The following is a 115447-nucleotide window of genomic DNA, read 5'->3' on the forward strand; positions in this document are numbered from 1 at the left end:
GATGATCAAAGCAGACACCTCAACCAGTGACGATATCTATCTTTAATGATGGGGCTTACTTTAAAATGCATCCACTGTTCTCCAAATTCAGTAATGCTTTACAGATCCAGTTATATTATGATGACTTTGAGACCGCTAATCCCCTCGGCTCAAAACGTTGTATTCATAAGGTGGGCGCTTTGTATTTTGTTTTGCGGAATTTGCCACCAAAATTCAACTCTGCTGTTTTGAACATCCATTTAGTATCTCTGTTCCATTATCAAGACTTAAAGAAATATGGTTTTGATATGATTCTGGAGCCTTTGATTGCTGACCTAAAAAAACTAGAAATTGATGGCGTTCATTTGCCAATATCCTCTGAAAAAGTGCATGGTACAATAAGTCAAATAACTGGAGACAATCTTGGAATGCATTCTATACTTGGCTTTTCTGAGTCCTTTAGTGGCCGACACTACTGCCGTTTATGTTTGCTTGATAAGAATGATGCCCAAGATGTTTTCTGTGAGGACGATCCTAGAATAATTATTCGTGACAGACAATCTTTTGAGACTCATTTCCAGACCCTCGTCAAATCCAAGCAATCCTGTTTTTGGAGTAAAAAGAAATTCATCTCTCAACACTTTAAAGTATTTTCATGTGTGCCACAATTTTTCTTTTGACATTATGCATGACCTGCTTGAAGGAGTAGCTCAATATGAGCTTAAGCTTCTTTTCAATTACCTAAGTGACCATTTCATCTCAAAGCCAGATCTACACTCTCGAATCTTTGCATTTGATTATGGTTATCTGGAACGTAAAAACCGTCCAACCAATGTCAATTTGGACAGTCCTAACAAAAGCTTGGGGCTGAATTCCATTCAGTGTCTGTGTTTTGTAAAAATGCACCTCTGATATTTGGAGATATTGTAACTACAGAGAATACACACTGGAACCTTTTGCTTATCTTATTACAAATAATGAACATTATTTTTGCCCCAAGCATTACTTATGGGATGACCATATTACTAAAGCATTTGATTCAGGAGCACCATCAGCTTTTTAAGAAACTGTACCCACATCATACTTTGATACCAAAACACCATTTCATGGTACATTATCCATCTTGTATTAGGAAAATAGGCCCTCTTTTGCATACTTGGTGTATGAGATATGAAGCAAAACATAAACTTTTCAAGAACTGTCTAAAAAATTTCAAGAATATTACAAAATCTCTTGCCAGTAAACACCAGATGTTAATTGGAAATCATTGGGACACACTGACATGTAATAGAAAAGAATACGGCCCTGTGTGTTTGTTTTCTCTTAAAGACAACGAAGAATTGGCAGACTATCTTGAAATTAATGTTTATGACAATGTGCATTGCACTAACTGGGTCAGGGTTGATGGAACTGGATACAGGGTTAATCTTATTGTTTGCAATGAGATCAAGCATGATGTCCCAGTGTTTTTCAAAATCACAAAAATCCTTTTACTAAATGAATGCATCTACTTGATTGTGTATCCATTAACAACTGATTATTTTTGTGAACATTACCATGCATTCAGAGTTTGTTATAGCAAGGAAAATGAAATGGTCATCAAACTTAGTGATTTGCTTTTTTACAAGCCTTTTGATTTGCATTCTGTTTATGGGTCAGATGACAGCATGTATATTGTGCTTTCTCATTGTTTGATTGCTTGAACCACAGAATAAAAGTGGAAAAGAATGTCCATTCTTGGTGTGTAATAATTTATTTCCATGTATTTAGTCATTTTTGTTGTGGATAGTGGATATTATCACTCTAGTGTAGTGTTATAGAAACACTGTCCAGAGTTGTATTTAACTCTATGAAGGGATATTATCACTCTGGTGTAGTGTTATAGAAACACTGTCCAGAGTTGTATTTAACTCTATGAAGGGATATTATCACTCTGGTGTAGTGTTATAGAAACACTGTCCAGAGTTGTATTTAACTCTATGAAGGGATATTATCACTCTGGTGTAGTGTTATAGAAACACTGTCCAGAGTTGTATTTAACTCTATGAAGGGATGTTATCACTCTGGTGTAGTGTTATAGAAACACTGTCCAGAGTTGTATTTAACCCTATGAAGGGATGTTATCACTCTGGTGTAGTGTTATAGAAACACTGTCCAGAGTTGTATTTAACTCTATGAAGGGATATTATCACTCTGGTGTAGTGTTATAGAAACACTGTCCAGAGTTGGGTATTTAACACTGTTAGAGTCAATCTAGTAACTCTGTTGTAGAGTTAAAACTGTAACACTAGTGTGAGTGTTAAATTGACACTACTCTGTGAGAATTATATAAACACTGTGATAGAGTTAAAATTTACACTTACAGAGCCAATTTAACACTACTGTTTTTACTGTGTATCCTGTTGAATTTGAGGACAGTCTAATTCATCACATTTTAGCACAGCAGTTTACTTTTGAAAGACATTACCTTTGGACTGGCTTTCAGCCCATCCAGCTCAAGGAATATCTTTTGAAATACCTCAAAAGTATTTTTAAGTTATTTTGGGTAGCTGAGGTTGAGTCCGTACATCAGCCCCATTAGCAAGGCACAGGCTCTGGGTATGTCCAGGTCTTGCAGGACTTCTGTTCCCTCAATGAAGATCCTCGCGCTGGTTGGATCAGACATGGTGGCACCTCTGGATATGACAATCTTCATCACTTCATTGACAATATCCCCACCATCCTAGCATAAGTAGGTCAGAATCAATGTCAGTGTTTTAGTCATCATATTTAAAATCAAGAGTAACACAAAGTACAGTGTGTCTGAACTTTAGTGTCTGAGTTACCTACCAACTGCTCTTTGAAGAGATCCTCCTCATTTTCTCTGAGATACACCATTAAGCCACGCATAGCAACCTCTCTCCTTTTTTCCACAGAGTAATCCTGTGAATAAGAAAAAAATATGCTAAACTGCTCCTCTATGAATTTGGGCTTTTAATAATTACATCCCTTGGAAAAAAGACCAAAGAATGTGTGAAATTGTGTTTCTGTCAAATTTCTCAAAAAGTCCAATATTCACTCTCCAGTTAAAGTGAACCAACACAACATCACCCATACCAAAAGATTTTTAATTCAAGATTAATTAACCCAATATAACCTACAAAAAACAACGCTCTTCACAAGATAACTAATTGGTAAGTTCACTACTTTTTATTCAATTGTATAGCATGTAAAGAAAAATGTATAATAGAACATTGAAAAACGTTACAAAAAACGGACAAAAGTGACAAAAACATCTGGGAAAAACGTCAGGAAAAGTGACAAAAACAGCTTTAAAAAAACATCAAAAAAGCGCAGAAAACTATTGACAGATACTTCTAAAAAAGTGACAAGTGTCAAAAAAGACGACCAAAACGTATTGATTTATTTTACATTTTGACCCACAAAAAGTTGCAGGTCGATGGGGAAATCCGGTGGCTGAGCGGTGAGGGAATCGGGCTAGTAATCCGAAGGTTGCCAGTTCGATTCCAGGTCATGTAAACTGACGTCGTGTCCTTGGGCAAGGCACTTCACCCTACTTGCCTCGGGGGAATGTCCCTGTACTTACTGTAAGTCGCTCTGGATAAGAGCGTCTGCTAAATGTAAATGTAAGACAACACAAGGGTTAAAAACTAAGAAATCTGCTTGCAAAAACCTGCACAGAAATTGGCTTTTTTCTTACTCCATGCTTTTTCAGAATGCAAACATTAATGGCAGTTCAGTGCCAACATCGTTAAGCTACCACTGCAAACAAAAGACACAAAAGACTGCTCTGCAGGACCCTAAGCATCTGAAGCAAGAGCATGTGCTCTTAAGACCCTAGCTAGTGAAGGATTCTAAATCTTTGTGTCTATTCCAATATGTAATGATAGTATTCAATGACACAAATCTGTGTTCTAGAAAGAGTGGTCTGGAGTCGCAGAGGTCCGATAATATCAGCTTTAATGCAGCAGTTGGAAATCAACAAGTACAGAGCTCTGGAGTTGTCTACGTTTCCCTACCCGCAACAGAGTTTGGGTTGGTTCACGAAGTCCAACTGGCTATCTTTCCCTGCCCCAGCATATCATATACAATGGAATTGAAAACACAAGTATCAAAAAAGGGTTGAGCTTGTTCTCTCGTGCATCAGGGAGTTGTTCTTGCCTCCGCGTCCCACCTGCTCGGGTGCCATCTCCACCCAGATTCAAGGTTGTTTCTGAAAATGAAAAGATAGAGACACAAAGAACAGCCTGCTTCCCACACTCAGTGTGAGACCCAATGTTTAAGCCTGAGCACACTTCTAAGTTTCATAACTTTAATAAGCACAATGCATAACTTTAATAAGCACAATACATAACTTTAAGACATGCCTCCTTCATAAATCCTGTTGTTATATTCACTCGTGCACAGTGCCCGTGATGCATTCAGTGATTAAAATGACACACATATTAATAACTGGGATCATAGTTAGTGCCGTGCCTGATATGCAGCTGGTGATTACAGTTCTAGAATATGTGTTGTAATGTATTATACATTCTTTAATCCCTCTTTTGATCTCTGAAAACACCAGAGATCAATCAACATAGCCCGGACCAACCACCGCCTCCTCGTCCTGGTCAGCCAGCCCCAGCAACGGCATTTGGAACCCCGTCTTTGGGTTCTCCACAGCCGAGACAATGATCCTGTTACACAGGGACCTGATACATGGGATACAGCAACAGTCATGTTGATATTGATATAGCACACTCTTAAGTAAAATAGCGGAAACCTTCTTAGTCCAGTACAATTCTAGTGTGGTCAAGCAATATCACTCTTGGCCTAGTCGTAACCCTCTTTTCCGGACTCTCACATTCGTAGCAATAGCAAAAGGTTCACTGGCCCTTCTCCACCAACTCCTGCAACGTACAACTGGATTCTGGAGCAGCACAACACATGCTCCACTGGTACCACGTACTTCCTTTCCCCAGCACCCTTAGGGCGTGCAAGGTTCTCTCGATGACCTTGAATGGTCCTGTCCATAAATGTACAACAGGCTTCTCCGAACATCGGATGATGTATTGGGGCAAGTGGGGCAGGGTCTTCAAGGGGAAGGGGGGGGGGGCAGACCACTCATAGGTCTGATGAGGCATAGGGGCAGATGGGGCAGGGTCTCCAGGGGAATGGGTAGATCATCCAGTGAGAAGGGGGGGGGGGGGGGGGGGGGGCAGGGTCTCCAGGGGAATGGGGCCTTAGAACAGGGGTTAGGTAGTCAGACCCGCCGGTCTGACTCGTCCTGAAGCAGAAAAGAGTTACAGTCCCAGCATCACCTTATCTCCCATGATCCATGATCAAGCAGTAACTGAGTCAAATGAGATGCGAACAGTCGAACACCAATGATTAAACACAGATATTGAAATCAAGAACCCATTTAAGGATTTAAAGTGGATATTTTTAAAGTTCAAATAAATCCCTCCTTTCACACCCTTTTAGGGTGTGACAACAAACACAAATAAAAAAATATCCCATTACTGATTACACAATGTTGGCATACAAATCAACAATAATGATGAGACTATGCAGCGTTATGGCCAAGTGGTGAGGACACACTGGACACAGTGGGAAAACCCTAATGATGTTATAGGGGAAAACCCACCGTCACTCCACAGAGTGGACATTCGACATCCATGTATCCACGGCAGACCTGGACATGCTCACAGGCCCCCTTCACCACATACATACAACTTCAGCCAAGCTTTTAGAATTGTAATAAAATAAAATAAATTCGAAACAAATAGAAAAACCAGAAATTAGACAGGATATTTTAAAGATTTCATAAGATCCCTCCTTTCATTGATAACTTTAATCAATACCCAATCTCCTCGTTTGACTCCTCCACTCTTTGGTTTACTGCTTCACCTGGAACAGAATTTAGCAGAAGACATCTCTTTTCTAGTTAGCATTTTTTATAAAATTGGTTAACCATTTGATTCGCCTCTTCATCATGCTATGTGAAAGGTTTACGTTGTGGTATTACATATGATCTCCAATAAATCAATTCAAATGGTGTTATGCATCTGGTATAGGACTGGGAAAGACTTCAATTCACATAGTAAACATACTGTATCTATAATTACCAGGCAGTATTGACCCTTCAGTTTTCTTATTGTTGAGCAAACACATGTAACAGCATCTAATAAGACCATACATCATCATTTGATATTCAACTCCTATTATTCATGCCTAGAAATTACAATCTGTTTCTTTGTTCCCTTCTTTAGAAAATCAACTGTTAGTCTAATTTCTTTCACTCCAAAAAACCTTTTCTGTCTTTTAAAACAGTTAAGTTTAAGACCAATATTGTTTTAGATTCTCTATTTTACCAAATCACAGCTCTTTTTATCAAAGATATGATCAAAGCAATTTTCATTATGCCAAACCAGAATCCGTATGCTTCTTAAATGAAATATAAACCAAATAATGTGCTTAATGTAGCTATTAACCAAACATTTTTCCCAACTATATTTTCTATAAAGGTCAGATAGGTAGAACTTCATAACTCGTTTTGCTGCAGTTCAAAACGAGCCAATTAGCTCAAACCATCATAACCACAATTTATCAGACTTGATGAGTCTTCCCAAATTATTTCAGAACTTAATGTTATAATAACCCTCTTCATAATACAACATTATCACAGCCTAACTGTTTATCCCAAACAGTATGCCAGGCTCTGATAAAACTCTCAAATAAAACTTAAAACCAAATTATAATTAAACTCCAAATAAAAGTACATTTATTTATTTTCTCTTTCTCATTTTTAACCAAATTACATCTAATACCTTTATCAAAACTCTTAAAAACCCTAGATTTTACTATTTTGACTTAAAATGTTATCCCATATACCTTCAAAGTATATTCATAGTTTCCTCTTCAAAACATCAGTGTTTAAACCAATCATCTCTTCACATCCACAAAACGTTCTTGTTTTATTTCATAACCTTCCATGATCCTCTCTAAACCAATCCTTTATGTAACTTTCCAATTGCTTCCTCAGAATTTTTCACATACATTTCCTCAAACCATTCTTTGACCAACACAGCTGTTTAGCGTTTACCGTCTATTCACTTAATTTTGCTCTAGTATAACTCTTCCAATTGTATTAGAACCTATTTATTAACCAGGGGTATACCCTCTGGGATAACCTTTGTAAGATCTCGACGTAACTGACTCTTTTAGCCCCCACCTTTCTCCAACTCTCCTCGGGATTTCTTTAACTTCTTGGTCAAAGGAAAAAACACACCACACTCCTCTCTATTTTTATTAAACTCAATCTGACTCCACACAAATAGACAGTGTTCAGGGATTCTAACCCTTGGAGAGGACTCTAACCTCCCTCTGGACAAAGACAACGAGTTTAGGGACTCTAACCCCTGGAGAGGACTCTAACCTCCCCTTGGACAAGACAACGAATTTAGGGACTCTAACCCCTGGAGAGGACTCTAACCTCCCCTTGGACAAGACAACGAATTTAGGGACTCTAACCCCTGGAGAGGACTCTAACCTCCCCTTGGACAAGACAACGAATTTAGGGACTCTAACCCCTGGAGAGGACTCTAACCTCCCCTTGGACAAGACAACGAGTTTAGGGACTCTAACCCCTGGAGAGGACTCTAACCTCCCCTTGGACAAGACAATGAATTTAGGGACTCTAACCCCTGGAGAGGACTCTAACCTCCCCTTGGACAAGACAACGAATTTAGGGACTCTAACCCCTGGAGAGGACTCTAACCTCCCCTTGGACAAGACAACGAGTTTAGGGACTCTAACCCCTGGAGAGGACTCTAACCTCCCCTTGGACAAGACAACGAATTTAGGGACTCTAACCCCTGGAGAGGACTCTAACCTCCCCTTGGACAAGACAACGAATTTAGGGACTCTAACCCCTGGAGAGGACTCTAACCTCCCCTTGGACAAGACAACGAGTTTAGGGACTCTAACCCCTGGAGAGGACTCTAACCTCCCCTTGGACAAGACAATGAATTTAGGGACTCTAACCCCTGGAGAGGACTCTAACCTCCCCTTGGACAAGACAACGAGTTTAGGGACTCTAACCCCTGGAGAGGACTCTAACCTCCCCTTGGACAAGACAACGAATTTAGGGACTCTAACCCCTGGAGAGGACTCTAACCTCCCCTTGGATAAGGACAACGAATTTAGGGACTCTAACCCCTGGAGAGGACTCTAACCTCCCCTTGGACAAGACAACGAATTTAGGGACTCTAACCCCTGGAGAGGACTCTAACCTCCCCTTGGACAAGACAACGAATTTAGGGAATCTAACCCCTGGAGAGGACTCTAACCTCCCCTTGGACAAGACAAAACACAAAAACGGTTGATTTCCCACCACTGTTGGTTTGACTAGGTACGATGAAACATAGTAATCGTCTAAATTTGGTTCTCAGTTCCGAATAGCAGTACTTTGAATTAACAGGTGTCTGCTTACCTTTTTTTTATGTTGAGGCCTCTGACGATTACGTCTGTCTCCTCGCACCGGTGTATGGGTCTCTCCCCCGATCCGTCGGTCGGGCCGGAACCCTCTGGACTCCCTCTTTTCAGCGTCGGGGTCACCAGTTGAAGGATTCTAAATCTTTGTGTCTATTCCAATATGTAATGATAGTATTCAATGACACAAATCTGTGTTCTAGAAAGAGTGGTCTGGAGTCGCAGAGGTCCGATAATATCAGCTTTAATGCAGCAGTTGGAAATCAACAAGTACAGAGCTCTGGAGTTGTCTACGTTTCCCTACCCGCAACAGAGTTTGGGTTGGTTCACGAAGTCCAACTGGCTATCTTTCCCTGCCCCAGCATATCATATACAATGGAATTGAAAACACAAGTATCAAAAAAGGGTTGAGCTTGTTCTCTCGTGCATCAGGGAGTTGTTCTTGCCTCCGCGTCCCACCTGCTCGGGTGCCATCTCCACCCAGATTCAAGGTTGTTTCTGAAAATGAAAAGATAGAGACACAAAGAACAGCCTGCTTCCCACACTCAGTGTGAGACCCAATGTTTAAGCCTGAGCACACTTCTAAGTTTCATAACTTTAATAAGCACAATGCATAACTTTAATAAGCACAATACATAACTTTAAGACATGCCTCCTTCATAAATCCTGTTGTTATATTCACTCGTGCACAGTGCCCGTGATGCATTCAGTGATTAAAATGCCACACATATTAATAACTGGGATCATAGTTAGTGCCGTGCCTGATATGCAGCTGGTGATTACAGTTCTAGAATATGTGTTGTAATGTATTATACATTCTTTACTAGCTAAAAGTATGCTAACTCAACAGTTGGTGAATTAGCTTAGGACAAGCTACAACTGAAATTTTACCATGTGAAACACGGAAAAAAAATTGAAAACACAAATTCTGTATACCGGTACTGATACAGTTAGTACATGTTGCAAATGAAACAAAGAAAGATACTCACCAAGACACTTTTCTTGCCAACTCCCGTTTCTCCCGCTCGTATTTTGTCTTGTAGAAGGCGTGGTCAAGCAGCAAAACATGTCCGGGCAAGTTCAGTACTGAACTAAGCTTTTGAAAGACGCTCAGTAGAATGACAAGTAGCACTAACTCAATCCTTTTCTATTGTTAAGAAAAGTTAAAAGTGTTTGTTCATAATCGATATATATTTAAGTTAAAACACTTTTCATTATTTTAATTTTGATCTACTTCTTAAAATAAGTTATCAACTTACTAAAACATGTATATGTAACAAATTAAATTTTTTATGCTGTAAAAGCTCATGATTTTAAGCTTTACTTACTGATCCCATGAATTCTTTTTTAGAGTGCAGATGACTTCTGGAAAGACTACGTTCAAATGATCACACTCACAGACATTATGCGCCAGAGAGATGATGTTGCATTCGCTGAGCTTTTGAATAGAATCAGAGTGAAGCAGAAGACGGACGCCTTGAGCAATGATGACAAAGCTCTGCTTCATCAGGCTGTGACTGACCCCGCCCGCTGCCCTAATGACGTGCTACACATCTTTTCCACCAACAAAGAAGTTGATAGACATAATGCTGCAACTGTGTCTGTTCTCCATTCCAACGTCATCAACATAGATGCAGAGGACTATAGAAGAGACCCTAAAACTGGAGTGATGAAGAAGCAACGCCATCCTTTAAAAGGACAAAAAGACAATCTGCTTGACATGCTACAAGCAGCTGAAGGTGCCCGAATCATGATCACCAGAAACATAGATGTGGAAGACGGGCTTGTAAACGGGACATTTGGAAAGATTGCGAGAATAGTCACCCAGACAGAGAATGGTGCTACGGCTATAAACTCGTTGGGACTTGTGCTGGACAATCCAAATGCAGGACAAAGGTATCGGGACAATTCATCAGGTGATGCTGGAAACTTGGTGTACATAGAGAGAGTAGAGGAAAACCTGAAACAAAAAGGAGTGGTTCGCAGGCAGTTTCCCGTCAGGCTGGCTTTTGCATGTACAATTCACAAAGTCCAAGGAATGACAACACAATCCGCAGTGGTTTCATTAAAACGTGTCTTCCAACCCGGAATGGCCTACGTGGCTCTGAGTAGAACAACTTCACTGCAAGGACTGAAAATGACAGACTTTGATGAGAAGAAGATATTTTGTGATCCTGCAATCACAGCATCACTGGACTCAATGACAAGAGCATCATTGGACAGCACTATGCCACTTATCAAGTATCAACAGACCACAAACGAGGCGCAAACATTGACGATAATCCATCACAACACGGAAGGATTGCCAGCTCACATTGCCGATATCAAATCTCATCACCAGTTGACACTTGGAGACGTTTTATGTTTTATCGAAACTCATCTATCAGGATCTTTTGTTGCTGAAAGTCTACAGCTGGAGGGCTACAACATGTTCAAACGCAACAGACACCTCTCTTACACCAACCATCCTCACATTGCAAGTAGAAGCGGAGGTGGAGTCGCTATGTCCGAAACCATTACCATGCCTGTGAAAAACAGTATCTTCAAAATGTTACTGACTTGGAGTTTTTGGTCGTCAAACTGGAATCCCCTCTCAAAGCTTTGATTGCTGTTGTGTACAGACCACCGGATTACAATATTGGCCACTTCCTTTCAAACCTGCAAAGCCTCTTGGAATCTTTAGACATTATGGATTGCCAGCCTATCGTACTTTGTGGAGATTTCAACGAAGATTTACTGTCCAGTGGAGAGAAGCCAATATCCAACCTTCTTCAGTCAAGAGGATATACACAACTGGTCAGAGAAGCCACCACTGAGAAGAACACACTGTTGGATCATGTTTACATCTCCAGAGCAAAGTCAACAAAGTCAGAGGCTCCGAAGTCTTCCAACACTTCCAGCATTTGTCATCATATGGATAGTACGCCTCCAACCCTCCAATTCACGTTGTCTGATCAAGTGGGCCTGTGCGGCACTGACAGACCTAACTCTACACCACAAGAATCCACCATCATCTCCAGCCTTCAAAACCAACTCAGAATCATGTCACGCCACAGCAACCTACCAGCCACTCAAAGCCTTCCAAATCAACGCAAGATCACAGCACAGCAGCAATTTGTCACGCCATGACAAAGGACCAACAAAGCGACTCACCACCACACGACAACCAACCAGCACTTGTCACAATAGGGATAGTACGCCTCCAACCCTCGTTGTCTGATCAAGTGGGCCTGTGCGGCACTGACAGACCTAACTCTACGCCACAAGAAACCATCATCATCTCCAGCCTTCAAAGCCAACTCAGAATCATGTCACGCCACACCAACCTACCAGCCATTCAAAGCCTTGCAAATCAACGCAAGATCACAGCACAGCAGCAATTTGTCACGCCATGACAAAGGACCAACAAAGCGACTCACCACCACACGACAACCAACCAGCACTTGTCACAATAGGGATAGTACGCCTCCAACCCTCCAATTCACGTTGTCTGATCAAGTGAGCCTGTGCGGCACTGACAGACCTAACTCTACACCACAAGAACCCACCATCATCTCCAGCCTTCAAAACCAACTCAGAATCATGTCACGCCACAGCAACCTACCAGCCATTCAAAGCCTTCCAAATCAACGCAAGATCACAGCACAGCAGCAATTTGTCACGCCATGACAAAGGACCAACAAAGCGACTCACCACCACACGACAACCAACACTTGTCACCATAGGGATAGTACGCCTCCAATTCACGTTGTATGATCAAGTGGGCCTGTGCGGCACTGACAGACCTAACTCTACGCCACAAGAACCCATCATCATCTCCAGCCTTCAAAACCAACTCAGAATCATGTCACGCCACAGCAACCTACCAGCCACTCAACAGCCTTCCAAATCAACGCAAGATCACAGCACAGCAGAAATTTGTCACGCCATGACAAAGGACCAACAAAGCGACTCACCACCACACGACAACCAACACTTGTCACCATAGGGATAGTACGCCTCCAATTCACGTTGTATGATCAAGTGGGCCTGTGCGGCACTGACAGACCTAACTCTACGCCACAAGAACCCATCATCATCTCCAGCCTTCAAAACCAACTCAGAATCATGTCACGCCACAGCAACCTACCAGCCACTCAACAGCCTTCCAAATCAACGCAAGATCACAGCACAGCAGAAATTTGTCACGCCATGACAAAGGACCAACAAAGCGACTCACCACCACACGACAACCAACCAGCACTTGTCACAATAGGGATAGTACGCCTCCAACCCTCCAATTCACGTTGTCTGATCAAGTGGGCCTGTGCGGCACTGACAGACCTAACTTTACGCCACAACATTGACATTTATTCATTTAGCAGATTTTTTTTTTTTGTCTGATCAAGTGGGCCTGTGCGGCACTGACAGACCTAACTCTACGCCACAAGAACCCACCATCATCTCCAGCCTTCAAAACCAACTCAGAATCATATCACGCCACAGCAACCTACCAGCCATTCAAAGCCTTCCAAATCAACGCAAGATCACAGCACAGCAGCAATTTGTCACGCCATGACAAAGGACCAACAAAGCGACTCACCACCACACGACAACCAACCAGCACTTGTCACCATAGGGATAGTACGCCTCCAACCCTCCAATTCACGTTGTCTGATCAAGTGGGCCTGTGCGGCACTGACAGACTTAACTCAGGTGTATTTTGTAATGAGATCTTGGTGACAGACAGGGGGCCTTAATAAAGGGCTACTCCTTGTTAAGCCAAGGTGTAACGCCCCCCAAAAAAACAGCAGCATCTCCAGCCTCTAAAGTAAGTAAGTAAGTAAAACTTTATTTATATAGCACATTTCATACAAGAATTGTAGCTCAAGGTGCTTTACATAAAATCAATAAAAACAATAATACAAGTGATAAACAATTCAAATAAAAATAAAAATCTCAATAAGATCTCTGTTCAAGAGAGATAACAACTTTAAAAGTAGGAAAACCCTTTTGAGATAAAATTACTTAAATGCTTCGGTAAAAAGGTAGGTTTTAAGCTGTCTTTTAAAAATGTCTAGAGTGTTTGCTTCCCTAATATTTATGGGTAATGTGTTCCATAGTTTTGGGGCGTAATTGACAAAGGCTGAATCACCAATATTCTTATGACTGCTTCTGGTGACCTCTAATAGGCCTGCATTTGATGATCGCAGTGTTCTAGCTGGTGTGTAGTTTATAAAGGAGTTAGCAATGTAGCTTGGTCCTTGTCCGTGTAGAGCTTTGTATGTGAGGAAAAGGACCTTAAAGTCAATTCTGAAGGTAACAGGGAGCCAGTGTAAAGTAGCTAGGACAGGACTAATGTGTTCTCTCCTTTTAGTTTTGGTTAATAATCTAGCTGCAGAATTTTGAATGAGCTGTAGTCTTTCAGTGGTTTTCTTGGGAAGACCAGTGAAAAGTGCGTTACAGTAGTCCAGCCGGCTGGATATAAAAGCATGAATTAACTTCTCTGCATCATTTTGGTTTATGAATGGTCGTACCTTTGCTATATTCCTCAGGTGAAAGAAAGCTGTTTTGGTCACTTTATTAATGTGAGAGTTGAAATTCAAATCTGAGTCCAGGATTACACCGAGACTCGTCACCTCTGGTTTAAGACAGGGGGTTAAGCCTACAAGATTCTTAATAAGCATCTCTCTTTTGGATTTGGGGCCACATAGTAGGACTTCAGTTTTGTCTTCATTTAATTTAAGAAAGTTATCATTCATCCATTTGTTTATTGCCATCAGGCAGTTGGTAATGGAATTGATGGCCGTTGCATCGTTGGGTTCAGTGGATATATATAGTTGTGTGTCATTGTCTTGTTTTGTCTGTTAATTCAGTGTTCTGCCAAGATTTCCGGGGTTCTCTAACTAGAGAAGTACTTCTAAACATCAGGACTACAACTCCTGTGGATTTATTTCCCACTTTTCTGCTTCCAGCGGCAGAATTAGTAGGAATTATAGTCAAAGCCACCCTCGGCTTTGTCCTAGCAGCAAAGCGCCGTAGGAGAGGCAAACGAGCCGGTGCTCTGGTGCGACTCCGTCGGCGTGAGGCACGCACAGCGTTACCGGGGATATTTCTCTCCAACGTGCGTTCACTGAGCAACAAACTGGATGAACTTCAGCTACTGGTGTGGAAAAACAGAGACTTTCATTCATCTTCCGTTTTGTGCTTTACGGAGACATGGCTGAGTGAACTGATCCCAGACTCTGCGCTACAGCTAGCAGGTTTCAAACTGCTGAGAGCGGATCGTAACCCTGTGCTCTCTGGCAAAACGAAAGGCGGTGGTATTTGTTTTTACATTAACAGTGGCTGGTGTGAAGATGTGACAGTGATTCTGCAGCACTGTTCTCCTGATCTGGAATCATTTTTTATTAACTGTAGATCTTTTTACTCGCCACGAGAGTTTGCATCATTCATTCTGGTTGGCGTCTACATGCCTCCGCAGGCTAGCGTTAACGAGGCTCAACGTGTGCTCGCCAGCCAGATACTGAGTGTGGAGCATGAAAATCCGGATTCCTTGGTTATTGTGCTAGGCGACTTTAACAAAGGCAATCTCACTCAAGAACTCCCAAAATATAGACAATTCATCAAATGCCCTACCAGAGAAGGAAACACCCTGGATCACTGCTACTCTACAATCAGCAAAGCATACCATGCGGTCCCCCGAGCAGCACTGGGTCACTCTGACCACGCCATGGTCCACCTGATTCCTGCATACAGGCAGAAGCTAAAGCGCTGTAAGCCTGCTGTGAGGACATCAAAACAGTGGACCAGTGAAGCTATGGAGGATCTGCGGGCCTGCTTGGACTGCACTGACTGGGACATGTTCACGACTGCTACCAATAGTCTGGATGAGCTCACAGAGGCTGTGACATCATACATCAGCTTCTGTGAGGACTGCTGTATACCAACACGCACCAGGGTAAGCTACAACAACGACAAACCCTGGTTTACAGCTAAACTCAGAAGGTTGAGGTCAGAGAAAGAGGCCGCGTTTAGGAGTGGGGACAAAGACAGTTTCAAGGAGTCAAAGAACAGGTTTAGCAAGGCGGTGAGGGAGGCTAAACGACTGTACTCAGAGAGGCTAAAACACCAATTCTCTGCAAACGACTCTGCTTCTGTCTGGAGAGGGCTCAGGCAAATTACCAACTACAAGCCCAGAGCCCCCCACTCCACTAACGACTCCCGCCTGGCCAACGACCTGAATGAGTTCTACTGCAGATTTGAAAGACAATTGGACAGTCTTGAACTACCCCTTCCCACCCAGGAGGCCTCCCACCTCCCCCCCTCTACAGTGACGACTCTCTCCATTCAGGAGGGTGAAGTTAACAGACTTTTCAAGAGGCAGAACCCCCGCAAAGCAGCTGGGCCGGACTCTGTCTCTCCAGCCACCCTCAAGCACTGCGCTGACCAGCTGTCTCCGGTGTTTACCCACATCTTTAACACCTCCCTTGAGACATGCCATGTGCCAGCCTGTCTCAAGTCCTCCACCATCATCCCTGTGCCCAAAAAGCCAAGGCCAACAGGACATAATGACTACAGACCCGTCGCCCTGACCTCTGTGGTAATGAAGTCTTTCGAGCGCCTGGTGCTGGCACACCTTAAATCCATCACTGACCCTCTACTGGACCCCCTGCAGTTTGCCTACAGAGCCAACAGGTCTGTGGACGATGCAGTTAACATGGCCCTCCACTTCACCCTACAGCACCTGGACTCCCCAGCATCCTATGCTAGGATCCTGTTTGTGGACTTCAGCTCTGCCTTCAACACCATCATCCCTGCCCTGCTTCAGGACAAGCTCTCCCAGCTGAACGTGCCTGATTCCACCTGCAGGTGGATCACAGACTTCCTGTCTGACAGGAAGCAGTGCGTTAAGCTGGGAACACAAGTCTCTGACTCCCGGTCCATCAGCACCGGATCACCTCAGGGCTGCGTCCTTTCTCCTCTGCTGTTCTCCCTGTACACCAACAGTTGCACCTCCAGTCATCCGTCCGTCAAACTCCTGAAGTTTGCGGACGACACCACCCTTATTGGGCTCATCTCTGGTGGAGACGAGTCTGATTATAGGTGGGAAGCGGCCAACCTGGTGACCTGGTGCAGCCAGAACAACTTAGAGCTCAATGCTCTTAAGACAGTGGAGATGGTTGTGGACTTCAGGAGGAACACAGCCCCACTCACCCCCATCACCCTGTGTGACTCCCCAGTCAACACTGTGGAGTCCTTCCGCTTCCTGGGCACTATCCTCTCCCAGGACCTCAAGTGGGAACTGAACATCAGCTCCCTCATCAAGAAAGCACAACAGAGGATGTACTTCCTTCGGCAGCTGAAGAAGTTCAACCTGCCAAAGACAATGATGGTGCACTTCTACTCAGCCATCATTGAGTCCATCCTCACCTCCTCCATCACCGTCTGGTACGCTGCTGCCACTGCCAAGGACAAGAGCAGACTGCAGCGTATCATCCGTACTGCTGAGAAGGTGATGAGGCTGCAATCTGCCTACCCTCGAGGACCTGCACACCTCGAGGACCCTGAGGCGAGCGAGGAAGATTGTGGCCGACTCCTCCCACCCTGGACACTCCCTGTTTCAGTCACTCCCCTCCGGCAGAAGGCTGCGGTCTATCAGGACCAATACCTCACGCCACAAAAACAGTTTCTTCCCTTCCGCTGTTGGCCTCTTCAACAAGGCCAAGGGACCACACTGACTCAAATGACTTATTGCTTAAAACACACCTCTTTTGCACTGCACCACAACATGGTATCTTGTACATTTGTATTTTTTGTAATATTTGTATTTTTGTATTTTTATATTGTAATTTACGGCAACTTATATTTATCCCACTTAGTACTGCTAGTTTATGTACCCTTAGTATAGTTAGTCCACATATTTAAATTTTAGGTATATGTTTATTGTATGCACCTTCCTGCCAAAGCAAATTCCTTGTCTGTGCAAACTTTCATGGCGAATAAATCCCTTTCTGATTCTGATTCTGATTCTACGACCCAGGGCCCGAAGTGACCGTGGATGAACAACTGCTTGCGTTCAGAGGACGGTGTCCTTTCAAGCAATACATGCCAAGCAAACCGGCGAAATACGGCATCAAGTCGTGGGTCGCGTGCGATGCAAAATCAAGCTACGCTTGGAAGATGCAAGTCTACACCGGGAAGCAGATGGACGGAGTCCCGGAGAGGAACCAGGGGATGCGCGTCGTGCTCGACGTGACAGAGGGCCTGAAGGATCGCAATGTCACGTGTGACAATTTCTTCACCTCTTACGAACTCGGACGAGAGCTCATGGCGACGAGAAACATGACCGTGGTTGGCACCGTGAGAAAGAACAGGGCCGAGCTCCCGTCCAAGATGCTGACGACGAAGACGCGACGGGTGCTGTCGTCGCAGTTCGCCTTCACTCCAACCACCACTCTGGTTTCCTACCTCGCGAAGAAAAATAAGAACGTTTTACTCATGAGCACACGCCACACAGACGCTGAAATCAGTGACAGAAACGACGGCAAACCGACCATCGTCCTGGATTATAATTTGAACAAAGGAGGAGTCGAAAATCTGGATAAGGTCATCACGGCCTACAGCTGTAAAAGGAAGACGCCCGCTGGCCCCTCGTCATCTTCAGCAACATCGTTGACGTCTCCTCCTACAACGCCTTTGTGATATGGAGAGAGGTCAACCCCAACTGGATGCCGCATAAGCGCAACAAGAGGAGGTTTTTCCTCGAGCAGCTCGGAAGGGCCCTCGTGACTCCGCTGATTAAAAGAAGACGATGTCTGCCCCGCACGGGAGCTGCTGCCGCGGTTGTGAAAGATCTACGGATGGCCAGCTGTCGCGATCCGCCTCCTCAACGGCGACCCGGAGAGGATGGCGCAGCAGCAGCCGCCGCCTCCTCATCGGCAGGACCGACGTCGCCGGTCCCTGCCAGTAAGAGGAAGAGATGTCAAGTCTGCCCGGTGTTTCAGTCACTCCCCTCCGGCAGAAGGCTGCGGTCTATCAGGACCAATACCTCACGCCACAAAAACAGTTTCTTCCCTTCCGCTGTTGGCCTCTTCAACAAGGCCATGGGACCACACTGACTCAATGACTTCTTGCTTAAAACACTCTGCTTTTTGCACTGCATTACAACATGGTATCTTGTACATTTGTATTTTTTTTAATATTTGTATTTTTGTATTTTTATATTGTAATTTACGGCAACTTATATTTTATTGTATATTTAATTCTATTCTAATCCCACTTAGTACTGCTAGTTTATGTACCTTTAGTATAGTTAGTCCACATATTTAAATTTTAGGTATATGTTTATTGTATGCACCTTCCTGCCAAAGCAAATTCCTTGTCTGTGCAAACTTTCATGGCGAATAAATCCCTTTCTGATTCTGATTCTGAAGAAGGACCGTAAAACGTTCACCGTTTGTCGCGGGTGTAAGAGGCCTGTTTGCAAATCCTGTTCTCATGTATACTGCCCCACATGCCCCACCGAGCTGGGCTTCGGCCAAGGAGAGGTTCCCGTTGACCATGGACGACCTGCGGGAGTGTGTGCAGAAGACTGAACAACTCAGTCGAGTGCAGAAGAGGGCTTTGCTCAAGCCACAGCGCTGCTAACGCTACTACCAACACATGCACCACGATGTATATGTCGTGGTGAAGCAAACTGACGTTGTGACAACTTTTTCATAATAAAAAATAAATAAAGTCAAACCTTTTATTTCTAGCCTTGTCTGCCTAGCCTATTAGTACACTCTCGCGCTGTATCCTAGTCTGCGCTGTGACTCACCATACCTAGTCTGTTACGCCACCCTCGTGCTGACAACCTTTCGTAATACAAAAATAGTCAAGTGAAACATTCTCCGTCGAAATAAAAATGAAATCGTATTTGCCCTGACCGTGAAGCGAACCCCGGCCACGGAGCTGAAAGCCCCACAGTCTTGCCACTAGACTACCAGGGAGATCCATGTTTATTGCGCTGTCTCTGCCTTTTTGTTAGACACGTCAACGTCCGTGTTGTCTATTACGAGACCCCGCACTGTCTCCGGTTCCTTGTGACCCACAGCGGTCTTCTGAAAATTTTACATAATACAAAAATAAATTAAGTCAAACCTTTCATTCCCACGCTGTGGGTCACAACGACCCCCGAGACAGCGCGAAGGGGGGCGTAATAGACAACGCTGCGGGTCACAACGACCACCGAGACAGCGCGAAGGTGGCGTAATATACAACGCTGTGGGTCACAATGACCCGGAGACAGCGCGAAGGATAGGTTCAGGCTGCGTAGACAATGAGGAGAGCGTGAGGGGTAACACGCGAAAGGTCCCCGGTTCGAGACCGGGCGGAAACTTCTGCGTCTTTCCTCGGTTTTCGTCCAATGGCGATCCTCTCGAAAGTAGTTACTGTCCCATGTAGTCCCAATGTCCCGAGAAGTCCCATGATTCAGTGGAGTTGACATGTCATTCTTTGAAATGGGAAGTCAGCTACCCTGGTGCAACTTGTGCGGATTCGCCTTTTAAGCCGTTCCGTTGTTTCTACCAGTCGGTAGAATCCCGTTCAGCAAGATTACCATGAATGTCATGGGCCAAGGACCTTTGTTACTTCTGAGACCTTCAGACCAGTCGTTCGCGATCCTGGTCCCACCTGCCCTGCCCTGCCCTGCATGTTTGAGATGTTTCCCTGCTCCAACACACCCGATTCAAATAAGTGGGTCGTTATGTAGCTCTCTAGAAGCCTGGTAACGAACATGCATTTGAATCAGGTGTGTTGGAGCCAAGAAACCTCAAAAAACATGCAGGACAGGGGTTCCCTGAGGACAGGGTTAAGAACCACTGATCTAAAGCATGCTGGCCTGAGGACAAGGGTTGAGAACCACTGCCTTAGACCGTCTCAGTGCCCGCTGACTTGTTGAAGAACCATATCAACTGGTTCATGAGCCCAAATGCCCATTTGACATGATAAAGGCGTGTCCTCGTTCTGTGTCCTTGTTTGTGTGGGTGTGCAGTGAGATTCTGTTGTTTGGTTAGGAAGAAGTTTCCGTAGTGTAGTGGTTATCACGTTCGCCTCACACGCGAAAGGTCCCCGGTTCGAGACCGGGCGGAAACATGTCCCCTTTTATCAGCAGTCTCGTAAATAATTGATGCATTGTCGACAGTTACGAGTTTGTTGGAGTACCCTGGTGCCACATGCTCCGTCGTTTTCTGTAGAGCTTGGTAAGGGTCCAATCAGGTCTAACGCATGCAGAGCAGGGAAACCTGAGGTCCAGGATTGGGAAAGGTTGCTTAGGACAATCTCATTTGTTGCTAGCTTGCTGAAGAAGAGTATCAACTAGTTCATGAGCCGAAATGCCCATGTCAAGATTTTAAATGTGTGTCCTTGTTCTGTTTCCTTGTTACTTGCGTGTTTGTGTGTGCACTGGGCTTCTGTCTTTCAGGAGTTGTTAGTTTCAGTAGTGTAGCGGTTATCACGTTCGCTTAACACTCGAAAGGTCCCCGGTTCGAGACCGGGCGGAAACTTCTGCGTCTTTCCTCGGTTTTCGTCCAATGGCGATCCTCTCGACAGTAGTTAATGTCCCATGTAGTCCCAATGTCCCAAGAAGTCCCATGATTCAGTGGAGTTGACATGTCATTCTTTGAAATGGGAAGTCAGCTACCCTGGTGCAACTTGTGCGGATTCGCCTTTTAAGCCGTTCCGTTGTTTCTACCAGTCGGTAGAATCCCGTTCGGCAAGATTACCATGAATGTCATGGGCCAAGGACCTTTGTTACTTCTGAGACCTTCAGACCAGTCGTTCGCGATCCTGGTCCCACCTGCCCTGCCCTGCCCTGCATGTTTGAGATGTTTCCCTGCTCCAACACACCCGATTCAAATAAGTGGGTCGTTATGTAGCTCTCTAGAAGCCTGGTAACAAACATGCATTTGAATCAGGTGTGTTGGAGCCAAGAAACCTCTAAAAACATGCAGGACAGGGGTTCCCTGAGGACAGGGTTAAGAACCACTGATCTAAAGCATGCTGGCCTGAGGACAAGGGTTGAGAACCACTGCCTTAGACCGTCTCAGTGCCCGCTGACTTGTTGAAGAACCATATCAACTGGTTCATGAGCCCAAATGCCCATTTGACATGATAAAGGCGTGTCCTCGTTCTGTGTCCTTGTTTGTGTGGGTGTGCAGTGAGATTCTGTTGTTTGGTTAGGAAGAAGTTTCCGTAGTGTAGTGGTTATCACGTTCGCCTCACACGCGAAAGGTCCCCGGTTCGAGACCGGGCGGAAACATGTCCCCTTTTATCAGCAGTCTCGTAAATAATTGATGCATTGTCGACAGTTACGAGTTTGTTGGAGTACCCTGGTGCCACATGCTCCGTCGTTTTCTGTAGAGCTTGGTAAGGGTCCAATCAGGTCTAACGCATGCAGAGCAGGGAAACCTGAGGTCCAGGATTGGGAAAGGTTGCTTAGGACAATCTCATTTGTTGCTAGCTTGCTGAAGAAGAGTATCAACTAGTTCATGAGCCGAAATGCCCATGTCAAGATTTTAAATGTGTGTCCTTGTTCTGTTTCCTTGTTACTTGCGTGTTTGTGTGTGCACTGGGCTTCTGTCTTTCAGGAGTTGTTAGTTTCAGTAGTGTAGCGGTTATCACGTTTGCTTAACACTTGAAAGGTCCCCGGTTCGAGACCGGGCGGAAACTTCTGCGTCTTTCCTCGGTTTTCGTCCAATGGCGATCCTCTCGACAGTAGTTAATGTCCCATGTAGTCCCAATGTCCCAAGAAGTCCCATGATTCAGTGGAGTTGACATGTCATTCTTTGAAATGGGAAGTCAGCTACCCTGGTGCAACTTGTGCGGATTCGCCTTTTAAGCCGTTCCGTTGTTTCTACCAGTCGGTAGAATCCCGTTCAGCAAGATTACCATGAATGTCATGGGCCAAGGACCTTTGTTACTTCTGAGACATTCAGACCAGTCGTTCGCGATCCTGGTCCCACCTGCCCTGCCCTGCATGTTTGAGATGTTTCCCTGCTCCAACACACCCGATTCAAATAAGTGGGTCGTTATGTAGCTCTCTAGAAGCCTGGTAACGAACATGCATTTGAATCAGGTGTGTTGGAGCCAAGAAACCTCTAAAAACATGCAGGACAGGGGTTCCCTGAGGACAGGGTTAAGAACCACTGATCTAAAGCATGCTGGCCTGAGGACAAGGGTTGAGAACCACTGCCTTAGACCGTCTCAGTGCCCGCTGACTTGTTGAAGAACCATATCAACTGGTTCATGAGCCCAAATGCCCATTTGACATGATAAAGGCGTGTCCTCGTTCTGTGTCCTTGTTTGTGTGGGTGTGTTGTGAGATTCTGTTGATTGGTTAGGAAGAAGTTTCCGTAGTGTAGTGGTTATCACGTTCGCTTAACACGCGAAAGGTCCCCGGTTCGAGACCGGGCGGAAACTTCTGCGTCTTTCCTCGGTTTTCGTCCAATGGCGATCCTCTCGAGAGTAGTTAATGTCCCATGTAGTCCCAATGTCCCAAGAAGTCCCATGATTCAGTGGAGTTGACATGTCATTCTTTGAAATGGGAAGTCAGCTACCCTGGTGCAACTTGTGCGGATTCGCCTTTTAAGCCGTTCCGTTGTTTCTACCAGTCGGTAGAATCCCGTTCAGCAAGATTACCATGAATGTCATGGGCCAAGGACCTTTGTTACTTCTGAGACCTTCAGACCAGTCGTTCGCGATCCTGGTCCCACCTGCCCTGCCCTGCCCTGCCCTGCATGTTTGAGATGTTTCCCTGCTCCAACACACCCGATTCAAATAAGTGGGTCGTTATGTAGCTCTCTAGAAGCCTGGTAACGAACATGCATTTGAATCAGGTGTGTTGGAGCCAAGAAACCTCTAAAAACATGCAGGACAGGGGTTCCCTGAGGACAGGGTTAAGAACCACTGATCTAAAGCATGCTGGCCTGAGGACAAGGGTTGAGAACCACTGCCTTAGACCGTCTCAGTGCCCGCTGACTTGTTGAAGAACCATATCAACTGGTTCATGAGCCCAAATGCCCATTTGACATGATAAAGGCGTGTCCTCGTTCTGTGTCCTTGTTTGTGTGGGTGTGCAGTGAGATTCTGTTGTTTGGTTAGGAAGAAGTTTCCGTAGTGTAGTGGTTATCACGTTCGCCTCACACGCGAAAGGTCCCCGGTTCGAGACCGGGCGGAAACATGTCCCCTTTTATCAGCAGTCTCGTAAATAATTGATGCATTGTCGACAGTTACGAGTTTGTTGGAGTACCCTGGTGCCACATGCTCCGTCGTTTTCTGTAGAGCTTGGTAAGGGTCCAATCAGGTCTAACGCATGCAGAGCAGGGAAACCTGAGGTCCAGGATTGGGAAAGGTTGCTTAGGACAATCTCATTTGTTGCTAGCTTGCTGAAGAAGAGTATCAACTAGTTCATGAGCCGAAATGCCCATGTCAAGATTTTAAATGTGTGTCCTTGTTCTGTTTCCTTGTTACTTGCGTGTTTGTGTGTGCACTGGGCTTCTGTCTTTCAGGAGTTGTTAGTTTCAGTAGTGTAGCGGTTATCACGTTTGCTTAACACTTGAAAGGTCCCCGGTTCGAGACCGGGCGGAAACTTCTGCGTCTTTCCTCGGTTTTCGTCCAATGGCGATCCTCTCGACAGTAGTTAATGTCCCATGTAGTCCCAATGTCCCAAGAAGTCCCATGATTCAGTGGAGTTGACATGTCATTCTTTGAAATGGGAAGTCAGCTACCCTGGTGCAACTTGTGCGGATTCGCCTTTTAAGCCGTTCCGTTGTTTCTACCAGTCGGTAGAATCCCGTTCAGCAAGATTACCATGAATGTCATGGGCCACGGACCTTTGTTACTTCTGAGACATTCAGACCAGTCGTTCGCGATCCTGGTCCCACCTGCCCTGCCCTGCATGTTTGAGATGTTTCCCTGCTCCAACACACCCGATTCAAATAAGTGGGTCGTTATGTAGCTCTCTAGAAGCCTGGTAACGAACATGCATTTGAATCAGGTGTGTTGGAGCCAAGAAACCTCTAAAAACATGCAGGACAGGGGTTCCCTGAGGACAGGGTTAAGAACCACTGATCTAAAGCATGCTGGCCTGAGGACAAGGGTTGAGAACCACTGCCTTAGACCGTCTCAGTGCCCGCTGACTTGTTGAAGAACCATATCAACTGGTTCATGAGCCCAAATGCCCATTTGACATGATAAAGGCGTGTCCTCGTTCTGTGTCCTTGTTTGTGTGGGTGTGTTGTGAGATTCTGTTGATTGGTTAGGAAGAAGTTTCCGTAGTGTAGTGGTTATCACGTTCGCTTAACACGCGAAAGGTCCCCGGTTCGAGACCGGGCGGAAACTTCTGCGTCTTTCCTCGGTTTTCGTCCAATGGCGATCCTCTCGAGAGTAGTGAATGTCCCATGTAGTCCCAATGTCCCAAGAAGTCCCATGATTCAGTGGAGTTGACATGTCATTCTTTGAAATGGGAAGTCAGCTACCCTGGTGCAACTTGTGCGGATTCGCCTTTTAAGCCGTTCCGTTGTTTCTACCAGTCGGTAGAATCCCGTTCAGCAAGATTACCATGAATGTCATGGGCCAAGGACCTTTGTTACTTCTGAGACCTTCAGACCAGTCGTTCGCGATCCTAGTCCCACCTGCCCTGCCCTGCCCTGCATGTTTGAGATGTTTCCCTGCTCCAACACACCCGATTCAAATAAGTGGGTCGTTATGTAGCTCTCTAGAAGCCTGGTAACGAACATGCATTTGAATCAGGTGTGTTGGAGCCAAGAAACCTCAAAAAACATGCAGGACAGGGGTTCCCTGAGGACAGGGTTAAGAACCACTGATCTAAAGCATGCTGGCCTGAGGACAAGGGTTGAGAACCACTGCCTTAGACCGTCTCAGTGCCCGCTGACTTGTTGAAGAACCATATCAACTGGTTCATGAGCCCAAATGCCCATTTGACATGATAAAGGCGTGTCCTCGTTCTGTGTCCTTGTTTGTGTGGGTGTGCAGTGAGATTCTGTTGCTTGGTTAGGAAGAAGTTTCCGTAGTGTAGTGGTTATCACGTTCGCCTCACATGCGAAAGGTCCCCGGTTCGAGACCGGGCGGAAACATGTCCCCTTTTATCAGCAGTCTCGTAAATAATTGATGCATTGTCGACAGTTACGAGTTTGTTGGAGTACCCTGGTGCCACATGCTCCGTCGTTTTCTGTAGAGCTTGGTAAGGGTCCAATCAGGTATAACGCATGCAGAGCAGGGAAACCTGAGGTCAAGGATTGGGAAAGGTTGCTTAGGACAATCTCATTTGTTGCTAGCTTGCTGAAGAAGAGTATCAACTAGTTCATGAGCCGAAATGCCCATGTCAAGATTTTAAATGTGTGTCCTTGTTCTGTTTCCTTGTTACTTGCGTGTTTGTGTGTGTACTGGGCTTCTGTCTTTCAGGAGTTGTGAGTTTCAGTAGTGTAGCGGTTATCACGTTCGCTTAACACTCGAAAGGTCCCCGGTTCGAGACCGGGCGGAAACTTCTGCGTCTTTCCTCGGTTTTCGTCCAATGGCGATCCTCTCGAGAGTAGTTAATGTCCCATGTAGTCCCAATGTCCCAAGAAGTCCCATCATTCAGTGGAGTTGATATGTCATTCTTTGAAATGGGAAGTCAGCTACCCTGGTGCAACTTGTGCGGATTCGCCTTTTAAGCCGTTCCGTTGTTTCTACCAGTCGGTAGAATCCCGTTCAGCAAGATTACCATGAATGTCATGGGCCAAGGACCTTTGTTACTTCTGAGACCTTCAGACCAGTCGTTCGCGATCCTAGTCCCACCTGCCCTGCCCTGCCCTGCATGTTTGAGATGTTTCCCTGCTCCAACACACCCGATTCAAATAAGTGGGTCGTTATGTAGCTCTCTAGAAGCCTGGTAACGAACATGCATTTGAATCAGGTGTGTTGGAGCCAAGAAACCTCAAAAAACATGCAGGACAGGGGTTCCCTGAGGACAGGGTTAAGAACCACTGATCTAAAGCATGCTGGCCTGAGGACAAGGGTTGAGAACCACTGCCTTAGACCGTCTCAGTGCCCGCTGACTTGTTGAAGAACCATATCAACTGGTTCATGAGCCCAAATGCCCATTTGACATGATAAAGGCGTGTCCTCGTTCTGTGTCCTTGTTTGTGTGGGTGTGCAGTGAGATTCTGTTGCTTGGTTAGGAAGAAGTTTCCATAGTGTAGTGGTTATCACGTTCGCCTCACACGCGAAAGGTCCCCGGTTCGAGACCGGGCGGAAACATGTCCCCTTTTATCAGCAGTCTCGTAAATAATTGATGCATTGTCGACAGTTACGAGTTTGTTGGAGTACCCTGGTGCCACATGCTCCGTCGTTTTCTGTAGAGCTTGGTAAGGGTCCAATCAGGTATAACGCATGCAGAGCAGGGAAACCTGAGGTCCAGGATTGGGAAAGGTTGCTTAGGACAATCTCATTTGTTGCTAGCTTGCTGAAGAAGAGTATCAACTAGTTCATGAGCCGAAATGCCCATGTCAAGATTTTAAATGTGTGTCCTTGTTCTGTTTCCTTGTTACTTGCGTGTGTGTGTGTGCACTGGGCTTCTGTCTTTCAGGAGTTGTTAGTTTCAGTAGTGTAGCGGTTATCACGTTCGCTTAACACTCGAAAGGTCCCCGGTTCGAGACCGGGCGGAAACGTCTGCGTCTTTCCTCGGTTTTCGTCCAATGGCGATCCTCTCGAGAGTAGTTAATGTCCCATGTAGTCCCAATGTCCCAAGAAGTCCCATGATTCAGTGGAGTTGACATGTCGTTCTTTGAAATGGGAAGTCAGCTACCCTGGTGCAACTTGTGCGGATTCGCCTTTTAAGCCGTTCCGTTGTTTCTACCAGTCGGTAGAATCCCGTTCAGCAAGATTACCATGAATGTCATGGGCCAAGGACCTTTGTTACTTCTGAGACCTTCAGACCAGTCGTTCGCGATCCTGGTCCCACCTGCCCTGCCCTGCCCTGCCCTGCATGTTTGAGATGTTTCCCTGCTCCAACACACCCGATTCAAATAAGTGGGTCGTTATGTAGCTCTCTAGAAGCCTGGTAACGAACATGCATTTGAATCAGGTGTGTTGGAGCCAAGAAACCTCTAAAAACATGCAGGACAGGGGTTCCCTGAGGACAGGGTTAAGAACCACTGATCTAAAGCATGCTGGCCTGAGGACAAGGGTTGAGAACCACTGCCTTAGACCGTCTCAGTGCCCGCTGACTTGTTGAAGAACCATATCAACTGGTTCATGAGCCCAAATGCCCATTTGACATGATAAAGGCGTGTCCTCGTTCTGTGTCCTTGTTTGTGTGGGTGTGCAGTGAGATTCTGTTGTTTGGTTAGGAAGAAGTTTCCGTAGTGTAGTGGTTATCACGTTCGCCTCACACGCGAAAGGTCCCCGGTTCGAGACCGGGCGGAAACATGTCCCCTTTTATCAGCAGTCTCGTAAATAATTGATGCATTGTCGACAGTTACGAGTTTGTTGGAGTACCCTGGTGCCACATGCTCCGTCGTTTTCTGTAGAGCTTGGTAAGGGTCCAATCAGGTATAACACATGCAGAGCAGGGAAACCTGAGGTCCAGGATTGGGAAAGGTTGCTTAGGACAATCTCATTTGTTGCTAGCTTGCTGAAGAAGAGTATCAACTAGTTCATGAGCCGAAATGCCCATGTCAAGATTTTAAATGTGTGTCCTTGTTCTGTTTCCTTGTTACTTGCGTGTTTGTGTGTGCACTGGGCTTCTGTCTTTCAGGAGTTGGCAGTTTCCGTAGTGTAGCGGTTATCACGTTCGCTTAACACTCGAAAGGTCCCCGGTTCGAGACCGGGCGGAAATGTTCTGCGTCTTTCCTCGGTTTTCGTCCAATGGCGATCCTCTCGAGAGTAGTTAATGTCCCATGTAGTCCCAATGTCCCAAGAAGTCCCATGATTCAGTGGAGTTGACATGTCATTCTTTGAAATGGGAAGTCAGCTACCCTGGTGCAACTTGTGCGGATTCGCCTTTTAAGCCGTTCCGTTGTTTCTACCAGTCGGTAGAATCCCGTTCAGCAAGATTACCATGAATGTCATGGGCCAAGGACCTTTGTTACTTCTGAGACCTTCAGACCAGTCGTTCGCGATCCTGGTCCCACCTGCCCTGCCCTGCCCTGCCCTGCCCTGCATGTTTGAGATGTTTCCCTGCTCCAACACACCCGATTCAAATAAGTGGGTCATTATGTAGCTCTCTAGAAGCCTGGTAACGAACATGCATTTGAATCAGGTGTGTTGGAGCCAAGAAACCTTTAAAAACATGCAGGACAGGGGTTCCCTGAGGACAGGGTTAAGAACCACTGATCTAAAGCATGCTGGCCTGAGGACAAGGGTTGAGAACCACTGCCTTAGACCGTCTCAGTGCCCGCTGACTTGTTGAAGAACCATATCAACTGGTTCATGAGCCCAAATGCCCATTTGACATGATAAAGGCGTGTCCTCGTTCTGTGTCCTTGTTTGTGTGGGTGTGCAGTGAGATTCTGTTGCTTGGTTAGGAAGAAGTTTCCGTAGTGTAGTGGTTATCACGTTCGCCTCACACGCGAAAGGTCCCCGGTTCGAGACCGAGCGGAAACATGTCCCCTTTTATCAGCAGTCTCGTAAATAATTGATGCATTGTCGACAGTTACGAGTTTGTTGGAGTACCCTGGTGCCACATGCTCCGTCGTTTTCTGTAGAGCTTGGTAAGGGTCCAATCAGGTCTAACGCATGCAGAGCAGGGAAACCTGAGGTCCAGGATTGGGAAAGGTTGCTTTGGACAATCTCATTTGTTGCTAGGTTGCTGAAGAAGAGTATCAACTAGTTCATGAGCCGAAATGCCCATGTCAAGATTTTAAATGTGTGTCCTTGTTCTGTTTCCTTGTTACTTGCGTGTTTGTGTGTGCACTGGGCTTCTGTCTTTCAGGAGTTGGCAGTTTCCGTAGTGTAGCGGTTATCACGTTCGCTTAACACGCGAAAGGTCCCCGGTTCGAGACCGGGCGGAAACTTCTGCGTCTTTCCTCGGTTTTCGTCCAATGGCGATCCTCTCGAGAGTAGTGAATGTCCCATGTAGTCCCAATGTCCCAAGAAGTCCCATGATTCAGTGGAGTTACATGTCATTCTTTGAAATGGGAAGTCAGCTACCCTGGTGCAACTTGTGCGGATTCGCCTTTTAAGCCGTTCCGTTGTTTCTACCAGTCGGTAGAATCCCGTTCAGCAAGATTACCATGAATGTCATGGGCCAAGGACCTTTGTTACTTCTGAGAACTTCAGACCAGTCGTTCGCGATCCTAGTCCCACCTGCCCTGCCCTGCCCTGCATGTTTGAGATGTTTCCCTGCTCCAACACACCCGATTCAAATAAGTGGGTCGTTATGTAGCTCTCTAGAAGCCTGGTAACGAACATGCATTTGAATCAGGTGTGTTGGAGCCAAGAAACCTCTAAAAACATGCAGGACAGGGGTTCCCTGAGGACAGGGTTAAGAACCACTGATCTAAAGCATGCTGGCCTGAGGACAAGGGTTGAGAACCACTGCCTTAGACCGTCTCAGTGCCCGCTGACTTGTTGAAGAACCATATCAACTGGTTCATGAGCCCAAATGCCCATTTGACATGATAAAGGCGTGTCCTCGTTCTGTGTCCTTGTTTGTGTGGGTGTGCAGTGAGATTCTGTTGTTTAGTTAGGAAGAAGTTTCCGTAGTGTAGTGGTTATCACGTTCGCTTAACACGCGAAAGGTCCCAGGTTCGAGACCGGGCGGAAACTTCTGCGTCTTTCCTCGGTTTTCGTCCAATGGCGATCCTCTCGAGAGTAGTGAATGTCCCATGTAGTCCCAATGTCCCAAGAAGTCCCATGATTCAGTGGAGTTGACATGTCATTCTTTGAAATGGGAAGTCAGCTACCCTGGTGCAACTTGTGCGGATTCGCCTTTTAAGCCGTTCCGTTGTTTCTACCAGTCGGTAGAATCCCGTTCAGCAAGATTACCATGAATGTCATGGGCCAAGGACCTTTGTTACTTCTGAGACCTTCAGACCAGTCGTTCGCGATCCTAGTCCCACCTGCCCTGCCCTGCCCTGCATGTTTGAGATGTTTCCCTGCTCCAACACACCCGATTCAAATAAGTGGGTCGTTATGTAGCTCTCTAGAAGCCTGGTAACGAACATGCATTTGAATCAGGTGTGTTGGAGCCAAGAAACCTCAAAAAACATGCAGGACAGGGGTTCCCTGAGGACAGGGTTAAGAACCACTGATCTAAAGCATGCTGGCCTGAGGACAAGGGTTGAGAACCACTGCCTTAGACCGTCTCAGTGCCCGCTGACTTGTTGAAGAACCATATCAACTGGTTCATGAGCCCAAATGCCCATTTGACATGATAAAGGCGTGTCCTCGTTCTGTGTCCTTGTTTGTGTGGGTGTGCAGTGAGATTCTGTTGCTTGGTTAGGAAGAAGTTTCCGTAGTGTAGTGGTTATCACGTTCGCCTCACATGCGAAAGGTCCCCGGTTCGAGACCGGGCGGAAACATGTCCCCTTTTATCAGCAGTCTCGTAAATAATTGATGCATTGTCGACAGTTACGAGTTTGTTGGAGTACCCTGGTGCCACATGCTCCGTCGTTTTCTGTAGAGCTTGGTAAGGGTCCAATCAGGTATAACGCATGCAGAGCAGGGAAACCTGAGGTCAAGGATTGGGAAAGGTTGCTTAGGACAATCTCATTTGTTGCTAGCTTGCTGAAGAAGAGTATCAACTAGTTCATGAGCCGAAATGCCCATGTCAAGATTTTAAATGTGTGTCCTTGTTCTGTTTCCTTGTTACTTGCGTGTTTGTGTGTGTACTGGGCTTCTGTCTTTCAGGAGTTGTGAGTTTCAGTAGTGTAGCGGTTATCACGTTCGCTTAACACTCGAAAGGTCCCCGGTTCGAGACCGGGCGGAAACTTCTGCGTCTTTCCTCGGTTTTCGTCCAATGGCGATCCTCTCGAGAGTAGTTAATGTCCCATGTAGTCCCAATGTCCCAAGAAGTCCCATGATTCAGTGGAGTTGATATGTCATTCTTTGAAATGGGAAGTCAGCTACCCTGGTGCAACTTGTGCGGATTCGCCTTTTAAGCCGTTCCGTTGTTTCTACCAGTCGGTAGAATCCCGTTCAGCAAGATTACCATGAATGTCATGGGCCAAGGACCTTTGTTACTTCTGAGACCTTCAGACCAGTCGTTCGCGATCCTAGTCCCACCTGCCCTGCCCTGCCCTGCATGTTTGAGATGTTTCCCTGCTCCAACACACCCGATTCAAATAAGTGGGTCGTTATGTAGCTCTCTAGAAGCCTGGTAACGAACATGCATTTGAATCAGGTGTGTTGGAGCCAAGAAACCTCAAAAAACATGCAGGACAGGGGTTCCCTGAGGACAGGGTTAAGAACCACTGATCTAAAGCATGCTGGCCTGAGGACAAGGGTTGAGAACCACTGCCTTAGACCGTCTCAGTGCCCGCTGACTTGTTGAAGAACCATATCAACTGGTTCATGAGCCCAAATGCCCATTTGACATGATAAAGGCGTGTCCTCGTTCTGTGTCCTTGTTTGTGTGGGTGTGCAGTGAGATTCTGTTGCTTGGTTAGGAAGAAGTTTCCGTAGTGTAGTGGTTATCACGTTCGCCTCACATGCGAAAGGTCCCCGGTTCGAGACCGGGCGGAAACATGTCCCCTTTTATCAGCAGTCTCGTAAATAATTGATGCATTGTCGACAGTTACGAGTTTGTTGGAGTACCCTGGTGCCACATGCTCCGTCGTTTTCTGTAGAGCTTGGTAAGGGTCCAATCAGGTATAACGCATGCAGAGCAGGGAAACCTGAGGTCAAGGATTGGGAAAGGTTGCTTAGGACAATCTCATTTGTTGCTAGCTTGCTGAAGAAGAGTATCAACTAGTTCATGAGCCGAAATGCCCATGTCAAGATTTTAAATGTGTGTCCTTGTTCTGTTTCCTTGTTACTTGCGTGTTTGTGTGTGTACTGGGCTTCTGTCTTTCAGGAGTTGTGAGTTTCAGTAGTGTAGCGGTTATCACGTTCGCTTAACACTCGAAAGGTCCCCGGTTCGAGACCGGGCGGAAACTTCTGCGTCTTTCCTCGGTTTTCGTCCAATGGCGATCCTCTCGAGAGTAGTTAATGTCCCATGTAGTCCCAATGTCCCAAGAAGTCCCATGATTCAGTGGAGTTGATATGTCATTCTTTGAAATGGGAAGTCAGCTACCCTGGTGCAACTTGTGCGGATTCGCCTTTTAAGCCGTTCCGTTGTTTCTACCAGTCGGTAGAATCCCGTTCAGCAAGATTACCATGAATGTCATGGGCCAAGGACCTTTGTTACTTCTGAGACCTTCAGACCAGTCGTTCGCGATCCTAGTCCCACCTGCCCTGCCCTGCCCTGCCCTGCATGTTTGAGATGTTTCCCTGCTCCAACACACCCGATTCAAATAAGTGGGTCGTTATGTAGCTCTCTAGAAGCCTGGTAACGAACATGCATTTGAATCAGGTGTGTTGGAGCCAAGAAACCTCAAAAAACATGCAGGACAGGGGTTCCCTGAGGACAGGGTTAAGAACCACTGATCTAAAGCATGCTGGCCTGAGGACAAGGGTTGAGAACCACTGCCTTAGACCGTCTCAGTGCCCGCTGACTTGTTGAAGAACCATATCAACTGGTTCATGAGCCCAAATGCCCATTTGACATGATAAAGGCGTGTCCTTGTTTGTGTGGGTGTGCAGTGAGATTCTGTTGCTTGGTTAGGAAGAAGTTTCCGTAGTGTAGTGGTTATCACGTTCGCCTCACACGCGAAAGGTCCCCGGTTCGAGACCGGGCGGAAACATGTCCCCTTTTATCAGCAGTCTCGTAAATAATTGATGCATTGTCGACAGTTACGAGTTTGTTGGAGTACCCTGGTGCCACATGCTCCGTCGTTTTCTGTAGAGCTTGGTAAGGGTCCAATCAGGTCTAACGCATGCAGAGCAGGGAAACCTGAGGTCCAGGATTGGGAAAGGTTGCTTTGGACAATCTCATTTGTTGCTAGCTTGCTGAAGAAGAGTATCAACTAGTTCATGAGCCGAAATGCCCATGTCAAGATTTTAAATGTGTGTCCTTGTTCTGTTTCCTTGTTACTTGCGTGTTTGTGTGTGCACTGGGCTTCTGTCTTTCAGGAGTTGGCAGTTTCCGTAGTGTAGCGGTTATCACGTTCGCTTAACACGCGAAAGGTCCCCGGTTCGAGACCGGGCGGAAACTTCTGCGTCTTTCCTCGGTTTTCGTCCAATGGCGATCCTCTCGAGAGTAGTGAATGTCCCATGTAGTCCCAATGTCCCAAGAAGTCCCATGATTCAGTGGAGTTGACATGTCATTCTTTGAAATGGGAAGTCAGCTACCCTGGTGCAACTTGTGCGGATTCGCCTTTTAAGCCGTTCCGTTGTTTCTACCAGTCGGTAGAATCCCGTTCAGCAAGATTACCATGAATGTCATGGGCCAAGGACCTTTGTTACTTCTGAGAACTTCAGACCAGTCGTTCGCGATCCTAGTCCCACCTGCCCTGCCCTGCCCTGCATGTTTGAGATGTTTCCCTGCTCCAACACACCCGATTCAAATAAGTGGGTTGTTATGTAGCTCTCTAGAAGCCTGGTAACGAACATGCATTTGAATCAGGTGTGTTGGAGCCAAGAAACCTCTAAAAACATGCAGGACAGGGGTTCCCTGAGGACAGGGTTAAGAACCACTGATCTAAAGCATGCTGGCCTGAGGACAAGGGTTGAGAACCACTGCCTTAGACCGTCTCAGTGCCCGCTGACTTGTTGAAGAACCATATCAACTGGTTCATGAGCCCAAATGCCCATTTGACATGATAAAGGCGTGTCCTCGTTCTGTGTCCTTGTTTGTGTGGGTGTGCAGTGAGATTTTGTTGTTTGGTTAGGAAGAAGTTTCCGTAGTGTAGTGGTTATCACGTTCGCCTCACACGCGAAAGGTCCCCGGTTCGAGACCGGGCGGAAACATGTCCCCTTTTATCAGCAGTCTCGTAAATAATTGATGCATTGTCGACAGTTAGAGTTTGTTGGAGTACCCTGGTGCCACATGCTCCGTCGTTTTCTGTAGAGCTTGGTAAGGGTCCAATCAGGTCTAACGCATGCAGAGCAGGGAAACCTGAGGTCCAGGATTGGGAAAGGTTGCTTAGGACAATCTCATTTGTTGCTAGCTTGCTGAAGAAGAGTATAAACTAGTTCATGAGCCGAAAGGCCCATGTCGAGATTTTAAATGTGTGTCCTTGTTCTGTTGCCTTGTTACTTGCGTGTTTGTGTGTGCACTGGGCTTCTGTCTTTCAGGAGTTGGCAGTTTCCGTAGTGTAGCGGTTATCACGTTCGCTTAACACGCGAAAGGTCCCCGGTTTGAGACCGGGCGGAAACTTCTGCGTCTTTCCTCGGTTTTCGTCCAATGGCGATCCTCTCGAGAGTAGTGAATGTCCCATGTAGTCCCAATGTCCCAAGAAGTCCCATGATTCAGTGGAGTTGACATGTCATTCTTTGAAATGGGAAGTCAGCTACCCTGGTGCAACTTGTGCGGATTCGCCTTTAAAGCCGTTCCGTTGTTTCTACCAGTCGGTAGAATCCCGTTCAGCAAGATTACCATGAATGTCATGGGCCAAGGACCTTTGTTACTTCTGAGACCTTCAGACCAGTCGTTCGCGATTCTGGTCCCACCTGCCCTGCATGTTTGAGATGTTTCCCTGCTCCAACACACCCGATTCAAATAAGTGGGTCGTTATGTAGCTCTCTAGAAGCCTGGTAACGAACATGCATTTGAATCAGGTGTGTTGGAGCCAAGAAACCTCTAAAAACATGCAGGACAGGGGTTCCCTGAGGACAGGGTTAAGAACCACTGATCTAAAGCATGCTGGCCTGAGGACAAGGGTTGAGAACCACTGCCTTAGACCGTCTCAGTGCCCGCTGACTTGTTGAAGAACCATATCAACTGGTTCATGAGCCCAAATGCCCATTTGACATGATAAAGGCGTGTCCTCGTTCTGTGTCCTTGTTTGTGTGGGTGTGCAGTGAGATTCTGTTGTTTGGTTAGGAAGAAGTTTCCGTAGTGTAGTGGTTATCACGTTCGCCTCACACGCGAAAGGTCCCCGGTTCGAGACCGGGCGGAAACATGTCCCCTTTTATCAGCAGTCTCGTAAATAATTGATGCATTGTCGACAGTTAGAGTTTGTTGGAGTACCCTGGTGCCACATGCTCCGTCGTTTTCTGTAGAGCTTGGTAAGGGTCCAATCAGGTCTAACGCATGCAGAGCAGGGAAACCTGAGGTCCAGGATTGGGAAAGGTTGCTTAGGACAATCTCATTTGTTGCTAGCTTGCTGAAGAAGAGTATAAACTAGTTCATGAGCCGAAAGGCCCATGTCGAGATTTTAAATGTGTGTCCTTGTTCTGTTGCCTTGTTACTTGCGTGTTTGTGTGTGCACTGGGCTTCTGTCTTTCAGGAGTTGGCAGTTTCCGTAGTGTAGCGGTTATCACGTTCGCTTAACACGCGAAAGGTCCCCGGTTTGAGACCGGGCGGAAACTTCTGCGTCTTTCCTCGGTTTTCGTCCAATGGCGATCCTCTCGAGAGTAGTGAATGTCCCATGTAGTCCCAATGTCCCAAGAAGTCCCATGATTCAGTGGAGTTGACATGTCATTCTTTGAAATGGGAAGTCAGCTACCCTGGTGCAACTTGTGCGGATTCGCCTTTAAAGCCGTTCCGTTGTTTCTACCAGTCGGTAGAATCCCGTTCAGCAAGATTACCATGAATGTCATGGGCCAAGGACCTTTGTTACTTCTGAGACCTTCAGACCAGTCGTTCGCGATTCTGGTCCCACCTGCCCTGCATGTTTGAGATGTTTCCCTGCTCCAACACACCCGATTCAAATAAGTGGGTCGTTATGTAGCTCTCTAGAAGCCTGGTAACGAACATGCATTTGAATCAGGTGTGTTGGAGCCAAGAAACCTCTAAAAACATGCAGGACAGGGGTTCCCTGAGGACAGGGTTAAGAACCACTGATCTAAAGCATGCTGGCCTGAGGACAAGGGTTGAGAACCACTGCCTTAGACCGTCTCAGTGCCCGCTGACTTGTTGAAGAACCATATCAACTGGTTCATGAGCCCAAATGCCCATTTGACATGATAAAGGCGTGTCCTCGTTCTGTGTCCTTGTTTGTGTGGGTGTGCAGTGAGATTCTGTTGTTTGGTTAGGAAGAAGTTTCCGTAGTGTAGTGGTTATCACGTTCGCCTCACACGCGAAAGGTCCCCGGTTCGAGACCGGGCGGAAACATGTCCCCTTTTATCAGCAGTCTCGTAAATAATTGATGCATTGTCGACAGTTACGAGTTTGTTGGAGTACCCTGGTGCCACATGCTCCGTCGTTTTCTGTAGAGCTTGGTAAGGGTCCAATCAGGTCTAACGCATGCAGAGCAGGGAAACCTGAGGTCCAGGATTGGGAAAGGTTGCTTTGGACAATCTCATTTGTTGCTAGCTTGCTGAAGAAGAGTATCAACTAGTTCATGAGCCGAAATGCCCATGTCAAGATTTTAAATGTGTGTCCTTGTTCTGTTTCCTTGTTACTTGCGTGTTTGTGTGTGCACTGGGCTTCTGTCTTTCAGGAGTTGGCAGTTTCCGTAGTGTAGCGGTTATCACGTTCGCTTAACACGCGAAAGGTCCCCGGTTCGAGACTGGGGGGAAACTTCTGCGTCTTTCCTCGGTTTTCGTCCAATGGCGATCCTCTCGAGAGTAGTGAATGTCCCATGTAGTCCCAATGTCCCAAGAAGTCCCATGATTCAGTGGAGTTGACATGTCATTCTTTGAAATGGGAAGTCAGCTACCCTGGTGCAACTTGTGCGGATTCGCCTTTTAAGCCGTTCCGTTGTTTCTACCAGTCGGTAGAATCCCGTTCAGCAAGATTACCATGAATGTCATGGGCCAAGGACCTTTGTTACTTCTGAGACCTTCAGACCAGTCGTTCGCGATCCTAGTCCCACCTGCCCTGCCCTGCCCTGCATGTTTGAGATGTTTCCCTGCTCCAACACACCCGATTCAAATAAGTGGGTCGTTATGTAGCTCTCTAGAAGCCTGGTAACGAACATGCATTTGAATCAGGTGTGTTGGAGCCAAGAAACCTCAAAAAACATGCAGGACAGGGGTTCCCTGAGGACAGGGTTAAGAACCACTGATCTAAAGCATGCTGGCCTGAGGACAAGGGTTGAGAACCACTGCCTTAGACCGTCTCAGTGCCCGCTGACTTGTTGAAGAACCATATCAACTGGTTCATGAGCCCAAATGCCCATTTGACATGATAAAGGCGTGTCCTCGTTCTGTGTCCTTGTTTGTGTGGGTGTGCAGTGAGATTCTGTTGTTTGGTTAGGAAGAAGTTTCCGTAGTGTAGTGGTTATCACGTTCGCTTTACACGCGAAAGGTCCCCGGTTCGAGACCGGGCGGAAACATGTCCCCTTTTATCAGCAGTCTCGTAAATAATTGATGCATTGTCGACAGTTACGAGTTTGTTGGAGTACCCTGGTGCCACATGCTCCGTCGTTTTCTGTAGAGCTTGGTAAGGGTCCAATCAGGTATAACGCATGCAGAGCAGGGAAACCTGAGGTCAAGGATTGGGAAAGGTTGCTTAGGACAATCTCATTTGTTGCTAGCTTGCTGAAGAAGAGTATCAACTAGTTCATGAGCCGAAATGCCCATGTCAAGATTTTAAATGTGTGTCCTTGTTCTGTTTCCTTGTTACTTGCGTGTTTGTGTGTGTACTGGGCTTCTGTCTTTCAGGAGTTGTGAGTTTCAGTAGTGTAGCGGTTATCACGTTCGCTTAACACTCGAAAGGTCCCCGGTTCGAGACCGGGCGGAAACTTCTGCGTCTTTCCTCGGTTTTCGTCCAATGGCGATCCTCTCGAGAGTAGTTAATGTCCCATGTAGTCCCAATGTCCCAAGAAGTCCCATGATTCAGTGGAGTTGATATGTCATTCTTTGAAATGGGAAGTCAGCTACCCTGGTGCAACTTGTGCGGATTCGCCTTTTAAGCCGTTCCGTTGTTTCTACCAGTCGGTAGAATCCCGTTCAGCAAGATTACCATGAATGTCATGGGCCAAGGACCTTTGTTACTTCTGAGAACTTCAGACCAGTCGTTCGCGATCCTAGTCCCACCTGCCCTGCCCTGCCCTGCATGTTTGAGATGTTTCCCTGCTCCAACACACCCGATTCAAATAAGTGGGTCGTTATGTAGCTCTCTAGAAGCCTGGTAACGAACATGCATTTGAATCAGGTGTGTTGGAGCCAAGAAACCTCAAAAAACATGCAGGACAGGGGTTCCCTGAGGACAGGGTTAAGAACCACTGATCTAAAGCATGCTGGCCTGAGGACAAGGGTTGAGAACCACTGCCTTAGACCGTCTCAGTGCCCGCTGATTTGTTGAAGAACCATATCAACTGGTTCATGAGCCCAAATGCCCATTTGACATGATAAAGGCGTGTCCTTGTTTGTGTGGGTGTGCAGTGAGATTCTGTTGCTTGGTTAGGAAGAAGTTTCCGTAGTGTAGTGGTTATCACGTTCGCCTCACACGCGAAAGGTCCCCGGTTCGAGACCGGGCGGAAACATGTCCCCTTTTATCAGCAGTCTCGTAAATAATTGATGCATTGTCGACAGTTACGAGTTTGTTGGAGTACCCTGGTGCCACATGCTCCGTCGTTTTCTGTAGAGCTTGGTAAGGGTCCAATCAGGTCTAACGCATGCAGAGCAGGGAAACCTGAGGTCCAGGATTGGGAAAGGATGCTTTGGACAATCTCATTTGTTGCTAGCTTGCTGAAGAAGAGTATCAACTAGTTCATGAGCCGAAATGCCCATGTCAAGATTTTAAATGTGTGTCCTTGTTCTGTTTCCTTGTTACTTGCGTGTTTGTGTGTGCACTGGGCTTCTGTCTTTCAGGAGTTGGCAGTTTCCGTAGTGTAGCGGTTATCACGTTCGCTTAACACGCGAAAGGTCCCCGGTTCGAGACCGGGCGGAAACTTCTGCGTCTTTCCTCGGTTTTCGTCCAATGGCGATCCTCTCGAGAGTAGTGAATGTCCCATGTAGTCCCAATGTCCCAAGAAGTCCCATGATTCAGTGGAGTTGACATGTCATTCTTTGAAATGGGAAGTCAGCTACCCTGGTGCAACTTGTGCGGATTCGCCTTTTAAGCCGTTCCGTTGTTTCTACCAGTCGGTAGAATCCCGTTCAGCAAGATTACCATGAATGTCATGGGCCAAGGACCTTTGTTACTTCTGAGACCTTCAGACCAGTCGTTCGCGATCCTAGTCCCACCTGCCCTGCCCTGCCCTGCATGTTTGAGATGTTTCCCTGCTCCAACACACCCGATTCAAATAAGTGGGTCGTTATGTAGCTCTCTAGAAGCCTGGTAACGAACATGCATTTGAATCAGGTGTGTTGGAGCCAAGAAACCTCAAAAAACATGCAGGACAGGGGTTCCCTGAGGACAGGGTTAAGAACCACTGATCTAAAGCATGCTGGCCTGAGGACAAGGGTTGAGAACCACTGCCTTAGACCGTCTCAGTGCCCGCTGACTTGTTGAAGAACCATATCAACTGGTTCATGAGCCCAAATGCCCATTTGACATGATAAAGGCGTGTCCTCGTTCTGTGTCCTTGTTTGTGTGGGTGTGCAGTGAGATTCTGTTGATTGGTTAGGAAGAAGTTTCCGTAGTGTAGTGGTTATCACGTTCGCCTCACACGCGAAAGGTCCCCGGTTCGAGACCGGGCGGAAACATGTCCCCTTTTATCAGCAGTCTCGTAAATAATTGATGCATTGTCGACAGTTACGAGTTTGTTGGAGTACCCTGGTGCCACATGCTCCGTCGTTTTCTGTAGAGCTTGGTAAGGGTCCAATCAGGTATAACGCATGCAGAGCAGGGAAACCTGAGGTCAAGGATTGGGAAAGGTTGCTTAGGACAATCTCATTTGTTGCTAGCTTGCTGAAGAAGAGTATCAACTAGTTCATGAGCCGAAATGCCCATGTCAAGATTTTAAATGTGTGTCCTTGTTCTGTTTCCTTGTTACTTGCGTGTTTGTGTGTGTACTGGGCTTCTGTCTTTCAGGAGTTGTGAGTTTCAGTAGTGTAGCGGTTATCACGTTCGCTTAACACTCGAAAGGTCCCCGGTTCGAGACCGGGCGGAAACTTCTGCGTCTTTCCTCGGTTTTCGTCCAATGGCGATCCTCTCGAGAGTAGTTAATGTCCCATGTAGTCCCAATGTCCCAAGAAGTCCCATGATTCAGTGGAGTTGATATGTCATTCTTTGAAATGGGAAGTCAGCTACCCTGGTGCAACTTGTGCGGATTCGCCTTTTAAGCCGTTCCGTTGTTTCTACCAGTCGGTAGAATCCCGTTCAGCAAGATTACCATGAATGTCATGGGCCAAGGACCTTTGTTACTTCTGAGAACTTCAGACCAGTCGTTCGCGATCCTAGTCCCACCTGCCCTGCCCTGCCCTGCCCTGCATGTTTGAGATGTTTCCCTGCTCCAACACACCCGATTCAAATAAGTGGGTCGTTATGTAGCTCTCTAGAAGCCTGGTAACGAACATGCATTTGAATCAGGTGTGTTGGAGCCAAGAAACCTCTAAAAACATGCAGGACAGGGGTTCCCTGAGGACAGGGTTAAGAACCACTGATCTAAAGCATGCTGGCCTGAGGACAAGGGTTGAGAACCACTGCCTTAGACCGTCTCAGTGCCCGCTGATTTGTTGAAGAACCATATCAACTGGTTCATGATCCCAAATGCCCATTTGACATGATAAAGGCGTGTCCTCATTCTGTGTCCTTGTTTGTGTGGGTGTGCAGTGAGATTCTGTTGTTTGGTTAGGAAGAAGTTTCCGTAGTGTAGTGGTTATCACGTTCGCCTCACACGCGAAAGGTCCCCGGTTCGAGACCGGGCGGAAACATGACCCCTTTTATCAGCAGTCTCGTAAATAATTGATGCATTGTCGACAGTTACGAGTTTGTTGGAGTACCCTGGTGCCACATGCTCTGTCGTTTTCTGTAGAGCTTGGTAAGGGTCCAATCAGGTCTAACGCATGCAGAGCAGGGAAACCTGAGGTCCAGGATTGGGAAAGGTTGCTTTGGACAATCTCATTTGTTGCTAGCTTGCTGAAGAAGAGTATCAACTAGTTCATGAGCCGAAATGCCCATGTCAAGATTTTAAATGTGTGTCCTTGTTCTGTTTCCTTGTTACTTGCGTGTTTGTGTGTGCACTGGGCTTCTGTCTTTCAGGAGTTGGCAGTTTCTGTAGTGTAGCGGTTATCACGTTCGCTTAACACGCGAAAGGTCCCCGGTTCGAGACCGGGGGGAAACTTCTGCGTCTTTCCTCGGTTTTCGTCCAATGGCGATCCTCTCGAGAGTAGTGAATGTCCCATGTAGTCCCAATGTCCCAAGAAGTCCCATGATTCAGTGGAGTTGACATGTCATTGTTTGAAATGGGAAGTCAGCTACCCTGGTGCAACTTGTGCGGATTCGCCTTTTAAGCCGTTCCGTTGTTTCTACCAGTCGGTAGAATCCCGTTCAGCAAGATTACCATGAATGTCATGGGCCAAGGACCTTTGTTACTTCTGAGACCTTCAGACCAGTCGTTCGCGATCCTAGTCCCACCTGCCCTGCCCTGCATGTTTGAGATGTTTCCCTGCTCCAACACACCCGATTCAAATAAGTGGGTCGTTATGTAGCTCTCTAGAAGCCTGGTAACGAACATGCATTTGAATCAGGTGTGTTGGAGCCAAGAAACCTTTAAAAACATGCAGGACAGGGGTTCCCTGAGGACAGGGTTAAGAACCACTGATCTAAAGCATGCTGGCCTGAGGACAAGGGTTGAGAACCACTGCCTTAGACCGTCTCAGTGCCCGCTGACTTGTTGAAGAACCATATCAACTGGTTCATGAGCCCAAATGCCCATTTGACATGATAAAGGCGTGTCCTTGTTTGTGTGGGTGTGCAGTGAGATTCTGTTGCTTGGTTAGGAAGAAGTTTCCGTAGTGTAGTGGTTATCACGTTCGCCTCACACGCGAAAGGTCCCCGGTTCGAGACCGGGCGGAAACATGTCCCCTTTTATCAGCAGTCTCGTAAATAATTGATGCATTGTCGACAGTTACGAGTTTGTTGGAGTACCCTGGTGCCACATGCTCCGTCGTTTTCTGTAGAGCTTGGTAAGGGTCCAATCAGGTCTAACGCATGCAGAGCAGGGAAACCTGAGGTCCAGGATTGGGAAAGGTTGCTTTGGACAATCTCATTTGTTGCTAGCTTGCTGAAGAAGAGTATCAACTAGTTCATGAGCCGAAATGCCCATGTCAAGATTTTAAATGTGTGTCCTTGTTCTGTTTCCTTGTTACTTGCGTGTTTGTGTGTGCACTGGGCTTCTGTCTTTCAGGAGTTGGCAGTTTCCGTAGTGTAGCGGTTATCACGTTCGCTTAACACGCGAAAGGTCCCCGGTTCGAGACCGGGCGGAAACTTCTGCGTCTTTCCTCGGTTTTCGTCCAATGGCGATCCTCTCGAGAGTAGTGAATGTCCCATGTAGTCCCAATGTCCCAAGAAGTCCCATGATTCAGTGGAGTTGACATGTCATTCTTTGAAATGGGAAGTCAGCTACCCTGGTGCAACTTGTGCGGATTCGCCTTTTAAGCTGTTCCGTTGTTTCTACCAGTCGGTAGAATCCCGTTCAGCAAGATTACCATGAATGTCATGGGCCAAGGACCTTTGTTACTTCTGAGAACTTCAGACCAGTCGTTCGCGATCCTAGTCCCACCTGCCCTGCCCTGCCCTGCATGTTTGAGATGTTTCCCTGCTCCAACACACCCGATTCAAATAAGTGGGTCGTTATGTAGCTCTCTAGAAGCCTGGTAACGAACATGCATTTGAATCAGGTGTGTTGGAGCCAAGAAACCTCTAAAAACATGCAGGACAGGGGTTCCCTGAGGACAGGGTTAAGAACCACTGATCTAAAGCATGCTGGCCTGAGGACAAGGGTTGAGAACCACTGCCTTAGACCGTCTCAGTGCCCGCTGACTTGTTGAAGAACCATATCAACTGGTTCATGAGCCCAAATGCCCATTTGACATGATAAAGGCGTGTCCTCGTTCTGTGTCCTTGTTTGTGTGGGTGTGCAGTGAGATTTTGTTGTTTGGTTAGGAAGAAGTTTCCGTAGTGTAGTGGTTATCACATTCGCCTCACACGCGAAAGGTCCCCGGTTCGAGACCGGGCGGAAACATGTCCCCTTTTATCAGCAGTCTCGTAAATAATTGATGCATTGTCGACAGTTAGAGTTTGTTGGAGTACCCTGGTGCCACATGCTCCGTCGTTTTCTGTAGAGCTTGGTAAGGGTCCAATCAGGTCTAACGCATGCAGAGCAGGGAAACCTGAGGTCCAGGATTGGGAAAGGTTGCTTAGGACAATCTCATTTGTTGCTAGCTTGCTGAAGAAGAGTATAAACTAGTTCATGAGCCGAAAGGCCCATGTCGAGATTTTAAATGTGTGTCCTTGTTCTGTTGCCTTGTTACTTGCGTGTTTGTGTGTGCACTGGGCTTCTGTCTTTCAGGAGTTGGCAGTTTCCGTAGTGTAGCGGTTATCACGTTCGCTTAACACGCGAAAGGTCCCCGGTTTGAGACCGGGCGGAAACTTCTGCGTCTTTCCTCGGTTTTCGTCCAATGGCGATCCTCTCGAGAGTAGTGAATGTCCCATGTAGTCCCAATGTCCCAAGAAGTCCCATGATTCAGTGGAGTTGACATGTCATTCTTTGAAATGGGAAGTCAGCTACCCTGGTGCAACTTGTGCGGATTCGCCTTTAAAGCCGTTCCGTTGTTTCTACCAGTCGGTAGAATCCCGTTCAGCAAGATTACCATGAATGTCATGGGCCAAGGACCTTTGTTACTTCTGAGACCTTCAGACCAGTCGTTCGCGATTCTGGTCCCACCTGCCCTGCATGTTTGAGATGTTTCCCTGCTCCAACACACCCGATTCAAATAAGTGGGTCGTTATGTAGCTCTCTAGAAGCCTGGTAACGAACATGCATTTGAATCAGGTGTGTTGGAGCCAAGAAACCTCTAAAAACATGCAGGACAGGGGTTCCCTGAGGACAGGGTTAAGAACCACTGATCTAAAGCATGCTGGCCTGAGGACAAGGGTTGAGAACCACTGCCTTAGACCGTCTCAGTGCCCGCTGACTTGTTGAAGAACCATATCAACTGGTTCATGAGCCCAAATGCCCATTTGACATGATAAAGGCGTGTCCTCGTTCTGTGTCCTTGTTTGTGTGGGTGTGCAGTGAGATTCTGTTGTTTGGTTAGGAAGAAGTTTCCGTAGTGTAGTGGTTATCACGTTCGCCTCACACGCGAAAGGTCCCCGGTTCGAGACCGGGCGGAAACATGTCCCCTTTTATCAGCAGTCTCGTAAATAATTGATGCATTGTCGACAGTTACGAGTTTGTTGGAGTACCCTGGTGCCACATGCTCCGTCGTTTTCTGTAGAGCTTGGTAAGGGTCCAATCAGGTCTAACGCATGCAGAGCAGGGAAACCTGAGGTCCAGGATTGGGAAAGGTTGCTTTGGACAATCTCATTTGTTGCTAGCTTGCTGAAGAAGAGTATCAACTAGTTCATGAGCCGAAATGCCCATGTCAAGATTTTAAATGTGTGTCCTTGTTCTGTTTCCTTGTTACTTGCGTGTTTGTGTGTGCACTGGGCTTCTGTCTTTCAGGAGTTGGCAGTTTCCGTAGTGTAGCGGTTATCACGTTCGCTTAACACGCGAAAGGTCCCCGGTTCGAGACTGGGGGGAAACTTCTGCGTCTTTCCTCGGTTTTCGTCCAATGGCGATCCTCTCGAGAGTAGTGAATGTCCCATGTAGTCCCAATGTCCCAAGAAGTCCCATGATTCAGTGGAGTTGACATGTCATTCTTTGAAATGGGAAGTCAGCTACCCTGGTGCAACTTGTGCGGATTCGCCTTTTAAGCCGTTCCGTTGTTTCTACCAGTCGGTAGAATCCCGTTCAGCAAGATTACCATGAATGTCATGGGCCAAGGACCTTTGTTACTTCTGAGACCTTCAGACCAGTCGTTCGCGATCCTAGTCCCACCTGCCCTGCCCTGCCCTGCATGTTTGAGATGTTTCCCTGCTCCAACACACCCGATTCAAATAAGTGGGTCGTTATGTAGCTCTCTAGAAGCCTGGTAACGAACATGCATTTGAATCAGGTGTGTTGGAGCCAAGAAACCTCAAAAAACATGCAGGACAGGGGTTCCCTGAGGACAGGGTTAAGAACCACTGATCTAAAGCATGCTGGCCTGAGGACAAGGGTTGAGAACCACTGCCTTAGACCGTCTCAGTGCCCGCTGACTTGTTGAAGAACCATATCAACTGGTTCATGAGCCCAAATGCCCATTTGACATGATAAAGGCGTGTCCTCGTTCTGTGTCCTTGTTTGTGTGGGTGTGCAGTGAGATTCTGTTGTTTGGTTAGGAAGAAGTTTCCGTAGTGTAGTGGTTATCACGTTCGCTTTACACGCGAAAGGTCCCCGGTTCGAGACCGGGCGGAAACATGTCCCCTTTTATCAGCAGTCTCGTAAATAATTGATGCATTGTCGACAGTTACGAGTTTGTTGGAGTACCCTGGTGCCACATGCTCCGTCGTTTTCTGTAGAGCTTGGTAAGGGTCCAATCAGGTATAACGCATGCAGAGCAGGGAAACCTGAGGTCAAGGATTGGGAAAGGTTGCTTAGGACAATCTCATTTGTTGCTAGCTTGCTGAAGAAGAGTATCAACTAGTTCATGAGCCGAAATGCCCATGTCAAGATTTTAAATGTGTGTCCTTGTTCTGTTTCCTTGTTACTTGCGTGTTTGTGTGTGTACTGGGCTTCTGTCTTTCAGGAGTTGTGAGTTTCAGTAGTGTAGCGGTTATCACGTTCGCTTAACACTCGAAAGGTCCCCGGTTCGAGACCGGGCGGAAACTTCTGCGTCTTTCCTCGGTTTTCGTCCAATGGCGATCCTCTCGAGAGTAGTTAATGTCCCATGTAGTCCCAATGTCCCAAGAAGTCCCATGATTCAGTGGAGTTGATATGTCATTCTTTGAAATGGGAAGTCAGCTACCCTGGTGCAACTTGTGCGGATTCGCCTTTTAAGCCGTTCCGTTGTTTCTACCAGTCGGTAGAATCCCGTTCAGCAAGATTACCATGAATGTCATGGGCCAAGGACCTTTGTTACTTCTGAGAACTTCAGACCAGTCGTTCGCGATCCTAGTCCCACCTGCCCTGCCCTGCCCTGCATGTTTGAGATGTTTCCCTGCTCCAACACACCCGATTCAAATAAGTGGGTCGTTATGTAGCTCTCTAGAAGCCTGGTAACGAACATGCATTTGAATCAGGTGTGTTGGAGCCAAGAAACCTCTAAAAACATGCAGGACAGGGGTTCCCTGAGGACAGGGTTAAGAACCACTGATCTAAAGCATGCTGGCCTGAGGACAAGGGTTGAGAACCACTGCCTTAGACCGTCTCAGTGCCCGCTGATTTGTTGAAGAACCATATCAACTGGTTCATGATCCCAAATGCCCATTTGACATGATAAAGGCGTGTCCTCATTCTGTGTCCTTGTTTGTGTGGGTGTGCAGTGAGATTCTGTTGTTTGGTTAGGAAGAAGTTTCCGTAGTGTAGTGGTTATCACGTTCGCCTCACACGCGAAAGGTCCCCGGTTCGAGACCGGGCGGAAACATGACCCCTTTTATCAGCAGTCTCGTAAATAATTGATGCATTGTCGACAGTTACGAGTTTGTTGGAGTACCCTGGTGCCACATGCTCTGTCGTTTTCTGTAGAGCTTGGTAAGGGTCCAATCAGGTCTAACGCATGCAGAGCAGGGAAACCTGAGGTCCAGGATTGGGAAAGGTTGCTTTGGACAATCTCATTTGTTGCTAGCTTGCTGAAGAAGAGTATCAACTAGTTCATGAGCCGAAATGCCCATGTCAAGATTTTAAATGTGTGTCCTTGTTCTGTTTCCTTGTTACTTGCGTGTTTGTGTGTGCACTGGGCTTCTGTCTTTCAGGAGTTGGCAGTTTCTGTAGTGTAGCGGTTATCACGTTCGCTTAACATGCGAAAGGTCCCCGGTTCGAGACCGGGGGGAAACTTCTGCGTCTTTCCTCGGTTTTCGTCCAATGGCGATCCTCTCGAGAGTAGTGAATGTCCCATGTAGTCCCAATGTCCCAAGAAGTCCCATGATTCAGTGGAGTTGACATGTCATTCTTTGAAATGGGAAGTCAGCTACCCTGGTGCAACTTGTGCGGATTCGCCTTTTAAGCCGTTCCGTTGTTTCTACCAGTCGGTAGAATCCCGTTCAGCAAGATTACCATGAATGTCATGGGCCAAGGACCTTTGTTACTTCTGAGACCTTCAGACCAGTCGTTCGCGATCCTAGTCCCACCTGCCCTGCCCTGCATGTTTGAGATGTTTCCCTGCTCCAACACACCCGATTCAAATAAGTGGGTCGTTATGTAGCTCTCTAGAAGCCTGGTAACGAACATGCATTTGAATCAGGTGTGTTGGAGCCAAGAAACCTTTAAAAACATGCAGGACAGGGGTTCCCTGAGGACAGGTTTAAGAACCACTGATCTAAAGCATGCTGGCCTGAGGACAAGGGTTGAGAACCACTGCCTTAGACCGTCTCAGTGCCCGCTGACTTGTTGAAGAACCATATCAACTGGTTCATGAGCCCAAATGCCCATTTGACATGATAAAGGCGTGTCCTTGTTTGTGTGGGTGTGCAGTGAGATTCTGTTGCTTGGTTAGGAAGAAGTTTCCGTAGTGTAGTGGTTATCACGTTCGCCTCACACGCGAAAGGTCCCCGGTTCGAGACCGGGCGGAAACATGTCCCCTTTTATCAGCAGTCTCGTAAATAATTGATGCATTGTCGACAGTTACGAGTTTGTTGGAGTACCCTGGTGCCACATGCTCCGTCGTTTTCTGTAGAGCTTGGTAAGGGTCCAATCAGGTCTAACGCATGCAGAGCAGGGAAACCTGAGGTCCAGGATTGGGAAAGGTTGCTTTGGACAATCTCATTTGTTGCTAGCTTGCTGAAGAAGAGTATCAACTAGTTCATGAGCCGAAATGCCCATGTCAAGATTTTAAATGTGTGTCCTTGTTCTGTTTCCTTGTTACTTGCGTGTTTGTGTGTGCACTGGGCTTCTGTCTTTCAGGAGTTGGCAGTTTCTGTAGTGTAGCGGTTATCACGTTCGCTTAACACGCGAAAGGTCCCCGGTTCGAGACCGGGCGGAAACTTCTGCGTCTTTCCTCGGTTTTCGTCCAATGGCGATCCTCTCGAGAGTAGTGAATGTCCCATGTAGTCCCAATGTCCCAAGAAGTCCCATGATTCAGTGGAGTTGACATGTCATTCTTTGAAATGGGAAGTCAGCTACCCTGGTGCAACTTGTGCGGATTCGCCTTTTAAGCCGTTCCGTTGTTTCTACCAGTCGGTAGAATCCCGTTCAGCAAGATTACCATGAATGTCATGGGCCAAGGACCTTTGTTACTTCTGAGACCTTCAGACCAGTCGTTCGCGATCCTAGTCCCACCTGCCCTGCCCTGCCCTGCATGTTTGAGATGTTTCCCTGCTCCAACACACCCGATTCAAATAAGTGGGTCGTTATGTAGCTCTCTAGAAGCCTGGTAACGAACATGCATTTGAATCAGGTGTGTTGGAGCCAAGAAACCTCAAAAAACATGCAGGACAGGGGTTCCCTGAGGACAGGGTTAAGAACCACTGATCTAAAGCATGCTGGCCTGAGGACAAGGGTTGAGAACCACTGCCTTAGACCGTCTCAGTGCCCGCTGACTTGTTGAAGAACCATATCAACTGGTTCATGAGCCCAAATGCCCATTTGACATGATAAAGGCGTGTCCTCGTTCTGTGTCCTTGTTTGTGTGGGTGTGCAGTGAGATTCTGTTGTTTGGTTAGGAAGAAGTTTCCGTAGTGTAGTGGTTATCACGTTCGCCTCACACGCGAAAGGTCCCCGGTTCGAGACCGGGCGGAAACATGTCCCCTTTTATCAGCAGTCTCGTAAATAATTGATGCATTGTCGACAGTTACGAGTTTGTTGGAGTACCCTGGTGCCACATGCTCCGTCGTTTTCTGTAGAGCTTGGTAAGGGTCCAATCAGGTATAACGCATGCAGAGCAGGGAAACCTGAGGTCAAGGATTGGGAAAGGTTGCTTAGGACAATCTCATTTGTTGCTAGCTTGCTGAAGAAGAGTATCAACTAGTTCATGAGCCGAAATGCCCATGTCAAGATTTTAAATGTGTGTCCTTGTTCTGTTTCCTTGTTACTTGCGTGTTTGTGTGTGTACTGGGCTTCTGTCTTTCAGGAGTTGTGAGTTTCAGTAGTGTAGCGGTTATCACGTTCGCTTAACACTCGAAAGGTCCCCGGTTCGAGACCGGGCGGAAACTTCTGCGTCTTTCCTCGGTTTTCGTCCAATGGCGATCCTCTCGAGAGTAGTTAATGTCCCATGTAGTCCCAATGTCCCAAGAAGTCCCATGATTCAGTGGAGTTGATATGTCATTCTTTGAAATGGGAAGTCAGCTACCCTGGTGCAACTTGTGCGGATTCGCCTTTTAAGCCGTTCCGTTGTTTCTACCAGTCGGTAGAATCCCGTTCAGCAAGATTACCATGAATGTCATGGGCCAAGGACCTTTGTTACTTCTGAGAACTTCAGACCAGTCGTTCGCGATCCTAGTCCCACCTGCCCTGCCCTGCCCTGCATGTTTGAGATGTTTCCCTGCTCCAACACACCCGATTCAAATAAGTGGGTCGTTATGTAGCTCTCTAGAAGCCTGGTAACGAACATGCATTTGAATCAGGTGTGTTGGAGCCAAGAAACCTCTAAAAACATGCAGGACAGGGGTTCCCTGAGGACAGGGTTAAGAACCACTGATCTAAAGCATGCTGGCCTGAGGACAAGGGTTGAGAACCACTGCCTTAGACCGTCTCAGTGCCCGCTGATTTGTTGAAGAACCATATCAACTGGTTCATGATCCCAAATGCCCATTTGACATGATAAAGGCGTGTCCTCATTCTGTGTCCTTGTTTGTGTGGGTGTGCAGTGAGATTCTGTTGTTTGGTTAGGAAGAAGTTTCCGTAGTGTAGTGGTTATCACGTTCGCCTCACACGCGAAAGGTCCCCGGTTCGAGACCGGGCGGAAACATGACCCCTTTTATCAGCAGTCTCGTAAATAATTGATGCATTGTCGACAGTTACGAGTTTGTTGGAGTACCCTGGTGCCACATGCTCTGTCGTTTTCTGTAGAGCTTGGTAAGGGTCCAATCAGGTCTAACGCATGCAGAGCAGGGAAACCTGAGGTCCAGGATTGGGAAAGGTTGCTTTGGACAATCTCATTTGTTGCTAGCTTGCTGAAGAAGAGTATCAACTAGTTCATGAGCCGAAATGCCCATGTCAAGATTTTAAATGTGTGTCCTTGTTCTGTTTCCTTGTTACTTGCGTGTTTGTGTGTGCACTGGGCTTCTGTCTTTCAGGAGTTGGCAGTTTCTGTAGTGTAGCGGTTATCACGTTCGCTTAACACGCGAAAGGTCCCCGGTTCGAGACCGGGGGGAAACTTCTGCGTCTTTCCTCGGTTTTCGTCCAATGGCGATCCTCTCGAGAGTAGTGAATGTCCCATGTAGTCCCAATGTCCCAAGAAGTCCCATGATTCAGTGGAGTTGACATGTCATTGTTTGAAATGGGAAGTCAGCTACCCTGGTGCAACTTGTGCGGATTCGCCTTTTAAGCCGTTCCGTTGTTTCTACCAGTCGGTAGAATCCCGTTCAGCAAGATTACCATGAATGTCATGGGCCAAGGACCTTTGTTACTTCTGAGACCTTCAGACCAGTCGTTCGCGATCCTAGTCCCACCTGCCCTGCCCTGCATGTTTGAGATGTTTCCCTGCTCCAACACACCCGATTCAAATAAGTGGGTCGTTATGTAGCTCTCTAGAAGCCTGGTAACGAACATGCATTTGAATCAGGTGTGTTGGAGCCAAGAAACCTTTAAAAACATGCAGGACAGGGGTTCCCTGAGGACAGGGTTAAGAACCACTGATCTAAAGCATGCTGGCCTGAGGACAAGGGTTGAGAACCACTGCCTTAGACCGTCTCAGTGCCCGCTGACTTGTTGAAGAACCATATCAACTGGTTCATGAGCCCAAATGCCCATTTGACATGATAAAGGCGTGTCCTCGTTCTGTGTCCTTGTTTGTGTGGGTGTGCAGTGAGATTTTGTTGTTTGGTTAGGAAGAAGTTTCCGTAGTGTAGTGGTTATCACGTTCGCCTCACACGCGAAAGGTCCCCGGTTCGAGACCGGGCGGAAACATGTCCCCTTTTATCAGCAGTCTCGTAAATAATTGATGCATTGTCGACAGTTACGAGTTTGTTGGAGTACCCTGGTGCCACATGCTCTGTCGTTTTCTGTAGAGCTTGGTAAGGGTCCAATCAGGTCTAACGCATGCAGAGCAGGGAAACCTGAGGTCCAGGATTGGGAAAGGTTGCTTTGGACAATCTCATTTGTTGCTAGCTTGCTGAAGAAGAGTATCAACTAGTTCATGAGCCGAAATGCCCATGTCAAGATTTTAAATGTGTGTCCTTGTTCTGTTTCCTTGTTACTTGCGTGTTTGTGTGTGTACTGGGCTTCTGTCTTTCAGGAGTTGCGAGTTTCAGTAGTGTAGCGGTTATCACGTTCGCTTAACACTCGAAAGGTCCCCGGTTCGAGACCGGGCGGAAACTTCTGCGTCTTTCCTCGGTTTTCGTCCAATGGCGATCCTCTCGAGAGTAGTTAATGTCCCATGTAGTCCCAATGTCCCAAGAAGTCCCATGATTCAGTGGAGTTGATATGTCATTCTTTGAAATGGGAAGTCAGCTACCCTGGTGCAACTTGTGCGGATTCGCCTTTTAAGCCGTTCCGTTGTTTCTACCAGTCGGTAGAATCCCGTTCAGCAAGATTACCATGAATGTCATGGGCCAAGGACCTTTGTTACTTCTGAGAACTTCAGACCAGTCGTTCGCGATCCTAGTCCCACCTGCCCTGCCCTGCCCTGCATGTTTGAGATGTTTCCCTGCTCCAACACACCCGATTCAAATAAGTGGGTCGTTATGTAGCTATCTAGAAGCCTGGTAACGAACATGCATTTGAATCAGGTGTGTTGGAGCCAAGAAACCTCTAAAAACATGCAGGACAGGGGTTCCCTGAGGACAGGGTTAAGAACCACTGATCTAAAGCATGCTGGCCTGAGGACAAGGGTTGAGAACCACTGCCTTAGACCGTCTCAGTGCCCGCTGATTTGTTGAAGAACCATATCAACTGGTTCATGATCCCAAATGCCCATTTGACATGATAAAGGCGTGTCCTCATTCTGTGTCCTTGTTTGTGTGGGTGTGCAGTGAGATTCTGTTGTTTGGTTAGGAAGAAGTTTCCGTAGTGTAGTGGTTATCACGTTCGCCTCACACGCGAAAGGTCCCCGGTTCGAGACCGGGCGGAAACATGACCCCTTTTATCAGCAGTCTCGTAAATAATTGATGCATTGTCGACAGTTACGAGTTTGTTGGAGTACCCTGGTGCCACATGCTCTGTCGTTTTCTGTAGAGCTTGGTAAGGGTCCAATCAGGTCTAACGCATGCAGAGCAGGGAAACCTGAGGTCCAGGATTGGGAAAGGTTGCTTTGGACAATCTCATTTGTTGCTAGCTTGCTGAAGAAGAGTATCAACTAGTTCATGAGCCGAAATGCCCATGTCAAGATTTTAAATGTGTGTCCTTGTTCTGTTTCCTTGTTACTTGCGTGTTTGTGTGTGCACTGGGCTTCTGTCTTTCAGGAGTTGGCAGTTTCTGTAGTGTAGCGGTTATCACGTTCGCTTAACACGCGAAAGGTCCCCGGTTCGAGACCGGGGGGAAACTTCTGCGTCTTTCCTCGGTTTTCGTCCAATGGCGATCCTCTCGAGAGTAGTGAATGTCCCATGTAGTCCCAATGTCCCAAGAAGTCCCATGATTCAGTGGAGTTGACATGTCATTCTTTGAAATGGGAAGTCAGCTACCCTGGTGCAACTTGTGCGGATTCGCCTTTTAAGCCGTTCCGTTGTTTCTACCAGTCGGTAGAATCCCGTTCAGCAAGATTACCATGAATGTCATGGGCCAAGGACCTTTGTTACTTCTGAGACCTTCAGACCAGTCGTTCGCGATCCTAGTCCCACCTGCCCTGCCCTGCATGTTTGAGATGTTTCCCTGCTCCAACACACCCGATTCAAATAAGTGGGTCGTTATGTAGCTCTCTAGAAGCCTGGTAACGAACATGCATTTGAATCAGGTGTGTTGGAGCCAAGAAACCTTTAAAAACATGCAGGACAGGGGTTCCCTGAGGACAGGGTTAAGAACCACTGATCTAAAGCATGCTGGCCTGAGGACAAGGGTTGAGAACCACTGCCTTAGACCGTCTCAGTGCCCGCTGACTTGTTGAAGAACCATATCAACTGGTTCATGAGCCCAAATGCCCATTTGACATGATAAAGGCGTGTCCTCGTTCTGTGTCCTTGTTTGTGTGGGTGTGCAGTGAGATTCTGTTGCTTGGTTAGGAAGAAGTTTCCGTAGTGTAGTGGTTATCACGTTCGCCTCACACGCGAAAGGTCCCCGGTTCGAGACCGGGCGGAAACTTCTGCTTCTTTCCTCGGTTTTCGTCCAATGGCGATCCTCTCGAGAGTAGTTAATGTCCCATGTAGTCCCGAAGTCCCATGATTCAGTGGAGTTGACATGTTATTCTTTGAAATGGGAAGTCAGCTACCCTGGTGCAACTTGTGCGGATTCGCCTTTTAAGCCGTTCCATTGTTTCTACCAGTCGGTAGAATCCCGTTCAGCAAGATTACCATGAATGTCATGGGCCAAGGATCTTTGTTACTTCTGAGACCTTCAGACCAGTCGTTCGCGATCCTGGTCCCACCTGCCCTGCCCTGCCCTGCCCTGCCCTGCATGTTTGAGATGTTTCCCTGCTCCAACACACCCGATTCAAATAAGTGGGTCGTTATGTAGCTCTCTAGAAGCCTGGTAACGAACATGCATTTGAATCAGGTGTGTTGGAGCCAAGAAACCTCTAAAAACATGCAGGACAGGGGTTCCCTGAGGACAGGGTTAAGAACCACTGATCTAAAGCATGCTGGCCTGAGGACAAGGGTTGAGAACCACTGCCTTAGACCGTCTCAGTGCCCGCTGACTTGTTGAAGAACCATATCAACTGGTTCATGAGCCCAAATGCCCATTTGACACGATAAAGGCGTGTCCTCGTTCTGTGTCCTTGTTTGTGTGGGTGTGCAGTGAGATTCTGTTGTTGGTTAGGCAGAAGTTTCCGTAGTGTAGTGGTTATCACGTTCGCCTCACACGCGAAAGGTCCCCGGTTCGAGACCGGGCGGAAACATGTCCCCTTTTATCAGCAGTCTCGTAAATAATTGATGCATTGTCGACAGTTACGAGTTTGTTGGAGTACCCTGGTGCCACATGCTCCGTCGTTTTCTGTAGAGCTTGGTATGGGTCCAATCAGGTCTAACGCATGCAGAGCAGGGAAACCTGAGGTCCAGGATTGGGAAAGGTTGCTTAGGACAATCTCATTTGTTGCTAGCTTGCTGAAGAAGAGTATCAACTATTTCATGAGCCGAAATGCCCATGTCAAGATTTTAAATGTGTGTCCTTGTTCTGTTTCCTTGTTACTTGCGTGTTTGTGTGTGCACTGGGCTTCTGTCTTTCAGGAGTTGGCAGTTTCCGTAGTGTAGCGGTTATCACGTTCGCTTAACACGCGAAAGGTCCCCGGTTCGAGACCGGGTGGAAACTTCTGCGTCTTTCCTCGGTTTTCGTCCAATGGCGATCCTCTCGAGAGTAGTGAATGTCCCATGTAGTCCCAATGTCCCATGATTCAGTGGAGTTGACATGTCATTCTTTGAAATGGGAAGTCAGCTACCCTGGTGCAACTTGTGCGGATTCGCCTTTTAAGCCGTTCCGTTGTTTCTACCAGTCGGTAGAATCCTGTTCAGCAAGATTACCATGAATGTCATGGGCCAAGGACCTTTGTTACTTCTGAGACCTTCAGACCAGTCGTTCGCGATCCTAGTCCCACCTGCCCTGCCCTGCATGTTTGAGATGTTTCCCTGCTCCAACACACCCGATTCAAATAAGTGGGTCGTTTTGTAACTCTCTAGAAGCCTGGTAACAAACATGCATTTGAATCAGGTGTGTTGGAGCCAAGAAACCTCTAAAAACATGCAGGACAGGGGTTCCCTGAGGACAGGGTTAAGAACCACTGATCTAAAGCATGCTGGCCTGAGGACAAGGGTTGAGAACCACTGCCTTAGACCGTCTCAGTGCCCGCTGACTTGTTGAAGAACCATATCAACTGGTTCATGAGCCCAAATGCCCATTTGACATGATAAAGGCGTGTCCTCGTTCTGTGTCCTTGTTTGTGTGGGTGTGCAGTGAGATTCTGTTCTTTGGTTAGGAAGAAGTTTCCGTAGTGTAGTGGTTATCACGTTCGCCTCACACGCGAAAGGTCCCCGGTTCGAGACCGGGCGGAAACTTCTGCGCCTTTCCTCGGTTTTCGTCCAATGGCGATCCTCTCGAGAGTAGTGAATGTCCCATGTAGTCCCAATGTCCCAAGAAGTCCCATGATTCAGTGGAGTTGACATGTCATTCTTTGAAATGGGAAGTCAGCTACCCTGGTGCAACTTGTGCGGATTCGCCTTTTAAGCCGTTCCGTTGTTTCTACCAGTCGGTAGAATCCCGTTCAGCAAGATTACCATGAATGTCATGGGCCAAGGATCTTTGTTACTTCTGAGACCTTCAGACCAGTCGTTCGCGATCCTGGTCCCACCTGCCCTGCCCTGCCCTGCCCTGCCCTGCCCTGCATGTTTGAGATGTTTCCCTGCTCCAACACACCCGATTCAAATAAGTGGGTCGTTATGTAGCTCTCTAGAAGCCTGGTAACGAACATGCATTTGAATCAGGTGTGTTGGAGCCAAGAAACCTCTAAAAACATGCAGGACAGGGGTTCCCTGAGGACAGGGTTAAGAACCACTGATCTAAAGCATGCTGGCCTGAGGACAAGGGTTGAGAACCACTGCCCTAGACCGTCTCAGTGCCCGCTGACTTGTTGAAGAACCATATCAACTGGTTCATGAGCCCAAATGCCCATTTGACACGATAAAGGCGTGTCCTCGTTCTGTGTCCTTGTTTGTGTGGGTGTGCAGTGAGATTCTGTTGTTTGGTTAGGAAGAAGTTTCCGTAGTGTAGTGGTTATCACGTTCGCCTCACACGCGAAAGGTCCCCGGTTCGAGACCGGGCGGAAACATGTCCCCTTTTATCAGCAGTCTCGTAAATAATTGATGCATTGTCGACAGTTACGAGTTTGTTGGAGTACCCTGGTGCCACATGCTCCGTCGTTTTCTGTAGAGCTTGGTAAGGGTCCAATCAGGTCTAACGCATGCAGAGCAGGGAAACCTGAGGTCCAGGATTGGGAAACGTTGCTTAGGACAATCTCATTTGTTGCTAGCTTGCTGAAGAAGAGTATCAACTAGTTCATGAGCCGAAATGCCCATGTCAAGATTTTAAATGTGTGTCCTTGTTCTGTTTCCTTGTTACTTGCGTGTTTGTGTGTGCACTGGGCTTCTGTCTTTCAGGAGTTGGCAGTTTCCGTAGTGTAGCGGTTATCACGTTTGCTTAACACGCGAAAGGTCCCCGGTTCGAGACCGGGCGGAAACTTCTGCATCTTTCCTCGGTTTTCGTCCAATGGCGATCCTCTCGAGAGTAGTGAATGTCCCATGTAGTCCCAATGTCCCATGATTCAGTGGAGTTGACATGTCATTCTTTGAAATGGGAAGTCAGCTACCCTGGTGCAACTTGTGCGGATTCGCCTTTTAAGCCGTTCCGTTGTTTCTACCAGTCGGTAGAATCCCGTTCAGCAAGATTACCATGAATGTCATGGGCCAAGGACCTTTGTTACTTCTGAGACCTTCAGACCAGTCGTTCGCGATCCTAGTCCCACCTGCCCTGCCCTGCATGTTTGAGATGTTTCCCTGCTCCAACACACCCGATTCAAATAAGTGGGTCGTTATGTAACTCTCTAGAAGCCTGGTAACGAACATGCATTTGAATCAGGTGTGTTGGAGCCAAGAAACCTCTAAAAACATGCAGGACAGGGGTTCCCTGAGGACAGGGTTAAGAACCACTGATCTAAAGCATGCTGGCCTGAGGACAAGGGTTGAGAACCACTGCCTTAGACCGTCTCAGTGCCCGCTGACTTGTTGAAGAACCATATCAACTGGTTCATGAGCCCAAATGCCCATTTGACATGATAAAGGCGTGTCCTCGTTCTGTGTCCTTGTTTGTGTGGGTGTGCAGTGAGATTCTGTTCTTTGGTTAGGAAGAAGTTTCCGTAGTGTAGTGGTTATCACGTTCGCCTCACACGTGAAAGGTCCCCGGTTCGAGACCGGGCGGAAACTTCTGCGTCTTTCCTCGGTTTTCGTCCAATGGCGATCCTCTCGAGAGTAGTGAATGTCCCATGTAGTCCCAATGTCCCAAGAAGTCCCATGATTCAGTGGAGTTGACATGTCATTCTTTGAAATGGGAAGTCAGCTACCCTGGTGCAACTTGTGCGGATTCGCCTTTTAAGCCGTTCCGTTGTTTCTACCAGTCGGTAGAATCCCGTTCAGCAAGATTACCATGAATGTCATGGGCCAAGGACCTTTGTTACTTCTGAGACCTTCAGACCAGTCGTTCGCGATCCTGGTCCCACCTGCCCTGCATGTTTGAGATGTTTCCCTGCTCCAACACACCCGATTCAAATAAGTGGGTCGTTATGTAGCTCTCTAGAAGCCTGGTAACGAACATGCATTTGAATCAGGTGTGTTGGAGCCAAGAAACCTCAAAAAACATGCAGGACAGGGGTTCCCTGAGGACAGGGTTAAGAACCACAGATCTAAAGCATGCTGGCCTGAGGACAAGGGTTGAAAACCACTGTCTTAGACCGTCTCAGTGCCCGCTGACTTGTTGAAGAACCATATCAACTGGTTCATGAGCCCAAATGCCCATTTGACATGATAAAGGCATGTCCTCGTTCTGTGTCCTTGTTTGTGTGGGTGTGGAGTGAGATTCTGTTGTTGGTTAGGAAGAAGTTTCTGTAGTGTAGTGGTTATCACTTTCGCCTCACATGCGAAAGGTCCCCGGTTCGAGACTGGGCGGAAACATGTCCCCTTTTATCAGCAGTCTCGTAAATAATTGATGCATTGTCGACAGTTAGAGTTTGTTGGAGTACCCTGGTGCCACATGCTCCGTCGTTTACTGTAGAGCTTGGTAAGGGTCCAATCAGGTCTAACGCATGCAGAGCAGGGAAACCTGAGGTCCAGGATTGGGAAAGGTTGCTTTGGACAATCTCATTTGTTGCTAGCTTGCTGAAGAAGAGTATCAACTAGTTCATGAGCCGAAATGCCCATGTCAAGATTTGAAATGTGTGTCCTTGTTCTGTTTCCTTGTTACTTGCGTGTTTGTGTGTGCACTGGGCTTCTGTCTTTCAGGAGTTGGCAGTTTCCGTAGTGTAGCGGTTATCACGTTCGATTAACACGCGAAAGGTCCCCGGTTCGAGACCGGGCGGAAACGTCTGCGTCTTTCCTCGGTTTTCGTCCAATGGCGATCCTCTCGAGAGTAGTTAATGTCCCATGTAGTCCCAATGTCCCAAGAAGTCCCATGATTCAGTAGAGTTGACATGTCATTCTTTGAAATGGGAAGTCAGCTACCCTGGTGCAACTTGTGCGGATTCGCCTTTTAAGCCATTCCGTTGTTTCTACCAGTCGGTAGAATCCCGTTCAGCAAGATTACCATGAATGTCATGGGCCAAGGACCTTTGTTACTTCTGAGACCTTCAGACCAGTCGTTCGCGATCCTGGTCCCACCTGCCCTGCCCTGCATGTTTGAGATGTTTCCCTGCTCCAACACACCCGATTCAAATAAGTGGGTCGTTATGTAGCTCTCTAGAAGCCTGGTAACGAACATGCATTTGAATCAGGTGTGTTGGAGCCAAGAAACCTCTAAAAACATGCAGGACAGGGGTTCCCTGAGGACAGGGTTAAGAACCACAGATCTAAAGCATGCTGGCCTGAGGACAAGGGTTGAGAACCACTGCCTTAGACCGTCTCAGTGCCCGCTGACTTGTTGAAGAACCATATCAACTGGTTCATGAGCCCAAATGCCCATTTGACATGATAAAGGCGTGTCCTCGTTCTGTGTCCTTGTTTGTGTGGGTGTGCAGTGAGATTCTGTTGTTGGTTAGGAAGAAGTTTCCGTAGTGTAGTGGTTATCACGTTCGCCTCACACGCGCAAGGTCCCCGGTTCGAGACCGGGCGGAAACATGTCCCCTTTTATCAGCAGTCTCGTAAATAATTGATGCATTGTCGACAGTTACGAGTTTGTTGGAGTACCCTGGTGCCACATGCTCCGTCGTTTTCTGTAGAGCTTGGTAAGGGTCCAATCAGGTATAACGCATGCAGAGCAGGGAAACCTGAGGTCCAGGATTGGGAAAGGTTGCTTAGGACAATCTCATTTGTTGCTAGCTTGCTGAAGAAGAGTATCAACTAGTTCATGAGCCGAAATGCCCATTTCAAGATTTTAAATGTGTGTCCTTGTTCTGTTTCCTTGTTACTTGCGTGTTTGTGTGTGCACTGGGCTTCTGTCTCTCAGGAGTTGTTAGTTTCAGTAGTGTAGCAGTTATCACGTTCGCTTAACACTCGAAAGGTCCCCGGTTCGAGACCGGGCGGAAACTTCTGCATCTTTCCTCGGTTTTCGTCCAATGGCGATCCTCTCGAGAGTAGTTAATGTCCCATGTAGTCCCAATGTCCCAAGAAGTCCCATGATTCAGTGGAGTTGACATCAGAATCAGAATCAGAAATCAGAATCAGAAAGGGATTTATTCGCCATGAAAGTTTGCACAGACAAGGAATTTGCTTTGGCAGGAAGGTGCATACAATAAACATATACCTAAAATTTAAATATGTGGACTAACTATACTAAGGGTACATAAACTAGCAGTACTAAGTGGGATAAATATAAGTTGCGGTAAATTACAATATAAAATACAAAAATACAAATATTACAAAAAATACAAATGTACAAGATACCATGTTATGGTGCAGTGCAAAAGCAGAGTGATTTAGGCAATGAGTCATTTGAGTCAGTGTGGTCCCTTGGCCTTGTTGAAGAGGCCAACAGCGGAAGGGAAGAAACTGTTTTTGTGGCGTGAGGTATTGGTCCTGATAGACCGCAGCCTTCTGCCGGAGGGGAGTGACTGAAACAGGGAGTGTCCAGGGTGGGAGGAGTCGGCCACAATCTTCCTCGCTTGCCTCAGGGTCCTCGAGGTGTGCAGGTCCTCGAGGGTAGGCAGATTGCAGCCAATCACCTTCTCAGCAGTACGGATGATACGCTGCAGTCTGCTCTTGTCCTTGGCAGTGGCAGCAGCGTACCAGACGGTGATGGAGGAGGTGAGGATGGACTCAATGATGGCTGAGTAGAAGTGCACCATCATTGTCTTTGGCAGGTTGAACTTCTTCAGCTGCCGAAGGAAGTACATCCTCTGTTGTGCTTTCTTGATGAGGGAGCTGATGTTCAGTTCCCACTTGAGGTCCTGGGAGAGGATAGTGCCCAGGAAGAGGAAGGACTCCACAGTGTTGACTGGGGAGTCACACAGGGTGATGGGGGTGAGTGGGGCTGTGTTCCTCCTGAAGTCCACAACCATCTCCACTGTCTTAAGGGCATTGAGCTCTAAGTTGTTCTGGCTGCACCAGGTCACCAGGTTGGCCGCTTCCCACCTATAATCAGACTCGTCTCCACCAGAGATGAGCCCAATAAGGGTGGTGTCGTCCGCAAACTTCAGGAGTTTGACGGACGGATGACTGGAGGTGCAACTGTTGGTGTACAGGGAGAACAGCAGAGGAGAAAGGACGCAGCCCTGAGGTGATCCGGTGCTGATGGACCGGGAGTCAGAGACTTGTGTTCCCAGCTTAACGCACTGCTTCCTGTCAGACAGGAAGTCTGTGATGACATGTCATTCTTTGAAATGGGAAGTCAGCTACCCTGGTGCAACTTGTGCGGATTCGCCTTTTAAGCCGTTCCGTTGTTTCTACCAGTCGGTAGAATCCCGTTCAGCAAGATTACCATGAATGTCATGGGCCAAGGACCTTTGTTACTTCTGAGACCTTCAGACCAGTCGTTCGCAATCCTGGTCCCACCTGCCCTGCCCTGCATGTTTGAGATGTTTCCCTGCTCCAACACACCCGATTCAAATAAGTGGGTCGTTATGTAGCTCTCTAGAAGCCTGGTAACGAACATGCATTTGAATCAGGTGTGTTGGAGCCAAGAAACCTCAAAAAACATGCAGGACAGGGGTTCCCTGAGGACAGGGTTAAGAACCACAGATCTAAAGCATGCTGGCCTGAGGACAAGGGTTGAAAACCACTGTCTTAGACCGTCTCAGTGCCCGCTGACTTGTTGAAGAACCATATCAACTGGTTCATGAGCCCAAATGCCCATTTGACATGATAAAGGCGTGTCCTTGTTCTGTGTCCTTGTTTGTGTGGGTGTGGAGTGAGATTCTGTTGTTGGTTAGGAAGAAGTTTCCGTAGTGTAGTGGTTATCACGTTCGCCTCACACGCGAAAGGTCCCCGGTTCGAGACCGGGCGGAAACATGTCCCCTTTTATCAGCAGTCTCGTAAATAATTGATGCATTGTCGACAGTTAGAGTTTGTTGGAGTACCCTGGTGCCACATGCTCCGTCGTTTTCTGTAGAGCTTGGTAAGGGTCCAATCAGGTCTAACGCATGCAGAGCAGGGAAACCTGAGGTCCAGGATTGGGAAAGGTTGCTTAGGACAATCTCATTTGTTGCTAGCTTGCTGAAGAAGAGTATCAACTAGTTCATGAGCCGAAAGGCCCATGTCGAGATTTTAAATGTGTGTCCTTGTTCTGTTGCCTTGTTACTTGCGTGTTTGTGTGTGCACTGGGCTTCTGTCTTTCAGGAGTTGGCAGTTTCCGTAGTGTAGCGGTTATCACGTTCACTTAACACGCGAAAGGTCCCCGGTTCGAGACCGGGCGGAAACTTCTGCGTCTTTCCTCGGTTTTCGTCCAATGGCGATCCTCTCGAGAGTAGTGAATGTCCCATGTAGTCCCAATGTCCCAAGAAGTCCCATGATTCAGTGGAGTTGACATGTCATTCTTTGAAATGGGAAGTCAGCTACCCTGGTGCAACTTGTGCGGATTCGCCTTTTAAGCCGTTCCGTTGTTTCTACCAGTCGGTAGAATCCCGTTCAGCAAGATTACCATGAATGTCATGGGCCAAGGACCTTTGTTACTTCTGAGACCTTCAGACCAGTCGTTCGCGATCCTGGTCCCACCTGCCCTGCATGTTTGAGATGTTTCCCTGCTCCAACACACCCGATTCAAATAAGTGGGTCGTTATGTAGCTCTCTAGAAGCCTGGTAACGAACATGCATTTGAATCAGGTGTGTTGGAGCCAAGAAACCTCAAAAAACATGCAGGACAGGGGTTCCCTGAGGACAGGGTTAAGAACCACTGATCTAAAGCATGCTGGCCTGAGGACAAGGGTTGAGAACCACTGCCTTAGACCGTCTCAGTGCCCGCTGACTTGTTGAAGAACCATATCAACTGGTTCATGAGCCCAAATGCCCATTTGACATGATAAAGGCGTGTCCTCGTTCTGTGTCCTTGTTTGTCTGGGTGTGCAGTGAGATTCTGTTGTTGGTTAGGAAGAAGTTTCAGTAGTGTAGTGGTTATCACGTTCGCCTCACACGCGAAAGGTCCCTGGTTCGAGACCGGGCGGAAACATGTCCCCTTTTATCAGCAGTCTCGTAAATAATTGATGCATTGTCGACAGTTACGAGTTTGTTGGAGTACCCTGGTGCCACATGCTCCGTCGTTTTCTGTAGAGCTTAGTAAGGGTCCAATCAGGTCTAACGCATGCAGAGCAGGGAAACCTGAGGTCCAGGATTGGGAAAGGTTGCTTTGGACAATCTCATTTGTTGCTAGATTGCTGAAGAAGAGTATCAACTAGTTCATGAGCCGAAAGGCCCATGTCAAGATTTGAAATGTGTGTCCTGATTCTGTTTCCTTGTTACTTGCGTGTTTGTGTGTGCACTGGGCTTCTGTCTTTCAGGAGTTGGCAGTTTCCGTAGTGTAGCGGTTATCACGTTCGCTTAACACGCGAAAGGTCCCAGGTTCGAGACCGGGCGGAAACGTCTGCGTCTTTCCTCGGTTTTCGTCCAATGGCGATCCTCTCGAGAGTAGTGAATGTCCCATGTAGTCCCAATGTCCCAAGAAGTCCCATGAAGTCCCATGATTCAGTGGAGTTGACATGTCATTCTTTGAAATGGGAAGTCAGCTACCCTGGTGCAACTTGTGCGGATTCGCCTTTTAAGCCATTCCGTTGTTTCTACCAGTCGGTAGAATCCCGTTCAGCAAGATTACCATGAATGTCATGGGCCAAGGACCTTTGTTACTTCTGAGACCTTCAGACCAGTCGTTCGCGATCCTGGTCCCACCTGCCCTGCCCTGCATGTTTGAGATGTTTCCCTGCTCCAACACACCCGATTCAAATAAGTGGGTCGTTATGTAGCTCTCTAGAAGCCTGGTAACGAACATGCATTTGAATCAGGTGTGTTGGAGCCAAGAAACCTCTAAAAACATGCAGGACAGGGGTTCCCTGAGGACAGGGTTAAGAACCACAGATCTAAAGCATGCTGGCCTGAGGACAAGGGTTGAGAACCACTGCCTTAGACCGTCTCAGTGCCCGCTGACTTGTTGAAGAACCATATCAACTGGTTCATGAGCCCAAATGCCCATTTGACATGATAAAGGCGTGTCCTCGTTCTGTGTCCTTGTTTGTGTGGGTGTGCAGTGAGATTCTGTTGTTGGTTAGGAAGAAGTTTCCGTAGTGTAGTGGTTATCACGTTCGCCTCACACGCGAAAGGTCCCCGGTTCGAGACCGGGCGGAAACATGTCCCCTTTTATCAGCAGTCTCGTAAATAATTGATGCATTGTCGACAGTTACGAGTTTGTTGGAGTACCCTGGTGCCACATGCTCCGTCGTTTTCTGTAGAGCTTGGTAAGGGTCCAATCAGGTCTAACGCATGCAGAGCAGGGAAACCTGAGGTCCAGGATTGGGAAAGGTTGCTTTGGACAATCTCATTTGTTGCTAGCTTGCTGAAGAAGAGTATCAACTAGTTCATGAGCCGAAATGCCCATGTCAAGATTTTAAATGTGTGTCCTTGTTCTGTTTCCTTGTTACTTGCGTGTTTGTGTGTGCACTGGGCTTCTGTCTTTCAGGAGTTGGCAGTTTCCGTAGTGTAGCGGTTATCACGTTCGCTTAACACGCGAAAGGTCCCCGGTTGGAGACCGGGCGGAAACTTCTGCGTCTTTCTTCGGTTTTCGTCCAATTGCGATCCTCTCGAGAGTAGTTAATGTCCCATGTAGTCCCAATGTCCCAAGAAGTCCCATGACTCAGTGGAGTTGACATGCCATTCTTTGAAATGGGAAGTCAGCTACCCTGGTGCAACTTGTGCGGATTCGCCTTTTACAGTTTTTCCCCATTGCTTTGGCTCATTTCACGAAACAGAAAAGACATTCTCAAAACAACACGTGCAAACCTCCAAACCACTGGGCACTTGTTCACAACCGATTGGAATTTTTCATTCCTTTAATCAAATTGCAATTGTATTAGCACATCCTCGTAAATGACAAGTGCAATTGCCTACAGTTTGCACACATTTCAAATGATTTAGCACATCTTTGAAACGGTTAAGTACAATTGCCTTCAGTTAGGCCAATTACCAATTGAATATATCTTGCTGGTATAAACTGACTGTTGCTTCTCAGTCAAGTGGTTATTCTCTGCAAAACATGTTGGCATAATTTCCTTGTGTACATCATCACCTGCACAATAGTTCACTCCACTGTCAAAATCTTTCAGGCACATAATACCATGAAAAACATCATGGTATATACTGTAATATGGATCTCTTGGATCTTCTGCTTACAGTCTTTGTCAGGTGCAACTAGAACTTTACTAAACAAGGAGACACATCCGATCACCAATCACACAGTAAGTTTAGTTAGCTGACAGGAGCTATCCAGGAGTATAAATGCAGCCATCAAATATATAGAGCTTGTCCCAGGCCAGCTCAGGGGCAACATCACCATGTGTGCTGCCATGCTTTCAGAGAAAGGTGTAGTCACCCACATTCCCAGTCTTGGCCCATACAATACCCAGAAGCACCTGGTGTTCTTGGACCGCCTGCACTCCGATCTTATCCCTCTACATAAGAGGGGTTTGGTAGGGCCTCACTTGCATACATTTGTCATTGTGTGGGACAATGTAAGCTTCCACCGTGGCCCACTCATCAGGGTTCACTGCCCATCCAAGAATGCTGATGGTGCTCTTATCACCTTACTCCCCATTCCTCAATCCTATCGAGAAGTTTTTTTCTGCATGGAGGTGGAGGGTCTATGAGCATCGGGCTCAAAACCAGAGGTCCCTGCTCCAGGCAATGGATGCTGCTTGTGATGATGTCACAGAAGATCAGTGTAGGGGATGGTTGCAGCATGCACAATGATTCTTCCCCTGTTGCAGGAGTGAGGACGACAACTAGTGAAACTCCAGCTTTGCTTTACTTTCTTACTGTATGTGTTGTTAGTGTAGGTTATACATAATGTTAGTTTTGATGTTCTTATTGTATGACAGTATATTGTGCTGTACATGTTTCCTGTTACAGTAACCACGATGTATGGCAATTACAGTAATAATTTCCATAGCAGTGTGAGTGCAATATGTGATGTGAAACCTTGTAGGCTACTCTTGAATTACTGTAATCTTTTTTCTGTTTGATACACATTTACATTTTATATTTATTCATTTAGCAGACGCTTTTATCCAAAGTGACTTCCAAGAGAGAGCTTTACAAAAGTGCATAGGTCAATGATCATAAACAACGAGTTAGCCCAAAAAACATTGTGGGTAGCCAAAACATGAAGCATACATTGTGAAAAGCAAATAAGTGCCAATGGGAAGAAACATAAGAGCATGTAGTTACTAAACAAGTTACAATTACATGTAAGCAACATGAACCTCACAAGTGCACCTTTAGGAAAGTGCACCTGTAGGAAAGCAAGCAACAATATGTAATATAATTCACAGCGAGTACAACAAGTTACAGTAAATCAGTTAGAACTAACCAACAAGAGCAACAAGTCCCTCAATAAGTGTCATTGTGTTCCTGGAGGAAACTAACATCAGGTCCAGCAAATCAATCCTAAGTACGTTTGTAATCCCTGTAAGGATGACATATCTCAGCAGGCAGGCCGGAAAGAGTCACGACAATTATAAAAAGGGTTGACTCGGTTTAATTAGCTCGACGTCGGATCATGCCACCAATCCACAACAGAGTGGCTAGCATGAGTGAAGACTCTCTCTTACAAGAGTGCTTAAATACAGTATCTGGACATGTTCAAACATAGAATGCACAGAATCGGGTGGGGGTGTAAGGCTAGAGGAGGGTGCAGACCCGTTCACCGCTCGGAAGGTCAGTACCAGGGTCTTGAATCTGATACGGGCCGTGATGGGAAGCCAGTGGAGAGAGATGAGGAGCGGGGTAACATGGGAGCGTCTGGGTAGATTGAAGACACATAGTATTCTGGAAAGAAAACATCTACTACAATAACTGTAGCACAGTGCACAAGGGATATTTCTAAGGTCCACTGCCATACTGACAAAACATCTAAACATTTTGACCTGCAGTGTTTACACAATGCCAAAGGGACTTTTCATTTTGGGGGCACTGACTATTTGTATGAGAAAAGGATTTAGTTTTGACTGATGAGTGGTCTGTTTTAGGAGAGAGATGACCCTTTGTAGGTGTGCCATGGTGTTTTGCTGAACCATCTAGGTTATTTTGGCAAATGTATTTAAAGCTTTGAGAATGTCCTCTTTTTTCTTGAGAGATGGGCCAAAGCAATCGAGAAGGAACTTTTCATTTTGGGGGCACTGACTATTTATATGAGAAAATGATTTGGTTTTGAAGCATGAGTTAACTGTTTTGGATGAGATATGACCTTTTGAAGGTGATCTATGTAGTTGTGCTGAACCATATAGGCTATATTGCCCAATGCACTTAGAGCTGAGAGAATGTAATTTCTGTTTCAAGAATTGAGCCAAAGCAATGGAGAAAAACTGTAAGCCGTTCCGTTGTTTCTACCAGTCGGTAGAATCCCGTTCAGCAAGATTACCATGAATGTCATGGGCCAAGGACCTTTGTTACTTCTGAGACCTTCAGACCAGTCGTTCGCGATCCTGGTCCCACCTGCCCTGCATGTTTGAGATGTTTCCCTGCTCCAACACACCCGATTCAAATAAGTGGGTCGTTATGTAGCTCTCTAGAAGCCTGGTAACGAACATGCATTTGAATCAAGTGTGTTGGAGCCAAGAAACCTCAAAAAACATGCAGGACAGGGGTTCCCTGAGGACAGGGTTAAGAACCACGGATCTAAAGCAGCTGGCCTGAGGACAAGGGTTGAGAACCACTGCCTTAGACCGTCTCAGTGCCCGCTGACTTGTTGAAGAACCATATCAACTGGTTCATGAGCCCAAATGCCCATTTGACATGATAAAGGCGTGTCCTCGTTCTGTGTCCTTGTTTGTGTGGGTGTGCAGTGAGATTCTGTTGTTGGTTAGGAAGAAGTTTCCGTAGTGTAGTGGTTATCACGTTCGCCTCACACGCGAAAGGTCCCCGGTTCGAGACCGGGCGGAAACATGTCCCCTTTTATCAGCAGTCTCGTAAATAATTGATGCATTGTCGACAGTTACGAGTTTGTTGGAGTACCCTGGTGCCACATGCTCCGTCGTTTTCTGTAGAGCTTGGTAAGGGTCCAATCAGGTATAACGCATGCAGAGCAGGGAAACCTGAGGTCCAGGATTGGGAAAGGTTGCTTAGGACAATCTCATTTGTTGCTAGCTTGCTGAAGAAGAGTATCAACTAGTTCATGAGCCGAAATGCCCATTTCAAGATTTTAAATGTGTGTCCTTGTTCTGTTTCCTTGTTACTTGCGTGTTTGTGTGTGCACTGGGCTTCTGTCTCTCAGGAGTTGTTAGTTTCAGTAGTGTAGCAGTTATCACGTTCGCTTAACACTCGAAAGGTCCCCGGTTCGAGACCGGGCGGAAACTTCTGCATCTTTCCTCGGTTTTCGTCCAATGGCGATCCTCTCGAGAGTAGTTAATGTCCCATGTAGTCCCAATGTCCCAAGAAGTCCCATGATTCAGTGGAGTTGACATCAGAATCAGAAATCAGAATCAGAAAGGGATTTATTCGCCATGAAAGTTTGCACAGACAAGGAATTTGCTTTGGCAGGAAGGTGCATACAATAAACATATACCTAAAATTTAAATATGTGGACTAACTATACTAAGGGTACATAAACTAGCAGTACTAAGTGGGATAATATAAGTTGCGGTAAATTACAATATAAAATACAAAAATACAAATATTACAAAAAATACAAATGTACAAGATACCATGTTATGGTGCAGTGCAAAAGCAGAGTGATTTAGGCAATGAGTCATTTGAGTCAGTGTGGTCCCTTGGCCTTGTTGAAGAGGCCAACAGCGGAAGGGAAGAAACTGTTTTTGTGGCGTGAGGTATTGGTCCTGATAGACCGCAGCCTTCTGCCGGAGGGGAGTGACTGAAACAGGGAGTGTCCAGGGTGGGAGGAGTCGGCCACAATCTTCCTCGCTTGCCTCAGGGTCCTCGAGGTGTGCAGGTCCTCGAGGGTAGGCAGATTGCAGCCAATCACCTTCTCAGCAGTACGGATGATACGCTGCAGTCTGCTCTTGTCCTTGGCAGTGACAGCAGCGTACCAGACGGTGATGGAGGAGGTGAGGATGGACTCAATGATGGCTGAGTAGAAGTGCACCATCATTGTCTTTGGCAGGTTGAACTTCTTCAGCTGCCGAAGGAAGTACATCCTCTGTTGTGCTTTCTTGATGAGGGAGCTGATGTTCAGTTCCCACTTGAGGTCCTGGGAGAGGATAGTGCCCAGGAAGCGGAAGGACTCCACAGTGTTGACTGGGGAGTCACACAGGGTGATGGGGGTGAGTGGGGCTGTGTTCCTCCTGAAGTCCACAACCATCTCCACTGTCTTAAGGGCATTGAGCTCTAAGTTGTTCTGGCTGCACCAGGTCACCAGGTTGGCCGCTTCCCACCTATAATCAGACTCGTCTCCACCAGAGATGAGCCCAATAAGGGTGGTGTCGTCCGCAAACTTCAGGAGTTTGACGGACGGATGACTGGAGGTGCAACTGTTGGTGTACAGGGAGAACAGCAGAGGAGAAAGGACGCAGCCCTGAGGTGATCCGGTGCTGATGGACCGGGAGTCAGAGACTTGTGTTCCCAGCTTAACGCACTGCTTCCTGTCAGACAGGAAGTCTGTGATGACATGTCATTCTTTGAAATGGGAAGTCAGCTACCCTGGTGCAACTTGTGCGGATTCGCCTTTTAAGCCGTTCCGTTGTTTCTACCAGTCGGTAGAATCCCGTTCAGCAAGATTACCATGAATGTCATGGGCCAAGGACCTTTGTTACTTCTGAGACCTTCAGACCAGTCGTTCGCGATCCTGGTCCCACCTGCCCTGCATGTTTGAGATGTTTCCCTGCTCCAACACACCCGATTCAAATAAGTGGGTCGTTATGTAGCTCTCTAGAAGCCTGGTAACCAACATGCATTTGAATCAGGTGTGTTGGAGCCAAGAAACCTCAAAAAATATGCAGGACAGGGGTTCCCTGAGGACAGGGTTAAGAACCACGGATCTAAAGCAGCTGGCCTGAGGACAAGGGTTGAGAACCACTGCCTTAGACCGTCTCAGTGCCCGCTGACTTGTTGAAGAACCATATCAACTGGTTCATGAGCCCAAATGCCCATTTGACATGATAAAGGCGTGTCCTCGTTCTGTGTCCTTGTTTGTGTGGGTGTGGAGTGAGATTCTGTTGTTGGTTAGGAAGAAGTTTCCGTAGTGTAGTGGTTATCACGTTCGCCTCACACGCGAAAGGTCCCCGGTTCGAGACCGGGCGGAAACATGTCCCCTTTTATCAGCAGTCTCGTAAATAATTGATGCATTGTCGACAGTTACGAGTTTGTTGGAGTACCCTGGTGCCACATGCTCCGTCGTTTTCTGTAGAGCTTGGTAAGGGTCCAATCAGGTATAACGCATGCAGAGCAGGGAAACCTGAGGTCCAGGATTGGGAAAGGTTGCTTAGGACAATCTCATTTGTTGCTAGCTTGCTGAAGAAGAATATCAACTAGTTCATGAGCTGAAAGGCCCATGTCGAGATTTTAAATGTGTGTCCTTGTTCTGTTGCCTTGTTACTTGCGTGTTTGTGTGTGCACTGGGCTTCTGTCTTTCAGGAGTTGTTAGTTTCAGTAGTGTAGCGGTTATCACGTTCGCTTAACACTCGAAAGGTCCCCGGTTCGAGACCGGGCGGAAACTTCTGCGTCTTTCCTCGGTTTTCGTCCAATGGCGATCCTCTCGAGAGTAGTTAATGTCCCATGTAGTCCCAATGTCCCAAGAAGTCCCATGATTCAGTGGAGTTGACATGTCATTCTTTGAAATGGGAAGTCAGCTACCCTGGTGCAACTTGTGCGGATTCGCCTTTTAAGCCGTTCCGTTGTTTCTACCAGTCGGTAGAATCCCGTTCAGCAAGATTACCATGAATGTCATGGGCCAAGGACCTTTGTTACTTCTGAGACCTTCAGACCAGTCGTTCGCAATCCTGGTCCCACCTGCCCTGCATGTTTGAGATGTTTCCCTGCTCCAACACACCCGATTCAAATAAGTGGGTCGTTATGTAGCTCTCTAGGAGCCTGGTAACGAACATGCATTTGAATCAAGTGTGTTGGAGCCAAGAAACCTCTAAAAACATGCAGGACAGGGATTCCCTGAGGACAGGGTTAAGAACCACTCATCTAAAGCATGCTGGCCTGAGGACAAGGGTTGAGAACCACTGCCTTAGACCGTCTCAGTGCCCGCTGACTTGTTGAAGAACCATATCAACTGGTTCATGAGCCCAAATGCCCATTTGACATGATAAAGGCGTGTCCTCGTTCTGTGTCCTTGTTTGTGTGGGTGTGCAGTGAGATTCTGTTGTTTGGTTAGGAAGAAGTTTCCGTAGTGTAGTGGTTATCACGTTCGCCTCACACGCGAAAGGTCCCCGGTTCGAGACCGGGCGGAAACATGTCCCCTTTTATCAGCAGTCTCGTAAATAATTGATGCATTGTCGACAGTTCCGAGTTTGTTGGAGTACCCTGGTGCCACATGCTCCGTCGTTTTCTGTAGAGCTTGGTAAGGGTCCAATCAGGTATAACGCATGCAGAGCAGGGAAACCTGAGGTCCAGGATTGGGAAAGGTTGCTTAGGACAATCTCATTTGTTGCTAGCTTGCTGAAGAAGAGTATCAACTAGTTCATGAGCCGAAATGCCCATGTCAAGATTTTAAATGTGTGTCCTTGTTCTGTTTCCTTGTTACTTGCGTGTTTGTGTGTGCACTGGGCTTCTGTCTTTCAGGAGTTGTTAGTTTCAGTAGTGTAGCGGTTATCACGTTCGCTTAACACTCGAAAGGTCCCCGGTTCGAGACCGGGCGGAAACGTCTGCGTCTTTCCTCGGTTTTCGTCCAATGGCGATCCTCTCGAGAGTAGTTAATGTCCCATGTAGTCCCAATGTCCCAAGAAGTCCCATGATTCAGTGGAGTTGACATGTCATTCTTTGAAATGGGAAGTCAGCTACCCTGGTGCAACTTGTGCGGATTCGCCTTTTAAGCCGTTCCGTTGTTTCTACCAGTCGGTAGAATCCCGTTCAGCAAGATTACCATGAATGTCATGGGCCAAGGACCTTTGTTACTTCTGAGACCTTCAGACCAGTCGTTCGCGATCCTGGTCCCACCTGCCCTGCCCTGCATGTTTGAGATGTTTCCCTGCTCCAACACACCCGATTCAAATAAGTGGGTCGTTATGTAGCTCTCTAGAAGCCTGGTAACGAACATGCATTTGAATCAGGTGTGTTGGAGCCAAGAAACCTCAAAAAACATGCAGGACAGGGGTTCCCTGAGGACAGGGTTAAGAACCACTGATCTAAAGCATGCTGGCCTGAGGACAAGGGTTGAGAACCACTGCCTTAGACCGTCTCAGTGCCCGCTGACTTGTTGAAGAACCATATCAACTGGTTCATGAGCCCAAATGCCCATTTGACATGATAAAGGCGTGTCCTCGTTCTGTGTCCTTGTTTGTCTGGGTGTGCAGTGAGATTCTGTTGTTGGTTAGGAAGAAGTTTCAGTAGTGTAGTGGTTATCACGTTTGCCTCACACGCGAAAGGTCCCTGGTTCGAGACCGGGCGGAAACATGTCCCCTTTTATCAGCAGTCTCGTAAATAATTGATGCATTGTCGACAGTTACGAGTTTGTTGGAGTACCCTGGTGCCACATGCTCCGTCGTTTTCTGTAGAGCTTAGTAAGGGTCCAATCAGGTCTAACGCATGCAGAGCAGGGAAACCTGAGGTCCAGGATTGGGAAAGGTTGCTTTGGACAATCTCATTTGTTGCTAGATTGCTGAAGAAGAGTATCAACTAGTTCATGAGCCGAAAGGCCCATGTCAAGATTTGAAATGTGTGTCCTGATTCTGTTTCCTTGTTACTTGCGTGTTTGTGTGTGCACTGGGCTTCTGTCTTTCAGGAGTTGGCAGTTTCCGTAGTGTAGCGGTTATCACGTTCGCTTAACACGCGAAAGGTCCCAGGTTCGAGACCGGGCGGAAACGTCTGCGTCTTTCCTCGGTTTTCGTCCAATGGCGATCCTCTCGAGAGTAGTGAATGTCCCATGTAGTCCCAATGTCCCAAGAAGTCCCATGATTCAGTGGAGTTGACATGTCATTCTTTGAAATGGGAAGTCAGCTACCCTGGTGCAACTTGTGCGGATTCGCCTTTTAAGCCATTCCGTTGTTTCTACCAGTCGGTAGAATCCCGTTCAGCAAGATTACCATGAATGTCATGGGCCAAGGACCTTTGTTACTTCTGAGACCTTCAGACCAGTCGTTCGCGATCCTGGTCCCACCTGCCCTGCCCTGCATGTTTGAGATGTTTCCCTGCTCCAACACACCCGATTCAAATAAGTGGGTCGTTATGTAGCTCTCTAGAAGCCTGGTAACGAACATGCATTTGAATCAGGTGTGTTGGAGCCAAGAAACCTCTAAAAACATGCAGGACAGGGGTTCCCTGAGGACAGGGTTAAGAACCACTCATCTAAAGCATGCTGGCCTGAGGACAAGGGTTGAGAACCACTGCCTTAGACCGTCTCAGTGCCCGCTGACTTGTTGAAGAACCATATCAACTGGTTCATGAGCCCAAATGCCCATTTGACATGATAAAGGCGTGTCCTCGTTCTGTGTCCTTGTTTGTGTGGGTGTGCAGTGAGATTCTGTTGTTGGTTAGGAAGAAGTTTCCGTAGTGTAGTGGTTATCACGTTCGCCTCACACGCGAAAGGTCCCCGGTTCGAGACCGGGCGGAAACATGTCCCCTTTTATCAGCAGTCTCGTAAATAATTGATGCATTGTCGACAGTTACGAGTTTGTTGGAGTACCCTGGTGCCACATGCTCCGTCGTTTTCTGTAGAGCTTGGTAAGGGTCCAATCAGGTCTAACGCATGCAGAGCAGGGAAACCTGAGGTCCAGGATTGGGAAAGGTTGCTTTGGACAATCTCATTTGTTGCTAGCTTGCTGAAGAAGAGTATCAACTAGTTCATGAGCCGAAATGCCCATGTCAAGATTTTAAATGTGTGTCCTTGTTCTGTTTCCTTGTTACTTGCGTGTTTGTGTGTGCACTGGGCTTCTGTCTTTCAGGAGTTGGCAGTTTCCGTAGTGTAGCGGTTATCACGTTCGCTTAACACGCGAAAGGTCCCCGGTTCGAGACCGGGCGGAAACTTCTGCGTCTTTCTTCGGTTTTCGTCCAATTGCGATCCTCTCGAGAGTAGTTAATGTCCCATGTAGTCCCAATGTCCCAAGAAGTCCCATGACTCAGTGGAGTTGACATGCCATTCTTTGAAATGGGAAGTCAGCTACCCTGGTGCAACTTGTGCGGATTCGCCTTTTACAGTTTTTCCCCATTGCTTTGGCTCATTTCACGAAACAGAAAAGACATTCTCAAAACAACACGTGCAAACCTCCAAACCACTGGGCACTTGTTCACAACCGATTGGAATTTTTCATTCCTTTAATCAAATTGCAATTGTATTAGCACATCCTCGTAAATGACAAGTGCAATTGCCTACAGTTTGCACACATTTCAAATGATTTAGCACATCTTTGAAACGGTTAAGTACAATTGCCTTCAGTTAGGCCAATTACCAATTGAATATATCTTGCTGGTATAAACTGACTGTTGCTTCTCAGTCAAGTGGTTATTCTCTGCAAAACATGTTGGCATAATTTCCTTGTGTACATCATCACCTGCACAATAGTTCACTCCACTGTCAAAATCTTTCAGGCACATAATACCATGAAAAACATCATGGTATATACTGTAATATGGATCTCTTGGATCTTCTGCTTACAGTCTTTGTCAGGTGCAACTAGAACTTTACTAAACAAGGAGACACATCCGATCACCAATCACACAGTAAGTTTAGTTAGCTGACAGGAGCTATCCAGGAGTATAAATGCAGCCATCAAATATATAGAGCTTGTCCCAGGCCAGCTCAGGGGCAACATCACCATGTGTGCTGCCATGCTTTCAGAGAAAGGTGTAGTCACCCACATTCCCAGTCTTGGCCCATACAATACCCAGAAGCACCTGGTGTTCTTGGACCGCCTGCACTCCGATCTTATCCCTCTACATAAGAGGGGTTTGGTAGGGCCTCACTTGCATACATTTGTCATTGTGTGGGACAATGTAAGCTTCCACCGTGGCCCACTCATCAGGGTTCACTGCCCATCCAAGAATGCTGATGGTGCTCTTATCACCTTACTCCCCATTCCTCAATCCTATCGAGAAGTTTTTTTCTGCATGGAGGTGGAGGGTCTATGAGCATCGGGCTCAAAACCAGAGGTCCCTGCTCCAGGCAATGGATGCTGCTTGTGATGATGTCACAGAAGATCAGTGTAGGGGATGGTTGCAGCATGCACAATGATTCTTCCCCTGTTGCAGGAGTGAGGACGACAACTAGTGAAACTCCAGCTTTGCTTTACTTTCTTACTGTATGTGTTGTTAGTGTAGGTTATACATAATGTTAGTTTTGATGTTCTTATTGTATGACAGTATATTGTGCTGTACATGTTTCCTGTTACAGTAACCACGATGTATGGCAATTACAGTAATAATTTCCATAGCAGTGTGAGTGCAATATGTGATGTGAAACCTTGTAGGCTACTCTTGAATTACTGTAATCTTTTTTCTGTTTGATACACATTTACATTTTATATTTATTCATTTAGCAGACGCTTTTATCCAAAGTGACTTCCAAGAGAGAGCTTTACAAAAGTGCATAGGTCAATGATCATAAACAACGAGTTAGCCCAAAAAACATTGTGGGTAGCCAAAACATGAAGCATACATTGTGAAAAGCAAATAAGTGCCAATGGGAAGAAACATAAGAGCATGTAGTTACTAAACAAGTTACAATTACATGTAAGCAACATGAACCTCACAAGTGCACCTTTAGGAAAGTGCACCTGTAGGAAAGCAAGCAACAATATGTAATATAATTCACAGCGAGTACAACAAGTTACAGTAAATCAGTTAGAACTAACCAACAAGAGCAACAAGTCCCTCAATAAGTGTCATTGTGTTCCTGGAGGAAACTAACATCAGGTCCAGCAAATCAATCCTAAGTACGTTTGTAATCCCTGTAAGGATGACATATCTCAGCAGGCAGGCCGGAAAGAGTCACGACAATTATAAAAAGGGTTGACTCGGTTTAATTAGCTCGACGTCGGATCATGCCACCAATCCACAACAGAGTGGCTAGCATGAGTGAAGACTCTCTCTTACAAGAGTGCTTAAATACAGTATCTGGACATGTTCAAACATAGAATGCACAGAATCGGGTGGGGGTGTAAGGCTAGAGGAGGGTGCAGACCCGTTCACCGCTCGGAAGGTCAGTACCAGGGTCTTGAATCTGATACGGGCCGTGATGGGAAGCCAGTGGAGAGAGATGAGGAGCGGGGTAACATGGGAGCGTCTGGGTAGATTGAAGACACATAGTATTCTGGAAAGAAAACATCTACTACAATAACTGTAGCACAGTGCACAAGGGATATTTCTAAGGTCCACTGCCATACTGACAAAACATCTAAACATTTTGACCTGCAGTGTTTACACAATGCCAAAGGGACTTTTCATTTTGGGGGCACTGACTATTTGTATGAGAAAAGGATTTAGTTTTGACTGATGAGTGGTCTGTTTTAGGAGAGAGATGACCCTTTGTAGGTGTGCCATGGTGTTTTGCTGAACCATCTAGGTTATTTTGGCAAATGTATTTAAAGCTTTGAGAATGTCCTCTTTTTTCTTGAGAGATGGGCCAAAGCAATCGAGAAGGAACTTTTCATTTTGGGGGCACTGACTATTTATATGAGAAAATGATTTGGTTTTGAAGCATGAGTTAACTGTTTTGGATGAGATATGACCTTTTGAAGGTGATCTATGTAGTTGTGCTGAACCATATAGGCTATATTGCCCAATGCACTTAGAGCTGAGAGAATGTAATTTCTGTTTCAAGAATTGAGCCAAAGCAATGGAGAAAAACTGTAAGCCGTTCCGTTGTTTCTACCAGTCGGTAGAATCCCGTTCAGCAAGATTACCATGAATGTCATGGGCCAAGGACCTTTGTTACTTCTGAGACCTTCAGACCAGTCGTTCGCGATCCTGGTCCCACCTGCCCTGCATGTTTGAGATGTTTCCCTGCTCCAACACACCCGATTCAAATAAGTGGGTCGTTATGTAGCTCTCTAGAAGCCTGGTAACGAACATGCATTTGAATCAAGTGTGTTGGAGCCAAGAAACCTCAAAAAACATGCAGGACAGGGGTTCCCTGAGGACAGGGTTAAGAACCACGGATCTAAAGCAGCTGGCCTGAGGACAAGGGTTGAGAACCACTGCCTTAGACCGTCTCAGTGCCCGCTGACTTGTTGAAGAACCATATCAACTGGTTCATGAGCCCAAATGCCCATTTGACATGATAAAGGCGTGTCCTCGTTCTGTGTCCTTGTTTGTGTGGGTGTGCAGTGAGATTCTGTTGTTGGTTAGGAAGAAGTTTCCGTAGTGTAGTGGTTATCACGTTCGCCTCACACGCGAAAGGTCCCCGGTTCGAGACCGGGCGGAAACATGTCCCCTTTTATCAGCAGTCTCGTAAATAATTGATGCATTGTCGACAGTTACGAGTTTGTTGGAGTACCCTGGTGCCACATGCTCCGTCGTTTTCTGTAGAGCTTGGTAAGGGTCCAATCAGGTATAACGCATGCAGAGCAGGGAAACCTGAGGTCCAGGATTGGGAAAGGTTGCTTAGGACAATCTCATTTGTTGCTAGCTTGCTGAAGAAGAGTATCAACTAGTTCATGAGCCGAAATGCCCATTTCAAGATTTTAAATGTGTGTCCTTGTTCTGTTTCCTTGTTACTTGCGTGTTTGTGTGTGCACTGGGCTTCTGTCTCTCAGGAGTTGTTAGTTTCAGTAGTGTAGCAGTTATCACGTTCGCTTAACACTCGAAAGGTCCCCGGTTCGAGACCGGGCGGAAACTTCTGCATCTTTCCTCGGTTTTCGTCCAATGGCGATCCTCTCGAGAGTAGTTAATGTCCCATGTAGTCCCAATGTCCCAAGAAGTCCCATGATTCAGTGGAGTTGACATCAGAATCAGAAATCAGAATCAGAAAGGGATTTATTCGCCATGAAAGTTTGCACAGACAAGGAATTTGCTTTGGCAGGAAGGTGCATACAATAAACATATACCTAAAATTTAAATATGTGGACTAACTATACTAAGGGTACATAAACTAGCAGTACTAAGTGGGATAAATATAAGTTGCGGTAAATTACAATATAAAATACAAAAATACAAATATTACAAAAAATACAAATGTACAAGATACCATGTTATGGTGCAGTGCAAAAGCAGAGTGATTTAGGCAATGAGTCATTTGAGTCAGTGTGGTCCCTTGGCCTTGTTGAAGAGGCCAACAGCGGAAGGGAAGAAACTGTTTTTGTGGCGTGAGGTATTGGTCCTGATAGACCGCAGCCTTCTGCCGGAGGGGAGTGACTGAAACAGGGAGTGTCCAGGGTGGGAGGAGTCGGCCACAATCTTCCTCGCTTGCCTCAGGGTCCTCGAGGTGTGCAGGTCCTCGAGGGTAGGCAGATTGCAGCCAATCACCTTCTCAGCAGTACGGATGATACGCTGCAGTCTGCTCTTGTCCTTGGCAGTGGCAGCAGCGTACCAGACGGTGATGGAGGAGGTGAGGATGGACTCAATGATGGCTGAGTAGAAGTGCACCATCATTGTCTTTGGCAGGTTGAACTTCTTCAGCTGCCGAAGGAAGTACATCCTCTGTTGTGCTTTCTTGATGAGGGAGCTGATGTTCAGTTCCCACTTGAGGTCCTGGGAGAGGATAGTGCCCAGGAAGCGGAAGGACTCCACAGTGTTGACTGGGGAGTCACACAGGGTGATGGGGGTGAGTGGGGCTGTGTTCCTCCTGAAGTCCACAACCATCTCCACTGTCTTAAGGGCATTGAGCTCTAAGTTGTTCTGGCTGCACCAGGTCACCAGGTTGGCCGCTTCCCACCTATAATCAGACTCGTCTCCACCAGAGATGAGCCCAATAAGGGTGGTGTCGTCCGCAAACTTCAGGAGTTTGACGGACGGATGACTGGAGGTGCAACTGTTGGTGTACAGGGAGAACAGCAGAGGAGAAAGGACGCAGCCCTGAGGTGATCCGGTGCTGATGGACCGGGAGTCAGAGACTTGTGTTCCCAGCTTAACGCACTGCTTCCTGTCAGACAGGAAGTCTGTGATGACATGTCATTCTTTGAAATGGGAAGTCAGCTACCCTGGTGCAACTTGTGCGGATTCGCCTTTTAAGCCGTTCCGTTGTTTCTACCAGTCGGTAGAATCCCGTTCAGCAAGATTACCATGAATGTCATGGGCCAAGGACCTTTGTTACTTCTGAGACCTTCAGACCAGTCGTTCGCGATCCTGGTCCCACCTGCCCTGCATGTTTGAGATGTTTCCCTGCTCCAACACACCCGATTCAAATAAGTGGGTCGTTATGTAGCTCTCTAGAAGCCTGGTAACCAACATGCATTTGAATCAGGTGTGTTGGAGCCAAGAAACCTCAAAAAATATGCAGGACAGGGGTTCCCTGAGGACAGGGTTAAGAACCACGGATCTAAAGCAGCTGGCCTGAGGACAAGGGTTGAGAACCACTGCCTTAGACCGTCTCAGTGCCCGCTGACTTGTTGAAGAACCATATCAACTGGTTCATGAGCCCAAATGCCCATTTGACATGATAAAGGCGTGTCCTCGTTCTGTGTCCTTGTTTGTGTGGGTGTGGAGTGAGATTCTGTTGTTGGTTAGGAAGAAGTTTCCGTAGTGTAGTGGTTATCACGTTCGCCTCACACGCGAAAGGTCCCCGGTTCGAGACCGGGCGGAAACATGTCCCCTTTTATCAGCAGTCTCGTAAATAATTGATGCATTGTCGACAGTTACGAGTTTGTTGGAGTACCCTGGTGCCACATGCTCCGTCGTTTTCTGTAGAGCTTGGTAAGGGTCCAATCAGGTATAACGCATGCAGAGCAGGGAAACCTGAGGTCCAGGATTGGGAAAGGTTGCTTAGGACAATCTCATTTGTTGCTAGCTTGCTGAAGAAGAATATCAACTAGTTCATGAGCTGAAAGGCCCATGTCGAGATTTTAAATGTGTGTCCTTGTTCTGTTGCCTTGTTACTTGCGTGTTTGTGTGTGCACTGGGCTTCTGTCTTTCAGGAGTTGTTAGTTTCAGTAGTGTAGCGGTTATCACGTTCGCTTAACACTCGAAAGGTCCCCGGTTCGAGACCGGGCGGAAACTTCTGCGTCTTTCCTCGGTTTTCGTCCAATGGCGATCCTCTCGAGAGTAGTTAATGTCCCATGTAGTCCCAATGTCCCAAGAAGTCCCATGATTCAGTGGAGTTGACATGTCATTCTTTGAAATGGGAAGTCAGCTACCCTGGTGCAACTTGTGCGGATTCGCCTTTTAAGCCGTTCCGTTGTTTCTACCAGTCGGTAGAATCCCGTTCAGCAAGATTACCATGAATGTCATGGGCCAAGGACCTTTGTTACTTCTGAGACCTTCAGACCAGTCGTTCGCAATCCTGGTCCCACCTGCCCTGCATGTTTGAGATGTTTCCCTGCTCCAACACACCCGATTCAAATAAGTGGGTCGTTATGTAGCTCTCTAGAAGCCTGGTAACGAACATGCATTTGAATCAGGTGTGTTGGAGCCAAGAGACCTCAAAAAACATGCAGGACAGGGGTTCCCTGAGGACAGGGTTAAGAACCACTGATCTAAAGCATGCTGGCCTGAGGACAAGGGTTGAGAACCACTGCCTTAGACCGTCTCAGTGCCCGCTGACTTGTTGAAGAACCATATCAACTGGTTCATGAGCCCAAATGCCCATTTGACATGATAAAGGCGTGTCCTCGTTCTGTGTCCTTGTTTGTCTGGGTGTGCAGTGAGATTCTGTTGTTGGTTAGGAAGAAGTTTCCGTAGTGTAGTGGTTATCACGTTCGCCTCACACGCGAAAGGTCCCCGGTTCGAGACCGGGCGGAAACGTCTGCGTCTTTCCTCGGTTTTCGTCCAATGGCGATCCTCTCGAGAGTAGTGAATGTCCCATGTAGTCCCAATGTCCCAAGAAGTCCCATGATTCAGTGGAGTTGACATGTCATTCTTTGAAATGGGAAGTCAGCTACCCTGGTGCAACTTGTGCGGATTCGCCTTTTAAGCCGTTCTGTTGTTTCTACCAGTCGGTAGAATCCCGTTCAGCAAGATTACCATGAATGTCTAGGGCCAAGGACCTTTGTTACTTCTGAGACCTTCAGACCAGTCGTTCGCGATCCTGGTCCCACCTGCCCTGCCCTGCATGTTTGACATGTTTCCCTGCTCCAACACACCCGATTCAAATAAGTGGGTCGTTATGTAGCTCTCTAGAAGCCTGGTAACGAACATGCATTTGAATCAGGTGTGTTGGAGCCAAGAAACCTCAAAAAACATGCAGGACAGGGGTTCCCTGAGGACAGGGTTAAGAACCACTGATCTAAAGCATGCTGGCCTGAGGACAAGGGTTGAGAACCACTGCCTTAGACCGTCTCAGTGCCCGCTGACTTGTTGAAGAACCATATCAACTGGTTCATGAGCCCAAATGCCCATTTGACATGATAAAGGCGTGTCCTCGTTCTGTGTCCTTGTTTGTCTGGGTGTGCAGTGAGATTCTGTTGTTGGTTAGGAAGAAGTTTCCGTAGTGTAGTGGTTATCACGTTCCCCTCACACGCGAAAGGTCCCCGGTTCGAGACCGGGCGGAAACATGTCCCCTTTTATCAGCAGTCTCGTAAATAATTGATGCATTGTCGACAGTTACGAGTTTGTTGGAGTACCCTGGTGCCACATGCTCCGTCGTTTTCTGTAGAGCTTGGTAAGGGTCCAATCAGGTCTAACGCATGCAGAGCAGGGAAACCTGAGGTCCAGGATTGGGAAAGGTTGCTTTGGACAATCTCATTTGTTGCTAGATTGCTGAAGAAGAGTATCAACTAGTTCATGAGCCGAAAGGCCCATGTCAAGATTTGAAATGTGTGTCCTTATTCTGTTTCCTTGTTACTTGCGTGTTTGTGTGTGCACTGGGCTTCTGTCTTTCAGGAGTTGGCAGTTTCCGTAGTGTAGCGGTTATCACGTTTGCTTAACACGCGAAAGGTCCCCGGTTCGAGACCGGGCGGAAACTTCTGCGTCGTTCCTCGGTTTTCGTCCAATGGCGATCCTCTCGAGAGTAGTTAATGTCCCATGTAGTCCCAATGTCCCAAGAAGTCCCATGATGCAGTGGAGTTGACATGTCATTCTTTGAAATGGGAAGTCAGCTACCCTTGTGCGGATTCGCCTTCTAAGCCGTTCCGTTGTTTCTACCAGTCGGTAGAATCCCGTTCAGCAAGATTACCATGAATGTCATGGGCCAAGGACCTTTGTTACTTCTGAGACCTTCAGACCAGTCGTTCGCGATCCTGGTCCCACCTGCCCTGCCCTGCATGTTTGAGATGTTTCCCTGCTCCAACACACCCGATTCAAATAAGTGGGTCGTTATGTAGCTCTCTAGAAGCCTGGTAACGAACATGCATTTGAATCAGGTGTGTTGGAGCCAAGAAACCTCTAAAAACATGCAGGACAGGGGTTCCCTGAGGACAGGGTTAAGAACCACGGATCTAAAGCATGCTGGCCTGAGGACAAGGGTTGAGAACCACTGCCTTAGACCGTCTCAGTGCCCGCTGACTTGTTGAAGAACCATATCAACTGGTTCATGAGCCCAAATGCCCATTTGACATGATAAAGGCGTGTCCTCGTTCTGTGTCCTTGTTTGTGTGGGTGTGCAGTGAGATTCTGTTGTTTGGTTAGGAAGAAGTTTCTGTAGTGTAGTGGTTATCACGTTCGCCTCACATGCGAAAGGTCCCCGGTTCGAGACCGTGCGGAAACATGTCACCTTTTATCAGCAGTCTCGTAAATAATTGATGCATTGTCGACAGTTACGAGTTTGTTGGAGTACCCTGGTGCCACATGCTCCGTCGTTTTCTGTAGAGCTTGGTAAGGGTCCAATCAGGTCTAACGCATGCAGAGCAGGGAAACCTGAGGTCCAGGATTGGGAAAGGTTGCTTAGGACAATCTCATTTGTTGCTAGCTTGCTGAAGAAGAGTATCAACTAGTTCATGAGCCGAAATGCCCATGTCAAGATTTTAAATGTGTGTCCTTGTTCTGTTTCCTTGTTACTTGCGTGTTTGTGTGTGCACTGGGCTTCTGTCTTTCAGGAGTTGTTAGTTTCAGTAGTGTAGCGGTTATCACGTTCGCTTAACACTCGAAAGGTCCCCGGTTCGAGACCGGGCGGAAACTTCTGCATCTTTCCTCGGTTTTCGTCCAATGGCGATCCTCTCGAGAGTAGTTAATGTCCCATGTAGTCCCAATGTCCCAAGAAGTCCCATGATTCAGTGGAGTTGACATCAGAATCAGAAATCAGAATCAGAAAGGGATTTATTCGCCATGAAAGTTTGCACAGACAAGGAATTTGCTTTGGCAGGAAGGTGCATACAATAAACATATACCTAAAATTTAAATATGTGGACTAACTATACTAAGGGTACATAAACTAGCAGTACTAAGTGGGATAAATATAAGTTGCGGTAAATTACAATATAAAATACAAAAATACAAATATTACAAAAAATACAAATGTACAAGATACCATGTTATGGTGCAGTGCAAAAGCAGAGTGATTTAGGCAATGAGTCATTTGAGTCAGTGTGGTCCCTTGGCCTTGTTGAAGAGGCCAACAGCGGAAGGGAAGAAACTGTTTTTGTGGCGTGAGGTATTGGTCCTGATAGACCGCAGCCTTCTGCCGGAGGGGAGTGACTGAAACAGGGAGTGTCCAGGGTGGGAGGAGTCGGCCACAATCTTCCTCGCTTGCCTCAGGGTCCTCGAGGTGTGCAGGTCCTCGAGGGTAGGCAGATTGCAGCCAATCACCTTCTCAGCAGTACGGATGATACGCTGCAGTCTGCTCTTGTCCTTGGCAGTGGCAGCAGCGTACCAGACGGTGATGGAGGAGGTGAGGATGGACTCAATGATGGCTGAGTAGAAGTGCACCATCATTGTCTTTGGCAGGTTGAACTTCTTCAGCTGCCGAAGGAAGTACATCCTCTGTTGTGCTTTCTTGATGAGGGAGCTGATGTTCAGTTCCCACTTGAGGTCCTGGGAGAGGATAGTGCCCAGGAAGCGGAAGGACTCCACAGTGTTGACTGGGGAGTCAGACAGGGTGATGGGGGTGAGTGGGGCTGTGTTCCTCCTGAAGTCCACAACCATCTCCACTGTCTTAAGGGCATTGAGCTCTAAGTTGTTCTGGCTGCACCAGGTCACCAGGTTGGCCGCTTCCCACCTATAATCAGACTCGTCTCCACCAGAGATGAGCCCAATAAGGGTGGTGTCGTCCGCAAACTTCAGGAGTTTGACGGACGGATGACTGGAGGTGCAACTGTTGGTGTACAGGGAGAACAGCAGAGGAGAAAGGACGCAGCCCTGAGGTGATCCGGTGCTGATGGACCGGGAGTCAGAGACTTGTGTTCCCAGCTTAACGCACTGCTTCCTGTCAGACAGGAAGTCTGTGATGACATGTCATTCTTTGAAATGGGAAGTCAGCTACCCTGGTGCAACTTGTGCGGATTCGCCTTTTAAGCCGTTCCGTTGTTTCTACCAGTCGGTAGAATCCCGTTCAGCAAGATTACCATGAATGTCATGGGCCAAGGACCTTTGTTACTTCTGAGACCTTCAGACCAGTCGTTCGCGATCCTGGTCCCACCTGCCCTGCATGTTTGAGATGTTTCCCTGCTCCAACACACCCGATTCAAATAAGTGGGTCGTTATGTAGCTCTCTAGAAGCCTGGTAACCAACATGCATTTGAATCAGGTGTGTTGGAGCCAAGAAACCTCAAAAAATATGCAGGACAGGGGTTCCCTGAGGACAGGGTTAAGAACCACAGATCTAAAGCATGCTGGCCTGAGGACAAGGGTTGAAAACCACTGTCTTAGACCGTCTCAGTGCCCGCTGACTTGTTGAAGAACCATATCAACTGGTTCAAGAGCCCAAATGCCCATTTGACATGATAAAGGCGTGTCCTTGTTCTGTGTCCTTGTTTGTGTGGGTGTGGAGTGAGATTCTGTTGTTGGTTAGGAAGAAGTTTCCGTAGTGTAGTGGTTATCACGTTTGCCTCACACGCGAAAGGTCCCCGGTTCGAGACCGGGCGGAAACATGTCCCCTTTTATCAGCAGTCTCGTAAATAATTGATGCATTGTCGACAGTTAGAGTTTGTTGGAGTACCCTGGTGCCACATGCTCCGTCGTTTTCTGTAGAGCTTGGTAAGGGTCCAATCAGGTCTAACGCATGCAGAGCAGGGAAACCTGAGGTCCAGGATTGGGAAAGGTTGCTTAGGACAATCTCATTTGTTGCTAGCTTGCTGAAGAAGAGTATCAACTAGTTCATGAGCCGAAAGGCCCATGTCGAGATTTTAAATGTGTGTCCTTGTTCTGTTGCCTTGTTACTTGCGTGTTTGTGTGTGCACTGGGCTTCTGTCTTTCAGGAGTTGGCAGTTTCCGTAGTGTAGCGGTTATCACGTTCGCTTAACACGCGAAAGGTCCCCGGTTCGAGACCGGGCGGAAACTTCTGCGTCTTTCCTCGGTTTTCGTCCAATGGCGATCCTCTCGAGAGTAGTGAATGTCCCATGTAGTCCCAATGTCCCAAGAAGTCCCATGATTCAGTGGAGTTGACATGTCATTCTTTGAAATGGGAAGTCAGCTACCCTGGTGCAACTTGTGCGGATTCGCCTTTTAAGCCGTTCCGTTGTTTCTACCAGTCGGTAGAATCCCGTTCAGCAAGATTACCATGAATGTCATGGGCCAAGGACCTTTGTTACTTCTGAGACCTTCAGACCAGTCGTTCGCGATCCTGGTCCCACCTGCCCTGCATGTTTGAGATGTTTCCCTGCTCCAACACACCCGATTCAAATAAGTGGGTCGTTATGTAGCTCTCTAGAAGCCTGGTAACGAACATGCATTTGAATCGGGTGTGTTGGAGCCAAGAAACCTCTAAAAACATGCAGGACAGGGGTTCCCTGAGGACAGGGTTAAGAACCACTGATCTAAAGCATGCTGGCCTGAGGACAAGGGTTGAGAACCACTGCCTTAGACCGTCTCAATGCCCGCTGACTTGTTGAAGAACCATATCAACTGGTTCATGAGCCCAAATGCCCATTTGACATGATAAAGGCGTGTCCTCGTTCTGTGTCCTTGTTTGTGTGGGTGTGCAGTGAGATTCTGTTCTTTGGTTAGGAAGTAGTTTCCGTAGTGTAGTGGTTATCACGTTTGCCTCACACGCGCAAGGTCCCCGGTTCGAGACCGGGCGGAAACATGTCCCCTTTTATCAGCAGTCTCGTAAATAATTGATGCATTGTCGACAGTTACGAGTTTGTTGGAGTACCCTGGTGCCACATGCTCCGTCGTTTTCTGTAGAGCTTGGTAAGGGTCCAATCAGGTATAACGCATGCAGAGCAGGGAAACCTGAGGTCCAGGATTGGGAAAGGTTGCTTAGGACAATCTCATTTGTTGCTAGCTTGCTGAAGAAGAGTATCAACTAGTTCATGAGCCGAAATGCCCATTTCAAGATTTTAAATGTGTCCTTGTTCTGTTTCCTTGTTACTTGCGTGTTTGTGTGTGCACTGGGCTTCTGTCTCTCAGGAGTTGTTAGTTTCAGTAGTGTAGCAGTTATCACGTTCGCTTAACACTTGAAAGGTCCCCGGTTCGAGACCGGGCGGAAACTTCTGCATCTTTCCTCGGTTTTCGTCCAATGGCGATCCTCTCGAGAGTAGTTAATGTCCCATGTAGTCCCAATGTCCCAAGAAGTCCCATGATTCAGTGGAGTTGACATCAGAATCAGAAATCAGAATCAGAAAGGGATTTATTCGCCATGAAAGTTTGCACAGACAAGGAATTTGCTTTGGCAGGAAGGTGCATACAATAAACATACACCTAAAATTTAAATATGTGGACTAACTATACTAAGGGTACATAAACTAGCAGTACTAAGTGGGATAAATATAAGTTGCGGTAAATTACAATATAAAATACAAAAATACAAATATTACAAAAAATACAAATGTACAAGATACCATGTTATGGTGCAGTGCAAAAGCAGAGTGATTTAGGCAATGAGTCATTTGAGTCAGTGTGGTCCCTTGGCCTTGTTGAAGAGGCCAACAGCGGAAGGGAAGAAACTGTTTTTGTGGCGTGAGGTATTGGTCCTGATAGACCGCAGCCTTCTGCCGGAGGGGAGTGACTGAAACAGGGAGTGTCCAGGGTGGGAGGAGTCGGCCACAATCTTCCTCGCTTGCCTCAGGGTCCTCGAGGTGTGCAGGTCCTCGAGGGTAGGCAGATTGCAGCCAATCACCTTCTCAGCAGTACGGATGATACGCTGCAGTCTGCTCTTGTCCTTGGCAGTGGCAGCAGCGTACCAGACGGTGATGGAGGAGGTGAGGATGGACTCAATGATGGCTGAGTAGAAGTGCACCATCATTGTCTTTGGCAGGTTGAACTTCTTCAGCTGCCGAAGGAAGTACATCCTCTGTTGTGCTTTCTTGATGAGGGAGCTGATGTTCAGTTCCCACTTGAGGTCCTGGGAGAGGATAGTGCCCAGGAAGCGGAAGGACTCCACAGTGTTGACTGGGGAGTCAGACAGGGTGATGGGGGTGAGTGGGGCTGTGTTCCTCCTGAAGTCCACAACCATCTCCACTGTCTTAAGGGCATTGAGCTCTAAGTTGTTCTGGCTGCACCAGGTCACCAGGTTGGCCGCTTCCCACCTATAATCAGACTCGTCTCCACCAGAGATGAGCCCAATAAGGGTGGTGTCGTCCGCAAACTTCAGGAGTTTGACGGACGGATGACTGGAGGTGCAACTGTTGGTGTACAGGGAGAACAGCAGAGGAGAAAGGACGCAGCCCTGAGGTGATCCGGTGCTGATGGACCGGGAGTCAGAGACTTGTGTTCCCAGCTTAACGCACTGCTTCCTGTCAGACAGGAAGTCTGTGATGACATGTCATTCTTTGAAATGGGAAGTCAGCTACCCTGGTGCAACTTGTGCGGATTCGCCTTTTAAGCCGTTCCGTTGTTTCTACCAGTCGGTAGAATCCCGTTCAGCAAGATTACCATGAATGTCATGGGCCAAGGACCTTTGTTACTTCTGAGACCTTCAGACCAGTCGTTCGCGATCCTGGTCCCACCTGCCCTGCATGTTTGAGATGTTTCCCTGCTCCAACACACCCGATTCAAATAAGTGGGTCGTTATGTAGCTCTCTAGAAGCCTGGTAACCAACATGCATTTGAATCAGGTGTGTTGGAGCCAAGAAACCTCAAAAAATATGCAGGACAGGGGTTCCCTGAGGACAGGGTTAAGAACCACAGATCTAAAGCATGCTGGCCTGAGGACAAGGGTTGAAAACCACTGTCTTAGACCGTCTCAGTGCCCGCTGACTTGTTGAAGAACCATATCAACTGGTTCAAGAGCCCAAATGCCCATTTGACATGATAAAGGCGTGTCCTTGTTCTGTGTCCTTGTTTGTGTGGGTGTGGAGTGAGATTCTGTTGTTGGTTAGGAAGAAGTTTCCGTAGTGTAGTGGTTATCACGTTTGCCTCACACGCGAAAGGTCCCCGGTTCGAGACCGGGCGGAAACATGTCCCCTTTTATCAGCAGTCTCGTAAATAATTGATGCATTGTCGACAGTTAGAGTTTGTTGGAGTACCCTGGTGCCACATGCTCCGTCGTTTTCTGTAGAGCTTGGTAAGGGTCCAATCAGGTCTAACGCATGCAGAGCAGGGAAACCTGAGGTCCAGGATTGGGAAAGGTTGCTTAGGACAATCTCATTTGTTGCTAGCTTGCTGAAGAAGAGTATCAACTAGTTCATGAGCCGAAAGGCCCATGTCGAGATTTTAAATGTGTGTCCTTGTTCTGTTGCCTTGTTACTTGCGTGTTTGTGTGTGCACTGGGCTTCTGTCTTTCAGGAGTTGGCAGTTTCTGTAGTGTAGCGGTTATCACGTTCGCTTAACACGCGAAAGGTCCCCGGTTCGAGACCGGGCGGAAACTTCTGCGTCTTTCCTCGGTTTTCGTCCAATGGCGATCCTCTCGAGAGTAGTGAATGTCCCATGTAGTCCCAATGTCCCAAGAAGTCCCATGATTCAGTGGAGTTGACATGTCATTCTTTGAAATGGGAAGTCAGCTACCCTGGTGCAACTTGTGCGGATTCGCCTTTTAAGCCGTTCCGTTGTTTCTACCAGTCGGTAGAATCCCGTTCAGCAAGATTACCATGAATGTCATGGGCCAAGGACCTTTGTTACTTCTGAGACCTTCAGACCAGTCGTTCGCGATCCTGGTCCCACCTGCCCTGCATGTTTGAGATGTTTCCCTGCTCCAACACACCCGATTCAAATAAGTGGGTCGTTATGTAGCTCTCTAGAAGCCTGGTAACCAACATGCATTTGAATCAGGTGTGTTGGAGCCAAGAAACCTCAAAAAATATGCAGGACAGGGGTTCCCTGAGGACAGGGTTAAGAACCACAGATCTAAAGCATGCTGGCCTGAGGACAAGGGTTGAAAACCACTGTCTTAGACCGTCTCAGTGCCCGCTGAATTGTTGAAGAACCATATCAACTGGTTCAAGAGCCCAAATGCCCATTTGACATGATAAAGGCGTGTCCTTGTTCTGTGTCCTTGTTTGTGTGGGTGTGGAGTGAGATTCTGTTGTTGGTTAGGAAGAAGTTTCCGTAGTGTAGTGGTTATCACGTTTGCCTCATACGCGAAAGGTCCCCGGTTCGAGACCGGGCGGAAACATGTCCCCTTTTATCAGCAGTCTCGTAAATAATTGATGCATTGTCGACAGTTAGAGTTTGTTGGAGTACCCTGGTGCCACATGCTCCGTCGTTTTCTGTAGAGCTTGGTAAGGGTCCAATCAGGTCTAACGCATGCAGAGCAGGGAAACCTGAGGTCCAGGATTGGGAAAGGTTGCTTAGGACAATCTCATTTGTTGCTAGCTTGCTGAAGAAGAGTATCAACTAGTTCATGAGCCGAAAGGCCCATGTCGAGATTTTAAATGTGTGTCCTTGTTCTGTTACCTTGTTACTTGCGTGTTGTGTGTGCACTGGGCTTCTGTCTTCCAGGAATTGGCAGTTTCCGTAGTGTAGCGGTTATCACGTTCGCTTAACACGCGAAAGGTCCCCGGTTCGAGACCGGGCGGAAACTTCTGCGTCTTTCCTCGGTTTTCGTCCAATGGCGATCCTCTCGAGAGTAGTGAATGTCCCATGTAGTCCCAATGTCCCAAGAAGTCCCATGATTCAGTGGAGTTGACATGTCATTCTTTGAAATGGGAAGTCAGCTACCCTGGTGCAACTTGTGCGGATTCGCCTTTTAAGCCGTTCCGTTGTTTCTACCAGTCGGTAGAATCCCGTTCAGCAAGATTACCATGAATGTCATGGGCCAAGGACCTTTGTTACTTCTGAGACCTTCAGACCAGTCGTTCGCGATCCTGGTCCCACCTGCCCTGCCCTGCATGTTTGAGATGTTTCCCTGCTCCAACACACCCGATTCAAATAAGTGGGTCGTTATGTAGCTCTCTAGAAGCCTGGTAACGAACATGCATTTGAATCGGGTGTGTTGGAGCCAAGAAACCTCTAAAAACATGCAGGACAGGGGTTCCCTGAGGACAGGGTTAAGAACCACTGATCTAAAGCATGCTGGCCTGAGGACAAGGGTTGAGAACCACTGCCTTAGACCGTCTCAATGCCCGCTGACTTGTTGAAGAACCATATCAACTGGTTCATGAGCCCAAATGCCCATTTGACATGATAAAGGCGTGTCCTCGTTCTGTGTCCTTGTTTGTGTGGGTGTGCAGTGAGATTCTGTTCTTTGGTTAGGAAGTAGTTTCCGTAGTGTAGTGGTTATCACGTTTGCCTCACACGCGCAAGGTCCCCGGTTCGAGACCGGGCGGAAACATGTCCCCTTTTATCAGCAGTCTCGTAAATAATTGATGCATTGTCGACAGTTACGAGTTTGTTGGAGTACCCTGGTGCCACATGCTCCGTCGTTTTCTGTAGAGCTTGGTAAGGGTCCAATCAGGTATAACGCATGCAGAGCAGGGAAACCTGAGGTCCAGGATTGGGAAAGGTTGCTTAGGACAATCTCATTTGTTGCTAGCTTGCTGAAGAAGAGTATCAACTAGTTCATGAGCCGAAATGCCCATTTCAAGATTTTAAATGTGTGTCCTTGTTCTGTTTCCTTGTTACTTGCGTGTTTGTGTGTGCACTGGGCTTCTGTCTCTCAGGAGTTGTTAGTTTCAGTAGTGTAGCAGTTATCACGTTCGCTTAACACTCGAAAGGTCCCCGGTTCGAGACCGGGCGGAAACTTCTGCATCTTTCCTCGGTTTTCGTCCAATGGCGATCCTCTCGAGAGTAGTTAATGTCCCATGTAGTCCCAATGTCCCAAGAAGTCCCATGATTCAGTGGAGTTGACATCAGAATCAGAATCAGAAATCAGAATCAGAAAGGGATTTATTCGCCATGAAAGTTTGCACAGACAAGGAATTTGCTTTGGCAGGAAGGTGCATACAATAAACATATACCTAAAATTTAAATATGTGGACTAACTATACTAAGGGTACATAAACTAGCAGTACTAAGTGGGATAAATATAAGTTGCGGTAAATTACAATATAAAATACAAAAATACAAATATTACAAAAAATACAAATGTACAAGATACCATGTTATGGTGCAGTGCAAAAGCAGAGTGATTTAGGCAATGAGTCATTTGAGTCAGTGTGGTCCCTTGGCCTTGTTGAAGAGGCCAACAGCGGAAGGGAAGAAACTGTTTTTGTGGCGTGAGGTATTGGTCCTGATAGACCGCAGCCTTCTGCCGGAGGGGAGTGACTGAAACAGGGAGTGTCCAGGGTGGGAGGAGTCGGCCACAATCTTCCTCGCTTGCCTCAGGGTCCTCGAGGTGTGCAGGTCCTCGAGGGTAGGCAGATTGCAGCCAATCACCTTCTCAGCAGTACGGATGATACGCTGCAGTCTGCTCTTGTCCTTGGCAGTGGCAGCAGCGTACCAGACGGTGATGGAGGAGGTGAGGATGGACTCAATGATGGCTGAGTAGAAGTGCACCATCATTGTCTTTGGCAGGTTGAACTTCTTCAGCTGCCGAAGGAAGTACATCCTCTGTTGTGCTTTCTTGATGAGGGAGCTGATGTTCAGTTCCCACTTGAGGTCCTGGGAGAGGATAGTGCCCAGGAAGCGGAAGGACTCCACAGTGTTGACTGGGGAGTCACACAGGGTGATGGGGGTGAGTGGGGCTGTGTTCCTCCTGAAGTCCACAACCATCTCCACTGTCTTAAGGGCATTGAGCTCTAAGTTGTTCTGGCTGCACCAGGTCACCAGGTTGGCCGCTTCCCACCTATAATCAGACTCGTCTCCACCAGAGATGAGCCCAATAAGGGTGGTGTCGTCCGCAAACTTCAGGAGTTTGACGGACGGATGACTGGAGGTGCAACTGTTGGTGTACAGGGAGAACAGCAGAGGAGAAAGGACGCAGCCCTGAGGTGATCCGGTGCTGATGGACCGGGAGTCAGAGACTTGTGTTCCCAGCTTAACGCACTGCTTCCTGTCAGACAGGAAGTCTGTGATGACATGTCATTCTTTGAAATGGGAAGTCAGCTACCCTGGTGCAACTTGTGCGGATTCGCCTTTTAAGCCGTTCCGTTGTTTCTACCAGTCGGTAGAATCCCGTTCAGCAAGATTACCATGAATGTCATGGGCCAAGGACCTTTGTTACTTCTGAGACCTTCAGACCAGTCGTTCGCGATCCTGGTCCCACCTGCCCTGCCCTGCATGTTTGAGATGTTTCCCTGCTCCAACACACCCGATTCAAATAAGTGGGTCGTTATGTAGCTCTCTAGAAGCCTGGTAACCAACATGCATTTGAATCAGGTGTGTTGGAGCCAAGAAACCTCAAAAAACATGCAGGACAGGGGTTCCCTGAGGACAGGGTTAAGAACCACAGATCTAAAGCATGCTGGCCTGAGGACAAGGGTTGAAAACCACTGTCTTAGACCGTCTCAGTGCCCGCTGACTTGTTGAAGAACCATATCAACTGGTTCATGAGCCCAAATGCCCATTTGACATGATAAAGGCGTGTCCTTGTTCTGTGTCCTTGTTTGTGTGGGTGTGGAGTGAGATTCTGTTATTGGTTAGGAAGAAGTTTCCGTAGTGTAGTGGTTATCACGTTCGCCTCACACGCGAAAGGTCCCCGGTTCGAGACCGGGCGTAAACATGTCCCCTTTTATCAGCAGTCTCGTAAATAATTGATGCATTGTCGACAGTTAGAGTTTGTTGGAGTACCCTGGTGCCACATGCTCCGTCGTTTTCTGTAGAGCTTGGTAAGGGTCCAATCAGGTCTAACGCATGCAGAGCAGGGAAACCTGAGGTCCAGGATTGGGAAAGGTTGCTTAGGACAATCTCATTTGTTGCTAGCTTGCTGAAGAAGAGTATCAACTAGTTCATGAGCCGAAAGGCCCATGTCGAGATTTTAAATGTGTGTCCTTGTTCTGTTGCCTTGTTACTTGCGTGTTTGTGTGTGCACTGGGCTTCTGTCTTTCAGGAGTTGGCAGTTTCCGTAGTGTAGCGGTTATCACGTTCACTTAACACGCGAAAGGTCCCCGGTTCGAGACCGGGCGGAAACTTCTGCGTCTTTCCTCGGTTTTCGTCCAATGGCGATCCTCTCGAGAGTAGTGAATGTCCCATGTAGTCCCAATGTCCCAAGAAGTCCCATGATTCAGTGGAGTTGACATGTCATTCTTTGAAATGGGAAGTCAGCTACCCTGGTGCAACTTGTGCGGATTCGCCTTTTAAGCCGTTCCGTTGTTTCTACCAGTCGGTAGAATCCCGTTCAGCAAGATTACCATGAATGTCATGGGCCAAGGACCTTTGTTACTTCTGAGACCTTCAGACCAGTCGTTCGCGATCCTGGTCCCACCTGCCCTGCCCTGCATGTTTGAGATGTTTCCCTGCTCCAACACACCCGATTCAAATAAGTGGGTCGTTATGTAGCTCTCTAGAAGCCTGGTAACGAACATGCATTTGAATCGGGTGTGTTGGAGCCAAGAAACCTCTAAAAACATGCAGGACAGGGGTTCCCTGAGGACAGGGTTAAGAACCACTGATCTAAAGCATGCTGGCCTGAGGACAAGGGTTGAGAACCACTGCCTTAGACCGTCTCAGTGCCCGCTGACTTGTTGAAGAACCATATCAACTGGTTCATGAGCCCAAATGCCCATTTGACATGATAAAGGTGTGTCCTCGTTCTGTGTCCTTGTTTGTCTGGGTGTGCAGTGAGATTCTGTTGTTGGTTAGGAAGAAGATTCCGTAGTGTAGTGGTTATCATGTTCGCCTCACACGCGAAAGGCCCCCGGTTCGAGACCGGGCGGAAACATGTCCCCTTTTATCAGCAGTCTCGTAAATAATTGATGCATTGTCGACAGTTACGAGTTTGTTGGAGTACCCTGGTGCCACATGCTCCGTCGTTTTCTGTAGAGCTTGGTAAGGGTCCAATCAGGTCTAACGCATGCAGAGCAGGGAAACCTGAGGTCCAGGATTGGGAAAGGTTGCTTTGGACAATCTCATTTGTTGCTAGCTTGCTGAAGAAGAGTATCAACTAGTTCATGAGCCGAAAGGCCCATGTCAAGATTTGAAATGTGTGTCCTTATTCTGTTTCCTTGTTACTTGCGTGTTTGTGTGTGCACTGGGCTTCTGTCTTTCAGGAGTTGGCAGTTTCCGTAGTGTAGCGGTTATCACGTTCGCTTAACACGCGAAAGGTCCCCGGTTCGAGACCGGGCGGAAACTTCTGCGTCTTTCCTCGGTTTTCGTCCAATGGCGATCCTCTCGAGAGTAGTTAATGTCCCATGTAGTCCCAATGTCCCAAGAAGTCCCATGATTCAGTGGAGTTGACATGTCATTCTTTGAAATGGGAAGTCAGCTACCCTGGTGCAACTTGTGCGGATTCGCCTTTTAAGCCGTTCCGTTGTTTCTACCAGTCGGTAGAATCCCGTTCAGCAAGATTACCATGAATGTCATGGGCCAAGGACCTTTGTTACTTCTGAGACCTTCAGACCAGTCGTTCGCGATCCTGGTCCCACCTGCCCTGCCCTGCATGTTTGAGATGTTTCCCTGCTCCAACACACCCGATTCAAATAAGTGGGTCGTTATGTAGCTCTCTAGAAGCCTGGTAACGAACATGCATTTGAATCAGGTGTGTTGGAGCCAAGAAACCTCTAAAAACATGCAGGACAGGGGTGCCCTTAGGACAGGGTTAAGAACCACTGATCTAAAGCATGCTGGCCTGAGGACAAGGGTTGAGAACCACTGCCTTAGACCGTCTCAGTGCCCGCTGACTTGTTGAAGAACCATATCAACTGGTTCATGAGCCCAAATGCCCATTTGACATGATAAAGGCGTGTCCTCATTCGGTGTCCTTGTTTGTGTGGGTGTGCAGTGAGATTCTGTTGTTTGGTTAGGAAGAAGTTTCCGTAGTGTAGTGGTTATCAAGTTTGCCTCACACGCGAAAGGTCCCCGGTTCGAGACCGGGCGGAAACACGTCCCCTTTTATCAGCAGTCTCGTAAATAATTGATGCATTGTCGACAGTTACGAGTTTGTTGGAGTACCCTGGTGCCACATGCTCCGTCGTTTTCTGTAGAGCTTGGTAAGGGTCCAATCAGTTCTAACGCATGCAGAGCAGGGAAACCTGAGGTCCAGTATTGGGAAAGGTTGCTTTGGACAATCTCATTTGTTGCTAGCTTGCTGAAGAAGAGTATCAACTAGTTCATGAGCCGAAATGCCCATGTCAAGATTTAAGTTCTCCCGGAACTCAAAGTGCTTGCATGATACTTGCATGCTGTGCCACTGTCCTCTATTCACATAATGTCCAACTGTAGTAAACATGTCAGCATGAACGGTAGTTTAATTTGATTGTCTATGTTATCATATGGCTATGACTGTGTCTGATTCTGACGTTGTTTAATAAAATACATGTACATCAACCTTTTGCATTATTCGTGTAGTTGGACGATGAAGGTGTATGCCATACCACTAATTGGTATGACTTGACTAATGTCAAGGCGGGACCTTGACATTAGTAACTTGCTGTAAGTGAGTGCTTATATAGATAAGCTGCCAGTTAGACTTAAATTGTCAACTTAGATGTTCAAATTCTAGAGGAGTCTTGCAATGTCATGGGCAGGTATCTACGCCGCATCCAAAGTCAACATTGAGATGTCTAACCCCAGGCGTGATGTCTACACAGAGACTTCTCAACTCGTTAAATGCTTCCTAGGGGAATTTACAGGAGTGCTTAAACCTAGCTGGAAAGAAAAGGAACCTATGTCAACGATGAAAAGGGTTGTTGGCAAATTATTGGAGAAGCACGCCAGAGTATACAATGGTAGGTAATACGTCTATGTCTCTAGGTAATAATACAATGGCATAAACTCAAAGCTGTTATGCTCAATGTCATCAATATTTGTTTTTAAAGGTATGATCAGGACAATTTCTTGTGCTGACATAGAGGGCAATGCGAAATTAGTCGGTGTAGTAGCAATTCACCTTTTTGAAGACGGGATCGTCAACTGGGGCCGTGTCGCCAGCCTGTTAGCCTTTGGAGCTGTAGTGTGTCAACATTTAAAGGACGGGGGCGTGGACAACTGTGTAGAGTTGGTTGGAGAGGACATAGCTGTCTACCTGGCCACCAACCAGAAGACTTGGCTAGTCGAAAACAACACCTGGGTAAGCTGCGTAACGGCCTAACGGATGACGGTGACACTGAGTGTAAGACTGTAATCTAATGTTAATTACCATTTTGTCACAGGATGGCTTTGTCAAATTCTTTCAAGTGACAGAAGTGGAGTCCACATTGAGGAAGACAATTGTGAAATGTGTGGACATTGCAGCAACACTGGTTTTGTTGACACTGAAGAAGTTCTGAATTCCAGCCTCTGCTCTGGTGTTACATTTACACATTTTGAAATGTAATAATAAAGGCTTATATCACACGCTTAAACCGTATATTCGTTCTTTATTTGCTACAAATGGTTTATGTCAGTGTTATTACACATTTACATTTACATTTACATTTATTCATTTAGCAGACGCTTTTATCCAAAGCGACTTCCAAGAGAGAGCTTTACAAAGTGCATAGGTCACTGATCATAACAACAAGATAGCCAAAAAACATCGCGAGTAGCCAAAACATGAAGCACACATTGTGAACAACCAAAGTAAGTGCCAAAGGGAAGAACCATAAGAGCATGTAGTTAAACAAGTCACAACCAAACAACATGAACAGCTATAAGTGCAAGTGTACCTGTGGGAAAAAAAAGCAAGCAACAGTAATAAAACAATATATCACAGCGAGAACCAAAAATTTTAAAAAAATTTAATCAGTTACCACTAACCACAAGAGCAACAAGTCTCTAAGCAAGAGTCATTGTGATCCTTGAGGAAACTAACATCGGGTCAAGCGAACCGTTCCTAAGTACCGTTGTACTCCCGGAACAAGTGCGTCTTGAGCCTTTTCTTGAAGGTGGAGAGACAGTCAGTGTCTCTGATGGAGGTGGGGAGTTGATTCCACCACTGGGGGGCCAGACAGGAGAAGAGCTTGTGTTGGGACCGGGCGGTCTTGAGCGGTGGGACCACCAGGCGGTTGTCTGAAGAAGACCGTAGGTGGCGGGTGGGGGTGTAAGGCTGCAGGAGAGACTTGATGTAGACGGGTGCAGTCCCGTTCACTGCTCGGAAGGTCAATACCAGGGTCTTGAATCTGATACGGGCCATGATAGGTAGCCAGTGGAGAGAGATGAGGAGCGGGGTAACATGGGAGCGTCTGGGTAGATTGTAGACCAGGCGGGCCGCCGCGTTCTGAATCCTCTGAAGAGGGCGGGTTGCACATGCTGGGAGACCAGCGAGCAGAGAGTTGCAATAGTCCAACTTGGAGAGGACGAGTGCTTGGACTAGCAGCTGGGTGGAGTGCTCAGACAGGTATCTCCTGATCTTCCGGATGTTGTAGAGGGTGAATCTACACGACCGGGAGACCGCAGCAATGTGGTGGTATAGATACAAATTATATATTTGGAGACAAATCAACGTACACAATACACATACAATATCATATTCAGTTCAGTCTTCGTGTTCGGTCTTCGCGTCGGTGTCGCTACAACACATTTTTTATTAATAAGGGTCGCTCAGTGCAGCGCCGGTCTCCTCTGTGAAGTCACAACATCCCCATTCTAATTGATAAGGGTCACTCAGTGCAGCGACTGTCTCATCGGCGAAGTGACTGAAGTGACCGAAGTTGCAAGGGTCGCTCAGTGCAGCGACTGTCTCATCGGAGAAGTGGCCGAAGTCCACTCAGCGACGGTCTCTGCTGTTGAGTCCTTGGTTGCCACATCGGAACTGTTGTGTAAGACGCAGGAGCCCAAGACTACGTTATCGTCGGTGATGTATAGTGACTGCAAATCACATAGACACTTAATATGGGGGTCTGCAATCCACACGATCTCAGAGGTTTCGTCAATCACGCAACCTCGGAATACGCATATCAGTTTGTCGTCTAGCATCCGCACAATCGCAGAGGCTTCGTCATTCTTGCAAGCTTTGACTAAGCATGCCAGTTTGTTGACTACCATCCACTTAATCTCAGAGGTTTTGTCAATCTTGCTAGCTTTGAGTACGCATGTCAGTTTATTGTCAAAAATCCACACAATCTCTGAGATTCCTTTAATTTGACAATCTTTGAGTATTGATGCCAGTTCCTCTAGACTCAACACAAGGTTGGGTGTTTTGCAAATCTTGCAAATCTTGCAAGCTTGGAGTTTGTTGTCAACTTGACCTTAAGTTGCGTCAGTCCAGATGTTATCCAAGAAACATTTCCAGTAGTGGTTTGACTTTGAATGTGTTAGGGGTTTGTAAAATGTGTCCCCTGCGGTTTCAACGGCTCCGATTGCCTTTAGGACGTTGACGATGTCCAGTATCCTGCGTATTGGAATGTTTAAACGTTTAGCAAAGTTGCTTACACAAAACATTCTTGGGTCACTACACATGTAGTGATACGTGACATTGCTTTGATGTATCAGGCTATTTTCTTGGCAGATCTTATACTGCTTTGTGTTGAATGCGAATCCTTTCTGATTTTTAATCACCAGCCCAACACCTTGCAGAACGTGAAGGCTATCATTTAACCTGCAATATTTTACGTTCAGTATATCGGCTGCAGACGCGCATGTAAAAGTCTTTGGCGATTTCCCCATCTGATTTAGGAGCTGTTCAGTCAGTCTTGTCATCTCGGCATTCCTGTGAGTGGGTTTCTCAAGAGCGGCTACCTTACAAGCTGGTTTCTTAAGAGCAGGTTCCTTACGAGCAGCACACCGGGACATCGTTGTTGACCGTATAGTATGCTGATAAATCTCCTCAGAATTAATGTTGAAAAGACTTTATATCTCAAGTTTAACATCTTAAATGCTGCCAATGGTTTAGTCATCAATACATTAGTGTCTTGTGCATATCACCAAGGACACCTTATATATGTTGCTAAAGGGTTGAACCCCTTCAGTTTATGTAGTCTTGTAGTGAGCACTGAGGTTGGCTGTAACAGTCAAGGTCGGCTGTATCAGTCGTTGTTGGACGTCACAGTTTTTTATGTAACTGTTCACCCCTTTATAAACCCCCTCATTCAGCTTGTCCACAACTATAGCTGAAAGGTTATATCCCATCAGACTCAGAATGGAGAATTACATAAAAGAAGACATTATCGGCAAAGGTGCCTTCGGAGTCGTATACAAAGTCAAATGTAGGGAGACAGGAAAATCATTTGCCTTGAAGCATTACGTCCGCGGTGTGGAGGATTCGACAGTGAGAGAGATGTCATGTCTCGCTTCACTGAGTGGGCATCCTAACATAATACAGATGCTCGATTGCTTCGTAGACAATGGAACACTCGCCATGCTCATGCCCTACCTACCCTACAATCTGAGCGAACTGATTCACAACAAACAAGCTGAGAAATCCTACTTAAATCGAGACCTGCCGCCACAAGCCCTCCCGTTGAGTTTTGTGGCTCATTTCTAGCCAAGTGGCCAGTGCTCTGTCCTACATGCACCGATTGAGTATAGTGCACAGAGACCTGACACCTTTCAACGTGCTACTGACAAAAAATCTCACTGTCAAGGTGGCCGACATGGGCCTTTCCAGACAAATCTCAAAATGGATGAGCTTGAATGTGGTCACTGTGCCATACAGGGCTCCTGAATTGTTTGGTGCAGGTCATTTTGGAGATTACACTTGTTCCATAGACATGTGGAGTCTGGGTGTAATGATAGCGGACGCCATGGAAAGAAGGATTGTATTTCGTGGGTATGACAATGCGACCGACTTTGAGCGCAGGGGTGAAACTGTGCCCACCTACCAGCTCATTTATCAGTGTCTATATAATCCTATGACTATAATACCTACTGCAATGGGATGTGATGTCGTTCGAAGAATCGTCTTGAAATTATTGGACGTCTATGGGACCAACAGACTTATGGCTCACAAACTGTTACAGGATAGAGAGTGGATGACGCTTGCGTCTTGCATGACTGAAGAAATTAAGAATGTGGTCAGAAACCAGGTTGAGCGAAGTTAAAAAGAGGACTGTGTGTGTATAATGTTTTTTTTATTAGAACTTTATCATACTGTGCACACTTTTATTCATTCTGTGAAATTGTACATGTATTATTCTACAATGTCAGTATAAATCTACTATATTCAAACGATTTACATGTCTCGATTCGTTATAGTAGTAGTGATGTCATGACATAATGTGTTCGTTAGTGCATGATACAGGATTGGAGTTTATAATAGTTATTACAAGACCATCGTATCACGCCATGAGAGTCGTTTAGTACTTCGTAATAATAAACTCTTGAAATCGACTTGTTGTACATGTTGCGTCATTCGACATCTCCCTGCAATACAATATGGTCTGTTCCAATTACATCTACCATGCAGGTGTTTTTATCATCTTCACAATGTGTGGGTTGGGAGAAACTTGGACACATGTACCATCCGATTTATGTATAAACACAGGGTTGAATAGATGATCGATTTGGTTGACAGATAATTTTGCCAAGTTGTATATGTAAGAACCATCAATTTTGACATATATCAGGTAGTACAATCTCAAGTTTTGGTCTCTATGTACCATGATAGCGTAACGGCATCTCGTATGGTCTTTACCGTGCAACTCGTGTGGACCCTCCTGACTCCAACATACAAGAATGCAACATTTCAATCTGTCGGACAGTCGTTCCATCTCTGAGCAATGACACATGTTTGGTTTAATTTCAGAGATGACCTTGAATTCTTCTTCTCTGGCTTGTAAAATGCTTAGTAAAGTATGAACGGGGTTATGATGTCCCAGGTTGACAAGCTTGATATCGCCCTCACCTTTCAGGTGCATTACAACATTCAGGGGAATCGGTAGCCTGAGGGTGGTCTCTCCTGACCCGTCACCGGTGAACTTGAAAAACTTTCTATGACCACTGCCTTCTTGTTCGACTGGAGAAGTAACAGTATCAGGGTGTGATAGGACTTGACTTTGTGTTTCACATTTTATGTCCTCTAACTTTAGGTCACGAGCGGACGTTGTTTCTACTTCTGAGTTTCGTTTCATGTTAGAATCACATTCTTGCTTTTTAAAAGGTTGTTCCATTTTTGTATCTTCTGAAGATTCTAAGGTTGTCCATTTTCTTTTAAGAGGGGTTTTGATTACTCTTTGTGTACACGATTGAACCCCTACTTCCATGGGTACATGTTGCTGATGCAGTGAGTATGATGTTGCGTATATGATTCTCATAGTCGTTGAAAAAATTACCTGGAGTGTAAGATACACACATAGCTTGTTCTATGTCATCATCAGAATCCGTCTTGACCACTTGAATACATCTCCCCTGAATGAACGTAATAAGTCTTTCAAGGGATGAGTCTTTCAGAAGTTTGATTTCATCTAGCACACTTGTGACATTACACTCAAGTATGTCAAAACCGAAACACTGCTGTATTGTAGCCAATTTAATGTTAGCTAGTTGCAAATCCTCGTCCACAGTTGTTAACATGGCAACTTCTTCAGATAGAGTCCTAACGGTTAGTTTGAGCTTGATGTTCTTGTCTTCATGGAAAGCGATGGAACGTGAAAGCTCCTCGATTTGCTTAGACAACATGTTGTCCAGTGATCTCCTTTCAAGCTTAAAATCATCCACGATTTTAACTTGGTCACTTCTGAGCACTTCTGTTGTAGTCTTTAGCGAGGATATTGTCTCTAGAAAGGCGCCGCAGGACCGTGTTAGACTGTCGATTTGAGCATTAAATTCTGCTTTTGTTTCTAAATGTCGTTTATGCGTTTCGGCACTTGTGGAGTCTTGGCTAGCTGAGCTGTCAACTCATCACGTTGCACACTCTACCTCTTCCTCTCTGATGTGTGCTCATTTGTTATTCTACTCATATCCCTAGTGAGGTCATCGTATAACTCTCGATACTTGTTCAAACGGTCTTGTAATTCATTGAAACGAGTGTCTCTTTCGATGCTCTGTGTACGGTGTTCTACATCACAATGCTTTGACAGCTCCTCTTTTTGTTGCAAGGTATCCTGAGTGCGGTACAAACGACTAGACATGTCTGCACAGTCGGCTTGTAAACAGTCGATTTCCTTCCTAGCGGATGTCAACTCGTTCTGCTGTTTTACATATTCATTTCTCACATGGACAAGTTTGTCACTGCGTTGCTTCAACATTGAACTGAGAGTACATCCTATATCAAGTACAGTGTCCCAGTGTATCTTGAGGGACTCAATGACGTGACTGGGAGACGACGGGGAAACTCTGCCAGACACCAACGAGTGTTTGCAGATTGTCGAAAGTGTTGCAGATCGCATCCTCCTTCTCGAGGGATTCCAATAAATCCTTAACGATAGTTACGAGTTGATGTTCGAGATCTCCCTTTACAATACTCGCAATGTATTTCAGCGCTTGATCAGCTTGTTTAACATGGTCTGCAGTTTGTAAAAACCTAGTCTCTCTAAATGTATCTCATAGACTTTTACCCAGTCTACGGATAATAAGATCGTAACAACCACACAATTCCATAGCCACACCAAAGCCTATTGTGTCGCAAACTTTCGTTTTTTCAAACGCTTCAAACCACTTAGCCAAGTCTCCGAAATTCGTCTCAAGTGCATCGACTGCTATTAAGGTTTCGTCAAGGGAAATTCTTGTGCGAGGTTGGACAGCCAGGGCTGTTGACATGTCCGATTCCGTGTTAGATGGTGAGGATTCCACCTCGGTAGCCGAAGGGAATAGTTTTATATGATATCGAAGAGCATTACACGAGAATCGCTTCCAGTATTGAATTGAAGTTGATGATCTACGGCTCTCATCTCCATTGTCTTGTGATGTTGTAAGGTATCGGTCCCAGAACCTGTGTCGGTTGAGACCGCTGAGGGTTTGCCTGTCAGCAATGGAGCCGATGCTCTCACAATGTCTCTGTCAACATTCCTTTTGCCACAACCACCAGCCTGGGTCATTTTCTTCTTCGACTGCTTCACTTTTGGTCTTTCGCTGTTGTCTTTGTTGGTCTTCGTGTTCTGTGAACGGTGAGATGTTTTTCCTTGATGTGAAGCTTTCTTGATGGCATTCTTGTTCTCTTTCTTGTCCCCAGTAACAACTTGAGCCGTGCTCCCACCACAAGGCGATCGGGTTTGGTTTTGGTCTTTTGTTAGACAGGGTGAACAATGGCGAGCTGGGTATTTGGAGCTCCTTCTGTCCTTGACTTTGGTCGACTTCCCACGCTCTCCACTTGTCGACTTCCCATTTTTCCTCACCGCTTGACCTGTAGACCCTACGGTGATTGAGGCAGTATCTATATTCCCAGTCTGCCCGACCTCGGATGTTTTGAAGGTCTGGCGGTGGGGTTTCCGATCGTCTTCCTATACATCCATTGTCGGCGTATCGAGAGATTGTAGCGCACAGTGTAGTGCAGGTGCCACCGAAGAGCAATCTGTCTATTTGCGACACAGCTGGAACCCTCCTGGGTTCAGGCTCGCACACCGCGGGTGATATTCGATAAGCGTAACCGCACCGTTGACACAATTCAGCCTTATATCGATCACAGATGCTGGTCAACTCTCAATGTGGTGTTAAGTTTACCCAGCTCTTGACACCAACGGTCCAGGGATCCGCAACACAAGGCTGTGAGTATCACTGCCTCATAGGGAGCGTGTATAACGTATTTGGTAATCTTTCCTCCTAAACACCTGGTCACCTCTAAATTCATCCATGTGAGCCTCAAGAGCAACCACTGAGGGGAGGATGGAACTGGTAAGAGGTGAGTGTGATGATTAACACTTTGCCGTGAGAGACTTGACATGTCGGAATCATGCTGCCACAATACACACGTCCCCCACAGTGCGCGTTGCGGATCGGGTATTGCAAGGACGCCTTGCTCACTGTGGCTGTGTAACCTCTCGAGGGTTAGCCTACTCTGCTCGTGCAAGACTTTGAATGCAAGCGGAGCTCCGAGTGTGGATATTGTCTCGCTTACCAGTTTTGAAGCAAGAGTATCCATTTCTGCAGAGTCTAAGCTACGTAATGTAGCAGCCAAGAGGGTGTGAACATGACGGTTCATGCTGGCGTATATTCTTGATACCAGCATCTCGGGTTGATGACCTGAAACGGTGTCCCCTGTGAAAGTATATGCCTTGTAGTGCGCTACCATATCGGAAGGTGTGATCATTTTCACCCAGGCTAACGGTGCTCTGGCTAAAACACTGATTCTTTTAACCTTGTGGCCTTTGGTATCAATATACGTATTGGAAAAGTGTTTGGCTGTAACAAGACCGTAGTTGTCTCCGCTATGGGCGTGCACAGCCCTGAGAAGGATATAGCACGTATTGGGAAGAACGTCTGAGTCAACGGGTATTCGAAAAATTCCGTCAAATCCGGGCTCCGTCAGCGTTACAGATAGGGGTATGCGTTTCTCTATATCAAACATTTGCACCCAGGTGTATTCCAGTTGCGCTATGTCAGCTACGTCGTCAAATCTTATAGTCACGTGGCGGGTAGCGCTCCAGTCGCCTCTCTGACAGGGTTCCATCGTCAGCCGTTCAGCCCTGGAACAAATGACTATGTAATCAATAGTCATCAATGACAACTTTAGACTTCTCCGCAATCACGGCTTCCGATACAACATGACAGTCGCATTTATCCTCTTGTGTAACGTCACCTTGGACTGACATAGACACGGACGGCTGATCGTCTTGAGGGGAATGCGAATTCCCGCCCTCATCTTCGCAGTCCTCCTCTGAACGATCTTCATCGCTGTAAGACTCACTGTCGCTGAGTTCGAGATAGCAGCTACGAGTGGTATTACATTCGAAAGCCTCCATATACTCAGTCATAGCCGCAAAGTCTTCAATCCCCATGATATTCTCAGCTGCTTCAATCGTGGCGTTATCAAACACAGAGTGACCAGTTGACTCAGAGAGAAGTTGAGTCTGCTTCAAAGTCTCCGCACTGTCTCCGGTGTCAGATTCCAGTCTGTTTAAATCTTTGTATAGTCTCATAATTTCTTCAACTGCCTCCGGTTTCTTACCGAGGCTGTGTGTGATGTTTAAGTACACGTGTAGGTTATCATTGCATCCTACAGACGCTTGCCGACCCCCTTGGACTCCCTGCCACCCGTTGTCAAAAGCTTTAACACCATAATGTGTGCAGATTACATCTTTCAACCTTTTAAAGGATATGGCGCGAATGCCTTTAAACAGCTCCACATCATGGCGGAGGACAGAGTCCGATGTGTTATCAGTCATAACCTTGTTGATCTCGAAAACTTCAATTGAAGAGTTAGGTCGTATTAGACACTATTGGCCAAACACACTGTACAGCGTGAGAATAACGTTTCTACATCCACTAATACTTCGGAAAATATAGGCTGGCTACATTTCATACAAGATGTGTACATCTGTTTCAAGTCAGTAAACGTGCAGGTGTTGACATCTCTGGTGCTGAGTGGGACATTTATCATGGTCGCACCACAGCATGAAGACCCAAATTTCAGTTGTTCAAAGTCAAATTCGACGTCAATGTTTTTTGGGTTACCTCTCACCTCAGACGAGTGGAAGGTCTGATTCTTTAGACATCTAGAGCACCTCAGGTCTCCCTCGTCCTTAGGTGGCTGCGGACCTGGTTCTCCGGGTACAAGGAGTATCTGTTTGTGATTATGGTCCACCCAGTTAATGTAACAGTTTAGCACGGCGTACAGTAGCATTTGACACTCAGGCTTTAATTCACTCAGCTTATGAAAATGCTCACTGTGAATAATGTCAACAGCTTGACGCAGTTCAGGTAGACACGCAGCCGCCATTTCCAATAGTTGATCGGTTGTGTAAGCGATGGCAAGGTTGTAATAACAACTCAGACTCCATTCTGAATTGAGTGTAAGCATAGGGTGTCCAATGGTTTTAACCACTTGGAAGGCTTTGGTGAGTTTTGTGTAGTAAGATTTCTTCCTCATCGAAAAACTTAATTTCTGCCTTCTAATTGAACCTCCAACGGAGTCTGAGTGGACTTTCTTCCTTTTCCGATTGATGACTTTATGGACATCAACATTCTTCACAGGCTTATTACGACCCTCCTTGCCAAGCTCGGTCTTACACACAGATGACTCAAAAGGTATGGATTTTGGTTTACGTTTATTGTCTTTACTAGTTAGGTTTCTTGACAGAGTTGTCAATGTGTCACTACTCTGAGATGTAATTGGGTGTGCTTTGCCTTCGGCAAGGGCACAACCTTTGTTCTCTCACATATATATTATTGGGTGTGCTTTGCCTTCGGCAAGGGCACAACCTTTGTTCTCTCACATATATATTATTGGGTGTGCTTTGCCCTCGGCAAGGGCACAACCTTTGTTCTCTCACATATATATTATTATTATTTTTATTATTCTTTTTTGCCCCCCTAAAACTCAGTCAATATTTGGCCTACATAGACAAAGTAGGTGTCAAAAGTTTCGTCTTGGTAGCGATTGAGTTGCTTCTATTGGAATTTACGTTCCGTTGCATGGTTTAGGCTGAAGTTAAGTTTTTGTGGCGAAAAGTGAAGCTAACGGTGGCTAATTTGCTAGCCACAGTCACTGACGTTACTAACGTCACTACGTCACTAAAACCCGCGTGACTACCTTTGGCAGAACATTCGTTTCGCATCTATTAACTTGGGGGATAGCTAGGCTAACTATAGCTTTACTGCAAGGCAGCTGCAGAAACGCCACAAGAAAAGAGGCCAGGGTGATAACTATTTACTCATTTTACTTTGTGATATGACACACAATTGTGATGTGTAATGTACAATATAATCTGGTATTATTAAGGAAGTACATCTACTTTCGGAAACAGTAGTCTACTATTTCACTGAAGTATTAGCATCATGACATTAGCCTGTGTTGCCCGGGCAACACATACTACAGTGGTCTATGATGTAGCGTTATCTGTTTTCAATCGTTAAAATAAACATTCCTCACATATACATTTTCGTTGTAGGATTTATTCTGCCATTAGTAAACGATTTGTTGGTGAAATTACCATTACCTGTCGTTTCAAACCAGTGTAGCTCACTGCAACACTGTAGCTTACGCGAGACACACTACAAAAACATCTAACAGTCAAACAGCGTTAACATATTCCAATATGTTGGCCAAGTTATTGAGACAATGAAAATATAACCAGGTATGGTATAGAACAGTTTTAATCTATTTTAACTTTTAATTAATTGGCGGGGGTTGCATTCTAAACTCGCCAGGTGATAAACTTGATGTTACACTCCATGGACCTTAGAGAAACCCAGTCATGTTATATATCTTTGGAAACCTGAAATTATGGACTATCTGAAAAGAATTATGTAAGTATGTAATGGTAAGTATGGTATTGAGACCATGTACCTGTACACATGGAAATTGCAGCGAGGGTCTTCTCATGATCAGGTAAGTAATGGGAAATATGGCAATGAACTATTTCACACCTGTTTTACCAATCTTGTAGTCTGTTGTAGTCAAGATTCCCCAAGTGGTAAGTAATTATAAGTGTGGTACAAAACAGTTTCAAGCCTATTTGACCTGTTTTGTGTTGTAGTTTCAGTCTATCAGTTATCAATCTTATACGAAATAAAACCAGATTTGACAGTGTTTGGTTGTTTCAATTAATATCTGTTTTTACTGAAACAAAATCAGATAATATGATAAACAGATATCATAAATAGATAAAGATAAATATGTATCATGAACAACACATTTACCACCTCATTAGGTGTGGCAATAATATAAAAACAGATATAATATCAATAGATAAAGATAAATATATCATGAACAACACCTTTACCACATTAGATCATTAGGTGTGGCAATAATATAAAAACAGATATAATATAAATATATAAAGCTAAGTATATATTACATGAACAACACCTTTACCACATTAGGTCATTAGGTGTGGCAATAATATAAAAACAGATATAATATAAATAGATAAAGATATCATATGAACACCTTTACCAACCCATTAGGCGTAACAATAATATAAAAACAGATATAATATAAATATATAAAGCTGAGTATATATCACATGAACAACACCTTTACCACCTCATTAGGTGTGGCAATAATATAAAAACAGGTATAATAGAAATAGATAAAGATATCAGATGAACACCTTTACCACCTCATTAGGCGTAACAATAATATAAAAACAGATATAATATGAATAGATAAAGATATCAGATGTACAACAAGTTTACCAACTAATTAGGCATAACAATAATATAAACTGATAGATACATACATAATATATACATACATATCAGATGAACAACACCTTTAGTTCATTCCTCAGGTTGGTGCAGCTGGAGGAAACAGTCCCTGCACATGTGTGTGTTGCATGTGGCACAGGCAAACACCGTTTCATGCCGACGCTCAAGTATGTAACAATTTTTACACCTACGGTGCTTGCCGGGAAGTCGCTCGAAGGTGTGAGGCGTCTTGTGCCTTTTTGGATCAATTTCAACCCCCCTTTCTGTGATGGTAGATTGCTTCCTACTGGTGAAGCCATTGATCAAACCCTTACCAAGCTCCAAGATGAAATCTTTCTGGGTGTATCGCGTCTTTCTCCCCACTCGTCTTGTAGAGGCCATCCTGTACAAAATCCACGCATTCACTCGGCAGACGTCCACCACAAACCATAAGATATACTTCCAGTACTTCTTACTGGGACGAAAGGCAGCGTATTTTTTTCTTAGCTGATCGTGCACATCCACGCCATTCATGTGCTGATTGTATCGAGTGATAGCTTGTGGTTGTGGCACGACTAGCTTTTCCGTCTCAACCTGCCAATGACAGGTCACCATCTGACCAGGATGTGGGAGAAAGGTGTGAGCTATGACAACTACATTGTTGTCATTCCATGCTGTGACAGTGATGCCGGCCTTATGGAAAAAAATACTGTCACTTCGTTTCCGTAGAAGCTTTTTCAGGTTTCTTTTTTGCTTTATTTCTGTGGGGGCACCTTTTCTATTGGACATTAGCGTTCCACAGGCATAAATGTTATCTGCTAGCAGACTCTGCAAGAGGGGAATGCTTGTGAAAAAGCGGTCGAAATAAACGCAGTGATTGAGGCCAATCAAATCCCTGGTCATATCATGCACGACCCTGTATCCCAAACCATGGATCAGTTGAAGAGGTGTCTGGTCCCGTTTCCCTGAATAAAGCTTGAAGTCTGACATGTAAGATGTGTTGCCGTCACACCGGGCCCAGAACTTGATTCCAAACTTTTCTGGTTTGTTAGGCATGTACATTACAAGCTCTGTTCTGCCTTTGAATCCTTTCATAGCCTCGTCAATAGAAATGTCACGACCGTGTTGATAAAACAACTTGCAATTTTGACGTGCCATCTCAAACACCGGCGCAACTTTAGCTATCGGATGATAGCTAGCATCAGCTCTCGTCACTCGCACGGCAGCATTATTACAGTGTAAGTACTGGCACAACTTTTCGTACCTGTTCACAGTCATGGCACGTTGAAACCCGCTGACACCCAGGAATGGATCCGTGGACCAGTAATCACTGTATTCATGTTTCGGATTAACACCCATCAGGATATTTAATCCAAAAAAAAGCTCTCATCTCGGCGCCGTCAGTCGGAAACCAGAGGCTATCGACTCGCGAGTGTTCTTGAGCACAGCGCTCCGCGTACAAGTTAGTTTCAGTAGCAATCTTCTGAAACATTGTCTCGACAAAAAAAAGAAAAAAGTAATCCAAGGGTGTAGCGTTTCCTACATTGAATGTCCTTGGCCCGAATCCATAGTAAATGGATTGATTGTTTGGTCCCTTATAACGCGACTCCAGGCTACATCTCCCGTTTCTCTCATCTCGTCAGTGACATTTTCGTGACCATCACTTTCGCTGTCACTTTCCTCCAGGGGTATAAAATCATCTTCAAACCCAGAAAAATCAGACTCGTTATCAAGAAAATTCTCAATATAAAAGGCTGCATCTTCCGGATTCCTAAACACTCGCGCCGCCATGGTCAAAATGTCAACATTCGCGGGTCACTCTGACAGCTGACGCGCTCGTCTTTTTTCCCCTCAGAGGCTAAAACTTAGATCGTCAAACTTCGGAAAACCCCACGAATATGTATCCCTCACTCCTATTGGTTAGCCTGGTGTTGCTAGGTTTCGGCTCTGCCGATCAGATTATTTGTTACAAAGGCAAACACGGTACTTGCTCTAGTCATCGTCAAAACACGTCTTTATTGATACAACAGACTCGTCAAACCCGTCATAAAGGATTTGTGGGGGGTAGTCATATGACGTCTTTATGGGGGAAAGAGTTAAAGTCTTGTGATCCGATTAAGACTAAGGATAGATCATCCCAAAGATCGTAACAGAATTTGTAAGCATCTTCGCAGTCTGATAGATTCGTCTTATCCATCAACATCTTCACTATTTGAGCCTGTATTCAGGGTGTAGACGTGTTATTTCTCGATTTAGAATGGCATGCTCTGCTAAGACACTCCAGGTAAGCCTGCAAGAGGATGGATTTTGCATAACGATGGGACCACACGACTCTGGTATCCTCTACCCCTGCCCTTCCAACCCCTTTGCGCCGGTGCTTCTCAATTCCCCCGTGGTGTTGCATCTCTATTGTCCAAACCTTTTCCCCAACTAGATCCTGAAAGTGCACGCTGAGCACCTGGGGCACTTCTTGGCTTTACAGAACGTGCCTCAGATGGATGGAGATTTTGAAAAGACTCTCTTTCTGGGTCTGTGTAAATTGTTTACTCGGGAGACGGTCCTTTCACTTTACAAGACAATCCTGACTGACCAAGTGCTGACTGAAAATGTTGTTGATGTACCCTACGAAGACAATGACGGAGAGCAGTCCTACCCGAGCATTTTTGTTAACTTCAACAAAAAAAGAGCAAGTCAGATCGTGTCTTTACTTCGCAAGTTGCTTGAGTTATTTAACATTGACGAGCTTCGCAATGGTAAAATGACGTATCAACAAGGAGAGGAGCCTCACCATATCATCTTTCTTTACCTCATTCAGCTACTGGCAATATTTATGAGCACCTCCATCGACGAACAACACCTTGCTGTCATTTTGAGTGTTGCATCGGCTGTCTTCCTGGAAGCAAATTTTCGCAACCCCTTGTGCGCCGCAACTATACTTCGTCCGATGTTCATTCCTTACTACCCTGAACAAGTGAGTGGTAAAAACCAAGTAGGTGGTACGGAGCAGGAATGCCCTGAAGCGAGATTGCAATATTACAAACTCTTCACAGGTTATGAACTTGACAAAGATGGCACTGACGTATCGGAGATGAACATGGATCTACAATGGACCGATGTCAGTATACTGGAACGTATGCAAGGGTATAAGATCGTGGAAGGTGAAAGTAAAAAGCTGTGGTTCGTGTCACCTCAGATGGGTGATCGAATGTTAATGGTTAAGAATGGCGCATTTGCAATGATGGGAGAACAGACAGGTGAAAAACCCATTGGGCTCTGTCATTACCTGATGTCCGATAATGTAATGGCTTACATTCAGTACGCTGTATTTGGTACAATATCTAACATGCTACCATGTCATGCAAACAGTGACTTCAGTGAGGAAGTGATGTCAGCCCTCAACCATTCAATGGTTACATTCTCAAATGCAATTCGTCACCAGAGCGCAAACTTGATGATAAATGTGAATACACTGAAAAATACATGCCTGGTCACCACCTGGGTAGGGTTCAATGGGCAGGATAAAGGCAAGTCATTACAGTTCGATAACGTTTTCACTGGCCCTGAAGACAAGAGGCCCCCTCCGGTTGCCGGCAGAATGGGAGTTTTCACTTCAATGGCTCTGGGACTGTCAATTGACACCATGATGAAGACTATGTTGACCATTGCATTGCATGAAGATTCTACAATGGCTAGCGGTGCTAATTTACACAAGATGTTGTCTACAGTTTACAGGCCTTCGGGGTTTAACCAAAAGGTGAACGATATTCACTTCTATGGGCGTTATCACAACACCTTTAACAAGGGCGAATTTATAGAGGTTTCGTTTGTCAAATCTATGAAAAACCCCATCTACAACAGCAACTTGCACAATGAGACGCTGTCAGACTCGAGTAAGTATCAGCTAACCATATCACACGGAGCCTTGCCAATGTGCACGCTTACCCTTGCCATGACCATGAGACAGACCGTGATAATGGTTATGGGATAATTTTGCACTGAGCTAGCACGTGTCATTCACACTCCCAAGGTAACCGATGTTAACTTGTGTAGACAACTCCCCGTGTTATCTATGCCTGCAAAGTTTCTACACGGAAAGGATGATGATAGCACCAACACGTTTGACGCATCTTATGGCATGTCGCTAAAGTTAACTGGACCAGTCTTCACTAAGAACTCAAGCATGACAGGTAGCAACCATTCAGACTTGGATGACATGGAGTGGTTGCAAGCTACCGACAAACATCTCCCCGAGTACATGAGGATGTCTCTAAACATGATAGGTGACACGAAAAAGGAGGTTGCGAAGATCATGACGGAGGAGAATATGAGATACAATCGTGTGGAGTTTCAGTTAGAGGGGCGGGTGTTCACATTCGCTTATATGTTTGCTAATGAGGACTTCATGCCCCCCCCAATCTGAACCCGAGCGGTGTTTTGTTGTTGGACTTCTGTGCTAGACACGGCTTGTCCATAACGAACACCATGTTCAAGCATAAGGGTGTCCATATGTGCACTTGGCACCAGGACACCTGAGGTCTCAGTTCGATGATAGACTTTGTAGTCGTGTCGTCGGATCTGAGGCCGAATGTCTTGGACACTCGGGTGAGGAGAGGGGCGGAGCTGTCAACTGATCACCATCTGGTGGTGAGTTGGCTACGATGGTGGGGGAAGACGCCGGTCAGGCCTGGCAGGCCCAAACGTAATGTGAGGGTCTGCTGGGAACGGCTGGCAGAATCCCCTGTCAGAAGGAGCTTCAACTACCACCTCCGGGAGAGCTTCGACCATGTCTCGGGGGAGGCCGGGGACATTGAGTCTGAATGGGCCATGTTCCGGGCCTCCATTGTTGAGGCGGCTGACCGGAGCTGCGGACGCAAGGCGGTCGGTGCATGTCGCGGCGGTAACCCTCGGACTCGGTGGTGGACGCCTGAGGTGAGGGAAGCCGTCAAGCTGAAGAAGAAGGCCTATCGGACTTTGTTGGCTGGTAGGACTCCAGAGGCAGCTGATGTGTACCGGCAGGCCAAGCGGAATGCGGCTTTGGCGGTCGCGGAGGCTAAAACCCGGGCGTGGGAGGAGTTCGGCGAGGCCATGGAGAATGACTTCCGAACGGCTTCGAAAAGGTTCTGGACCACCATCCGGCGACTCAGGAGGGGGAAGCAGTGCACTGTCAACGCTGTATATGGTGGGGATGGTGCGCTGCTGACCTCGATGGGGGACGTCCTGGATCGGTGGAAGGAATACTTTGAAGACCTCCTTAATCCCACCAACAAGCGTTCCGACGTGGAGGCAGAGTCTGGGGACATTGGGAGGGGGCCCTTCTATCTCTGGGGCTGAGGTCGCCGAGGTGGTTGAAAAGCTCCGCGGTGGCAAGGCCCCTGGGGTGGATGAGGTCCGCCCGGAGTTCCTTAAGGCTCTGGATGTTGTAGGGCTGTCTTGGTTGGCACGACTCTGCAACATCGCGTGGACATCAGGGACAGTGCCTCTGGACTGGCAGACCGGGGTGGTGGTTCCCCTCTTTAAAAAGGGGGACCGGAGGGTGTGCTCCAACTTTAGGGGGATCACACTCCTCAGCCTCCCTGGGAAAGTCTATTCAGGGGTTCTGGAGAGGAGGGTCCGTTGGATTGTCGAACCTTGGATTCAGGAGGAGCAATGTGGTTTTCGTCCTGGCCGTGGAACTGTGGACCAGCTCTATACCCTCGGCAGGGTTCTGGAGGGTGCATGCGAACCAGTCTACACATGTTTTGTGGATTTGGAAGAGGTGTTCAACCGTGTCCCTCGGGGGCTCATGTGGGGGGTGCTCCGGGAGTACGGGGTACCGGACTCCCTGATCGGGGCTGTTCGGTCCCTGTATGACCGGTGCCAGAGTTTGGTCCGCATTGCCGGTAGTAAGTCGAACTTGTTCCCGGTGAGGGTTGGACTCCGCCAGGGCTGCCCTTTGTCACCGATTCTGTTCATAACTTATATGGACAGAATTTCTAGGCGCAGCCAGGGCGTTGAGGGGGTCCGGTTTGGGGACCTCAGGATCGGGTCGCTGCTTTTTGCAGATAATGTGGTCCTGTTGGCTTCATCGGGCCGTGACCTCCAGCTCTCACTGGA

General features: G+C 46.8%; 1 protein-coding gene and 96 non-coding genes across 97 annotated transcripts; all 97 read left to right on the forward strand.

Moving 5' to 3' along the window:
• The first annotated feature begins 9859 nt into the window (after positions 1 to 9859).
• LOC136951932 (piggyBac transposable element-derived protein 4-like) lies at positions 9860 to 18138 on the forward strand. Its single transcript, XM_067246592.1, has 3 exons — positions 9860 to 10193; positions 17477 to 17715; positions 17818 to 18138. The coding sequence occupies exons 1-3, from the start codon at positions 9860 to 9862 to the stop codon at positions 18136 to 18138; spliced, it is 894 nt and encodes a 297-aa protein (XP_067102693.1).
• A 2360-nt stretch (positions 18139 to 20498) lies between these two features.
• Positions 20499 to 20571, forward strand: trnav-cac (transfer RNA valine (anticodon CAC)). Its single transcript has one exon. It is a non-coding gene; the product is annotated as a tRNA-Val (tRNA).
• Positions 20572 to 21663: 1092 nt separating this feature from the next.
• Positions 21664 to 21736, forward strand: trnav-cac (transfer RNA valine (anticodon CAC)). The gene has a single exon. It is a non-coding gene; the product is annotated as a tRNA-Val (tRNA).
• Positions 21737 to 22823: 1087 nt separating this feature from the next.
• On the forward strand, positions 22824 to 22896 carry trnav-aac (transfer RNA valine (anticodon AAC)). Its single transcript has one exon. It is a non-coding gene; the product is annotated as a tRNA-Val (tRNA).
• Positions 22897 to 23583: 687 nt separating this feature from the next.
• Positions 23584 to 23656, forward strand: trnav-cac (transfer RNA valine (anticodon CAC)). The gene has a single exon. It is a non-coding gene; the product is annotated as a tRNA-Val (tRNA).
• Positions 23657 to 24743: 1087 nt separating this feature from the next.
• On the forward strand, positions 24744 to 24816 carry trnav-aac (transfer RNA valine (anticodon AAC)). Its single transcript has one exon. It is a non-coding gene; the product is annotated as a tRNA-Val (tRNA).
• Positions 24817 to 25498: 682 nt separating this feature from the next.
• trnav-cac (transfer RNA valine (anticodon CAC)) lies at positions 25499 to 25571 on the forward strand. Its single transcript has one exon. It is a non-coding gene; the product is annotated as a tRNA-Val (tRNA).
• Positions 25572 to 26663: 1092 nt separating this feature from the next.
• On the forward strand, positions 26664 to 26736 carry trnav-cac (transfer RNA valine (anticodon CAC)). The gene has a single exon. It is a non-coding gene; the product is annotated as a tRNA-Val (tRNA).
• A 337-nt stretch (positions 26737 to 27073) lies between these two features.
• trnav-aac (transfer RNA valine (anticodon AAC)) lies at positions 27074 to 27146 on the forward strand. The gene has a single exon. It is a non-coding gene; the product is annotated as a tRNA-Val (tRNA).
• A 687-nt stretch (positions 27147 to 27833) lies between these two features.
• Positions 27834 to 27906, forward strand: trnav-cac (transfer RNA valine (anticodon CAC)). The gene has a single exon. It is a non-coding gene; the product is annotated as a tRNA-Val (tRNA).
• Positions 27907 to 28243: 337 nt separating this feature from the next.
• trnav-aac (transfer RNA valine (anticodon AAC)) lies at positions 28244 to 28316 on the forward strand. The gene has a single exon. It is a non-coding gene; the product is annotated as a tRNA-Val (tRNA).
• Positions 28317 to 29009: 693 nt separating this feature from the next.
• Positions 29010 to 29082, forward strand: trnav-cac (transfer RNA valine (anticodon CAC)). The gene has a single exon. It is a non-coding gene; the product is annotated as a tRNA-Val (tRNA).
• Positions 29083 to 29419: 337 nt separating this feature from the next.
• trnav-aac (transfer RNA valine (anticodon AAC)) lies at positions 29420 to 29492 on the forward strand. The gene has a single exon. It is a non-coding gene; the product is annotated as a tRNA-Val (tRNA).
• Positions 29493 to 30173: 681 nt separating this feature from the next.
• Positions 30174 to 30246, forward strand: trnav-aac (transfer RNA valine (anticodon AAC)). The gene has a single exon. It is a non-coding gene; the product is annotated as a tRNA-Val (tRNA).
• A 682-nt stretch (positions 30247 to 30928) lies between these two features.
• trnav-cac (transfer RNA valine (anticodon CAC)) lies at positions 30929 to 31001 on the forward strand. The gene has a single exon. It is a non-coding gene; the product is annotated as a tRNA-Val (tRNA).
• Positions 31002 to 32093: 1092 nt separating this feature from the next.
• trnav-cac (transfer RNA valine (anticodon CAC)) lies at positions 32094 to 32166 on the forward strand. Its single transcript has one exon. It is a non-coding gene; the product is annotated as a tRNA-Val (tRNA).
• A 1084-nt stretch (positions 32167 to 33250) lies between these two features.
• trnav-cac (transfer RNA valine (anticodon CAC)) lies at positions 33251 to 33323 on the forward strand. The gene has a single exon. It is a non-coding gene; the product is annotated as a tRNA-Val (tRNA).
• A 337-nt stretch (positions 33324 to 33660) lies between these two features.
• Positions 33661 to 33733, forward strand: trnav-aac (transfer RNA valine (anticodon AAC)). Its single transcript has one exon. It is a non-coding gene; the product is annotated as a tRNA-Val (tRNA).
• Positions 33734 to 34415: 682 nt separating this feature from the next.
• On the forward strand, positions 34416 to 34488 carry trnav-cac (transfer RNA valine (anticodon CAC)). Its single transcript has one exon. It is a non-coding gene; the product is annotated as a tRNA-Val (tRNA).
• A 336-nt stretch (positions 34489 to 34824) lies between these two features.
• trnav-aac (transfer RNA valine (anticodon AAC)) lies at positions 34825 to 34897 on the forward strand. Its single transcript has one exon. It is a non-coding gene; the product is annotated as a tRNA-Val (tRNA).
• A 672-nt stretch (positions 34898 to 35569) lies between these two features.
• trnav-cac (transfer RNA valine (anticodon CAC)) lies at positions 35570 to 35642 on the forward strand. The gene has a single exon. It is a non-coding gene; the product is annotated as a tRNA-Val (tRNA).
• A 336-nt stretch (positions 35643 to 35978) lies between these two features.
• Positions 35979 to 36051, forward strand: trnav-aac (transfer RNA valine (anticodon AAC)). The gene has a single exon. It is a non-coding gene; the product is annotated as a tRNA-Val (tRNA).
• A 672-nt stretch (positions 36052 to 36723) lies between these two features.
• On the forward strand, positions 36724 to 36796 carry trnav-cac (transfer RNA valine (anticodon CAC)). The gene has a single exon. It is a non-coding gene; the product is annotated as a tRNA-Val (tRNA).
• A 337-nt stretch (positions 36797 to 37133) lies between these two features.
• trnav-aac (transfer RNA valine (anticodon AAC)) lies at positions 37134 to 37206 on the forward strand. Its single transcript has one exon. It is a non-coding gene; the product is annotated as a tRNA-Val (tRNA).
• A 682-nt stretch (positions 37207 to 37888) lies between these two features.
• On the forward strand, positions 37889 to 37961 carry trnav-uac (transfer RNA valine (anticodon UAC)). Its single transcript has one exon. It is a non-coding gene; the product is annotated as a tRNA-Val (tRNA).
• A 1079-nt stretch (positions 37962 to 39040) lies between these two features.
• On the forward strand, positions 39041 to 39113 carry trnav-cac (transfer RNA valine (anticodon CAC)). Its single transcript has one exon. It is a non-coding gene; the product is annotated as a tRNA-Val (tRNA).
• Positions 39114 to 39450: 337 nt separating this feature from the next.
• Positions 39451 to 39523, forward strand: trnav-aac (transfer RNA valine (anticodon AAC)). Its single transcript has one exon. It is a non-coding gene; the product is annotated as a tRNA-Val (tRNA).
• Positions 39524 to 40205: 682 nt separating this feature from the next.
• trnav-cac (transfer RNA valine (anticodon CAC)) lies at positions 40206 to 40278 on the forward strand. Its single transcript has one exon. It is a non-coding gene; the product is annotated as a tRNA-Val (tRNA).
• Positions 40279 to 40615: 337 nt separating this feature from the next.
• On the forward strand, positions 40616 to 40688 carry trnav-aac (transfer RNA valine (anticodon AAC)). Its single transcript has one exon. It is a non-coding gene; the product is annotated as a tRNA-Val (tRNA).
• A 687-nt stretch (positions 40689 to 41375) lies between these two features.
• On the forward strand, positions 41376 to 41448 carry trnav-cac (transfer RNA valine (anticodon CAC)). Its single transcript has one exon. It is a non-coding gene; the product is annotated as a tRNA-Val (tRNA).
• Positions 41449 to 41785: 337 nt separating this feature from the next.
• trnav-aac (transfer RNA valine (anticodon AAC)) lies at positions 41786 to 41858 on the forward strand. The gene has a single exon. It is a non-coding gene; the product is annotated as a tRNA-Val (tRNA).
• Positions 41859 to 42522: 664 nt separating this feature from the next.
• Positions 42523 to 42595, forward strand: trnav-cac (transfer RNA valine (anticodon CAC)). The gene has a single exon. It is a non-coding gene; the product is annotated as a tRNA-Val (tRNA).
• Positions 42596 to 42932: 337 nt separating this feature from the next.
• trnav-aac (transfer RNA valine (anticodon AAC)) lies at positions 42933 to 43005 on the forward strand. The gene has a single exon. It is a non-coding gene; the product is annotated as a tRNA-Val (tRNA).
• Positions 43006 to 43687: 682 nt separating this feature from the next.
• Positions 43688 to 43760, forward strand: trnav-cac (transfer RNA valine (anticodon CAC)). Its single transcript has one exon. It is a non-coding gene; the product is annotated as a tRNA-Val (tRNA).
• Positions 43761 to 44096: 336 nt separating this feature from the next.
• Positions 44097 to 44169, forward strand: trnav-aac (transfer RNA valine (anticodon AAC)). Its single transcript has one exon. It is a non-coding gene; the product is annotated as a tRNA-Val (tRNA).
• Positions 44170 to 44841: 672 nt separating this feature from the next.
• Positions 44842 to 44914, forward strand: trnav-cac (transfer RNA valine (anticodon CAC)). Its single transcript has one exon. It is a non-coding gene; the product is annotated as a tRNA-Val (tRNA).
• A 337-nt stretch (positions 44915 to 45251) lies between these two features.
• trnav-aac (transfer RNA valine (anticodon AAC)) lies at positions 45252 to 45324 on the forward strand. Its single transcript has one exon. It is a non-coding gene; the product is annotated as a tRNA-Val (tRNA).
• A 682-nt stretch (positions 45325 to 46006) lies between these two features.
• trnav-uac (transfer RNA valine (anticodon UAC)) lies at positions 46007 to 46079 on the forward strand. The gene has a single exon. It is a non-coding gene; the product is annotated as a tRNA-Val (tRNA).
• A 337-nt stretch (positions 46080 to 46416) lies between these two features.
• trnav-aac (transfer RNA valine (anticodon AAC)) lies at positions 46417 to 46489 on the forward strand. Its single transcript has one exon. It is a non-coding gene; the product is annotated as a tRNA-Val (tRNA).
• A 682-nt stretch (positions 46490 to 47171) lies between these two features.
• Positions 47172 to 47244, forward strand: trnav-cac (transfer RNA valine (anticodon CAC)). Its single transcript has one exon. It is a non-coding gene; the product is annotated as a tRNA-Val (tRNA).
• A 337-nt stretch (positions 47245 to 47581) lies between these two features.
• On the forward strand, positions 47582 to 47654 carry trnav-aac (transfer RNA valine (anticodon AAC)). Its single transcript has one exon. It is a non-coding gene; the product is annotated as a tRNA-Val (tRNA).
• A 664-nt stretch (positions 47655 to 48318) lies between these two features.
• trnav-cac (transfer RNA valine (anticodon CAC)) lies at positions 48319 to 48391 on the forward strand. The gene has a single exon. It is a non-coding gene; the product is annotated as a tRNA-Val (tRNA).
• Positions 48392 to 48728: 337 nt separating this feature from the next.
• On the forward strand, positions 48729 to 48801 carry trnav-aac (transfer RNA valine (anticodon AAC)). The gene has a single exon. It is a non-coding gene; the product is annotated as a tRNA-Val (tRNA).
• A 682-nt stretch (positions 48802 to 49483) lies between these two features.
• Positions 49484 to 49556, forward strand: trnav-cac (transfer RNA valine (anticodon CAC)). The gene has a single exon. It is a non-coding gene; the product is annotated as a tRNA-Val (tRNA).
• A 337-nt stretch (positions 49557 to 49893) lies between these two features.
• trnav-aac (transfer RNA valine (anticodon AAC)) lies at positions 49894 to 49966 on the forward strand. The gene has a single exon. It is a non-coding gene; the product is annotated as a tRNA-Val (tRNA).
• A 682-nt stretch (positions 49967 to 50648) lies between these two features.
• Positions 50649 to 50721, forward strand: trnav-cac (transfer RNA valine (anticodon CAC)). Its single transcript has one exon. It is a non-coding gene; the product is annotated as a tRNA-Val (tRNA).
• Positions 50722 to 51058: 337 nt separating this feature from the next.
• trnav-aac (transfer RNA valine (anticodon AAC)) lies at positions 51059 to 51131 on the forward strand. Its single transcript has one exon. It is a non-coding gene; the product is annotated as a tRNA-Val (tRNA).
• Positions 51132 to 51808: 677 nt separating this feature from the next.
• On the forward strand, positions 51809 to 51881 carry trnav-cac (transfer RNA valine (anticodon CAC)). The gene has a single exon. It is a non-coding gene; the product is annotated as a tRNA-Val (tRNA).
• Positions 51882 to 52218: 337 nt separating this feature from the next.
• trnav-aac (transfer RNA valine (anticodon AAC)) lies at positions 52219 to 52291 on the forward strand. The gene has a single exon. It is a non-coding gene; the product is annotated as a tRNA-Val (tRNA).
• Positions 52292 to 52973: 682 nt separating this feature from the next.
• On the forward strand, positions 52974 to 53046 carry trnav-cac (transfer RNA valine (anticodon CAC)). The gene has a single exon. It is a non-coding gene; the product is annotated as a tRNA-Val (tRNA).
• A 337-nt stretch (positions 53047 to 53383) lies between these two features.
• trnav-aac (transfer RNA valine (anticodon AAC)) lies at positions 53384 to 53456 on the forward strand. The gene has a single exon. It is a non-coding gene; the product is annotated as a tRNA-Val (tRNA).
• Positions 53457 to 54133: 677 nt separating this feature from the next.
• Positions 54134 to 54206, forward strand: trnav-cac (transfer RNA valine (anticodon CAC)). Its single transcript has one exon. It is a non-coding gene; the product is annotated as a tRNA-Val (tRNA).
• Positions 54207 to 54887: 681 nt separating this feature from the next.
• On the forward strand, positions 54888 to 54960 carry trnav-cac (transfer RNA valine (anticodon CAC)). Its single transcript has one exon. It is a non-coding gene; the product is annotated as a tRNA-Val (tRNA).
• A 337-nt stretch (positions 54961 to 55297) lies between these two features.
• On the forward strand, positions 55298 to 55370 carry trnav-aac (transfer RNA valine (anticodon AAC)). The gene has a single exon. It is a non-coding gene; the product is annotated as a tRNA-Val (tRNA).
• Positions 55371 to 56037: 667 nt separating this feature from the next.
• Positions 56038 to 56110, forward strand: trnav-cac (transfer RNA valine (anticodon CAC)). Its single transcript has one exon. It is a non-coding gene; the product is annotated as a tRNA-Val (tRNA).
• Positions 56111 to 56807: 697 nt separating this feature from the next.
• trnav-cac (transfer RNA valine (anticodon CAC)) lies at positions 56808 to 56880 on the forward strand. Its single transcript has one exon. It is a non-coding gene; the product is annotated as a tRNA-Val (tRNA).
• A 337-nt stretch (positions 56881 to 57217) lies between these two features.
• Positions 57218 to 57290, forward strand: trnav-aac (transfer RNA valine (anticodon AAC)). Its single transcript has one exon. It is a non-coding gene; the product is annotated as a tRNA-Val (tRNA).
• A 667-nt stretch (positions 57291 to 57957) lies between these two features.
• trnav-cac (transfer RNA valine (anticodon CAC)) lies at positions 57958 to 58030 on the forward strand. Its single transcript has one exon. It is a non-coding gene; the product is annotated as a tRNA-Val (tRNA).
• A 671-nt stretch (positions 58031 to 58701) lies between these two features.
• Positions 58702 to 58774, forward strand: trnav-cac (transfer RNA valine (anticodon CAC)). Its single transcript has one exon. It is a non-coding gene; the product is annotated as a tRNA-Val (tRNA).
• Positions 58775 to 59110: 336 nt separating this feature from the next.
• On the forward strand, positions 59111 to 59183 carry trnav-aac (transfer RNA valine (anticodon AAC)). The gene has a single exon. It is a non-coding gene; the product is annotated as a tRNA-Val (tRNA).
• Positions 59184 to 59859: 676 nt separating this feature from the next.
• Positions 59860 to 59932, forward strand: trnav-cac (transfer RNA valine (anticodon CAC)). Its single transcript has one exon. It is a non-coding gene; the product is annotated as a tRNA-Val (tRNA).
• A 2255-nt stretch (positions 59933 to 62187) lies between these two features.
• On the forward strand, positions 62188 to 62260 carry trnav-cac (transfer RNA valine (anticodon CAC)). Its single transcript has one exon. It is a non-coding gene; the product is annotated as a tRNA-Val (tRNA).
• Positions 62261 to 62596: 336 nt separating this feature from the next.
• On the forward strand, positions 62597 to 62669 carry trnav-aac (transfer RNA valine (anticodon AAC)). Its single transcript has one exon. It is a non-coding gene; the product is annotated as a tRNA-Val (tRNA).
• Positions 62670 to 63340: 671 nt separating this feature from the next.
• trnav-cac (transfer RNA valine (anticodon CAC)) lies at positions 63341 to 63413 on the forward strand. Its single transcript has one exon. It is a non-coding gene; the product is annotated as a tRNA-Val (tRNA).
• Positions 63414 to 63750: 337 nt separating this feature from the next.
• Positions 63751 to 63823, forward strand: trnav-aac (transfer RNA valine (anticodon AAC)). The gene has a single exon. It is a non-coding gene; the product is annotated as a tRNA-Val (tRNA).
• Positions 63824 to 64509: 686 nt separating this feature from the next.
• trnav-cac (transfer RNA valine (anticodon CAC)) lies at positions 64510 to 64582 on the forward strand. Its single transcript has one exon. It is a non-coding gene; the product is annotated as a tRNA-Val (tRNA).
• Positions 64583 to 64919: 337 nt separating this feature from the next.
• Positions 64920 to 64992, forward strand: trnav-aac (transfer RNA valine (anticodon AAC)). Its single transcript has one exon. It is a non-coding gene; the product is annotated as a tRNA-Val (tRNA).
• Positions 64993 to 68316: 3324 nt separating this feature from the next.
• Positions 68317 to 68389, forward strand: trnav-cac (transfer RNA valine (anticodon CAC)). Its single transcript has one exon. It is a non-coding gene; the product is annotated as a tRNA-Val (tRNA).
• A 2242-nt stretch (positions 68390 to 70631) lies between these two features.
• trnav-cac (transfer RNA valine (anticodon CAC)) lies at positions 70632 to 70704 on the forward strand. Its single transcript has one exon. It is a non-coding gene; the product is annotated as a tRNA-Val (tRNA).
• Positions 70705 to 71041: 337 nt separating this feature from the next.
• Positions 71042 to 71114, forward strand: trnav-aac (transfer RNA valine (anticodon AAC)). The gene has a single exon. It is a non-coding gene; the product is annotated as a tRNA-Val (tRNA).
• A 672-nt stretch (positions 71115 to 71786) lies between these two features.
• Positions 71787 to 71859, forward strand: trnav-cac (transfer RNA valine (anticodon CAC)). Its single transcript has one exon. It is a non-coding gene; the product is annotated as a tRNA-Val (tRNA).
• A 337-nt stretch (positions 71860 to 72196) lies between these two features.
• On the forward strand, positions 72197 to 72269 carry trnav-aac (transfer RNA valine (anticodon AAC)). The gene has a single exon. It is a non-coding gene; the product is annotated as a tRNA-Val (tRNA).
• A 676-nt stretch (positions 72270 to 72945) lies between these two features.
• Positions 72946 to 73018, forward strand: trnav-cac (transfer RNA valine (anticodon CAC)). The gene has a single exon. It is a non-coding gene; the product is annotated as a tRNA-Val (tRNA).
• Positions 73019 to 73355: 337 nt separating this feature from the next.
• trnav-aac (transfer RNA valine (anticodon AAC)) lies at positions 73356 to 73428 on the forward strand. The gene has a single exon. It is a non-coding gene; the product is annotated as a tRNA-Val (tRNA).
• A 676-nt stretch (positions 73429 to 74104) lies between these two features.
• trnav-cac (transfer RNA valine (anticodon CAC)) lies at positions 74105 to 74177 on the forward strand. Its single transcript has one exon. It is a non-coding gene; the product is annotated as a tRNA-Val (tRNA).
• Positions 74178 to 74514: 337 nt separating this feature from the next.
• On the forward strand, positions 74515 to 74587 carry trnav-aac (transfer RNA valine (anticodon AAC)). The gene has a single exon. It is a non-coding gene; the product is annotated as a tRNA-Val (tRNA).
• A 3324-nt stretch (positions 74588 to 77911) lies between these two features.
• Positions 77912 to 77984, forward strand: trnav-cac (transfer RNA valine (anticodon CAC)). The gene has a single exon. It is a non-coding gene; the product is annotated as a tRNA-Val (tRNA).
• A 2243-nt stretch (positions 77985 to 80227) lies between these two features.
• trnav-cac (transfer RNA valine (anticodon CAC)) lies at positions 80228 to 80300 on the forward strand. The gene has a single exon. It is a non-coding gene; the product is annotated as a tRNA-Val (tRNA).
• Positions 80301 to 80637: 337 nt separating this feature from the next.
• On the forward strand, positions 80638 to 80710 carry trnav-aac (transfer RNA valine (anticodon AAC)). The gene has a single exon. It is a non-coding gene; the product is annotated as a tRNA-Val (tRNA).
• Positions 80711 to 81381: 671 nt separating this feature from the next.
• Positions 81382 to 81454, forward strand: trnav-cac (transfer RNA valine (anticodon CAC)). The gene has a single exon. It is a non-coding gene; the product is annotated as a tRNA-Val (tRNA).
• A 676-nt stretch (positions 81455 to 82130) lies between these two features.
• On the forward strand, positions 82131 to 82203 carry trnav-cac (transfer RNA valine (anticodon CAC)). The gene has a single exon. It is a non-coding gene; the product is annotated as a tRNA-Val (tRNA).
• Positions 82204 to 82540: 337 nt separating this feature from the next.
• trnav-aac (transfer RNA valine (anticodon AAC)) lies at positions 82541 to 82613 on the forward strand. Its single transcript has one exon. It is a non-coding gene; the product is annotated as a tRNA-Val (tRNA).
• A 668-nt stretch (positions 82614 to 83281) lies between these two features.
• trnav-cac (transfer RNA valine (anticodon CAC)) lies at positions 83282 to 83354 on the forward strand. The gene has a single exon. It is a non-coding gene; the product is annotated as a tRNA-Val (tRNA).
• Positions 83355 to 83691: 337 nt separating this feature from the next.
• trnav-aac (transfer RNA valine (anticodon AAC)) lies at positions 83692 to 83764 on the forward strand. The gene has a single exon. It is a non-coding gene; the product is annotated as a tRNA-Val (tRNA).
• Positions 83765 to 85598: 1834 nt separating this feature from the next.
• Positions 85599 to 85671, forward strand: trnav-cac (transfer RNA valine (anticodon CAC)). The gene has a single exon. It is a non-coding gene; the product is annotated as a tRNA-Val (tRNA).
• A 336-nt stretch (positions 85672 to 86007) lies between these two features.
• On the forward strand, positions 86008 to 86080 carry trnav-aac (transfer RNA valine (anticodon AAC)). Its single transcript has one exon. It is a non-coding gene; the product is annotated as a tRNA-Val (tRNA).
• Positions 86081 to 86752: 672 nt separating this feature from the next.
• Positions 86753 to 86825, forward strand: trnav-cac (transfer RNA valine (anticodon CAC)). The gene has a single exon. It is a non-coding gene; the product is annotated as a tRNA-Val (tRNA).
• Positions 86826 to 89067: 2242 nt separating this feature from the next.
• Positions 89068 to 89140, forward strand: trnav-cac (transfer RNA valine (anticodon CAC)). The gene has a single exon. It is a non-coding gene; the product is annotated as a tRNA-Val (tRNA).
• Positions 89141 to 89476: 336 nt separating this feature from the next.
• trnav-aac (transfer RNA valine (anticodon AAC)) lies at positions 89477 to 89549 on the forward strand. Its single transcript has one exon. It is a non-coding gene; the product is annotated as a tRNA-Val (tRNA).
• A 671-nt stretch (positions 89550 to 90220) lies between these two features.
• trnam-cau (transfer RNA methionine (anticodon CAU)) lies at positions 90221 to 90293 on the forward strand. Its single transcript has one exon. It is a non-coding gene; the product is annotated as a tRNA-Met (tRNA).
• A 335-nt stretch (positions 90294 to 90628) lies between these two features.
• trnav-aac (transfer RNA valine (anticodon AAC)) lies at positions 90629 to 90701 on the forward strand. Its single transcript has one exon. It is a non-coding gene; the product is annotated as a tRNA-Val (tRNA).
• Positions 90702 to 91378: 677 nt separating this feature from the next.
• trnav-cac (transfer RNA valine (anticodon CAC)) lies at positions 91379 to 91451 on the forward strand. The gene has a single exon. It is a non-coding gene; the product is annotated as a tRNA-Val (tRNA).
• A 2255-nt stretch (positions 91452 to 93706) lies between these two features.
• trnav-cac (transfer RNA valine (anticodon CAC)) lies at positions 93707 to 93779 on the forward strand. The gene has a single exon. It is a non-coding gene; the product is annotated as a tRNA-Val (tRNA).
• A 336-nt stretch (positions 93780 to 94115) lies between these two features.
• trnav-aac (transfer RNA valine (anticodon AAC)) lies at positions 94116 to 94188 on the forward strand. Its single transcript has one exon. It is a non-coding gene; the product is annotated as a tRNA-Val (tRNA).
• Positions 94189 to 94864: 676 nt separating this feature from the next.
• trnav-cac (transfer RNA valine (anticodon CAC)) lies at positions 94865 to 94937 on the forward strand. Its single transcript has one exon. It is a non-coding gene; the product is annotated as a tRNA-Val (tRNA).
• Positions 94938 to 95274: 337 nt separating this feature from the next.
• On the forward strand, positions 95275 to 95347 carry trnav-aac (transfer RNA valine (anticodon AAC)). The gene has a single exon. It is a non-coding gene; the product is annotated as a tRNA-Val (tRNA).
• A 677-nt stretch (positions 95348 to 96024) lies between these two features.
• On the forward strand, positions 96025 to 96097 carry trnav-cac (transfer RNA valine (anticodon CAC)). The gene has a single exon. It is a non-coding gene; the product is annotated as a tRNA-Val (tRNA).
• The last annotated feature ends 19350 nt before the right edge of the window (positions 96098 to 115447 follow it).

This window comes from Osmerus mordax, chromosome 11, assembly GCF_038355195.1.
Source record: "Osmerus mordax isolate fOsmMor3 chromosome 11, fOsmMor3.pri, whole genome shotgun sequence".
Taxonomy (NCBI): Eukaryota; Metazoa; Chordata; class Actinopteri; order Osmeriformes; family Osmeridae; genus Osmerus; species Osmerus mordax.

Excerpts from the sequence above, each read along its gene's own strand:
- LOC136951932 (XM_067246592.1), top strand. The coding sequence starts at position 9,860 with ATGCGCCAGAGAGATGATGTTGCATTCGCTGAGCTTTTGAATAGAATC. Across the intron at positions 10,194-17,476 it reads CATGCTACAAGCAGCTGAAG|GGCCCGAAGTGACCGTGGAT; the intron begins GTGCCCGAATCA and ends TCTACGACCCAG. Across the intron at positions 17,716-17,817 it reads AGGGCCTGAAGGATCGCAAT|CTCCCGTCCAAGATGCTGAC; the intron begins GTCACGTGTGAC and ends AACAGGGCCGAG.